Source organism: Martes martes (assembly GCF_963455335.1).
Source record: "Martes martes genome assembly, chromosome: 1".
Taxonomy (NCBI): Eukaryota; Metazoa; Chordata; class Mammalia; order Carnivora; family Mustelidae; genus Martes; species Martes martes.
The window spans coordinates 27,716,934-27,861,112 of record NC_137888.1 but is presented as its reverse complement, the minus strand read 5'-3'; the positions used below and the strand labels follow the sequence as shown (position 1 = coordinate 27,861,112).

At 37.7% G+C, this 144,179-nt stretch overlaps 1 protein-coding gene across 2 annotated transcripts; it reads right to left on the bottom strand.

Moving 5' to 3' along the window:
• Positions 1-42,440: 42,440 nt before the first annotated feature.
• Positions 42,441-138,407, bottom strand: NRIP1 (nuclear receptor interacting protein 1). 2 transcript variants are annotated; one of them, XM_080830367.1, is made up of 4 exons: positions 138,299-138,407; positions 119,654-119,735; positions 89,814-89,935; positions 42,441-47,540 (listed from the first exon to the last, which is right to left on the bottom strand). In XM_080830367.1, exon 4 carries the CDS (start codon positions 47,186-47,188, stop codon positions 43,718-43,720), a length of 3,471 nt encoding a protein of 1,156 aa, XP_080686493.1. In that variant the 5' UTR covers positions 47,189-47,540; positions 89,814-89,935; positions 119,654-119,735; positions 138,299-138,407; the 3' UTR covers positions 42,441-43,717. The 2 variants fall into 2 exon arrangements, with proteins under 2 accessions (XP_080686493.1, XP_080686494.1); XM_080830368.1 differs by lacking the exon at positions 138,299-138,407 and having other exon boundaries at positions 119,654-119,978.
• Positions 138,408-144,179: the final 5,772 nt, after the last annotated feature.

The window sequence follows — 144,179 nt, the reverse complement described above, 5'->3', positions numbered from 1 at the left end:
AGGTCCGAACACCATTGGAAAAGTTCTAAAATGAATTATTTAGGCATTCGTATCCACAGTACAAGAAAAAGATGAAACAGAATTTTTCTCCACATAGTTGACCAAACTTTCCAGTGATCTTTTTTCTTTTTTTTTTTTTTAAGTGCTTTGCTAAAACAGTTTGGGGGTTCCCTCTTTAAAAATTAAGCTCCTGGTGTGTGTTTGGCTATTGGGTGTTTTTATTTTTATTTTTATTTATTTTGCCCCTGGGTACAGTGTTTAATTTGTACATCTCAGTCATCTGAATGATCTTGGTGATCTGAAACTATTTCCTGTGGAACACTCAAACCTTCCTCCCAAAGGTCCTTGGAGATAGACCCAGCAGATTCCAGGCTGCCAGGGGCTCGATGTTCTTCATGCCTGGAGGGCTTCATTCTTCACTCCAGAGGGGACCTGGGTGGCTCAGTCTGTTAAGTGTCTGCTTTCAGCTCAGGTCATGATCCCAGAGCCCCACATCGGGGTAGGCAGGGAGCCTGCTTCTGCCTCTGCTCTTCAATCTGCTTGTGTTCTCTCTCTCTCTCACTCTTCTCTCTCTCTCTCTCAAATAAATAAATAAAATCTTTAAAAAAAAAAAAAGTACCAGAATACATGCTCATGAAGGAGATAGATTCCAGCGCTCTAACTTATACCTAGAGTGTTGGGATAAGAGCCAAAAACCTCTAAGAGTGTGGCCTTTAACCAGGTATGCTTAAAAGAGGCTCATGCTAAGAGGAAATAAGATTGTAAGTGATTTTTTGGTGACCTCATCACCTATAGAAGATAAAAAGTTTGATAGTCCTGTTCTTGGAAAACGTCTGTGAAGATTTAGCAAAATCACTTGATAAGTAGGTTAACATAAGGTTTCCTGCTAGAACTCAAGCCATAAGATGGCAAATAAACTCTCCAAAGGAAAGGTAGATTGAGGTGTCTATAGTCTAGTCAAAGGGGTATCTTGGTCAATAATTACATACATAGAAAGAGCCCAAATCACATCTTTAATTTTCCCTATAGCACATCAAATTTGGCCCAGAAAAATGCAGTAATTTATAAAAGCTACAGAGGAAAAATTGAAAACCTTTGGAACTATTAAAAAGTATTGGATCTCAGGGCACTTGGGTGGCTCAGTCCGTTAAGCGTCTGCCTTCAGCTTAGGTCATGATCTCTAGGTCCTGCGATGGAGCCCCACATTGCACTCTGGGAGTCTGCTTCTCCCTCTGTCTATGCCCCTCCCCATGCTCATGCTCTCTCTTTCACTTGCTCTCTCAAATAAATAAAATATTAAAAAAAAAAAAAAGAAAGAAAAGTATTGGATCTCGAAACTCAAATCTAATTCCAAATTGAGACTAATACCTGTAACTCACAATTCTGGCTTCAGATCATAGGACACAGGAAACAAAGAACAGAGATTTTAAAAAGTATGTTCTCTCATCTTAAATATTTGCTTATTGACAGATTTCCAGGCTGTTCTTTTTTGTCCCCCCATGTAATAATATTTGACATTCTCTTTCTCTTTCTTTATTTATAAACACTCAACATCCTCAGGCCTCAGTCTGCAACCCAAACGAAGGCACAGATCTGCCCACTGAGTTACAGGCTTCTCCCTACTACCTACTTAGAAGGAATCTTGGGCTCCAAAGAGTTTTTCCTAACACCCAAGAGATTCTGGCACTTGGGCGTTTTGAGAGTTGAAAACCAACCCAACCGGCTGTGCGGTTTCAGACTCTCCTGGCTTTTTGCCATGGTCCGTGGGGCGGCAGAGTGCTTCCTGTCTTAGGATCCTTACAGAGACCATGACCTTCTCCCACAGGGTTCCTGGTGTCCCCAGTGCCGCATAGCACTGTGGTGCCATCCGGGCCCGGGCTTCCCTTCAGTATACCCTATTTTTCCCCAGAAATGGGGCAAAGATTTCTAATCCCTGAATTCACGGGGCTCAAACCATTCCTTGTCACCCGGTCCAGGAATGAGATGCCCCATTATCCTCTTTATTCTCTTTGTTCTCAGCTTCCAAATCCTCCTCGGGGCTTCAGACACAAGACTTCCTCCTCCCCTCTCTCCTCCCTTCTCCAAATGCAAATCAGACATACAAATATATGCCTGGGAGGATTGCTGAATCCAAAAAGCTGTTCTCAGTTTCAGCTAAGAAAAGACCTCGATCTACATCTACATTTGCTCCTTTCAAACGCCAGACTACAATAGTTAATAAAGATGAGATACAGAGTCACCTTTATACCTTCGTCTTTTGTATTTGCAGTAGGACGGACATCATGGTTCTTCCTAGCTTGCCAAAAAATGCGAGGGGAAATGTGCTGAAGTAGCAGCAAAACTCGGGGCTGGCAAGGTCAAGTGACATGTGCTATTGTTCACGGGAAATAATGGCAAATGGAAAGATTTTCCATCGTGACAAACAGATGGAATGGCATGGAGAGAAAGAAGAGAGAAAAACGGTAGAGTAAACACAAGTTGGGAGCCCCGCTGTCTGAATTAATAGGTGTTAGACATGAAAGAGAGGGCCTGAAGTGGTTTGTAGCTGCGTCAAGATAGAATCCATTTTACCAGGATAATTTTATGTCACCTGGTGTTATGCATGGTTTATACAGCACGAGGAGCTTGGAAGTAGAAAAAATGAGTTTCCAACGGGAAGGGCCGGAACTGACTCAGACTCAGGACTCGGGATCCTAAGACAGGAAAACAACCTCAGACTCAACAACCTGAGTTGACCCAGCAGTGACCCAGGAGAAGGAGCGACCCAACAGGGGGCTGCCAAGGTGGGAGCTAAAACAGGGAAGAAAGAGAGAAGCTTGAATGAGAAAAGGTCACAAGGGCCTAAAAGAAGATTGTGTTTTGAAAAACAAGGGCTCGCTTGCCAGAAAGACAAAGCTGACTTAGGACAAAAGTATGCTCTGGAAATCCTCAATCATTGAGGCAAGAGGAGGGTTGTTTCGAAAGTAGGTAATTAGTAAATAGATTATTACTTCCAAAATAGAGACAGATCTGTACTCTAAAGACCAAATCTTATGGAGTCCATTCTGTTTTCATCCTTCTAGAGTTGTGAGACTTACCTACTAACTTCCAGATGCAAAGTTCCACTCAATGGACTAAAGAATGACTGAGATCTTAAGCAAACTAGATCACCAGGTTCTGTTGCTTTCACAGCGTCTGAATCAGTGCCATCCCCTTTTCGGAGTGAATACCTAAGGATGTTTCCAAGGCATCACAATATTATGTTGGCCTAGTTACAACGGAAAAAGTGTCCTTTCTAAACTCCATGTGTGTGTGTGTGTGTGTGTGTGTGTGCGCGCGCACGGGCACGCAAGTGCAAGCAGGCTCGCTGGTGAGGTAACAGGCAGCCTTCGGTCTATAAACATTCCCAAGAAAGAAATGTATCCCTAACAAGACTGTCAGGCACAAACCAGCCTGACTTCAAAAAAAATCAGAATTCACACCTCCGAGTGTGTACTATTGCTTTTGAAGTATCCATTTGGAAGGCTGCATACTTATATTAATAAAGGGATGGCTCTAAACATTTTTTGGAGTTCCTTTTTGAAGACGGCCTTCATTTTCTGTGCCACGATTTTGAAATGTCTTTATGATAATGTAGCTTCATCTTTTGAGTGTAAATGTGATTTATAAATAACCAAAAGTAAGTCAGAAGTAAGTCTTAAGAAGAAAGATAATTAAATTGGGCAATATCATAAGGAGGTAAGCTGAACTTTGGAAAAGCTCATAGATGTATTTATCTTATTTTGTTACATCTCACACTTTCTTTTTGGAGATAATTTTGTTGCTTTTGCTTTCGTAATCAGTAACATCCTAAATTCTGCTCCTGACAAAGAAAATGGGTTACATGTGTGTATGTTTGTTTCATCACATAGTGAAAGCAAAGAATCTATAGAATTCATTTACATTTAGGAGGAAAAAAAAAATGTTGCTCCAGATATAGTTTAAATCCACCATTGGTAACTAAGCAGAATACTTGCAACTAAGTCAAACATACACTTCTAAAAAGATACATCAATGGGTGCCTACATGGCTAAGTTGGTTAAGCATCTGCCTTCAGCTCAGGTCATGATCCCAGGGTCCTGGGATTGAGTCCCTGTTTGGGCTCCCTGCTCACCGGGAAGTCTGCTCCTCCCTCTCTCTCTCTGACCTTCCTCTAGCTTATCCTCTCTCTCGCTCATCCTCTCTCTCAAATAAATAAATAAAATCTTCTGAAAGAGTAATAAAAATTAAAAAATAAAAAGATACATCAAAAGATGAGATTACTTCTAGCAAATTCTTTCCATCTTCTACGGTCTACTCTAAAAGGCAAAGATGCTTTGACAGGAATTTTAATACGGTTTATAGTATCATATTTTATTAAAGATTTCTCTCCTTTTGAAAATGTTTTTTAATAACCTCTCATATGCTCCTCAGTTAGAACTATTAATAATTGTACATTTCCCCCCTATGACTGATATGGGAAATTCTTGATACTAAATGCAGTAAAATAATGCTTTGCTATAAATTCTAGAACTTGAATTCGATATAAAATCATTCTTACCAGGCTTTAAATTATATCAACTCAACCAAACTTATTTATGCAAAATGTTTCTCCTTACCACCATGCTCATTGGCAAACACTGCTGAGCTGGGTGTTTTATAGCTTCTAAAATAATTATTCAATACGATATTAGGTTATAGAATGTGGGACACAAATCCCTGAAGTCTAGAGAGGCGCTAGGAGGTAGAGTCCACTATCTTTCAACCTCACCATGGTCGTGCTTGAATCTGATGTCTTTCCTACCTATTTAACTTGCTTCCTCAAATACAGAATATATGTTTCAAAAGTCAAACCGTACTAAAGTCAAAGCGGGAGGAAGGGGCACCTGGGTGGCTCAGTGGGTTAGGCCTCTGCCTTCGGCTCGGGTCATGGTCTCAGGATCCTGGGATCAAAACAAGCCCCGCATTGGGCTCTCTGCTCAGCAGGGAGCCTGCTTCCCCCCTTCTCTCTCTGCCTGCCTCTGCCTATTTGTGATCTCTGTCTGTCAAATAAATAAATAAAATATTAAAAAAAAAAAAAAAGGCGGGAGGAACACCACCATTGCAATACATGAATATAGGCAGTGGAGAAAGGGGTCAAAGGCTAGCCCCAAAAATAGGCAGACTTACAAACTAAGTTCTCTTTCTTTCATCATTGAATGAAATTTAATCTAGAGATTTTGCCAAAAGACATAAAAGGATATCATTTTTCTGAGATGTTGCCTCTAGAGCATGGGCGCCTTACTTCAGCATTACCAGCATTTTGGGCCAGAAAATTCTTTATTGAGGGTGGAGTGGATTCTGTACTGGGGACTCTAAGATGTTTCACAATATCCCTCGCCTTTGCCCGCTAGATGCCATTAACATCGCTATTCCCAAAAATGACAGCCAAAAATGATTCCAGACATAGCTAAGTGCCCCCCCGGGGGACAGAATCTTCTTTCCTCACCACTCCGAAGTTGAGAATCATTGCCTCAGAGCAACTGTTTTGGTATTTAGAAGACGTTTCTGACAGTAAGTTACGGAAGGTTGACATCATGCCATTTATTATTCATGTTGGTTTAGTGTTTCGCCACACGTAGCTTAGGGTCAAGAAAAAAACACCCTGATTTGTGTAATGTAAATTCTCATCAACTATGTTCCCACGTTCTTAACTTCTCTTTAAACTGTGAACCTGCGTTTATACCTACGTTTCCTGCAGTCACCCCAAATGGTCGCACGAAAGAAGAAAAGTGCACCGCTTACAGACAAGAAAACATTTCATATGGCCAAAGATAGCACATGCTAGCTTTGCAAAGTGTATCTCAAATGTCTGCAGCATTTCATGGCAACAAAAGTTGCTGTAGAGTAAGTGGGTCAGAATTACCATTGGTGAAGTGGTCCCCGAAATACCTTTGGATTATTATAGGCCAAGCCCAAGCAAGCAAGGCTCATTAGATTTGAGAGGCAGCCCTTGGAGGCAGTTAAAATATCCCCCGTCAGATAGCATTTGCAAGAAACACAGGTCTGAGTTAACCAAGTGGGCGCCTGGTAAGACTTCAAATACTTTGAGAACAAGCCTGATTCTGTATGTTACGCAGAAGCTTCGGGTCTATTCTCGCTCAGCCCCAGGAGTCTAGTAGGCAAGCGACAAAAAAAGACAAACTTCAAATTTCGGTCCAAGAAGGAGCAGGTTTTATGGAACATAAAGCTAACTCGGGAGCAAAGTAAGCGCTTAAACAACGTGCAAACTCTGATAGCAAGTGAATTAAGGCGCCCACAGTGGCCTTCCAATTTCCTTAGCAACCAGAAAGGATCAGTGAGTTTTAAAATGCATGTGTGCTACACCTGAAACTAATATTACACTTTATGTTAATGAACTGGAATTTGGGACGCCTGGGTGGCTCGGCTGGTTAGCTCGCCAGTTAGTCTTCAGCTCAGGCCATGATCTGCCCCACATCAGGCTGCATGCTCAGCGGGGAGCCTGCTTCTCCCTCTGCCTGCCGCTACCCCTGCTTGTGCATGCTCTCTCTCTCTCTGACAAATGAATAAATAAAATCTTAAAAAAACAAAACAACAACAACAAAAACCAATGAGCTGGAATTTAAACAAAAATATTAAAAAAAAAAACACATAACCAAAAGAAGGATAAAAACCATATGACTATTGGGATGCCTGGGTGGCTCAGTCGGTTAAGCCACTGCCTTCGGCTCAGGTCATGATCCCAGGGTCCTAGGATCGAGTCCTGCATCAGGCTCCTTGCTCAGTGGGGAGCCTGCTTCTCTCTCTGCCTCTGCCTGCTTGTGCGCATGCTCTCTCTCTCTCTCTCTCTCTGACAAATAAATAAATAAATAAAATCTTAAACAAACAAACAAACAAACCATATGACTATTTCAATAAATGCAGAAAAATCATTTGACCAAGTACAACCTCCGTTCAGGACAAAAACTCCAAACAACGGAGTAGCAGAAAGAGAAATTAAGAAAACAACCCCATTTACAATCGCACTAAAGAATAAAACACTGAGGAATAAACTTCACGGAAGAGATGAATGACTTGGAGTCTGCAAACCGTAAAACATTGATGGAAGACACTAAAGACGGCTCGGAGAGTTTTTTCATGAATCCAAAGTATGGAGATCAAAGTCCTCATGGAGCTATAGAAATGTACAAGGCCATCTTATTAATAAAATGGAATAATAAAAGTAAGCAAATAAAAACAAATCAATAAATAAAACGCCCACGCATGCCCACTTGATGCACGCCCATACCGGAGTCTTGATGCCGGTAATCCTACCGAGCGACAAAGCACAGTCACACTCCTTCCGACTTTGCAAACACAAAACCAGTTACTCTACTCTTGATGTCTCAGTAAGTAGCACTTCTCATGTATAATGAAGGCCACCGGGAACTGTGTGAAAGTTTGCAGGGCCTGGGGATGGGGAAACTGGCCAAGACCAGAGTCATCTACGTTGTGTCTGCCCGACAAACTCCAAGCTCCTGAGAAGACGGCTTTACCAAGGGTCAGAAATACGGGCCCGCGGTGCGTGTGGATGCAAGCTATGCAACCCGTGTTGCTTTGACATTCCAGCTGGGAGAGGCAGGTCACACAGCGAGCTGGAGAAGCAGGGGAAACGTGGGCCGTTTGGATGACCACATCCTTAGCTGTTTACTCTTCCATCTGAATCACCATCACATCTTACTTGCAGCTGAGACCCGGAAACCTTTCTCAAGGGCCCAATACTGCTTCTTGAAACAATCGTCGTTTTCCAGCAGCAATACGCTTTTCTACTAAATATTTTTGGCTGCAGCATATTTTGTAACAGTTTGATCCAAAGCTGAGCATTATCAATCATATACATCAAAAGGTGGGAAGTAAGCATGAGCTGAAAAACATGCAGGAGTTGGAGAGAGAGGGAGAGAGGGAGATAGAAGAGATCAGATAAAGCGATAATATAAGGAGAAAGGAGGTAATGTCTGTGGATTGAATAGGAGAGAGAAGCTACTCCCTAAGGCTTTGGGGGAGGTCCATTTCCCACACCAAAGATGGCAGCAGATTGAGAAACCTGGACCGACTGTCCTCACTCCTTCCCAGAGATTCTGAAACTGTAGGCATTAGATGTAACATCAAAACTTTATACAAATTCTTGGGGCGCCTGGGTGGCTCAGTGGGTTAAGCCTCTGCCTTTGGCTCAGGTTATGATCTCAGGGTCCTGGAATCAAGCCCCATATCGGGCTCTCTGCTCAGCAGGGAGCCTGCTTCCCCCCCTCTCTCTCTGCCTGCCTCTCTGCCTACTTGTGGTCTCTCTCTCTCTGTCAAATAAATAAATAAAATATTAAAAAAAAAACCTATGTACAAATTCTTTTCCTCAGAAATAAATTACATTGTTTTATTACTACAATATGTGTCTCAAGAAGCAAGCAATTATTTTTAGTAGCTGGGTAGAAATTAGCTCCACAAATAAGGGGCAGTTTGGAGAAATTAGACTCCTACTACAGCCAACAGAATTGTGTTTCTCTGGACTTCCATATAGAGCTAAATCCTAAAACAGGCCTAAGCTTGCAGAACCAGTCTGCAAATTTTGCACTCCTGTGCATTCTCACTAACATCATCCTTCACACACATCTCTGTCCCCCTCCTCCTCTGGGCACCTCAGATAACTCCAGGACAAGGAACTGTAAACAGAATCCTGCGGCCAAAAGCACAAAGTTTTATGGATAGATGTTTCCGCACACAAGCAAATGGAACAAAAGAGAGGCAGAAATGTATACTTTATATTTAACAGCTATAGTCTTTCAAATTGTAGTTATGCATAAATTAATTTGTGTTTAAATCCTAATCTGGTCACTAAAAAAAGAAAAAAACACAGAGACCCAGCTCAATACCTCATCACAATCCCACCTCAAAAAATGTAGTATCTTGGGGTGCCTGGGTGGCTCAGTTGGTTAAGCATCTGCCTTCAGCTCAGGTCATGATCTCAGTGTCCTGGGATCAAGTCCCGCATGGGACTGCCTGCTCAGCAGGGAGCCAGCTTCTCCCTCTCCCTCTGCTGCTGCTCCCACTGCTTATACTCTCTCTCTGACAAATAAGTAAATAAAATCTTAAAAAAAAAAGAAAAGTAATACCTTTACCTGACTGTCTTCAAGTACTAATTATTTTTTCTGAAAATTCTGCCACATTTTGCTATTTCTCTGACATTTAATATATTTTATTTAGAATTCCTATCCTGGGTAAGTGGTATCTTTAAGTCATATGTGTAGGATTTCTTAATAGGTGCTCACAACTATCCGTACAAAGCATGGATATTCATTTTAAGACACAGTTTGAAAGTTTGGGTGGTAATTTGATAAGCAACAGCTATTGGATAGTTGAAGAGAATAAATACATATAAGTATTCCCTTTGTGTTTGATTTAAAAAACGTTAACATTTCATTCATGGTGTCTTCTCATATTAAATTTCTTGGGGTCATCGGATCTCGACGGTAAAAGGGCAGAAGAAGGAGAGAGAGGAGAGGAGCTCTGAATGGATAGTGAAAACATATGGTGTCCATCTTGCAAGCAGAAGGCTCCCTGGTATTATTGTGACTCTCCCTGTGTTCAGAAAAGCTGGAATAAGCCAGTAGGCAATCTGCTGTCTAGTCAGACGAGTGCCAGAAACAGGTGGTGCCGACCTAACCTTTCCTTCCACCTTAGCAAATACTCAGCAAATCCTGCACTAGTCCCCATAGTCTTGCTTTAAAACATTTATTAGATGAAAACCAAGTGCTTAAAAAAATGACAGTTCATAGGGGTCGTGATGCCTAAAATGGCTTTTCCCACTTTCTCTTTTATACTTTTATAAATTATGGAATTTTAAAATTTTAATGAGCATATTTTAATTGTTCACTGTGTGAGTTTTGATAACTGGTATATACACCAAGGTAATACCACCCAAAAACAAGATACAAAGCATTTCAGTTACTCCAGAAATATTCCTCTTGCCCCTTTAGGCAGATCCCACTGGACTGATTTCTATTACCATAGGTCATTTTTGCCTCTCCTTGAAGTAAGGCACCATATGCATTGTTTTGGATCTGGCTTCTGTTGCTCACTATTATGTTTTTGATTCACTCGTGCTGTTACACATAGGACTAGATTATTCCTTTTCACTGCTACGTAATATTTCATTGTATGAATGTATTATAATTTGCTCATCTATTTTCCTGAATATAGATACTTAACATCCAGTTTTTCCTCTGATCATTCTTATATAAGCATTTTTGTATACATCTATTTTTATATCGCTTGGATAATTACCTAGGAATGGAACTCCTAGTACGTAAATATTTAATTTTTAACCAACGGCAAACGATTCTCCAAAACAGTAGTAACATTTTCTGTTACTGACAACAATGTGTATTTAAGTTGCTCTACACTCTTGCTAGTGTTTGGTGTTGTCAGTCTTTTAGCCATTCTCCTGGGTATGACATAGTGCAGTTTCATTATATTTAAATTGCATTTTCCTGATGACTTATGATACTGAATATCTTTTCATGTGGTCATTGGCCTCATTCCTATGTGGGATTCTTACAATTTCTTTCATGAAGTTTGTGTTCAGGTCTCTTCACATTTTTATTAGGCTGTTTAACTTTTTATTATTGACCTGTAAAAGTTCTTTATATGTTCTGGATCTTAATTCTTCATGAAATAGAAATGATAAGAATATTTTTCCCAGTCTGTTATTTCCCTACTTCTTTTGTTTTCATGAGCAGAAACTTTTTAATTTTGATGAAACTCAAATAATCTTTTATAGGTGTTATCTTTTAAATTCTGTCTAATAAATCTTTGCATATTCCAGGAAGGCAAAGATCTTCTTACTTGTTTTCTTCTAGAAGATTTTTTGTTATAGCTTTTATACTTACGTTTGTGTAGGAGAGGCAAAAACTTTACTTCTACCCTCTTAGGGTCTCTGGCTAGTTCTGAGAATTAAATTGACATAAGAGAGATTAACAGGAGAAAAGCAGCATACAGATTTTTACATAGATGGGGGAACCCCATTGGGAAAGGAAGACCCAGAGAATTGATTAGGCCTAAGTGTTTACATACAAGGTTGAACAAAGAGAGACAACTGTAGAAAAGTAAATGTATAGGGAAAATGAAGGAAGAGAAAAGTGATTTTAACAAGGTCTGTTTGTACAGATGTCTCTTGGCTTCAAGCCCTTGTCTCTGGTTATAAGAATATTTCTTTCCTCGTGGTGTAAAAGGGCATCTTTCACTTGGAAATTTCATCTCTTACTTTTAGGAAGAAAAAGGGACGTCACAGTCTTCTTCTTGCATCTGCTGTTTTTCAAACATCTTGAACTCAAAATAATCCTTAGGCTAACAAGGCAAATGTTGGGGTGGCGCATTCTGCTACCCTTCATTTATGATCCATTTCCAAATAACCTTTTTTGTGTACTGACTGAGGTCGGGCCAACAAAATTTTTTCAAATGGACATCCAGTTGTTTCTACATCATGTTTACAAAATTATCTCTTCCTCATCATCAATTTGATTTGCCACTTTGGTCAGATACCAAATATCTGTGCACGTAGATATCATATATATGTGTGTATTTGTGCCCTATAATGTGTACATATCACATATTTGTGTGTGTGCCTATTTTTGGATTTTTAAATTCTGTTCCGTCAATCTATTGTTATGCCCATACCATACTGACCTGATTACTGTGACATTGTCTTAAGCTCTGAAATGAAGTAGTATAAACGCATCTGCTTTGTTCTTTATCAATATTGTTTTGGCTACTTCAGTTCTTTTGCATTTTTAGACTAACTTGTAATTTCTTCAAAAAGGCCTGCTGATATTTTTATGGAAATTGTATAAATAATTTGAGGGAAGATGGACATCTTAACACTATTGAGCTTTCCAATTCATGCATGTGGTATTATTTAAGTTCATTAAAATTTCTTTCAATAACATTTTTAAATTTGCTCATCTTTTGTTAGATTTCTAGGTATTTAAGACTTTCTGATTTTTAAAATATTTAAAATATTCTAATATTCTGATATTTCTGATATTTAAAATATTCTAATATTTTAAAATTTCATTTTATAGCTTTAATGATACAATAGTAACACAATTGATTTTTCAATGTTGAAACTGTGTCTGAGACTTTGCTAAATTCACTTACAAGTTTCAGTAGTAATTATTATATATGTGTGGATTCCATAAAGTTTTATACACACAGTTTTACTTGTTCCTTTGTAATCATTATGTCTCTCTCTCTCTCTCTTTTTCTGGCTTTGTTGTAATAAGTAGGACTTCTGGTACAATGCGGAATACAAGTAGCGACAGCCATTCCAACATTTATCTATGTATTTCTCTCTGATGCTCTTACTTCTTTCCTGCATATCCTAGTTTTCACATGGCATAATTTCTCTTCATTCCAAAAAACTTCTTTAAATATGTGCCATGGTACAGATCTGCTGCAGACAAATTCAACCTTTTCTCCTTTCTGAAACTGCCTTAATTTCATCTTCATTTTCGAAGACTATCTTTACAGGATCTGAATTACAGGTGATTTTAGAATTTTATTTTAGAATTTAATTTTAGAATTAAATGTAATTATTTTCTCTTCTAACCTTCACTGTTTGTGATAAGAAGGCACCCATTATTCTTATCATGGTTTGCCTGTTTGTTGTCGTCTCTTTTATCTTTCTATTGTATGTATGTATGTATTTATTTATTTTATTTTTTAAAGATTTTATTTATTTATCTGGCAGAAAGAGATGGGGAAAGAGGGAACACAAGCAGGGGAGAGGGAGAGGAAGAAGCAGGTTTCCCACAGAGCAGAGAGCTGGATGCAGGGGCTCCATCCCAGGACGCTATGATCATGGCCTGAGCCAAAGGCAGACGCTTAACGATTGAGCCACCCAGACCCCCCTATTTTTCTATTTAAAAAATATTTAAACATATGACTTAGGTGAAGGTTTCTTCGTATACTCTCCACTTAGGATTTTTTGTACTTCTTGATGTCTTTCACTAACTTTGGAAAACTCTCACTGTATCCTCAAATCTTTTTTCTGCCTCATTCTTTCTCTCCTCTCCTGGGATAGCAATTATACGTGTATTAAGTCATTAAATTACAGATCTCAGATACTCTACTTCATTACTTTCATTGTTGGGTTTCTTTTCTCTCCATTTCATTTTGGATAATTTCTACGGACCCATTTTTAAGTTCACCAGTTCTTTTCTTTTCTAAAAAATATTTTATTTATTTATTTGACAGAGAGAAAGAGACAGCAAGAGAGGGAGCACAAGCAGGAGGAGAGGGAGAGGGAGAAGCAGGCTTCCCACTGAGCAGGAAGCCGGATGCAGGGCTTGATCCTAGGACCCGAGGGTCATGACCCCAGCCAAAAGCGTGTAGATGCCTAATAACTGAGCCACCCAGACACGCCTCACCAGTTCTTTTCTGTGCCCACTCCAGTTGTCAATAAATCCACTGAATAAATTCTTAATTTTCTATATATTTCATTTCTATCATTTCCATTTGCCTTTTAAAAAATGTTCACATAGGGCGCCTGGGTGGCTCCGTGGATTAAAGCCTCTGCCTTTGGCTCGGGTCATGATCCCAGGGTCCTGGGATCGAGCCCCACATGGGGCTCTCTGCTCAGCAGGGAGTCTGCTTCCCTTCCTCTCTCTGCCTGCCTCTCTGCCTACTTGTGATCTCTGCCTGTCAAATAAATAAATAAAATCTTAAAAAAAATATTCACATCTCTAATAAAATCCCCTTCTGTTCCCCCACATCATCCATCCTTTCCACATATTGATTATAGTTTCCCTAAAGTCCCTGCCTGGTAATTCCAACACCTGAAATATCTCAGTATTTGCTTCTATTAACTGTGTTCTCTCTTTAACATGGATTATGTCTCCTTTCACCACTCTCCGCATCGCTTTTTTTTTTTTTCTGCATTCTGGACACAGTATGCAAAAGAACAATAAAGATTGAAGTAAAGCATTATTTTCCACAGAAAAATCATACCCTTTCCTCTATCGGAGTGTAAGTGTGGTGTGCTTTGTCAATCTAAACCACAATCTAGTTATGTTTGGACATTCTTATAGGTTTGGTTAGGCTCAGTTTACCAGTGGCTTCAAATTATTTGAGAATGGGATCAGGAATTTCCCTTCATTTGTGCTTGGGAATCTCAGAACCGATGATTCTCTGGAGAGTATTTGTAATATTCATGCAGCCTCTGGGTTTCTGAACCAGGGTCCATCTCCTTTTTGATTTATAGCCTTGTTACTAGATTTTTGAGTCAATGGAAAATTCTCTTTGCATTTCTGCCAGAATTCCTGAAGTTTAACCTTGGACCTACCAAAGACGGACTGTATGACTTGGGTGACCTTACTGAACTTCTCCATCTCTTTACTAAAATAGAATAAGAATCATTATTCCAATGGTATATTAAGGAGTCACTTAACATTAAAGAGCTAACATGCATATAAAAAAGGCCAATGTGTTCTGGTTGAACTGAATGTCAAAGTCAAAGTCAACTTGGCTATAGAAAAACAAAAATATTCTTTTTAGATTGATCTCTATCATTCATATTTTGAATCCAATAGTGTTGAGTCAATTGCTAAATCAACAAGTATGTGCATTTTTCTACTACAGGCACATCTTCTTACAGATATGAAAGCATTAAGTCAGTCTGAGTTACTAGAAAAGATGGCAGAAGCACCTAATCGAACTGAAGACTAGTGAACTCCTGAAACGCTCTTATTATTGGTAATTTGCTAGTGATCTCCCAAACTTTGGCAAATGTGATATGATAACGCAGAAACCCGCTGAAAGACACAAAACATGGCTATTCACAATCTGCTGGGAGAAAGAAATAAATAAAAAGAGAAGGAAGGGAGATTACTCTCGAGTTCATATCCAGCATTATTTCATCAACCATCTGCCATGCCTTCTCATTCATCGTTCTAGGATTATAGTCACATACAGTAGCACAGAGAGTTTCTGCACTCTATCTGTAACTGCAGTTTAAAATAAGAAGTTTGCCTTCTTGAAATTAGCCCATATCCACTGCCAAAAGTACATGATCTAGTGGCTAACATGTAATGATACTATTTCCGAAAACTGTGTTGTAATTAAATGTCACAGTCTTGCATATATTTTAGACAACTCAGCACTGAAGTCAAGTCAGGTCACTGATAGAAAGTTATTGGTCAATGATCCCATTAAGCAAGTTAAAGGATGCTCTATATTCAAAATGACTTCATCTTCTCTAAGGATAAAACCACCACATGATCCCAAAGGATGTCTCCTTGTCCTCATGAGAACTCCATTAAAAATTAATATCTCCACCAATTACAATAAGCTGTAAGGAGATTTCACATTTATTGTGGTGAAACTTGATTGTAAGGAGAACATTGCTAGGGAAAAAATATCCCCAAATAGCAGGGTATAAGGTCAAAAAAATAATTGAAAGGACCTTGTTTTCACCTTATTGTCTCACAAAAAGACCTAAGAAAATATTTTTGATCCAAGATTGCTTGTGGTATATAATTTACCATGCCCATATTTGGAAAGTCCTGTACTGAAGAGCAAATTAAACTCTTGAACTAAAGTGGTTCCTCTGAACTTGAGGAAAATAATTTTACTTTTGTAAGCCCTTCTTGTAAGAATGATTTCTTAGATAAGATGGACTTAGCATACCTCTATTCCCCCCACCCATACACAAAACAAAAATGAAGAAGTAAAAATAAAGAAAATATTTAGAAAGTATTAAAAGTAGAATCAATGAACCACAGACTTTTTGGAATTTCTGGGATTTAGAAGGCATATACCAGCAGATCTTCAGCAAAACAGAACTGGAGGAAACCACAGGTTTCCGACACATGTAGGAGAAGCCTGCTGTGCAGGTCAGAGGTCTAAAGGTCTCTAAGCCCAGTGTCAACAATTCCAAGAATTAAGGGGGAAAACCCTGGGCATTTAAAAGGAGACTTAACGGGAGAGCTGCATTTGGAACGGCAAGCTAGTCAGTTTCTTCCTTTCTCCTTCTTCTGGGCTGTGCTGGCTTTAACCACTGGCTGCAGAGGGGTATTGGGGTTGGAGAAGTCTTGCGGTGGTCAAGCAGTTACTGACTTCCAGAAACGATGGAAACTAACACCTGGAAGACAAGCTTCCATTCCAAATGCTTCCTGTCCATACACTGACACAGGTCATGGAAATACGAAGGGCACACGAGTGCTGAGTCTCAAATTCAAAGTTATAGGCAGTCAAGAAGCACGAGACATTTTAAGAAAATCAATCATATGGCAGCCAGGCAATAAGAAAAAGAATACACCCCCCACCCCCAGGAGAGAGTTAATAAAGCTAATGGAAAGACCTAGAGTAAATATAAATATACTCGGAAAAATTTGAAAGAACATTGCATCTATGAAATGTATTTCCTAGAGGTCTGAGAATAAAAAAGAAACAGAAATGAAAATCTCAATACAGAGGCAACTATGGTACGTATCGTGTTGTGAAATACTGGGCTGAAAACCCTGAGCTGAGACAGTCTCACACAGAGCAGGACATGTGGATAAAAAGAGAGAAAATGTAAGTGTAGAGCTCAGTAATACGAAGAGTAGATCCAGAAATTCCAAAATCTAGACTATAGAAATGACAGAATAAGAAAAAAGAGGAAAATGCAGAAAATGTGATCCAATCCATACAAACCAAAAATTCTTGGTCTGAAGAAAGGATGCATCTTTACATCGAAAGTGCTTAGCCAGACTTTAAAAGAGCCAAAGCCACAGGCATCATTGCGAAATTTCAGAATTGCAAGGATTAATAAAATCCTGAGTCTTTTTAAAGAAAAAAGAGAAAAACAGGCAACCCCCCCCAAAAAAAATCTGAAAAATCAGCCTGCCATCAGCATAACTTCTCAGGAGCATAATTCAATGCTAGAAGACAGAGATTATGATCTTCCAAATTAAAGGGAAGAATTCTTTCAAACCTATAATCCTATACTCAGCCAAGCTGGCATTAAAGTGAAAAATAATATAAATAAATATTCAGAAAATCAAAGCCTCTGAGTGTTTACCAAGCTAAGCAATCTCTGAAAAACTTAGTTGAGGAAACACAGCCACAAATAAGCAATGAATGACCAAAAAAGGGCATGATATAGTCTCAAATATACAAAAGGTAGTAGTAGCACATTCCTCATAATACCTAAATAATTGTTGATGCACAGTGCAAAAACCCAAAGCATAATAAACACTTGGAGCAAAAATTGAGCATGGTCAATTAAATTGACTATGAGAGGTGCCGGAGTTAGTGAGGGAAAAAAACAAAAATGAAGTAAGACTATTATCCTTTTGGGGGAGCAGATACAGGTAGTTTTAATCCTAGATATCAAATAGGAAAAATAACCTTTAAAAAGTGTCCTAAAATTGTAGAGTGTATTGGACAAATAGGATTTATAGCTTCTAACTCATAGTGTAAAAATAAGTGGATCTTAGAAAAAATACGAATTTGAAAATATCATGCTTTCAATCTTCCTCTTGTACCTCTGAGGTTAATGCCAAATGTAGTCACTTCTGCCAAGAATGCACTACCTTTGCTGAAATGTTTTCTAGCTATTTGTCTATTAGTATATTATTTTACAATATATGCTACATCGTATCATGATGCCAAGAATTCCCTGACAGCTAACAATTCTCTGAAACTAAAGGGGATTATTAAATCCACCCAGGACAGGCTGCCATGTGTCTTCGCCTTTCTTCGAACTGACTCAGTGTCATCGGTGACTCCACTAGATGCACTTGAGAAATGTCTAGAAGAACTGCTAGCCCAGCCCTCAGTGGAGTACTGGGCTCTTGCTCAGCATCTTGATTTTGCAAAGGTCTGGTTCATACCCTCTGGCATAATGAACGCCAATCGGAAAAGTAGCTCATGCTTTTCATAGGTAAAGCATGTATCCTGATAGGTAGAAACTGGTCTTTGGGGCCCCTGGGTGGCTCACTCAGTTGAGCGTCTGCCTTCGGCTCAGGTCGTGGTCTAGGGTCCTGGGATCGAGCCCCGCATCAAGCCCTGCATCAGGCTCCTCTCTCAGTGGGGGGGATCTGCCTACCCCTCTCCCTCTGCTTGCTTGGCCTCTCTCTCAGTCTCACTCTCTCTCTCAAATAAATAAATAAAATATTATAAAAAAAAAAGAAATTAGTCTTCCATTATGTCCATTTAGATACAAGAAAAAGAAATTCAGGAAGGGGAAGTCACAGACAGTTTCAGTCGCCTCACATCATAAAATGCAGCTATTTACAAAAGGAGCTTGTCTCTCCTTACTTGTCCAGCGAGGGGTCCTGATGAAGGTGGGACAAAAGTGAACTTGAAAGAAAAACCAATGGTACCCAGAGATACCGTTCATTTAAGTGCATCATACCTGGGGGCTTTCTTGACACAGTGACGCATTTCAAGGTCATGTTTTTGGGTTGTTTTTTTTTAAAGATTGATTTGAGAGAGAGAGCGTGCACGCTCATGATAGCGAGTGGGGAGAGGGGTAGAGGGAGAGGAAGAGAAATCCTCAAGAGTCATAGGTTTAAGCGACGGAGCCACCCAGGCACCCCTTGAAGTTTTGAGAGGTGGTTTTCTGTTTCACAGATGTATGTTTTTGAAGTTATCATCAGACCATTGTTTGATATTTTAGTAAATTTAGTTGTTCATTAGCTGAATATTCATGGATACCATTCATGCACACACTGTGAATGGCAAAATGATATGTTCCAATTTCTCTATAATTTGCATCATTTTTTATGAAATCCATGTAGAGCAAAATACAAAAGCTCCCCAGCGGACTTAATCCAGTAAATCTAAGGAAGCCGTTGTGATGTGCTTCAGACATGTGTGGACGAACTCTAGCCAACATTTACTCTAGTTGTTATGAGGGCTTGAAATTACTTCGATAAACTGACAATACAGAGTATGCAAGAACGAGCAAGTCCTCAGTTTAGCCCAGCAGCGCACAGAAACCCTCTCCAATAGAAGATGCTTCAGACATTGAATCCAGTCCTTGGAAAAGAAGAGGTAGGACTAGACACCCAGTTACTAAAACTGCAGCCAAGCCCCACTCCCGAGCCCAAACTCCTCTACTACAGCAGGAGACAATTTCATCGGAGATCAGAAGCGCAGAGGTAGGTGGTAATGACCAAATGAATGGGGTGACACGGGCACTTGGGTAAGCACTTCCCATGTAAGAACCACAGGGACTGGGGGATCCAGCATGTGATCTTACACAGGACAGAACTGTGAGACCTCTTGCTGTGCAGGGAAGAAAATCAGAAATTTTGGATTGAATAGCACCACATACAATGCTTGAAACACCTTGCTACTTTGTTGTTGTTATTGTTTTGGAGAGGTTGGTTGTTGGTTTGGTTTTGGTTTTGGTTCTTGAATAAAGCAGGAGAATTATGTAAGGGCCGCTAACTTGTGAAAGTAAGCCAGTAGTACACAGTAAACCTATGCTTTTTAACAGTTCTTTGATGGAAAATGACCATCTTAAATTGAGGAAAACAATGACTACTTTTGGGAGTCTTTACTTTGGAGGGTTTTGCTTTGTCTCAGGCACTGGATCTGCTATGTACATGAACACAGACACGCACACAGCACGATGCTGCCTCACTGGTTATCTGTCTGGAGCCCCAGTCCATATTGCACAAATGCTTGTGGTTATTCCAAAAACAGAACTATTTAGATCTTCCTAGATGCCAGATGCTGTTCTAAGTGATTTCCTCATATTAACTCAGTCTTCAGAAAGCTGTATTATGATCCTCATTTTTTTGCAGTAAAACTAAGGCCCAGGGGCACCTGGGTGGCACAGCCTGTTAAGCATCTGACTCTTGGTTTGAGCTCAGGTGGTGATTTCGGGATCATGAGATTGAGCCCCAGGTAGAGCTCTGAGCTCAGTGGGGAGTCTGCTTGAGGTTCTCTTGGTCTGAAATAAATAAATAAATCTTCAAAAACAAAACAAAAACTAAGGCTCAGAGAGGTTAAGGCACTTATTCAAGTTCTCATAACTAGTATCTGGAAAGCCAAACCTTAAACTCAGAAGACAGGTCAACAGTTTTGCCACTCCACTCTCTCTCGCTGGGCTAAACAGCTTCTCTGCTAGGCTGTGGAACACACACTCCATAATTTAGCCCTTAAGGAGTAGACATGAACGAACACTTGTTATTTTCCCCCAATGGGAACCAGTTCAGCACCATAAAAGCCACCATAATGTGGATTTTTACCTTGTGTCTTAGAGTAAGGAAAGAGCACAAGCTCTGAAGTACTGAAACGTGTCCAGATGAGAGTCACAATATTTATCCTGGGTCACACCATTAGACCAGGTCCCCGAAATAAGGTGGGTCAGTCCCAAGATCCATTTAAACTTTTATGTAGTCATTGGATTTAATCTTAAAATTGTACTTTTCCTGCTGGAGAATTAGCTAATTAACTTAAAAGGTATCTCCCATCTTCCCTGGTGATCCACTCTTCCAGAACAACTGTAAGTCCATGGTGGTGCGTGGAGTATGGAAGGTTGAAAAACCTGGGTCTTCTCCCTGACTCTGCTGCCACATGATGGAGGCCAAGTCCTTCATTTTGTGCCTCCTCTTCATCCTCTGTAAGCGGTAACGATTTCTTCCACATCTAACACTGATATTCGAGCTCACTACATCCTGTGTGGACGTTTCCATAAATTCCATGAGCATTTGAATAGAATAAAAATTTCTTGAGAAGAAGGATCGTGTTCATCTTAGTCATCCCTGCAGGTGTGGTCTTGGTGCTCATGGGTACGCTTTAAATATGTGTTGGATATTTGGAAATGTGAAAATATTTCACACACGTAATAAACAAAAACAAAAATACAAACCAAAGGTTTCAGGAAGAAGCTTTGTACTGAGAACACTAACTAGGGAAGAGCCAGAAGTATTTAATTTACAATTTAGGCATTTTCTGAGAAAGATCTGGTAGGGTTCAGGACGTGTTATCCCAAAATATAGCACCTTGATATATTGAATATCTTAAGCTGAAGGAGTTTGAGAAAATGGCAGGAAGGTCACTCTGACACGGCACCGATGTCCTTCTTGCCTGAAACAGGTCATTAAACTTCCTCCCCTTTACCAGGAGGAAGGAAGACATTCTTATCACCAGAGAGAGGGAATTGGGGGCCAAGAAATCTATACAAACAAACTTGTTAAACTAACACTTATTTTCCTAGTTACTTCTTCACCATTTACTACTCCTAACACAAACCCCGTCTGTTTTAACAGTCGCTTGCAAATTTAGTGTTTCTTTGTCTAAAATGTATAAAAGTTTTCTGCTATAGTCATTTCTTTAGTTTTCCATTCTTTTGTGAAGGCTCCCATGTACATGTACAAATTTAACAAAATTTGTATGATTTTCTTATTAATTTGTGTCTGTCAATTTAATTTCCAGGCCCTGTCAGGGACTCTGAGAGGGTCGAGAGAAAACCGTTTCTTCCTTACAGATCGAATAATGAGTCCTTCTTCTCAGAGATTTAACTCTAAAAGCTCTCAAATGCCTTTGCTTCTTCTGCAGTTTTTATTTAATTCATTATAGCTTGAGAGTTGCCCATAAATATATCTCACACACATAAGGTAAGTGCTATTACATCACTGTCCTTCCTCTTCTAGACAAAGTTCATACAAGACAACAGACAACTAGAATGCTGTCTAGACATATGCACTCTTTTCAACCAGCACCCATGTCTCACCAGCACCTATGCTTTGTAGACAGCTCACCCAATTTGATTTGTCAACATTAAACTTGGATACACACACACACACACCCCATTACTACCTTGAAGATCCAAGATGACCAAAGATTGGATGCTAAGGAATGTTCAAAGTTGTTCTGCAAAGTTTCTAGGTCAAATGTGAACGACTACCTACTTTTTGGTAGATAATTTGTCCCTGAAATTATGAATTTGAGTTCTTCCACTTTTCTCTACAACTTTTCTAAAAAAAATGCTACTGCCACTACAAGTTCACTTAAGTGCAGTCAAATTAGTTTTAAGATGATAGCAAATGGAGACTGAGAGCTAATTTTCCCTGTTGTATTTAAGTTATATTAGTGAATCTTATGTATGTGAAATTCCTCTACTTACTCAGGAAGTAATTTTTATAGGATTAAAAGAGAAGAATGGGATAACTTCTTAAAAATCAATAAACATTGTTTGTCTATAGGGTATTGCCTGCTATGTTATATTTCCTTGTTGGATAAAATCTTTTTCCGTAACTGATTTTCAAAGTTCCAGTCACTTGACTTGGATTCAAAACTAGAACTTTATATTTAGTGTTTATTTTACAGTTAACATGTATTTATTATCCTAAATTGACAAGGCTTGATCACTTTCACTCAAATTCATTAGGAAATTGTGTTCCTGCCTTTAAAATATATTTAGAAGAAGAAGAAAATTTCCTCCACTTGCACTTTTGTTGCTACTTTCTAATCCAGGCAAGAACCCTTCGGCTTCTGGATCACTGTAATAATCTCTTAGTCTTTCTACCTGCTCCCACCCTTGATGTCCCCTGTATTTATTTTTATCAGAGTAGATCAGGTAATCTTGTGATTATATGATACTATATACATATATAGTATCATATATATATATATATATAACATATATATATAATATCATATTATACTTCTGTTCAAATCCTTCATGTTACGACTCATTTCATCCAGAAAAAAAGACGAAATCTTTACAGTAACTACATGATTCTGTAAAATGCAACACACACACACACACACACACACACACACGCTCCCGTCTACCTCGCTCACTTTCCTCCAGCCACACTGGTCTCCTTGCAGTTCTTTGGCCAGATTTAGCTTGCTCTAGCTCTCCAATCTTTGTACTGATTACACTCCATGTCTGAACTTTTCTTCCCCAAGACTGCTGCAGGATTTTTTTTCCGTCGGTGCCCACGGTGCCCACGGTTCTTGGTCACGCCACTTCAAAGAACGAAGAGGTAGACCAGACAGAGGGGTGGGCAGCAAAACAAGCTTTATTGAGCGATAGCAAAGTGATAGCAACAAGACTCCCAATGAGGGAGGGGACCTGAAGGGGTTGTCACTGGAATGTATAAGTCTAGGGGTTCTTATAGGCTTGTTGGCGGGCTGTCTCAGTTTGATGAACCCTCCATGCACCTGTCATCCAATCAGGTTTCTGTCACCGATCTATCACGTGGGAAAGTGATGGAAGTTTCCTCCAGGGTGGGGTAAAATCCTTTTAAGGGTTTAGGGGTGGACAGCTTGTCCCTTCCTACGTGCCTTCCAACTATCCTTTATCAAGACAGTTATCATTAAATCTCTCACCTCCTTCAAGTCTGTGCTCAAATATCACTTTCTCAAGTTCCTACTACCTTATTTGTGCCTGTGGAGCTCCCCAGCCTATTGGGGGCTGTGCTGACCCCCCACGCCCCCAATGTGGACTTTCTAGTCCTTTCTTTTCTCCATGACAAGTAGCATTTTCCAAATTGTATATATGGAAAAATGTGAGACTATATTCAAATCAGAAAGACATGAGGATATTTATTATAGCTATTGCTAATCTTTTGTCTCTTCTCCCCTCCTAGAACGTAAACTCTGTGAGGGTATGAACTTTTTATATTTAGTTTACTAATGTGTTTCATGAACTATGTTTGGGATATGATAGATTCATCATAAATATTTGTTGAATGAATGAATGAATTTAAAATTCTAACCACTAATTAAATAAAAGTTTTTCAAAAAGTGAAAATCCAGAGGTACATTTATGTTATTGGTTTTGTCATTTAACAAGATCAGGGTCCTGCGTCTCTGAGATTTCCTTGGTCTTTCCCTCAATCTTGGTTGCCTCAATAGTTTCCGCATGGCTGTTGCTATTCAGGGCATGTTATCTGTGGTTGAGGCAGGAAGAATGAGAAAGCAAAAAAGGATAGTTCTCCTCAAGAGAACAAAAGCTTCCTTTCCCTTAATCTCCCCAGTGGACTTCTACTAGTTTATATATCGCTGATCAGAACTAGGTCATAGGCTCAAGTTCAGCAGTAGAGAACCTGAGAAAGGGGAACAGGATTTCCATAATTGATTTAGACCAATCATGACTCTCAGGTTTTAGATAAGAACACGGTCAGAGGATCCATTCAGTTGTGCCTAAAGGGAAGGAATGGGGTGACAACTAAGAGGTTGCCACAGTCGTGCTCACGTGAAATCCGCACTCTACTTGCTGAGTCCGGAGTTAACACAGAGAGAATAAAACTATATAAAAGGAGACACAAAGCGTTTATTTCATTGAATTTCAGAGAAATCAAACAATTCACATGAGTTGGTAAATCAATAAAGGTATTGTAAAGGAGGGAGTTCTTGGAGTTTGCCCTTGGAAAGGAGAAGCCTCCTTGAAAGACATGAGGTTGACAGTGGGAGTGGAGCGGGGGCATGGAAGTCAGAAAGAATATCAACTCCATCATAAACAGAGACAAAATTCAAACTGATACATATGATAATATATATTATGTATATATACATAATATATATGTTATATACATATATAACATATATATGTAAGTAAAATTATGGCAAGATTTTGTGCCAGTTTTTACAGAAACATGGCAAAAAGAAAAACCACAGTGAAAACAAACCATATGGCACTTAACATGTCCTGAGAGGCTTTGGGGCTTTTAGGAATAGGGCTGAACACCAGTGATCTAATCCAATGATTTCATTACAATCATGGAGAAACTGAGGGCCAGAGATGTTCACTGATTTCTCTAAGGTCATATGGTAGCTTTCACGGCCAAGGCAGGACTACAACAGGATCTTTCTATTGCATCATTACATTTCCTGAATTTAATTTTAGCATGAATATCCGCCCTTGAAAAACATCACCAAATAGCAATTTGTTATCAACAAATAACAAGATCCTATTATTCTCATCCTGGTCTTACTGTGTCCAGCTCTAGCTGAGTTGCATGTAAATAACGAAAATTTGTTCAAGATTTGGATAGGCCATTGTAAAGAAGAGTGCTTAGATGTGTATCAATAAACTCAGGGGGGAAATTGGATAAGAAAAGGTCAGTGTTTACACAACTGAGTATAGTTTTCACTGTTGACTGGACATCTGTTAAATCTAGAGCTTTGTATCACAGAAAAATATTCAATTATCAAAAGGGCATTCACTCACCAGCTACACATTGTTAAGATTTTCTAATATGTAAAAGTCATAAAGGTTACCATACTTAAAGAGATATTCTTGAATGTTACTTTTCCTTCACAGAAATTGACCCTCTTATTATTTATTCAACTATTCATTCCATTGAACTCGCAGAGGAGAACCTTACTGCGAATATTTAAATGGCTTTTGTTAGAGACAGAGTGTATCAGCCCCCAGTAGGCTGGGGAGCTCCACGGACACAGTCTGAAAATAAATATTCAGAATAAAGAGCCCAATTTTACATCCCGAACTCCGGCCTCAAGTTTCCATTATCAACAAGTCTCTCTTAGTCCTCGTTCGTGGTTTGTGAATTCAAGACGTGGAAAAGTCCCATTTTAAACTTAACAACTACAAAAAAAAAAGTACTAAGAAAGTGGTGCGGGGAGGGGAGGGGTATTAGGAACAACCCAGTTTTCCTTCCTGACCTCAGGCATACGGTTGACTTTGGAGCTGACAATGACCTGCTGATACTCAGAGTCAAGTGCTACCTGGTTTCATGCTGCTGGGCACTTAAAGCACAGGGCCAGAAAGGTTCACGAATGGGGGGAAAGGCTCATATCCAATTACATTCTGAAATCTCCATCTCTCTCAAACAAATGTAAATATTTAGATGCATCTGAATCATTCATTTTGAAAACCCAATGGAGCCTTTCCTGCACGAGTGGGACACATTAGGGCAACAATAACTCCTGCTTTGCTCAACTGAACTTTAAGACTGAGCTGACAAAACTGCTTTTGCAGGGGCACCCGGGTGGCTCAGTGGGTTAAAGCCTCTGCCTTTGGCTCAGGTCATGATCTGGGGGGTCCTGGGATCGAGCCTTGCATTGGGCTCTCTGCTCGGCAGGAAGCCTGCTTCTCCGTCTCTCTCTCTCTCTCTCTGCCTGCCTCTGCCTACTTGTGATCTCTGTCAAATAAATAAATAAAATCTTTAAAAAAACAAAACACAAAAAACAACTGCTTTTGCAGAAACCTCCCTTGCTTCCTGCACCTAGAGAATTGAAATGTCCCTCTTGGTTACGGTGCCAGGGAATCACAGCAGAAGGGTCAGGGGAATCCTAGTAGACGGGAAGAACCCAGAGCTTCAAAGCTGGAGTTAGGACCACATACTGACTGGTCTGATTTAAGTCTGATGATCATTTTCAGATTGAACTCATCTGCCAGGGACCAACTTCACCTGTAACTGACACTGCCATCAGGCCACTTAGCCTTCATGTGGTTACACATTTGAACTAAAGGGCTCAGATTTTCTTGACTTGTATTGATGCATTCACCTGTTCACTCATTTAAATTCCTACTCCCTCCTCCTTCCCTCATTTATCCACCCAACAAAACTTTATGAGTAAAACAAGCAGGTATGATGGTAACTTTTGGAGATGTGAAAGAAAACATATTTTACACAACCAGGTAGTACAGAGACAGTGGGGCAGACTGAAATTTTGCCTGGGAGAGTTGAGAAGACGCTGCTGGATCACTGACGTTGAGAAGGGAAGGCAAGAAAGAAAGGAATTGCTCAGGAGGAAAAGGCATTCCGAGCAAGCAGAATGGTAAGTGTAAAGGAAAATTAGCACAGGTCATGCTATGCTCAAGAAAGAGTGGAAAATTTGAATATGCCTGGGAAGTAGAAGGCATAGACAAGATTGAAAGGGAAGAGATAAAAAGTAACCAGGAATTTGGAAGTTGGAGGAAATCGACCAGTAAGATATGTCACTGTCCAAACTGCTTCTCTACCTAGTGATTTCCCAGCCCAGTGTAAAATGGCTTCACCCCCCACCACTCCTCCGAAACTATGTCTGCCAAGGTCACCGATGACTTTCTTAGGAAAGTCTTACTATCATCACAATGCACCAGCAATTCCAAGCAATGTAAGTATAAAATTCTCCTTCCCCAAATTTTTTTGTTGATCTAAGTTCTATGCAATAGCTACTTTCTGCTTCATTTTAATAATGTATATTATTACTACACATGTATATTACAATATGGTATATTGTATATATAAATGTTCATGTGTGTACAATTAAAATAAGCATGATTTTATTAGTTATCCTTTAACAAATAATATATTCAGGAGTCTGCAGCTCACCTCAGACACATATGGGCTCAGCTACATATATTTATTTCAAGAGTAAATCCATAATGATTCAGAATCATTCGGGCTTGCTTTGGGCATGGTTTTTGTCTCCAGCCATACGGTATACATATTCCCATGTTTAATCAGTAGCTTCAAAATAAGCCATGACAACACGGGGATTGTAAAGACAAAGACACAGAAATTGAGTTATTTTAATTCTGTCATTTTGTGTTACCACATGTTAGGAGTTTTTATTTGTATTTGAAATTGGGGAGCACTTGACTGGCTTACTCTGGATCTCAGGGTTGTGAGTTCCAGACCCACATTGGGTGTAAAGATTACTTAAAAAAAAATAATAAAATTTTCAAATAAATAAATAAAAATTGGAAACAGCAAAACAGTGTGCGAACTTTGAGGTGTTACTTGCTTTGTAAGTACAAATTTTAATCTGTAGATGAAATAATTTACCGAGGGTTTTTAAAAATTATTTTAAATTTTATTTATTTCTTTTTCATTTTAATTTTAACTTTGTTTTTATTTCTGAGTTTGAATAGTACCTTCAAAGTTAAAATTTATTCTCTTAAACTTGTGCTCATTTTAACCTTAACAAGTCAAGAAAATAAAGACGATTATGATCTCACCTGATGATGACTACAAATAATTTCACCATAGGAAATAGGGACTCTTGCTGCGGTATTAAATACATGGGATACTGATCAAGGCAACAGTCAGCATTTGGGACCATGGCATCCTTCTTCAAAAACTCTTTTCTTTTTGGCCTCCATGATATATACTCCCCCAGTTTTTCTCCTATGTTGTAGTTTCTTCCACCGGATTCTCTTCCTCTCATCCCATAAGACGTCATATTTCTCAGGTTCTGTCCCAGGTGTTCTGTTCATCTCTTTTAAACCTAGAAGGTTCCCTAAGCATCCTCTTTGGCTCCAGTAGCTTCAATAATCCACCGCTTGCTGACAACTCCTAAATCATGCCTTTGGCCTGGATCTCTCTCCTGAAATAACTCGTTTATCCAACTCTCTGCCGAACATCTTTCCTTGAACATAACTTAGACATCTCTGATGCATTCATCTGAAACAGCCCATTAACTTCACCCGCTGCTTGGTGAAGTCCGGAAAGCTAGGAGTTGTCCTTGATTTAGCCTTCTCCTGTTTCACCTCCTGCCTACTCAATCACCAAGGTTGACAAATTTATCTCTCCTAAGTATCTCTTGGATCATCCACTTACATCTGCTTCCTCACTATCGCTACCACTGCCTAGGCCGCCATCGCCTCTCCCTGAAATGGCTCTGGCAGCCATCTTGTATACTGTAGATACAGAGCTGTTTCGTAAGGGTAAATTGGATCACATCACTAACCTGCTTAATGTCCTTTCCTAACCTCCACTGTCTTTATTTACAAGATCCCTTTGAGGGATTTTGGCTTCAGAGTTCATCTCCCAGCCACTGTGATTCTACTTAAGTATTTTAATATATTTCAAATTATCTCCTACCTTCAAGTCACTGCTCACGATGTTTCCATCCTCTAAGTTCCAAGGAGAATATTATTTCCTCTGCAAAGGCTTACGACCAATCAAGTCTGAAGTTAGATGCTTTCCTCTGCTCCCTATCAGGGAACCAAGTGGTGACTGCTGTTTGTTTCTCCTGTTAGTTTTGAAAATAATTAGATTTTAAATTCCTTAAGAGCAGACAGAAGATCAGTCTTACTCCTCATTGTGTTTCTAGGAGCTTACACAATGATGTTATAGAGCGGGCACTAATAAATGTTTTGTTAAATGAATAAATATATGTATGAACCATTTTTCCCCTAATGAGACTTTCTTTATACCGTAGATCATGGCTGCTTTGTCTATGGCTTATAGCATAAGTTCCATTTTGACTTATTTCATTCCTAGAAAACTTTTCCTATGCTTTATTATTTATAATCACATTAATGATTTATTTCAGAATATATAGTAGTATAAAAAATGATACATGCTAAATGAATTCTGAATTTTTTTGTTTTTTGTTTTTTTTCCCACCCTCAGGAAGGAAAGGAAATGTGGATGATAAATACACTGAAAATCCACCATGTGGGGCTGGAATTCAAGGCTTCTGGCCAACTTCAGAATTGTCCTTTCAATTTTAAATCCACGTACCAACAGAGATGATCATTTTAAGTCTCTCTTGGTTGGGAGCTTCAAGGGAGAATGTGTAGAGAGCATCTTTTCTGATTTCAAATGAAGAGATACACAAAAACTACCAAAGTCAAGGCACCTCATAAAGAAAAAGATGATGCTTTCATCACTACAGAGGCCCAACTGAAGTCGAATGCCAAGGAAGAGGAAGAGAGGGGCCTCGTCCTCTTCGCTAGCCAGCACAACCTTCCCTTCATGTTTGTATCCACAGCAGTGGCTGCCTCCTGGTCTGGTGTTTACATAAAGATGAAAGGCAACTTACTCTGGCTCCACGCTGGCCCAAGGCAAAGCTGGCAGCAGCAGGTAACAGGCACCTGGATGGGGCTTCCCACGGGCCATCAGGGGTTCTAATCAGCTTCTCTTAGCCGGCAGATTTTGAACAGTGGGTATGTTCCAAATGTGTCAGGGCGTATTTTTCAAACATCACTGCGGATTCATTTGTTATGTCTTGCCTTTTTTTAGACCTTGACGATAAAGGGACATTTTTAACCAAGGAAGGGAAAGAGAAGCTAGTGCACATTGATGTTTTATGACATGCTAGGATCCACAGTGAGATTAACCTATTTCCTTGAGATCTTTGGGGCCCTATTATCTGTGACTCCTTGTTATTTTCCTTTCCACGACTGCAATTATATCTCCAAAGGGGGAGGATTCAAACTACACTTTCATGTTTATGGGCTCTGAATTCTGACATATTTCAAAGTGTGTACCTCAAGGTGGACTTTGAGAAAACACAGGGCTCTGTACTCTGCTGAAGGGGTGTGTGTGTGCATGTGTGTGTGTGAGTGTGTGTGTGTGTCCTACTTAGAATATATATACCTCAGGCTTGAGAACCTTACCTTTGCTTTATTACTCCCCTCAGGCCAGTAAATACTTGATTCTTAAATTTTTGCACACACATAAACAAGACAGAGATCTCTCATGTAGTTTGTGCATGTTTACAGGAGTCTGCACCTGCCCTGGGAAGGTATTTGCAGAACATTAAAATGGATTCCTTTGTCTTTCATTCATTTTTCTAGGCAGCAGGACAAGATATCTAAATTTCTTAGGGCTGCTGGGACAGATGACTGCAAACTTGGTGACTTCAAACAGCAATAACTTATTCTCTTAATGTTCTGGAGACCGAAAGTTCGAAATCAGTTTCACTGGGCCAAAATTAAGGTGTTAGCGGGGCCACCATCCCTTCGGAGGCTCTAGGGAAGAATCTGTTCCTCTCTTCCTCCAGCTCCTGGTGGCTGCTGGCATGCCTTGGTTTGTGGCTCCAGCAATCCAGTTTCTGACTCCATGATCTCATTGCCTTCTCTTCTTCTGCCTGTCAAATATCCCTTCTGTGGTTATATTTATCTACCCCTCTGCTTCTCACTTCTAAGAACTCTTGTGATTATATTTCACACCCGTCCGGATAATCTGTGATAATCTTCTCATTTCCAAATCCTAAGCTTAATCACAAGGAGTTTCTGAAAGGAAGAGGAGAAGTTCTGGGGGATGGATTGGTAAAGGAGTACCCAGGTCCAGGAGCTGTTCGTAAATAAAGCATTTTTATAAGGTGGGTGCTGGTAAATCAGAAATTGTAAGTAAATCCTGAAAACAAACAAACAAAGTAGGAATCTACTAAAGAATTCAGGAGCAATTACATAAATTTGCAATGACAACCAAAACTCTTTTGAGTTGAAATTTGCTTCAAGGTATAGTTTAGGTTCAAATGGAACACCCCATTTTGGAAAGAGAAGAGAAGATTTAATCATGCAAACTGACAAATCAAATAAAAAGTTTAAAATTTTTTTTAAAAGGAGCACCTGCATGGATGGCCCCTTCCATTGAATATCTGACCCTTGATCTCAGCTCAGGTCTGGACCTCAGGATTATGAGTTCAAGCCCTGTACTGGGCATGGATTCTACTTAAAAATAAATAAATAAATAAATAAATAAAACGTTAAAAATCATACAAACTGAAATAATAAGATCAGTCAATGTATATGAATAGACAGTTACATGATACCAGAAGTGAATATCTCTCTGTTGTTACACTGAGCCTTGGCGAAAAGAACTCATCCTCATTTGTGCTGAGTCCTGTGATGTCTTCCTTAGAGTGAGCCTATAGAAGTCTGTGTTACAACCAGAACACTTTTTTTTTTTGGATTAGTAAATATTGTTTGAGCCCTTAAGGCTAATTAATTTTATCTTCTAACCTATCCCCTAGAGTCTGGAGAGGGAAGGTGAACTTTAAAATATAATCAAATTAAATTCAGTAATCAAAAGATTATTGTTCTAAAAAAAGATTATTGTTCTATGTTCACACAAATTGAAAAATAAATGTTGATATTGCTGAAAGCTCATCAATTTTTCTGGTTCTTCTTCTAGCTACAGGATGCAACTATATTTCCTACACCCCTGAAGTCAAGCTGACGAAAGCTTTGTTTCACGTAATGTGAAGTGTTAGGTCATTTCAAAGTCGGTGCTCAGCTCACCATGCTCTTTAGCTCTGCCATGGTAACCACTGACCTTTCAGGACAGTGACGGCTCCACCACCCCAGGTCCCAAAGCAAGCATCACCACAAACAAAGCCCTGTGCCAACTCAAGTCAGACACGTAGCAAGAATATGAAATAAACTGTGGTTATCAGGCACCGAGAGCTTGGGTTGTGTGATACTGCAGTATCACTCAGCCAAGCCAACTGATACATCCAATGAAATCGATGGCCTTGGAATTGACCATTAAGCCCCGTTGGTGCACAGGAACGGTGGGAAATTTAAATCACCAGAAGATAAGCTCTATCTCTGAAAACACATACCAAAAACAAAAGAAAATGCACACAAACACCTGTGTATTGATGTTTATAGCAGCTTTATGCATAACTGTTAAAACTTTGGAAGCACCCATGATGCCCTTCAGTAGGTAACTGGATAAGCGAATGGTGATACATACATACAACATTGAATACTATTCAATGATAAAAAGAAATGAGCTGTCAAGCTGCAAAAAAGACATAAAAGGAAACTTCAATGCGTATTGCTAAGTGAAAGAAGCCAATCCATAGAGGCTATATACTGTGTGATTCCGATTTTACAATATCCTGGAAAAGACAAAACCATGGAGACAGTAAAGTGATCATTGGTTGCCAGGGGTGGGGGAAAAAGGGGATGGAAGCAAAGGTGGATGAGGGGGTGAAGAGGTGGGGCACAGGGAATGTTTAAGATAGTGAAACTGTTCTGTATATTGCTATTATAGTGGGTACGTGTCATTATACATTTGTCAAAACCCATAGAAGGTATAATAGAAAGAGTGAACTCCAATGGAGACTATGAACTACAATTAAGAATATATCAATATTAGTTCATCAGTTGTAAAAATGCACTGTACTAATGCAAGGTATTAATAATAAGAGAAACTGAGTGAGGCAGTGTGGTATGTTGGTATGGGGGAATGCTCATACCTTCTGATCTATTCTGTAAACCTGAAATTGCTCAAAAGATTAAGCGAGGGGAAAATAAAGGAAATTAAGAATAATTTTATTGAACTAAATTCTAAAGAGCCATTTGAATTATTTTAAGTTGAATATGAAAGTGTTGGCAGGTTGTTGTGTTGAGGTTGGTCTGGTGGATTCAACTGTGGAACATTTGATGGGCCGGGAATATTGTCCTGGCAGGATATGAAAAAATAAAAAAAGAAAGAAATAAAATTCTTGGAGAAAAGAGAATAGATTTAGGTAAATTATGGACAATGAGAATGAGGAAAAAAGTCTTTCAAAACAGTATGTGCCAAAAATGTGCCATCTTATGGACAGAGATAAAGCTGTAGCTCAACGTTGCTTAAGCAGGTGACTCTGAAGAATGTGGCTTTGAATAATTTGGTGATTAGAAATAAAGTAAGTGGGAAGGAATACTTTGAAAGTGGGAGCATAAGGCACCCTACAGACCCACACTCCCAAGCAAAACAATATAAACTGATGACTTTTTTTTTTTTTTTTTGAAAAATACTTTGAAAAATTTCCTAAGGGCAGTGAGCAAATGAAGAAGACATTTGTATAAGAAAAATCTCTGTTAAATCTTGGTAAGAACAGTGAGAGTCTATGGCATTTGAACCAGGATCTGCACCTTTTCCTCAGCCACAGTTTAGTGGGATGGAAACTCCCCTCAAGCTGGGTATGGCTGAGGAGACGAGGATCCCCTTCCCCAACTCCTCTTTAAAAGTATATCTCCTTGGAAGGGCCAGGTCACCAGCATTTCTCATCTCCACAATGCTCTGTGTTACAGAAGCAAAATTTCAGGCAAGTGCCAAACGTCAAGAACCAGTCCTTGACTCTACACAGTCCTTCCTCTACATGGCTTCCACTCCAAGAAAAGACAGTCTACCCTTGGTGTGGCAGGCCAGGAATGGTGAGGATTGGTTGACCTAACCCCTGCTCGCTCAGGGGGGTAGATGTTTCCCACCAGAAATGGTGACCAGAGAGCCCTAAAGGGCTCTCATTTCTACCCAGCACACTGCTTTTAAAGCAAGACTGTTAACTGAGAGAAGCAGGCCACTATCTCTTCCCCAGCAATGCAACAATAATGGCTCAGAAATTTTGCCCAGGGTAAGAGGCAAGCCATAAGGGCAGAGAGTTCTGAAAGTCTCCCTTCATTTAGAACAGAGTTAAAGAAGTTCAAGCATCATGAGTTTTTGAAAACAATGAGGACCTTGGTGGTGAGCAACCCATCGGAGGCTGGTAGCTCCATGAGAACAAGAAGCTAAGCCATAAACCAGCTGTTTACCAGAGAGAACGAGGGCACGAGACTGCTAGGAAGAGCCCTCCCGGGAACAGAACAAATCTCAAAGACTGGCTTCAAAAATTACTCTTGCAAAAGGACCCAAATTTAATTAGATCAGACAATGGAGCTATTTATGCCCCAGGGCATTGTCAAAAACAATAGAGCAAGGATCAAGCAATTAGTGGAGCCTAACAGCTGGGTGTGACACCAGAAGAAGCAGTTTAACAGATCAGGGAAGGAGACAGTCCAAGGGAGCCCTGTTCAAGCCAACATCCTAGGGTGCTGGTGCTGAAAGAAATTAAAGCCTGCAATATATGAAAACACACCCCATGTTCATGGACGGAAGGGATTAATCTTGCTAAGATAATATTCTCCCAAAGTTGATGTACAAATTGAATGCAATCCAAATTCCACCAATCATTTTAGCAGAAATTGACAGTCTTACTCTAAAATTCGGATATGTAAATTTACAAAACCAATGAGAGCCAAAACAATGTTGAAAAAGAAGAACAAATTTGGAGAACTCATACTTGCTTCAAAAATGACCACAAAGCTACAGTAATCAAGATGGTGTGTTACATAGGATAATCATATAAATCAATGGAATAGAATTGAGAGTCTAGAAATTAACCCTCACATTTACAGTCAATTAACTTTATACTGTAACGATGTGCCTATGTGGCTGTGTTCAAACCAAATTTTAGTTGGTTGTCCATTTTCTTTTTGAAGAGTGACTATAGCAACAAAGATCGTAGCACAATTATTCATAATAGCTAAAAAGGAAAACAACCCAAATGTCCAATAACTGATAAATAGATAAAATGTGGCATGTATAAAATGGGAAATTATTCAGCAATAAAAAAATACTGCTATACTGATACATGGAACAACATGGATAAACCTTGAAAACATTAAGCTAAGTGAAGGAAGCCATTCACAAAAGATCATATATGGTTCTATTTATATGAAATGTCCAGAATATAAAAAAATCTACAGAGACAGAAACTAGATTTAGCAGTTAATCTAACACAATGGGAAGAAATGGAGTTTCTTTTGGTGGGGGGGTGAGGAAAATGTGTCTAGAGATTATAGTGGCTATACATATACTAAAAATCATTGAATTATATACTTCAGATTGGTCTATTACACAGTATGTGATTGTACAGTATGTATTTATTATATTTTAGAAAGAGAGAGTGAGAAAGATTGAGAAAGCAATCTGATAAGTATAAGAATCGGATGCTCTGGCCTATATCCCTGCTTGAGTGAGTTCACTTGCTGATCACAAGGAGCTCTAAGTTCTCTATGATCCCATTCACCTACTGGCATCAATGTCATCATTATTTTAGGAAGTTATGCTTTGACTATTGCAAGAGCCTGGCTTCTTGGAACCTTCCTCAGATGATTATCAGTCACAATTTGGAGGAAAAGAAAATCCTGGAGTGTACAATGTGATCGCTTCATCCTTAATACTCTTCTGTTAATCTGTAAGGCCATTTGGACATACAACAAGCATGATTTCAACTGAGACCTTATTTCTTCTCTTGGGGCTGGGAACAGGCAATGTAGTTTTTCTGAATAAAATGCAATAATTAAAAATTAAAATGTTTATTATGTTAATTTTATATCTGAATAAAAGGAAATTACATGCATCTGCCCAGTTCCACACATGGGAGATGAAGTTCTGCTTTCACATCAATATAACACACTTTTATTCAGCACCTAACAAATCACTGAACGTATGTATTACTTTTCCAATACTCTTAAACCTAGTGATTTGGTCTTATACCTAAGTTGACACCATCAAAGCCCTCTGATATATGAATGTTAATTTGGGTGGCCTAGTTCATATGTGGCCATGGCTTCTTGCATTTCCACACCATAGGGACCCAGACTGCCTTGAGAACCAGAAATAGCTTAATGCTAATTCCAGCTCCTTCCCTGGTGAGGGTCTCAGCATCAAGGAGTCAGTTGTACCATACTCCCCAAGACAACATGTTCTGCCTGGCTTTGATTTTGTAGAGTTCGGACAAATGTAGCCCTCCGGAACATAAACACATTCATGACTGGCAGGAGAAGCCATGAATTCTTGCCTTAGGCCTATCTCAGCAGAGCAGTGCTTGGAAGGGGTGAGAGCTTCTTTGCTACAAGGCAAAACTTCTAAGATGCTCCCTGTTATTTGGAGGAAGATATGGTAGGACAGGTTATTAGACTTTTACTGGTCAAACCCCCAATTTCCATTCTGCTTTCAAGAACCAGTTCCTTGTATCAGGAATTTCTTAGCAGGTCACATTTCTGTGGATTAGAGAAGGCAGAAGGGAGAATACATGGGTTGGACCACAGAGATCACGAGCTCTGGGGCTAGAGGTGGCTGAGGAGGCTGGACATTGTTTCAGGGAAATGGACCCGTCCCTACATAAATAACTTTGTTCAAGTCGCAGACTGGTGCGTGGGGGGGCAGGGGCGGCCTTTCATTTTTTTTGTGTATGGCAAAAAAAATGTATTTGTGTATTTCATTCGCTTTCTGACGAGGTATACCTTTATTGAATTAGCTGTTTTTTTTTTTAATATTTTTTAGAAGATTTTTTATTTATTTATTTGACAGACAGAGATCACAAGTAGGCAGAGAGGCAGGCAGAGAGAGAGGAGGAAGCAGGATCCCTGTCGAGCAGAGAGCCCGATGCGGGACTCGATCCCAGGACCCTGGGATCATGACCTGAGCCGAAAGCAGAGGCTTTAACCCACTGAGCCACCCAGGTTCCCGAATTAGCTGTTTTGTATCAGGATTTGAACTTGCTACCGAATGTAAGACTTAGAAGACACATTTCTTGCCTTTGGAAGAATACAAAGCATGTTGGCAAGTACTCTAATGATTGAAACAAAGGAGGGCCACACAAAGCATTATGGGATTACAGAGGCCTGAAGGGGCTCTGCCCTAGAGGAATCGCAGACGAAGGGCTTCTTTGATGAGGTAATATTTCTTAAGTTTTAAAGACAAGTATAAGTTTATAAAGCTGGGGGTGGGGATGAAAGGGCAAAGGAAGGAGGTATTTCAGGCAATGTTATATGATTGAAAGGCGCTGATGCCAAGAAGGCAGATGTGCTCCCTAAATACCAAATTCTTCTTGGGAAGGTATGAACATCGGAATGTTCTGTGATGATGGGCAGAAAGGTGTTAGCTGGTGGGAGAAGGAGCTAAGAATGGGAAAATGCAGGCAGGGCCAGAAGTCAGAAGGCACGCTACCAGATGGAACAGGGCTGACTGGCACATCCAGTGGGGTGCTGACAGTCTTAAAAGGATTCTCAGCTGGATTGTAAGATTAGCTATAATGGCTGCCACAGGCAATCCTTTCAGTCTTTAGAGAAACCTGCGGTTTTCTAAGAAAACCATCTAACTATTGTATCCTTAAAATATTTCATGTTAATTAGCTAAGAGAAAATAAAATCTCCGTGTATTCACACTTCGGCTCTCCTCTGTGGTCCAGCTGGTGGTTTTAGAAAAATATAGGCTACGGGCATCCACCCGGGAGAGGCCACTTCCTTTTCCAGAAGTGATTTCACAGGGGGATGCTGGATCAGCAAATATGAGTACAACACACAGTCCGAAATGATCATAGACTTTTCTCAAAATTTAGAGCACCTACCAATGAAACTTGGTAAAAGCAAAGACTGGAAAACAGAATTTGTCTAGGTATCTGAGTCACTGAAAAGGCTGTAGGACTGCTTGGAATGACTCAAAAATCCTCTTGCTCTGACTGCAGAAATACACTATTTTAAAAACTGTTTTTTTTTTTTTTTTTAAGAAAAAAAGAAGAAAAAGAAAATTAAATAAAACCCGGGTTTATATAGTTATTGTCAGACACTCAGAGGAGCTCTCGAGTACAGCAGCACTCTCTCAGGACTGATTTATAAGTTTTCATTTATTTATTTACTTGTTTATTTATAAGTTTATAAGATTCAGATTTTATTTCCAATTATTCTGCTAAAACTAAAGAATACATTAATTCTGGTTTTTCAGAGGAGTCTTTAACTTACCGAGGAAGATGCATCTTTAAAATGTTGTAAATATTACTTTACCAACCATTGAGAGAAACGTAGTTCATGCTAAATGATACCAATAGCTCCCTCCACCAGCCCTTATGAGGTGCATGTTCGATACCTCTCTTAGCTTCATGGAATAAACACAAAGTGACATGCTTAATAATAAACATTTAAAACCTACTTTAATATATATTAAAGTAGTATACTTTAGTAGTATATATAAAGTAGTATAGTAGTATATAGTATATAGTAGTATATATAAAGTAGTATACTTTAGTAGTATATATTTATAAATATATATAATATATAATATATATATAAATATAAATATATATAAAACCAAATAGGACACAGTTCAGTGATATCAGTGGTGGAAAAAATTCTGATTATTAAAGACTCTTCATATTTAAGTCATGGGCTCTATCTTGTAGTCAAGAATTAGTAACTAGTTCTCTTCTTAAAAATCCCTTTGGGGTGCCTGGCTGGCCTAGTTGGAAGAGCATGCAGACTCTTGATCTTGGGGCTGTTGAGTTCAAGCCCCACGCTTGGTGTAGAGATTAAATAAACAAACTAAAAAAAAAAAAAAAAAATCCCTTACTAGGCAATTAATTACTCAGTGCACTTATTATGCATTTCAGAATATAAATCAATAAACAGGGCTATACTTCTAATGATGGTATCTATACGTTACAGCAAAGTATAACTTCAGTGTTTTGATGATGTAGAATAGCTGAATGTATTTCTGCTACTTGGTTGTTTTTCAGAAAAGGCTTATAGGGGCGCCTGGGTGGCTCAGTGGGTTAAAGCCTCTGCCTTCGGCTCAGGTCATGATCCCAGGGCCTGAGATCGAGCCCCAAATCGGGCTCTCTGCTCAGCAGGGAGCCTGCTTCCCTTCCTCTCTCTCTGCCTGCCTCTCTGCCTACCTGTGATCTCCGTCTGTCCAATAAATAAAATATAAAAAAAAAAGAAAAAAGAAAAAAAAAAAGAAAAGGCTTATAGACCTGTTAGGAGAGTAGCTGCAACATTTTCACTGTTGTAACAGACTTATTTTAGTGCCAGAAAATAGACACTCATTTTGGGAAAATGTCTTCCTCCTAAATTATCATTAATAATACTCATGCAAAAATAAAAGTTCCCAGGCCATCGGTTCACAGGAATTTTTTCCTAAATAAATTGGTCTACCTAACTTATTACATACTTTGCTTATCATTGTCAACTAGTCATTACCTATATACATACGGTATATATTTACATATGGATGCCTGGGCACACATATATATCCATTGTTTTGGAAGATGACTGAAGACATTTATTTATTTATTTAAATATTTATGTAGTTTGAGAGAAAGAAAAAGAGAGAGAGAGAGAGAGAGATCAAGCAGGCAGGGGAGGGGCATAGGTTGAGGGATAGAATCTGGAGCAGAGTCCCGGCCAAGCAGAGAGACCCACAGGGGACTCGATCCCATGACCCTGAGGATCATGACCTGAGCTGAAATCAACAGTCGGACACTTAACAGGCTGATCCACCCAGGCACCCTGACCTTTTTTTTTTTTTCAATTTAAAGTGAACATAACACTCATTGAAAATTGGACAAAACCCAATAAAATCTTATTTTAAAACAAATGTTTATCAAATCTTTATTTCTGAACACTTTACAAATTCTTCCGCATTTTGAAAATCTACAGTGATCATTGAGTTACACACCAAACAACAGAATCGAGGCAAGGTAGGCTGCCTGCCTCTTTGAGCTACACTTCAATTGCCCTGCCTCTAGGTACATTAACTCACTGGCCATCTTCTTCTTTTTCTTTCTGAGAAGGGTAAAGTATCCTTGAAGACTTGCTACTTTCGTGACCAGAGAGTTTTATATTTATGGAAAACCTAAAAACCAGAGAAAGCCCACAAAATAACAGTCATTTGAAACCAAAGACAATGCATTTTTTTTTTCTCATTTATTCAAATTCACTGCAGGAAGTAAACACTAAAAGATTAAAAAACAAAACAAAAAAATTCACACTGCAGTATGTACAGTTCCATGACATCACATGAAGAAATTAAATTTCTAATAAAAATGACAAATTATATTACTAAGCAGATCACATCAAAATTGGTTGTGTAAACCCCAGAATTCATCTCATGAATGGTAATGTGCCTGTATTCCAGCATACTGGGATACTCCTGGTATAACAGTACATTTCCAATGGGATTAAAAAATTCATGAAAGTAGTTGTGTGAACTCGTCATGTTGAAAAGTGGTTGACTTGATTTGAAAAAGTTTTAAGACCCTTGGATTCAAAGCACATTCTTCCACAAAGCTTAAACCACAGAAGTCATATCCAAAAATGGAATACTGTCATGTTGGGATGAACATCTGATCTGACTTGTTAAGACATTTTGCCAAATGCACAGATGCACAGGGTCCCCCATGCATTTTTTCATGCAGCAGGTAATCACAACTTAAATAAAAGGTTTATTCTATACATTTGTCCAGACTTGCAACTGTATACATACATGCACAATTTTTAAACCTGTCTGATTATATTTACACTTATACATGGAATATACAGAAACCAAAGAGATTAAAAGGCTTTTCTGTTGCATTAGAACAATACAAAATATGTATTTTTCATTAAGGAAATCACTATTTACATCACCTTTAAAAACTGATTTTAACATCTTCGTGTAACAAGTCGATATATATATATATACATGTTATATATATATATATATATATATATATATATAAAATATATACTCTCACCAGTTTACTCTTCTGTAACATGTACCAGAGAATAAACAGGTAATGCTACCTTACTGTTGTCAATGAGAGCTGTAGTACCCTTTCACAAATGACTTCATTGGGAAGAAATTATCTAGATATCTAAAATAGTCCTTGAAAATGTGTATATGTGCATCCTTGTATCTACATATGCATAAACAAAGTGAATTTATGGATGTGTGCCCTTTCTCACTGTTGTTCTTTAAGATCACCCTAAATTCAAATTGGGGACATTCTCTAGTAAATCAGAACATCATTTTTCTGGTCATGTTTAGCTACGTATTATATATCCTCATTCCTTTAACTGTGAACGACGACAACAACAACAAAAACAACCAACCAACCAAAGGAACAAAAATATAGCAATGCTGGCCCTCGATGTTCATTCCCCTGACCTAAATTTCCCTCCCTTGTGAAAGCCCATTTTCCTCCGACCAAAGGGGAATACCAACAATTTGTCTAGCATACCTCTAAGGCTCCAGACCTTTCATAATGTAGCAGGAAAAAAAAGACTTGCTTGAAAGCTTATTTATATGATGTAGACAATAAGATTGTCAATATGGGATGGAGTAGAATATATTCACTGGCCAGTGGGATTTTCACTTCAGAATAAGTGTATGCCTTCTTCTCTCCATGATGTAGCATAATACTCACTCCTGACTATTGTTTTATAATATATCCAGTAACTATTTACAAATCATTTTGAGAAAAAATAATCATTTAGGGTTTTAATTCATATTAGGAAATAACGCCCATTTTTAATATAAAAATCTTAGAAACAACTTCAAGTAGAACAACTTCAAATAGATTTCCTTCTAATTAATAGTTGATTATATAACAATTTTTTGATAGGTCAGTTGCAAACCTGGTTCACTTTTAAAAACAAAAATATTATCTGGTGAGTGAATTGTGGACCATGAAAGCTGAACTTAAATATATAGACTTGTTTCAAAATCAAAACCCCATGTGGCTCAATAATAAGTTCTTCCAAGATAATATCAATGTTTACTTCTAATTGCAATTTTAAAATAATAGGTCCAATGGAGTGATCGTGTACAACTCTGTCATGTCTATGTGCCCTTTGTACTTCTCTGTTTAGTCAATCTGAGTTTAGTGCCTTCCTTGGGTTTGAAATGTTTTCATCTTTATCAGCAGTGATCTTAGGACAATGATTTTAATAGAAACTAAGGATGTATTCAGGAGAAGTTTCCAAACCATCCTGGAATCACCTGAGTTTGGTAAGTGGCCCTGTTATACCATCCCTAAGGCTAATTAAGTAGATGTTACTCATTAGAACACATAAATAATCACAGATTTTCCTGAGATTTGAGCCAGATATGAAAGTTGTCCCCTCCACCCAATTTTTTTTTGTCGTAAAAAGTATTTCGAACCCGATTTTCCAAAGACAGAACGGTTATATATGAACTACAATATTGCAAATTTTGAGTTGATGTATAACTGTACTGGGGAAAATATAGGCATCAAATAGTTGTTTTTTTTTTTTTTTTCCTTTTTTTTTTTTTACAATCCTGTGTTCTGAGAAAAGTCATAAGCAATGGTTCTCAGACTTCAGCGTGCAGAAGAAACATCTAGGGAGAGTGTTAAGATGCAGGTGGGAGATTCCCAGGTCCACTTAGCAGAGCTTCTTGATCTGTAGATCTGAGATGCTGCCTAGGAATCTGCATTTTAAAACAAGGGCTCCAGATGATTCTAATGCAGGTGGTCTGAGTCCAGCTTTTAAGAAACCCTGGTCGTAAGACTCACAGGTACCACAGAAATGGTGAGAAGTAACTTTTATAAGAGATGGTGAAAACTGTCCAAAGAAAAGCCATTTTGCTTCTGTTAAAAACAACTTCTTATATATTCACCTGTTCAGGAAACCACCTGAAGGTAAATGGTTAACTTTCCTAATTCTGTAAAAGGAGGAATATTAATTTAGTAAAGTAGCTAAAATACAAAAATGGAAATCTGCCTTTTTTGAAGGATCTATCAAACTCCCATCAATTGTAATCAATTTTTACTAAGTAGTACAAGGTTTAAAGAAATAGATATTGAAAAGGACTGGGGTGGGGCAGACACATTGGGAACCACAAAACCCCTTCCAAGAGTTAAAAATAAATATGTTTTTTTAGCAAAAGTGAAAAATGTAAGCATATTTTTTTCTAATTTGTTTCTGAATCAGATAATGAGAAGTGAATAAGGTTTTTTTACTCAATAATTAACATTTCAAGAGTTATTTAACAATTTGGATTTAAAAACAAATGTGTTATGCAGGCTGACTTCTGAAAAGCAAAATAAAGTACCCTAATAAAGGCAGCACAATGCATTAATCCACTATGGATGGAGATTTACATTTTCATTTATGCCTGTTATCTGATTATAAAAGAATTTCATTCATAGGCTACTCACAGTTGTTGTCTGATGCATACAGAGTGTTAAACAACCAATCGCTAGTTCAGTAGTTTCCTCATGACATCTAACGTAAAGCAAAAAGCAGTATGCATATTTAAACATCACCAGTAACCAATACTTTTCAAAATGAAAAAAGTTTCAATTATACCATGCTTTTCTCAAATCATGCTCTTATTTATACAGATCGCAAGTTCATACTAAGCAGTTTTAAAAAGATCCGAAGCTGGATGGCAGGTACGTTTTATTCTGATTCTTTTTTTATTGTTAGCACGTTTCCCAGAAGTCCATAAACTTCTCCGTTGGCGCTGTGCGGACAAGAGGCGTTACTCCCCATATGGCTATTATATGGGCTTCTTAGATTAAAGAAAGAAGCTTTAGTTTCTGCGGCGGGAAGTAACTCTTCTTTGACTGTAACCTGTGAGACACTTTCGGCAGACGCAGGCTCCCTCCAAATGTCCTTGTCCTGCGTTTCTCGACTGGTAACAGCACTGCCTCCCTTCTGAAGCATGTAATACAGTATCGGGTTAGTTTTGGTCAGCCTGGGACAGTCTTTCTCATACTCATTCTTATCCGCATCTGTGATAACCCACTTAATGGGTCCCTTCTCACCGGTCACGGAACACCCGTTCAAAAGCCCAGATTCCGGTCTAGACCCTGCACAGCCCAAGTGCTCGGGGAAAGGGGGACTCATGGGAGCTTTCGCTACTCCTGGGTACGGAAATGTCCTGCTATCCATGCAGCCGCCGGGCTGAGGGGAACCGTACATCAGTCCGTTTAGAGAAGAAATGCTGAATTCAGGTTTGCTATTGGTCACGTTATTTTTGTGTCCTTTCTTTTTACTCTCGACGACAGAGTTACTCCTGTGCTGGGACAGATCTCTTACACAGTTTTCTGAGAGAAGCAGCTGCTTCAGGACATTGAAGCTTTTGCTCTCCCTGGCCCAACTCCTATGTTCACTTTCGGGGGCCGCACCATGACTGGCAGGGTACTTAAGTTCAAGATCATTTTTGCTCAATTTCAGCTCTTGCTGGTTAAGCAAGGACCCATACAGTCCTTCCGCAGCACTGTGACTGTTTGCCGCGTCGACGATGTTATTTTTCATCTTCTTAAATGGGTTTTCTAAAGGCTCAGTATAAAGCTTCCTTTTCTTAGGGACCATGCAAAGGTTCTTGGATTCTAGAATTGTCAGTTCACTGTTTCTGTGACTGTTGTCCACATCTTCCGCCAGGTAACTCTCTTGATTCTGTCTTAGCAGTCGACTCAACAGACCGTTCTTTGAGAAAGAAAAATCCTGAGGTGAAACGGGCTCCGATTTCAAGTCCTCGGACACGGGTAAGGCAGCTGCGCTTCTCTGCATGGGGGGCGCCAGACCCAAGAATGGGGCCCCCTTGGCGTCATGGGTCAAGTGCACATTTGAGTTGTGAGTATGTAAGTCATCGCAAGGCTCAGATTTGATTTTGACCATCAGTATTTGTTCACTTAAAGCTCTATCTGCGTGTTCCTGAGTACTTTCGTCTCTTACAGAAATCTTCTCTCTCTTTTCACTCTTCCCTTTGTTGGGGTTTCCCAGGAGCAGCTGGAGGACGGTGCGCCTTTCAAGCAGATTTTCTATTTCAGAACCAGAAAGTCCTGATTCGGGACCTGTTGCTTGGCTGCTCAACGCCTTGTTTTCCTCCACTGTGTTTGTTTTATTTGCCAGCAGAGGACTGTTTAATCTGTCAACCATGCCCACGGGTCTATCTGTGTTTACACTTAGCAGCTGCCTGCTGGGTCTCTGCTCTTCTCCTGAGGTGGACTGCATTCCACACTGAGCTAAGTTCTGTAACAGTTTACTGGCACTGAAAGTTGCGGAGTTTTGCGCGCCTTCATTCTGGACGGGTTTCTCTCCGTGCGACTCTTTGCTCTTCGTCAGGTCCATCAAGTGGCTGGATGCGGCATTTGCTGGCTTTTCAGACTGCGAGCCGCAGGCATAGGGTGGGGAATTCCATTTGATGACCAGAGAGTGTTGGGAGAGATTGATGGGAGACTCTGGTTTTGTGGAGCCGAGTAATGGAGGAGTGCTCACGGGGGTAGTCCTGTTTGCACTGGGGCTTTCGATGACCGAAGTCCTCGTGTAATTCTGAGGACTGAACTTGGGCACATCGCTGGGTACTTCCTGAGGACTGCTGTTTCTTTCTACGTTTTCTTCATTCTTATGGCCAAGGAGCAACTGAAGAAGTGTTACTTTCTGGTGTGAATTTAGCTTAGAATTCCTTGAGGTATCTTGATCTTCTTTGATATCTACGGTGGCGGGGACTTTGGGATCCCAGGTATTTAGCAAGGACTGAGTTAAATTATCGAGAGAAACAGGCTGGTCAGGTTCCGGTTTCTCAATTCGGTGTTTGCACGACAAGTCTATGGGCACACAGTTGGAATAAGAACTTTCATCGCCACTGCTGTCATCTGTAAAACTAGGGTTGTTATCGGAGTACTCATCGATAGTTGTGGGCGTACTACTATCCTCGAAGATGCTTCCTCTCTCACTATGGTGATGTCCGTTCATTGGCTTTGGTATGGTCTGGCTTTTAAGAAGATGTAATAGCAAACTGTTACTAGCAGCTTGTTTGATATTGTTTCTTTCCAGTGAGTTCTTATAGCCTGCATTTTTGGGGGAAGAAGGAACGACACCCATTGGATTTTGGAAGGCCGTATTTTTGCTCGCCATTAGCTTGCTCGACGATGTTCTTGCCTGACCATTGAGATGGCTCGACATTCCTTTCGAGAGCTGGAAACTGCCAACATCCTTCTGGCCGTTTTCTTGTAATCTGGCCATGGCGGCAAGTCTTTCACTTGCTGCTTGATTTGCATTTTGTGTTTTTAAAGCATGTTCCCGAGAATACTGCTGCAAATGGGCTTCACTTGAAAGGAGTAACGCTAACTGGCTACAAGCAACACTAGGTTTGGGTGAAGTGGCCGGACTAGCCCTTTTTTCCACCATGCTTGCCACGGCCTGCAATCGGGCAGCACATGACAAAGGTTCACTCATGACCTTTGTCCCGCTTTGTCCAACATGATGTGGTGACTCCACAAACCTGTCTCTCATGAGGTTTTTAGTTACATCGGGAAGATTGGTATCAGGCTTTTGATCTTTAGCTTTACTTTTCTTCAACAAAGTTTTTAAGTGACTTGATGCAACACCGTAGCACCTTAAATCTTTCTCCACTTTTAAAGAATCATGACCGAGTGCGTATCCTTGCTCCTTGAGGCTCTGCCTAATTTGTTGCGACAGAGCAACGGTCTGCAGCCTAGAGCTGAATGACTGAAGCAAAGAGGCCAGTAATGTGCTATCTTGTTTGCCTTTAGGCACATTGTCAACCATGCCAGCTAGCAAAGCTTCCTTCTTCACGTTTAAATTTACGATGGAATCAGACAGCCTCTTCCGCTTCGCGGCATTCCAGTCCTCCGAAGACTGCAAGAGTCTGGCTTTTTTGAGATGCAGCATGCCAGATCCCTGATAGGACTGTGCATTGAGAACTGGACCATTACTTTGACAGGTGGGAAATGCATTACCAGAAATGTTAAAGTTCTGATCCTCTTCATTATGCCCAGCAGACTTTTTGTCAACGGCAGTACCTGATCCCTCTGCTGCCTGATGCATTAGTAATCCTTCTAGGTAAGTTAAAACAATAGAATCCTGGTGCACATCAGAGCCAAGCTCTTCTCCATGAGTCATGTTCAATAGAAGTGTTCACAAGAGCTTGGTTTCTATTCACGTTAAAGAATGGTTTTCTGGGGGTGAGTGAGATGTAACTTTAATAAGTGACTGCCAGTTTATCACCTTCCATAGTAATCAGGCAGAGATGCCCTGTGACATTCCAACCAGGATTTCCTCTGGCAACGACAAGGTGAAAGATAGGCAAATTCCGAAGGAGCCTGACCACAGGGCTGATCAACTCCTAAGCAAGAAGGAGCAGAAGAATTCCTCAATACATAGGTCTGCAGCAGCAAGCAGATAGAATCCTCAGCGAATATACTGCTTCTCCTTCTTCATCTTTTGTGTCCAATCAAATGCAAATAGCAGTGTTCTAGAAAAAGAAAAAAAATAAATAAAAAAGTTAAGAAGGGACAGAACTCGTGTTGTGCTATCGACAAGCAAAAGAATCTAGTATTTGAAAGTTTCTACATATGTGTGTGTAAAACATACTTACATATGTAAAACACAATGTACATACATATATATGCACTGTGGACACTTTGGTAACATATTTTGCCATTCCTATTAAACTGCAAATTGCCAGTGGAAATCCTATGAATCAATTCACATTACAAATCAATTAGAGAAAATACTTTGGCATTATGTAACTTTCTTCCAAAGCACACCAAAGTTTCTGAATTTTCATGAGCACTTTGCACAGAGTAATATGAATGCTAAGTCTCTTTTATAGTGATGTAGCTCTATAAGGGAGCTAGAATTAACCTTCTTATTTTACTGGGAGCTTATGAAGGAACAAAAGCAGAGGTGCAAAAAAGAAAAGAGATCATGTGACATGGACTCATCTGATGAGCTGGGTGTAGGGTTGAGTACTACTTCTGATAGCATCCTTGAAACATCACAAATTCCGTTAAGTAATTTGTAGGATTTCTGTTTTCAAAGAAAGGGAAGACTGACAAGTATAAGTATCTTACAGGCCTATGCAAAGTGTGACAGTCTCAGTCATATTCATAAACACTGAAGCATAATCAAAGCTTCGTTTTTACCATGACCTATTAAAAACAGAAGAGAGTGATTCTCTACATGCTCATCAAGTCTATCAGAGGTTTAATGTATCCGATTTAAATCTTCACTCATTTGCTCTATGTAAAAATTTTAATGTGAGGTCCATTCCTAGCAGATGAATAAGACAGACAGGTTATGGATGAACCTGTAATTCTAAATTTCTAGAATGTTCCTCATAGAAAATACTATTTTCCCCACCAATGCTATTTCTTTTTGTGTGACTTCATTATCAGTATAAATAAAGTATAAATAAACTATTATATGTGATTTGAAAAAAATTTTATAAGATTTTTAAAAATAAAAATCATTAATTTAGAAAAATGTGTCAAGGCACTTGTACCAATTTTTAGTTGAGAAAATGTGGTTACCATAATATGTATAAACATTACTAAGTGTATACAAGAGGTGATCACAGCACCCTGTAGAAAATGGGTAGGAAACAAATTTAGAATAGACTTGAAGAGAAGGTGAATAATTGCTTCCAGAAAATTCTAAGTCAATATGGTTATTTTTCATTAATTTTTTGGGAAAGAAAACATAAACAACAGCATTATGAAACAGGGAGGAAAGACCTTTTTTTAATAGGAAACCTGTTTTTTAATATGATGAATCTGTAAATCAAAGGCTGTATTTCCTGAGATGCTGCTTTAGGAGACACTCAGTGGCAATACCTACCATCGTGCTAGCAAAAAATGAAATGCCAAAGAAAGTAGGAATTCTGAGACTACTTAAGGCTTGAATTCACTCAGATCCTACTATTAAAAACTCTTCAGGGAAATGAGTGAGCCAAATTTTGTCTGATAACTTCCTTTTCTTTCCTTTAAATAACTGAAGCAGGAGAAATCATTAACAATCCTTCCTAGCATTCCCAAATCTTGCCTTTTCATATTTCCATAATAAAGAATACAACTTAATTGACAAATTTAGAAAAGAAACAACAGGAGGCAAGGTGACTGTATACGGTACAGCTCCCAGACTACAGATATTAGGATATAATGTAAAGTATTACCACCGCCTAATAAGTAAACTTCTTAAAGTTAAAATCATGTAGTTAGTATTATAGCCTGACCCATTTTCTTTTAGCAAAAAGACAACCACATTTCTTAAAGATTTTTTTTATTTATTTGAGATAGAGAGAGAGCACAAGCAGGGGGAGAAGCAGAGGAAGAGGGAGAAGCAGGCTCCCCACTGAGCAAGAAGCCTGATGCAGGACTCGATCCCAGGACCCTGAGATCATGATCTGAGCCAAAGGCAGACACTTAACCGACTGAGCCACCCAGGCGCCCCATCACATTATTTTTGAATCTTTGACATAGAGTTTGTTTGCTTTTTTATTTTATATACAGGTTACTTAAGAATGCTGCCAGATGCTTAACACATATATTCGGTTAAAAATAACTAAATGTCAACACACTATTAAGAATTAGGCTTCTTGAGAGATTGGTAAGCAATTTATTTTAAAACTGGAATATTTTACAAAATACTGTGATTCAATGGCCTATCCGTGGATCTACTTGCACGTCCATAATTTTGACAGTGATTTATTAGAGCCTGTGTCTATTTAAAGATACTCAACGGTCTCTTCACAAACACAATAAAGAAGAGACTTTACTTATATGGCATACACTTGCTAAGTGGTTTTGCAAAGGGAACAGGATTTTCCACAACATTTGGATTACAGGAGGTAAAAGACAACCAAGAACTTTGTAAAAGTAAAGAGGGGGCAGGAAAAAAAAGGTAGAAAAAAGTAACAAATGAACAAATGAAGGCCTCACAAGTTTTGTAACTCTCGTGAGATTCTGTAAAGAAAATTTTAGTTTAGAAACTAAAATATGTTATATTACTATACTATCTTTAAACATTAGGTTGGTAGATATGACAGGCAAAGCCAAGAAAGATTTAATGAACCCTAAAAATGCACATATATGAAGGAGAAAAAAATAAAACTTACCCAGTGATAGAGTAAAAGCTGACTGAATTGAAACTTAGTTGTCATTTTTATAAGGTGGTGCCACAGAACTTTTAGAAAAACTGATTTTAAAAAAGTTCAGTGTAACCTTTTATAATATATCAAGAGGTGATTTAATCTTCACTTTAGATTTATCATTCTAAATCAAAATCAGCTCTTTGTAATTTTAATGGATTTGCTTAACCCTCAGTATACCAAGAAAAATAGGTATCACCATTACCATCTAAGTGCAACAAACATTTTATTAATATTTAAGTCAATTGATAAATAGTTAATAAAGTAAGAATGAAGGGATAATATAAAAAAATCAGAATTTTAAGTAAGAATTTACACATTCTTAATTCCATATCTTCCTGGTTTTGAAAGATAATGGTAACTGACAGCTCATCAACTGTCATGCAAGAACCTGGAAACATCCTTTAAGTACCAACTCCAGATTGGTACATGTCTAAGGGGTAATAAGCTTTATCATCACCTCCAAGTCTTCTTTTTGTACTTGTATAATTCAAAATGTGTTACACTAGAGAACTCTGAAAGCTCATAATGACGCTGATGAGAGGACAGAAATCTTCCTTGTTTCATAATTGCAAAATACGTATTTTTTATTTTTAGACTTACTAACACCAATTATAATGACCAACCTAATGGATTATTTCATATCCATGTCATCTATTTTCTTCCAATCTCTTTTATTACAAACCAGCCTTCAATATTTGTCCACTTACAATCCTTTTCAAATAAATTTGGATGTACCAACATCATAAAAGAAGAATACTGTCATACTTCCTTTGAGCAAAACAGAACAGTTGAGGTTCTTATCACAAAATAGTGAGTGATGAAGCCCTTCTTCTTGAACTCAACTGACCAGATGAAATACTGTATTTCCTTTTTGTTTTTAGAACTATATTGTTGTGGGAACAATGTGAGGTAATAGGTATATTAACTAACTTTTTTATGGTAATCATTTTGCTATATATGTGCATGTCAATTCACCACACTGTAGACCTTAAACCTTCACAATGTTACATGTTAATTATACCTCAATAAACCTGGAAAAATATAAAAGAACTGTAACGTTGAACTATATTGTTCACTCACTGATTCCTGAGTTCGTGAAAAAATTCATTTAGGATGTTGTCATCTGAAGACCACAGTGAGAGATGTTGCTTATACAGTCAATGTCACCATCATCATTCATGTCTGGAGTACTACTAGTCATTCGCTTTGCAGTCATCCTCTGATTCATCTAATTGGAGCATCTTCCCAGGCCAACTTTCTTTTCTTTGACGTTATAGATGGAAAATGGAAAATGCTGAATTTTCCATTGTGTTTACTAAAGACTTAGAACAGGAAGACAACAAAGACAGTGTCTCCAGACTTTTTAAACATTCATGAAAAATGATACAGAATTAATGGACTACACAACAAGGAAACTGAAGATGATATAATGATGACTTATTTCACTACTGCATCATCATTCTAGGCACTTCCATTATTTTCTCTTGGCTTATTCTTTTTAGTCTTTATTTGGCACAGTTGGAAATAAATAATGAATTAATTCTCAAGATCAGAAAATGGCAAAATACTTAATGGTATGGGAAAATTAAGGTCACTAAGGTTCTGTAACATATCTTTGATTTGGCACATATAGTAATAGCAAGATAACTGTTCTTTTCCTATTAAAAACACATTGATTAAAATGTTAAAAGAAGAGTTAAAGGTATGCAATATAATCCTTCCTACTAGTTAGAAATAGTAAAAAAAAAAAAAAAAGTTTCAAAAACTAACATCAGATCCAAAGAACCCTGCTTGACGGTATATCGAGGGTTAATGCAGTTCATGGCAATTTAATAAAATTAAATAATTGATTTGCTGGTGTTAAATGTAATGTAAAATGTAAAACTACTTTATAACATTAAAATTATATACTGAATCTTCCTTTTATTAACTGAAAATTATTTAGAAGCATGCAAATCTTTTAAATTTTATAAAATTGACGTTTTACTGCTCTAGCTAGCATACGGTAAAAAAAAATTATTGTTAGATTTAAAAAAATAACCAAACTAAACTATTAAAGAAGTCCACGGAATCTTGACCATATGCACAAATCTCGGGAAAGATTCAAGTTTCAACACACAGGTTAGTTTAGTTAAATATCTATCTAGTAAAATGTGTGAATTCAGAGTGTAGTTTTTTAAAGCTACATTTTCTTTTTTTTAAGTACCTGAAAAATATGAAATTATGTTGAAGTCTAAGGCTTAGGCTTTTTTTTTTTTTTTAGAACTTTAATCAATAAGATAGTTGTAAATAATTTGCACGTTAACAGTTCCCAAATGGGTGTTATATTGATTCTTTGAAGTAGTTAAACTATTTTCATTGCAATGTGTTTTGCATTTTCTATTTGGAAATGGCTTATTAAGGAAAGGGAAAATCTACTGAATTTTTAAGCACTCTTTAAGATGGCAAAACAAATTTTTATTTGGATAAAGGAAAGATGAACCTAATAGAATTCTTGCATGTGGGACTACTTTTAATTGACAATAAATAAATAATGAGAAAGGTCTTTCTCCAGCTGTTTTTAAGGAAAGGATTCAGTATCTTACTTCTGATCAAATTCTCCATTAGAAACACATTTCAATGACTAAACACCTATGAAGTCACTTTGTATGGTATTTAAATTATGCCTAGTGAATACCTCATGACTTCCAATTGTTTCCATGAAATCTCTTCCACTTTCTTCTCCATTATCAAGTAATACCTGTTTAAGTACTGAATTTAAAAGTACTTCTCCAATACCACTCTAATGAGCATTTTAATTTTTGGCTCTGGTTCCTCAAAATTCAAAAGTAACTGAAAGTCTGCTTAAATGTGACATTCAAGAATAACTCCTATTGGACAATATTACCTAATTTCCACTGTAGATTATTTTGGGGATGCTTTTCACACAACAGGCTAAGAAAAATATTAAGATGTTTCACTAAGCATTTAAAGAAAAAATATCTGAGTACTAGGAAGATTCCAAAGTCCTTATTATTGAAACTTCTATTAAATCAATACAAACTGAGGTAAATAATTTAGAAAACTCTTGGTGTTCTCTAAGGTGATACTCTGAAAGAAAGTTTTAAAAGTTGAAAAGGGAACAAAAATCCAAGATTTTTATTTATTAAAATTTATCAAGAGGACATAACACCAAACATTTTCCAAATGTATGAGATTAAGCTTTCTAAACCAAGGGCCAATGAAACGTTATAATATATGAAACTCAACACTAAATTTCATAGCACAAGAAAGAAAAAATAAGATTTCAGATTGAGGGTCCTGGGGCTTCCTTAAGAAGTAAAGACTACAGTGAACCCCCTATTATAAATTAAAAATTAATTTTTACCCAAGTCAACAAAAACTGTAAATAAAAAAGGAGATATTGCCATTACTGATACCACAGAAATGAAAGGGATCATAAGAGGTTATTATCAACAACTATACTCCAACAAACTAGGCAACCTATAAGAAATGGAAAAACTTCTAGAAACATACAACTTAACAAGACTGAATCAGGAAAAAAATAGAAAATCTGAAGAGACAATTACTAGTAAGGAGATTGAATTAGTACTCAAAAATCTCCCAGTGAAGAAAAGCCCAGGACCAGATGGCTTCACTTGTGAGTTTCATTGAACTCTGAAGAAGAATTAACACCAATTTTTGTCATACCCTTCCAAAAAATGAAAGAGGAGGGCACGTTCCCAAACTCCCTTTATGAGGCCAGCATTATCTGGATAAAAAACCAGAAAAAGGACCCTACTAGAAAACAAAACTAAACCTAAAAAACTACAGGTCAATATCCTTGATGAATACAGATAAAAAAATTCTCAATAAATATTAGTAAACCAAATTTCGCAGCATATTAAAAGAAACATTTACCATGATCAAATGGGACTAATTCCTTAGATGCACAGATGATTTAACACCAGCAAATCAATTAATGTGACACATCATATTAATGGAATGAAAGAAAAGAATGATGATCATCTTACTAGATGCAAAAAAGCATTTGACAAAATTCAACATCTATTTGTGACAAAAACTCTTAACAAATTTGGCACAGAAGAAATATCTCAACATAATAAAAGCCATATATGACAAGCCCAGAGCTAACAACACACTCAATGGTGAAAAGTTGAAAGTTTTTGATCTTAGATCAGGAACAAGACAATGGTGTCCAGTCTTGCCACTACTATTAAATATGGTATTAGAAGTCCTAGCTAGAGCAATCAGGCAAGAAAAAGAAATGAAAGGTATCAGAATTAGAAATGAAGAAGCAAAAATTGTCTCTATTTGCAGATGAAATGATTTTATATATAGAAAATCCTAAAGACTCAACCAACCAAAAGTCTGTTAGATGTAATCAATAAATTCAGTAAGGCTGCAAGATACGAAATTAACATACAAAGATCAGTAGCATTTCTGTATATCAGCAACAAATTTTCTAAAAAGAAATTGATTCTATTTGCAGTAGCAGCAAAAATAAAATACTCAGAAATAAATTTAAGTGAATAATCTCTACTCTGAAAACTACAATGATGACAGCAAAGGAAAAAGACAAATGAATGAAAAGGTATCCTGTGTTCATGGATTGGAACAATTAATACTGTTACAATGTCACTTCTACCAAAAGCCACCTATAGAGTCAATGCAATCCCTATTGAGATTCCAATGGCTTCTTCTTTTTTTTTTTTTTTAAAGAAGTATAAAATAACACTTTTAAAATTTATATGGACCCACAAAAGACACCGAATAGCGGGGTGGGGGGAGCTAGAAAGAAGAATAAAGCCTGAGGCATCACACTTTCTGATTTCAAGCTATACTATAAGGTTACAACACCAAAATAGTATTAGTATAAAAACAGACGGATGGAACAAAAATCAAGAGCCCAGAAATAAACTAATATTTGCCAAAAGTGTCAAGAATACTAAATGGAGAAAAGATAGCATTTTCAGTTACTGGTGTTGGCATGACTGGATAGTCACATGTAAAAGAATAAAACTGGACCCATGTCTTATACCATTCACAAAAACGGATTAAAGACTAAAGTATGACCTGAAATCATGAAATTCCTGGAAGAAAACATAGGAATAAAGCTCCTTGACATGGGTCTTGGTAATGACTTTTGGAATATGACACCTAGCAATAAAGTGAAGCACAAGCAATAAAAAAAAAAAAAATAGACTATATTAAACTAAAAGGCTTCCACACAGCAAAAGAAATAATCAACAAAGTGAAAAGATAACTTATAGAATGGGAAAAGATATTTGGAACCCATATATCTGATAAAGGTTAATATCCAAAAAATATAAAGTACTCATACAATAGAAAAAACCCAAATAACCCACTTTAAAAAAGGGCAAAAGACTTGAATAGTCCTCATATTTCTCCAAAGAAGATACATGAAAAAATATGCTTACCATTACTAGTCATTAGGGAAATGAAAATTAAAACCACAATGAGACATCACCTCATGCCTGTTAGAATGAGAGAGCAAATGCTGATGTGGGTGTAGAGAGAAAAGTCCCTGTACACTCTTGGTGTGTTTGTAAATTGGTACAGCCACTATGGAAAACAGTATGGAGGATCCTCAAAAAATTAAAAATAGACCTACCATATGATCTGGCAATTCTACTCTGGAGAATATATCCACAGCAAAAAAAGATACTAATCTGAAAATATATCTGCATCCCTGTTCAGAGCAGCATGATTAACAAGAGACAAGACACAGAAATAACTTAAGTGTCTATGGATTGATGGGTGAATGGAAAAAGAAGCGGTACACACACACACACACACACACACACACACACACACGAATATTATTCAGCCACAAAAAGAGGAAAATCCTACCATTTTGTGACAACATGGATGGCCTCTAAAGCATTATGCTAAGTGAAATATTAAGTCCGAAAGAAAAAGGCAAATATGATATGATCTCACTTATATGTAGAATCTAAAGAAATAAACAAAAATAAAACAAAACAAAAAACAGACTCAAAGAGATCAGACTGACAGTTACCAGAGGCAGAGAGCTGGGGGAGGGGAGACTGGAGGAAGGTGGTTTAAAGGTACAAATTTCCAGTTACACAATAAATAAGTCCCAGGGATATAACCTGTAGCATGATGACTACAGCTAACACTGCTGTTTGCTAGCTAGGAAAGTCATTAAGAGAGTAAATCCTAAGAGTTTTCATCACGCGAAGAAATTTTTTTCCTTTCCTCTTTTTTTTTTTTTTTAATTGTATTTATATGAGAAGATGGAAGGTAGCTAAATCTATTGTGGTAATCATTTTACAATATACATAAATCAAGCCACTATGCTGTACACCTTAAACTTATAGTAATGTATGTCAATTATTTCAAACTGGAAAAACAAAGGAATTCTAAGTATTTGTAAACATTTGAAAAACTGAGCTATTTCATCTAAAAAACTATAAATATCATTTGTTATTCTCTTAATTATTATAACTATCATTTTATTAAAACTAAATCTAACAGACTGACCCCCGCTACAAGAGAAGCATAATAAATCAGTGGCAGACATGGGCAAAAGTCAGTTTTTGAAAAAAAATTAAGGAAAACAAAGTGAAAGAAACATTCAATTGCTGCCATTTCAAGGGGAATAACAAGGGTATGGTCAGAGAGGAAGCCTGAAATTTCACTTCTCAGAATCTATTTCTCATTGAAAAAAAGGAATAAATATTTGTTAATGTCCTTTGGTATAATTTGAATCCCAAGATAGTAATTTTCCCTGTAGTAGTATCGTCATCAAAAGACGGATGTGTGGTTGTACAATTTGATGGGTACTAGGAAAATAAGCTTATTTAAAAACATTCTGCTCAACTGGGGGCCTCAACATTAAATTAGAACATAAGAGCTTCTTGCCCTCTCCCAGGCGTTCTCATTTTAGATGTAAATAGCCTTCAGAGATTGTTAACAGAAGCCACTGACACTGTAGTGAGGAAAGCAGGTGTCCAGATTGCTCTGCACTGCAACCTGAGGGACTTACATATTTTTGCCCAAGGCCAAATTTGCTCCTAACTTCCAGGTCCATCAGCTTTAACTTACTGTCAGCTGCTTCTAAGAGTAAAATAGTGTCACTCACATTCCCTGTTCAAAGAGACTCACTAGGACACACTAGTGCTTGACTTACTCAAGTATTTAATAGAAGGACATGAATCTGAGGACCTCTTCAACTCTAAAATTTTATTTCTCTCATTCCAAGTAATTTATCAAATTGTAGTTGATGAACGTGACAGCATTTTAATCAGAAAGAGGATAATGTTATCATAAAGTTGTGGAAATAGTCCAGACCAAGATGTGTTACAGTCTTTTTAGTGAATTCTGAGGGAAGGAAATGATTTTGAAACAGCCATACACCTGGCACATCCAATACCTCCCAAATTATTTATCTTTACTGCTGTCTTTGGGGGGCACAGAATTTCAAACAGATGTTTATTTAAAAGCCAAATATGAGCTAATGTTCAAACTGGAGCTTTGGCTTATCTCACAGTGACTACATACTACATAAAATGCAATACTAAAGATTTAGGATCCTTGATAACATAGATAAAAGCATATGAGGGGTGCCTGGGTGGCTCAGTGGGTTAAAGCCTCTGCCTTCGGCTCAGGTCATGATCTCAGGGTCCTGGGATCGAGCCCCGCATCAGGCTCTCTGCTTGGCAGGGAGCCTGCTTTCTCCTCTCTCTCTCTGCCTACTTGTGATCCCTCTCTCTGTCAAATAAATAAATAAAATCTTAAAAAAAAAAAAAAAAGCATATGAGAGAGAGGACAATTATTTGTCCTGATGACAGAAACAGATATCCCCTATAACTGATACAGCAAAATAAAGAGCTTCTTTGTTCTGAAGGCTTATGTATAGGATCAGATTCAATAAAATCCACTATCCCTTTACTCTGCCTCTACAGTTTATTAAAAAATTTATTTTAAATAGAAATTAAGATGAAAAAGCTAGAGGTTTTTAAGTCAAAAAAGGCTCACAGAATGAAAGGAGCTAGAGAAAGAGCTCGATTGCCCAACAATTTCTATTCCAAAAATGTAATGCTTTCCTGGATGCTGGGCTGCATTAGCTAGAAAACCAGAATATTGTTAGCTAAAATGAATTCTAACTACAACTTTTAAAAACCTAGAAGAGAATCATTATATGATAAAGAATACATATGATGTTTATTTAGCATTAATATTAATGTCTGTCCACTGCCTCCTACTGTTCTTGAGGAAACAACAGTTTCTCTGAAGAAACACAAAACACTCACTGACACATTATTTTGGTAGCACATCAATGTGGGAAAAAAGTGTTTAAATATAAAATAAACAGAAAGTATAGGTTCTATGAACCTTTTTCAATAGCTCTTCAAAGTAACTGGTGCTTTCTTTCTATTCGTTTTCAAAAGTATATTTTCCAATCCCTATCAAAATATAAAGTATAATGAAAAATGGTGCTTTCTTCTCCTGGAATTAAGTGTTTACAGTGTGTGTATATATATGTGTGTGTACATGTGTATGTATTATGTATACACACACATACACACACACACACACACCCCTACTCCAGGACATCCTTTGAGATTGTAGCATAAATCCTATTAAATTCAACTATGGTCTTCCCATCCCAAAAATAGATTTGACATACAGATACAAGCACAAGGTCAAGGTCACAGATCAGTAAGAAAGATTACCAACAGAACTGATGTAACAGCTGGCATTTGATCAAAGCTCCTGAGGTTTTAAGTACACTTACCAGATACTCTGCATTTACTCACAGGGTACACTCTGTTTTAAAAATGTTCCCCATCTATGAAGACAAGATCTTCGTGCACTATGTGTTATAAAGCATATTCTGCCTAAAATGTCGCATTGATCACAGAACACGAGAAGAAACTTGTGTATATGTATTTCAGAATTGTAAGTTTTTATATGTGTGTATGTATGTGCATGTGTATGCTTGCATATTAATTTGTTATTACCAATCTTTGCCATGTGACAATATGAAATTAATTTAACTTGCAGGTCCCTGAATCATTCCCTGTTCCCCAACCCTTCATGCCTTTGTACCAGCTGAAATGGAAATTAATTGTATATTCCTCAATATTGGGCCACTTCTTCCCAAATACACAGATTTAACTGCTAAAAATTGGTTCAACCAGAAAAATTTTGGAATGTATCCAAAGTCTTCCATGATAACTCCCAAATTATAAGAAGAAAGTTTTGTTACTGACAACAGCAATAAAAGTGATTCTTAGTGGAATATATTATTGAACAGTGCAATTATCTAACAAAACTATGCCTTTTGTTTTAGCTGTTCAAACAAGGTATCGAATTTATATTAAATTACATTTATGAACCAAGAGTTATGTGATGAATGTTCCTGTTCTGATCAAGAAATCATCATTTTAGGGGCGCCTGGGTGGCTCAGTGGGTTAAAGCCTCTGCCTTCAGCTCAGATCATGATCCCAGGGTCCTGGGATCAAGTCCCACATCGGGTTCTCTGCTCGGCAGGGAGTCTGCCTCCCCCTCTCTCTCTGCCTACTTGTGGTTTCTGTCAAATAAATAAAATCTTAAAAAAAAAGAAAATTTATTAAAAAAAAAGAAATCATCATTTTTAAGGGTATGCAATGCTTTGGGGGTAGATTCATACTATAAAAGCTTTCCTTGTTAAATCCAGTATTACCTGCTATAGTTTTGTGTAATTTGTAAATTATAATGTATGTACATGTAGATGTTCTCAATGATCAGATTTTCATTTTGCAAAATTATTTTTGATAATTAAATAGGTTTAAATGAAAATACCAGAATTGTACTATGGTAGGAAGACTGGGGTTTCTCAGTTACAAAGTAGAAAGAAAAAAAATATATGTATCCAATGAAATACCACAAAAAGTGGAACTTCCTTTACCAGGCAGAAAAAGAATGTGGGTGTAGTAAAATGACTAGTAATGGATACTAATTTGTATATCAAAATTTGGTCACAGAAAGCTACTGACATTTATTTTCTTTTAAATAAAGTTCCTTATAAAATATACTATTAATGTCTGTTTAGAGGAATCATCTATCAATTAATCAGTTCACCAATTAACATCCTTCTTTATGTGCTGCCTGAATGAAAGTGCTGCTTTGCTATGAAAAGTCCATGAACTCTGACTCGATTTTCCAGAAATGGTAAACATCACGATATCATTCTTGCCTGTGTTGGCCCAGAATACAGAGCTTTCCTAATTGAAGGTTTTAGTCAGCCTGAGGCAGAGAAACATCACTACAGACACAATCCCTGGGCAGAGACAGACATAATGACGATCTCTATAAAGAAAAGATGTCAATAAGCCGACAGGGACCCACCCCAGGGGATTAATAAACAAAAAACAAGAGTATGCACAATGTACCCGGAGAATTTCTGTCTTTAAATATTAAAGGTAACATTAAAATATGTTCTTCAATTAGGAAGATGGAGCTACTGGCATACCATCCGTCATCAGACTATTTATTTAAATGGTTTCATTTTTATTGAAGAAATTGCCACCCATACTTTCCTCCAACCTGTCTTGTGCTCACTGGGCACATAAGCAAATGTTTGCAGCAATCATCTCAGTGACTATAGGCAGTCACTACCAGTCTGAGCTCCAGCTTTGCTGCTATCCAGGTCTCGGGTCTGTTCAGTCCGTTCAGGGACAGCCTGCTTGTGGCCCTTGCCGGGATACCTGATACTCAGCCACGAATACAGACCCAGGTTGGGGGCAGGGTAGTAAGGAGGCTTTGGAAGAGGCTCCTCTGGAGCTGGAGAAGAAGTGAGAAGGACAGCAGTAATAGGAGTCAGGCCTTTTCTGACTTCGCTTACTAGACCAAAGACATTTCAGAACAACTCTGACTTCAGCAATTAAGATCCTTAAAAACCACCACTACTATCTACCATTAGCATTACTTAATGAAATTAAAACATTTTTACATCAAAAAATTACATACTCTAGCTTTATGAGATTCTCAGGGTATCATGTATATCATTTTTCTTTTTTTGATAGAATGATGATATGTGGAATGGCACATACACACTACTTCTATCACTTCTATGCTTAGTAGTTTGTTCAACTCTAACATCAACGATTGAAATCCTTACATCAATATTTTCTACTATTTATATTTTGCTTTGTTGTTTGGTCCTTATTGTATTTTCAATTATAGCACTTATAAAATGAATTATTTGTTTCATATTTAAATTCTTGTCATTACACATGAATAAGACATAACAGTGGGAGAATAATGGATAGAGAGTAAAGAACCTTCTACTCAGTGCCCTCCCCCCCATTCACCCACACAGTCCCTACAATCATCCTCGTCTCATGAAATGTATCAGACATAAAAATGCATCAGATAATACATTTTTGAATCATAAAATAAGCTCCATTTGCCTACTCTCAAGGTAAAGGAATAAGACACCTCTTTTATTCTGTAAGCCTCAGCTGAGGACTCACCCCTTCCTTGGATAGCCTTCCCCGACCTCCAGAGGCTGAGGATAGTTTTCCATTTCTGGGACTCCACAGCACTCGGTAGATCGTTCAATCATCTCATTGCAAAATCGTATTTTATTTGTTTTTGCCTGGTCCTCAACTAGAGGGTAAACAACTTAGAGGCAAGGATAACATCTTTGTCATCCTCATGTCCCAGCACCTGGCAGAGGTAGTGTTCCCAGTAGAACATGCAACAAGTCAGCCTCTTGGAATCTGAGTCTGTAAAATGAGGGGCCCACTGTCATAACTCTAAAGTACTTTAAGATTTAAGATGATATGGGAGGTCTAGGTCGCTCAGTTGGTTAAGCGTCTACCTTTGGCTCAGGGCATGATCATTGGGTCCTGGAATCCAGTCCTGCATTGGGCTCTGTGCTCAGTGGGGAGCCTGCTTCTCCCTCTGCCTGCTGCCCCCTCCCAAGCTGATGTTCATACTCTCTCTCTCTGACAAATAAATAAATAAATAAAATCTTTAAAAAAAAAGTTTTTAAGATGGTATGATAATGCTATTTATAATGTTTGGTTCTGAATTCAAGATATCCTTTTTTTCCTTCATTCTGGATATAAAGTTATAAAAAATAAATCACAAAATTATAGAGTAATAAAGTATTTTGTCCTATGCAGAAAGTTCTGTGTTTGGAAGACAGTGTGACTAGTATTCTGTTAGAAAAAAACAACTTCTAAACATTTTAGAAATATATATATATTTAGAAGATTTTAGTTTTCATAGGAGCATCTTCATTCTCAACATCTGTTTATATATATTTAAATATAAAAACTGATCATACTCATTGAATTTCCTTTAATTAGTGTCTCCCCAGTCAAGGTTTATAAGATCTAATATGCCCACAGACTATATCTAGAATGGGAAAATGTTTCAGAATACTGGTATCATAAAGCTTTTTATCATTTTTTCCCCTCTTCAAACTATACTCCATACTCCACAGAAAATCGATTAAAACCTATTTAACATTATAATATTATTTTGTTAAATTTTCATATGACGGAGATGTGTGAAGAAATGAAGTTAATACACTGAAAGATTTATTCCCCAAAGCCAGACAAATCAAATCCTAAAAAACAGTTATGATAAAATAGGAAAAAGAAAGGCTTTATGAATTAACCTTAATTCACAGCCATATCAACCACAATTGAGAAACTGTTTCTCTATGCCCATTTTAAAGATCAATCACCGAAGTAGATAATCATCATAAAGAACTTGAACCCTTTAAATTATGTGATAAAGATGAAATCAAATTGGTCAAAGCTATTCTTAGAATAATCTTTTTCATTTGAACCTTTTAGAGCTCTAAGTGTGAGCTTTTACTGTGTCTGGCTAAATAAAAACAATATCCTACCAAAGTGATTCAATTAGAGGATGTAAAAGTAATTGAATTACTTAAAAACTAAAAAACTAATAACCAATTCAATAAAAACAAATATTATCCAAGTAGGTCTTGAATACTGATGCAAGAGGTCAAGCTGTCACTGTTGTGCCTTTTCTACTTTTCACCCTATCTGCATGGTGCTGTTGGTAGTGATATAAAATCAGGACATTGACTCTTCTGACCCACGCTGAAGGGGTAAACTTCAGGTCTCTTTCTGCTTCCTGGCATGGTGTTAAAGCCTAAATAATGTGTCTCAGGTCTGAGGAGGTGAGGGAGTCACGTGGGTCCAAAAAATTAACTTTGATGTAGACGGATAAGATTTTGAAAACCCAAGGTTTCTAAAATGTACAGTAAACCACTCCTAAATATATGTTAAAAACAAAACACATCTTAATGTATTCCAAAAGCTATTTAGTCATTGGCTTTAAAGATACAGAACTTTCTAATCAAATTCTCTTGTCATTCATTATAATTTTTCTTTTTTTCCTGGCACTTACTTCACTTGGACTAGTAACTTCTTTTGAAAGCTAAACTGACCAACATCACAGTCTGCATAATATCGGGAAAACAAATTTATAGAATTTGTATAAAATTGGCAGAAGAGCTAATTTTTAGAAAGAGAAACCTATTTTCTTGTAATGACTCTACCGCCAGCTATCATTTCCCTAACAGTACGTCTTGCAAATTGATTCTACATACACTACAGGATTAGAATTTAACGGTTGAAAGAGAAGTGAAAGGTCTGCCTAACCAATCCTTCCACAGAATGCTTAAGCCCCTTTATAACCCACTTATTAACTCTGATTGTCTAGTTTTTTTCCCCAAAACCTTCGGTGACCATGGACTTTCTTCCAAGGTGGTATCTTTTGGAACCAGACAGCTCTGGGTTCAATTTCTAGCTCTTCTTATGAATTCGTTAGTAAACTGTCTGACTTTGAGTAAGTTAACTACTCTTGAAAGTTTTATTTACAAATGTGCAAAAACCTAGTCGAGCCTCTGTGAGGGATAAATGTTCCAGTGTTCACAGAGTGCACAGCACAGTGCCTGGGCACAGAGCAGGCACTCAGTAAAGGTTACCTATTATCGAGAGAATTTGTTCCACATTTGCACAAGCGCAACAGTATAAAAATTCTTCCCTACACTGGGCTATCCTCTGTCTCCTTTTAGCCTGAGGGCTGGTCCTTTAGAGGCCTCAGAAAACTTGGCTAAGCCTGCAATTATCCTTCAGACCTGAGAAGAGCTGCCATATTCTACTAAGTCTAGCACTTTGTTAAGTTCTAGATAAAAGAGTTAAAATTTCATTATTGACAGGAGTCTAACAAAAGACAAACAAAAGAAGACAAAAGTTCTCAGGCTGCAGTCTGTGGTGGGTGCTATAAAGATTCAAGTCTTTTTTTTTTTAATATTTTATTAATTTATTTGACAGAAAGAGACACAGCGAGAGAAGGAACACAAGCAGGGGAGTGGGAGAGAGAGAGAGAAGCAGGCTCCCTGCTGAGCACGGACCCAATGCAGGCCTCAACCCCAGGACCCAGAGACCATGACCTGAGCAGATGCTTAACTGACTGAGCTACCCAGGTGCCCCAAAGATGAAATACTTTACAAACTCCTGGCTGGCCAAAGCACTGTCTAAAAAGCTCCTGGGAGCTTTCTGCTACAAACTGTGGACTCCTTTGTTGTTTACTGTAAATTAAAAAGGCCCTGATTTTCCCCAAGTGCTTTAAGCCACACCTCCTCCTCCAATGAAATACCAAGATATATTTCCTTCATTTCTTCTTACGGGCTTGGTTAATAGTATATTATCCTCATTCACATTTTAACGAACAAAGGTAGTAAAGCTAAGAGCAATTGAGTGAGTGGTTAAACAGGCCATTAAGTAGCTCATCCAAACCTAAGCTGGTTCTAGCCTTTCTTATTAGCATGTAAAACTGCCACCCAGTAGAGCATAAGTGAATTTGGAAACATTTTGGTAAGGCAAATACATTTACAGCACTCTGAAAACTTTGGATTACTTTTTCTACTCCAAAATCTTGTCTCTGTTGTCCTGTCTTTCAGTTTTTATTAGAAGGGCACAAAGCACAGTGGTTCAGAGAAGTCTGTGGATTCCTGACTCTGCCATTCATGAGCAGGTGACTCTGGTCGGTCACCTACCCATCCTGGGGCTCAGGTTCTTTAGCTGGAAAATAGGAATCACAGTATCTACCTCATAAAGCTGGTGTGAGGTTCCCAGTGTTCATGAAGCTGTTGTCTTAAATGAAATACGTATGTAAAACACTTTAGTATAACATCTGGTATTTTTTAAGCACATGATTAATGTTAACTATTCTATTCGTCATGGCCGTAGCACCAGATCTTTGCAAAAAAGAAAAAAAATTTCTTCATTTGCCTGTCACCACATAAAGTTCCTTGAGAACTGAGATTGTCTCCTGTGCCTAACAGATTAGAGACACTCAAAATTATCTGTTGAACGCTTTAACATATTCTCTATATATCCTGGAAAACTAAAAAAAATGCTTTGGATCTATAAAATAATTGAATAATCTAGCTAATTAATTCTTTAATTTTCTAATATTTTATAAGACATATTTCCATAAACCAAAGAGTAAGTTTAGGTACAAAAGATAGCGATCATTTCTTTCTTCCCTAGACCTTTTTCGTAAAGTATCTGTTCCCAGTCCCCAGGGCACAGGGAAATGTGGGGATGTTCGGAACCTAACTAAACTGGATTGATTCATTTCTTCTCTTGGGATGGGAAATTCAGTGAGATGGAAAACCTTCATTTTGGGTTGCTTTAATGAGGCCACATCACACAGATGACAATACCGAGGAGTCAGTATGCTGAAAAGAGGAATGAAGGAGGCACATATAGAGACGCAAAGACGAGGAAAGCAAAAGGAAGAAAGAAAAGTCAGGAGTTGTTGAATGGCTTTCCAGTTTCAAGGAGGTGCAACACACTCTGGTCGCTGGGTTCCTGAACTTCCTGCATGTCTCTAGTGAAGCTTCCGTACCTGAGTGGAGTGGGCCTCTGTCCTGTGCAACCACAGCATCCTCATAATATTATAATAATACTACATAATTATACTGCATACTACTACTGTACCTTTTTATTGACAGTCTTATCTGCGATATATCAACACTCTCCCTTACTTTTCCCACAGTGCCTTCACCTCATGTATAGTCTGAGAGCAACACGTATCTCCAATTTTCAAACGGGGAAATGTGATGACACGAAGAGGTAAGTAAGTTGTCCAAGGTCATTCTTAGTTTGTAGGGGCAGAGCTGATAACAGAATTTCAAATTCCTTATTCCCAGGAGCTTAAACTCACCAATAAACCAGCTGCCTCCCTTGACGGAACTAAAGTATGCCAATTATCCAAACTGTGTAGGAAACATTGACCAAAACAGGGGTTAATTGGACATTGGTTGTTTTAATTCCATAATCAGCTCTTTCCCTGAGTTACCCTGGGAGTGAATAACATATCTTTTGCAGGAATGGGAAGGAGGCCAGCGCAGGCCATCTGGCTGAACATGTCCTTTCGTCAAGTTATCCCTGCAGCTGTGTGAAACTTACTGATGTTGAAGAACTTTACAGTTTAATTTGTTTTATCATTTTCCCTCCACTCTATTAAATTTGAAAGTAGATAAATCTTTATTTTCATATCAGCCAAGCAGTTTAACTGACTCTGAAGTTATTGAGTCTACGTGAACTTACATATTGTGTGTGTGCGTACGTGTGTGTGGGTAAAGGGGACTGAAATTTTCTGACGTTAAAAATGACTTCTCATATTCAAAATGAGAGCAATTCATCTAAAACATGGCCACTGGAAAGGAAATAAAGACTCACTGTTCTTTTCACAGGCAACAGAATATTGATCTTCCTCTCAATCAAGAAAAGAGGGAACCATGAAAGAGCACAGGTAGCCCATTTCCTTGTCCATGATCCCGACTTCTTCTACTTTGTAATTTTGCTAAGATCACAACAAATCTGGACTATTAACCTCAAGAGCAGGTCCTAAGACCTCAAGGTCAGATTCACTTCCATCAAGTCGGTTCAAATCCTGGTTCTAGCACCACTAGCCTAAGGCCACAGTTGAGAGTTGCGCCAGCTCTTATGCCTGTATTTCTCTCCTCCCATTCCTTCTTTCTTCCTGCCTCTTTTACCTCCTCCCGCTTCTTAAGTGGTTCGGTTTCTCTTCTTTTTTCTATCTGTTAATTCTCAAGTCTTAAATTAATTCTACTTGTTTCACTCATCAATGTTGCTGGTATTCACAGCTACAACGGTTCCTGGTGTTCATGGGAAAGTCCCATTCTCTATGCTGGGAACTGGATGTGGGAGTGAGACAGGGTGGGTTATTAATAGTTAATACTGCGGATATTAATGCCTAACTGTGACTAAGACTAGGGTTGTCCAAGCCCTAGATGATGGCCCCTGAACCTTTTAAGGCACTGAAAACGAATGTTTGGCGGGGGGGGGGGGGGGGGGAAGGGCAAGCTTAGAGGCAATGTCTTTAACCCAATATACAATCTGGGTATTTTCTCTTAATTGAAAGGTAAGGATCTGTACCAGGGAATTACAGTAGGAATCAGACAAAAGGTGATAAAATCTTAAGGAAGACACTTGTATTCAAGCTGTATGTGTGAGTGGATATGGAAAATGAATTCCTAAAGTAGAAGCAAGCACGAAGGGTGGGTAGATGGGTTATTTTGAAGTTGGCAAGCAAATAAAGACCAGATGGTTCTTGCTCAGAGGGCTAGAGAGCAAAATATTAGATGAGGGGATCTCGATTCAGCTAACCTCTATCATCTCTAGAAAAATATGCCCCTATTTCTAATAGGGCATGGGTACGACATCTAACAGTGGGCAGCCTCACACTGGGATAGTGCCTGCAGTCAAGCTTCGTTAGTGAAGACTGGCTGGGAAGCTGGGTTACCCTGGCTCAGGCAAGCCCAGGCTGCACCTAAGGGCTCCAGATGCTTCTCTTGTTTCATCTGCTGCTGTCAACTAATGGATATCCACCTGCCTCCAATTCTTAAATAAACTTTGGTGGCTCCTGATCCTAGATTACAGCCTCGGCCAAAATGTATGGACACTAACTGCCCAAAGGAAGAGTCAGAAAGAATGATTACTCCATGGTGGGATAAGTAAGAAAAGAGGCAGAAGGTTCCTCTGTGACAGTTCTCCGACTACTTCTCCCTCAATTCCTTCCTGCACATCACGTAGAATGCCTCTTCCTGTTAACAGGACCAGGGCATGATCAACCGAAGAAGAAGATACTGAATTTGGCCATCGGGACCAATTCCTGGAACTCTGGAGCTACAACGGATACTGAAGGGGGAGAAAAAGTGACCTTGTGTTTTTATCTCTTTGTGCCTCACTTTACTCATTTAAAAGGAGAAGGCTCAACAAGATCGTCTTTTAGATTCTATCTCATCTCCCTGGGCTCTAGCTATTTGAGCTCCTTATTTCAAAGCCCTCCTTGAGAATGTTCTTAGTACAGCTAAGCCTAATCATTCTGCCTTTCTTTCTCTTCTCCATCTTTCAGGACTGATGCTCCTTTCAGGGGCTAAGTATGTATGTGTTCCTACTCTGGATGGCATAAAATGCCGTCTTTCATCCTCCTTCTTACTCACAAAAGGGAGACTTTTATAAGTGTCACTCCAATCGTTTTGCAGTTGAGCTTTAGAGATAATTACCCTGGATTTCAAAAGGAAATACAAATACTTGCATAAAGGATACCAAATTTTCAAAAAGTGATGAGAATAAAAAATTAATGTACTCTTCTGTGTGTGTCATAATCAGAGTAAACATGGTACCCATGGCTCCTTTCAGTCTCCCCCCAAAATGCTGTACACCCCAGGCATGTGAGAAAGATTTACCAAAATATTCCCAGTATTAAAGTGGAAGAAACTAAAAATATTGTCCATTAACACCTGAGACGGTAAGAAACCGCATCCAGGATTCTTTTCCTTTAAGAATTTTTCCTCCTCTCCCTTACTTTCCCCTGTTTCTCTGACAAATGTTTTCTCCTCTAGTCTGAATGTACTACTGTACCTAAAGAGACTCAGTCTACTTTGGAAATAAATTCCAGAGGCAAGGATAACACTTAAACAATTTAACTTAAAAATTCAGCTTGAGTGAGGACAGTGGTTTAGGATCTACTCACAGAAATGGCTGATAAGTTTCTGTATCCATTTACATAAGAGAATACCATTCAAACTTTTAAAAGAAAAGACTTAGCTTCAAAAAAAAAAAAAAAAAAGTCTAACCGCAAACATGGGTTTGCTATAAAATAGTTACCAAAGTTGTCTTCCTAAGTACAGTGTCCCCTTCACCCTTTCAAGAGGTAGAAGAGTATTCCCTTCAGAATTCTAGAAGAATGACACAAAGCAGGAAATGGAAGGGGGGGGACCCTTTAATATACTAAAAATATCTGCTATGTATTAAAAAAAGTCCCCAAATTTAACCATATTTTGGTTCTAACTATATTATTCAAGAGTATAAACATTGTGAAGTAAAACTGGTTGGAACACATGTCAGAATAAAGGGGCTAAATGAAGTTGTGTATAACCAGCAAAATCGAAGAACAAAATAATACATTAAAACCTGCATACTTGCACAAAACTGAGTAAGAATGTGCCCTGAATTTCTACTTTTAACTACACAGTCAAGAAAAATGGTCATCAGATAGTTGATACAAGTCACATCTTCTTAGTACACAATTATGACTGGAAAGGGGAAAAAACGATTAAACCTCCTTCAAATCTGTTCAATACCAGTTTTTAGTTACTAAAAGAAATGCCAACAGGAAAAACACTTCTACAATGGCAGAAGATAACCTCTGTGTTTTGCATTATGAAGTCTTTATTCCTTTGCATTATCTGTGATGGGCCTGGGGACAAAAGATGGTTGGATGGAACCAACAAAAATGGAGACCAGTAACAACACAAAATCAGGATTGAGAAATTAAACTCCATGAACTATTATACTGTCTTGGCTACTCACAGGACTAGACACCACTTTAATCGCAAAAGCTTTCAATGCCAATCCTTTAAAATGAAGAAAATTTAAGAGTCAGATTTTCCACAGTTCACTTTGGAAAGAGCTTGTTTTACATCTTCAAACATTCGTATCATCAAAAATTCCTTCCAGTTTTCATTTATAAAACATACTGTGAGCTTCAAACACAGTGGCACTGAGGCTCATCCACTAGCTCTGCAACTCTGGGTAAATCTGTCTGTGCCTCAGTTTAATAGGTAGGATATCAACTCATTTAAAGGGACAGTTGTGAAGACTGAGTAACATATATAACATCCAACACAGCGAGTCCTGAAGAAATGTTAACGTAGTTTCCTTCTTTGTGCTACTTATCTCTCTAGTAGATACTGCTGATAATTTATGTAATTGTTTTAACATAATTTTATGTGAGTTAGGCAAAACCTGTCCTTTCCAAAGTCAATTAATATAGCGGAAACTAAAGTAAGTTAGTACTATACTGCAAATGTTTTGGATACTCAAGTATTTTGAACAACCTTTTATATAATAAGACACAGCTAACAGAATCTGAAATCTGAAGTAGAACCATATAACATGTATTTACTGTGACTTGGTGTGTTAAGTTATAGGAAATCACTTAATCACCGTATTGGGCCTACTGATTCTACTATCCTATTCTCTATAAGATCATCCATTAAAAGCAAAATGCTAGATTTTTATGCTGTACAGGGAGAACTTAAGTGCTGCCTTAACCGCTCCCCCCATTTTCATTTAATTAAAGGAAATAAAACCTTTAGTTTACTGAAAAGTATCAGCCTTTTCAGTGATAACACCTGGATCAACTTCAATTTTCTAAAGAAATGAGATTTTTAAAAAAAAGATTTTATTTATTTGAGAGAGAGAGAGAGAAACCACAAGCAGAGGGAGCGGCAGAGGGACAAGCACATCGAGCCTAATGTGGGGATCGATCCCAGGACTCCAGGACCTGAATGAGGGCAGATGCTTAACTGACCGAGCCACCCAGGTGCCCCAAGAACTGTGATTTTTACAAACTTAATGTTTAATTGACCTTTGCTCTTTACAGTGAAAAATTCTGTTGACAGTGTAAAGGCTTCATAACAGAGATACTGAGAAGATAATTGTTTCAAATATACCTAAAAAATGGGTAACACACCAAAGCTAAGAATTTGGGCTTTGAATCTTAGTTCAGATAGTCACTTTTCTGGGATTCTGGGAATAATGTTACCTATTAAATAAGGCTGTTAAAAGGATTTAATGACATAAAACAAGCAAAGTACATAGTATTGTGGTTGGTATCCTGTAAGTACTCATAAACGGAAGCAGCTTCTACAGTAAATAAACTGTATTCTTTCCCCAAAATTAGGCAAAAAACCCCCAAACAAACAAAAGCACAAAAACAAACAAAACAAAAAACCCCCACCAAACCCCCAAAACAAAAACAATTACTAAAATCCCAAACTATATTGACATGTCTTACATTTTTTTCAAAACTATGAAAAATAATCTAAAACCTGTACCATCACAGAATAACAGTAAAAAGCCAAAGTTATGAATCATTCCCACGTTATGTAAATTGAATAGTGGTCCTACAAATGCAGCTTCTGAGCCAAAAAAAAAAAACAAATGATGAATCAAACTCACATTCATACACACAAATACACACACACACGCTCTACAGAAAAGGAGCAATCAGATAAGAGGAAATCACAACCCCTATCTGAATGATCGGAGTTTCAGGCCAGAGTTCGTCACTTACTACCCTCTAACCTCGGCAGCATGCTTAATTACTCTAAGTCTCCGGCGTCTTCTTGCACAAGAGGGAGAACAAGCTCTACCAGGAGAATGGTCCGGAGGATTAAAGGCCATCCAGTCTGATGAAGCTGCTTGAGCCTGAGATCCGAGGCTGCACAGACAGACCTGCCCCATCTACGATGTCAGCAGCTCCCACCAAATCAGCAAGTAATTCCTTGAACCCCAAAGTACTAAGAAATGTTTTAGGTTTGTCCAAACTCTTAAAAATCTTTAAAGCTATACATGATTTGAGGTATTACTGTTTCTATGAATTACAGTGCTCTGGGAAGCTGGCAGAGATTTAATTTTGTAAGAATTTTAATATTCCATGAACACGGAGAAAAGAAAATTCTTACACATATAAACCTAAACCCATGCCTACATCTATAGCTTTCTAAATTCCATCAGAAGGACTGAGAAACTCATTTACGATTACAGACACGACTTCTTATATAACATTATCTGACAGCTGTTGTGATAACTGCTTTAGCTGTGTGCGTGTGTCCTACTGTAGGAGCTTCCTAATTGGCCTCCCTCCAATACATTCTCCACGTTGTAGCCAATGCTCTTTGTGAAAGGTAAATCCCCTTGGCTAAAAACCCATAATGGTTTCCTATTTCACTTCAAATTGAGTCTGAATTCCTCTCTCTGGTCCGCAAGGCCCTGTATAACCTGGCTCTGGTGAATCGAACCAATTTTATCTGAAGTCATTTAGTTCCTTGCTCATTACACTCTACTAAGCCGCTGTCCAACAGAAATATAATGAGAACCAAAAATGTAATTTAAATTTTTTTAGTAGCCTACCTTTTAAAAAGTTAAAAAAAGGTAGAGCCAATCTGAATAAATTTTACTAACCCAATATACCCCAAATATTGTGATACCCATATAAAATTCTTAAGCTATTTTATATACTTTTCATCATACCAAGTCTTCTAAATTAGCATATATTTTACACTTGGAGCCCGTCTCTGTTTCGACAAACCCTGTGTGGCTCGCAGCTACCATACGGGACAGCTACATGAACTTCCCTTGGTGCCAGAACAGGCAGTTCTCCCCGCCCCCTTCCCGTACGTGAGGTTCCCTCCTCCCAGAAGGTTCTTCCTTTGACAGCTCCTTTGCCGCCTTCCCCAACTCAGCCTGTGTGCCCCCTCTCTTCCCAACGGCTTCATGCCCTAGCAAAGTACGCAGAAAACACAGTTGTCTTAAGATTTCTCTCATTCTGTAATTTTTTTTTCTTGCTTGCTTTTCCTTGCTTTTTAAATATTTGTTTAATGCCTGTCTTTGACCACTATGCTGTAATTATTGTTCCAGGAGGACAAGGATTAGTCTTACTCTGTTTGCCACAGGCATGTCGGAGACACTGAATTTTTGCTGAGTAAGTGGGGATCTATACATATTCTTAGTTCCTCTCTGACCACACAACTCTCATACTGAAAAACAAAGTGCAGCATAAGAAATACATATACAAAAAAAAAAGAAATACATATACAATCACTTAAATTTATCATGTGAGACAAGTAAAGATGTTTAAAAAAGTATCACTAAGAAATTCTTTGATTATTATGATTTTATAAAGATCAAAAGAAATAATCACTTTATTTAAAATTATAAGTACTACCCAATGAAAAAGTTAAAATTTAAACTCAGATCGATCATGAAGTATTTCTAATATTTCTCTTTTCGGTGCCTTCCAGAGAAAGTATCACGTTAAATACAATTTATTTAGCATTCATGTTGGTACACTTAGATCCCCTAAAGATCTACAAAAGACTTAAAATTGCTAGGTAGATCCTACAACTAAAGGGAGAAAAGAAAAGTGTGGAAACTACAAGTGTCACTGGAAGAACACTAAACTTTTTAGCTAAGATTTAACCAAATTAAACTTTATCTCCTCTAGCTTCTCATTTTCTAAATATTTACTGTAATTCTAAACTGAGATCCATGACTCAGTTCAGCATTTTACATTGTTACATTGGAAGGTGGTCACTGAAAATTACACACCGTTTTTATACAAATTTTAATATACCCAGTGCAAATAAATATCACATAACTGACCAGTATGTATTTTTGAGAGGGAATAATATAAAATTAAAGACCTTTTTTTTTTTTTTAATGTTGAAATCTGAGACTAAGTTGACAGGTTAAAAAATTGGGAATAAGAGTATTTATACAGCTTCACTATGCTGCATATAAAATACTATATCATTTATTTTAAAATAGCCAAAAGTTCTATCACATCATATTATAGTTATCTTGTTAGGGCCTCTGTTAGCAATAGTAGCATAAAGAATACATCTGCACAGGGCAACGCTGTCTTATGTTGAGACACACAAGTCCCTAAACACAAAAAATGATCAAATATTTATATAATGGTCCAAGCACTATTCACAAGTCCTTTCATTTCATTGTAATAACCTCAAAGGTAGATATTTAATAATACCCATTCTGAAGATGGGCAAACTGAGGTTTAGAGATGTGAAACAGTTTGCTGGTAAACTTTGCTCTGCCCAACTGCTGAATCAAAGACCTAGGAATGGAGAATCCCGACCCCACCCCCCGCAGCCCCCACTTACGGGAGAGAAAGGCTTAGAAACAGTTTATTGCAATTCCTATGACTTGTCAGCTTTATATAAACTTGAATTTTAAGCATGAGACAGCCAAGTCCTCAAACCACGCCTCCAATGCCTACTAGTTTTCCACTACTTCCATGTTTGGCCAATTTGGTTTCCCATCAGTTCTCTAGTTCCTCATTCATTTCTCTGCTAAAAATAAAATGAGGTTATGAATCTCAGCACGGGTAGATGAAGGCGAGTCTACTCTTGTCAGGCACACATTTGGACAGACTTTCTCATTCTTTGACTTGGATACTCATCTGACATGCACTGCTGGGACCTATCTGCACACCCCAACTCCATCCCCAGGAGTCCGATATTTCCAAGAACAATCAGAATATTTCTCAAACTTGTCAATTCAGCATTTAATTATGCTTCAAGGAGGCCATGCGTGGCTGGGATCTCCATCTTGGAGGTTCCTATTACCCAACAAGAGTCTCTGTTAGCTGTTTTCTTTCTCTGACCAGCCATTATTACACTATTAAGGAAAACACTGCCATAAATTATTAAATACCAACAGACATTACGTGTTTGTGACTGTACCTTTCACAGATTTATTCTACTATAGACACTATAATTTTATATAAAGATTTTCTCCCTAGTTTTTAATGTCTTTTTTAGTGATATCAATATTTTCTCACTCTTTCTGGTATAAAATATACTGGGTCCACATTCATTGGGAGCAATCCACAACTGTGTGTGTATAAAATGATATATCAGTTTGCTTTAATTTATATCCTATTTGGAAATGAATTCAATTTTGTTGTGGCTATAAGATTTCTCATTTGTTAAATGTACTCTTTATATTAACTGATTTCTAAGGTTCTTAGAACTCAAAAACTCTGGTCTAAGCATGGCTAATGGATACCAGCTAATGAAAACATTAACTCATTAACTGAGCTTAGAGAATTGTCACCCACATATTTAAAGTTGTCCTCATGAATGACTTTCATTTTATGGCCTAAATTAATAGTCATGATAACATGCCAAACGTTTGTCTTCTCCATATGTTTCCTGTACCTAGAAATCTCTGACCCAAGTTAACATGCAGTTTCCTTGGATGTTCAACGTAATTTGTTGATATTGGTTAATAAGCATAATGTACCTAGATTCACAAAATGAATCTAAATAAGAAACAGATTTCATAGTTTTAAAAAATTCAACATCACGGATCAGTTCTGATGTTCGTACTTCCTTGTCCTGTGTTCAGAGGAAGAACAAGATAAAGCAGTCACTTGAATTACTCTGACCATCAGATAATTCTATAAACACGATCCCTAGGTTGGTTCTAGAACAATGAGTCCCTATTCCTTCAACACAGAATACTTTCAGAAGAGAAGCTGAAGCTAAGCACTCATCATAGTCCGCACTGCAAAAATTGAACCGTAAATAGACAAGAGAGGAAAAACTAAAGTGTGTGTGCTGGGGGGGCGGGGGGTGGATTGGTTAAGCATTCTTTTTTCATTTGACCAAGAAATATTTACTGAGCAGTTATTATGTGCCAGATACAGTAAGAATTTCGGGTACTTTGGTAAACAAAAAAATAACCTCCCACTCCACCAAAAGAAGGGAAGAAGAACAACAACAACAAGAAAAGAAAACATAAATACCAATTTCTTTTATTTGGTATTCCCTTCTCTATCTTCCCATTCTGAGCTGGCTGAACATTATATATACACATGCCATAAATTTCTTTTGAGAAGGTGAAAGATTCCAAAATTTTCAAAGTTTGTGAAGTAATTACAAAACTATAAACTAAAATTAGAACTAGAGAAAGTTTAAAAGATGTTTTATTCTGGAAAATATTCTGGTTCTTAGTGCCATGGTTTATTTTTCCTCAACATTATCTCAATTTGCATTTTTTCAATAAGAAAACAACTACAAAACTGAGTATATAAGAATATAGCAGTAATCATTTGGATGGCTTATATTCATCTGAAAACATCTCTAGTAGTCTTAATTTTGCCATCAAGTTTAAAAGTTCTTAATAACAGCCCCTCCCTTCATGGATAATAAAATCTTACATTTTAATCACATCGGGATTTGGTATATTTGTATTTGTTATTTAACAAATGCTTAAAAATGTTTCTCCATTCACCCATTTTCTATAAAAGTATCTGAGAGCAAGTCTAGACCAATGTCCACGACCTCTAATCTTCTATATCAGGATGTTTTTGTGATATAAAACTAAAATTAGTATATGCAGAACAATTACACATTTAAACGGAAGTGAAATGCAATCTAAAAACTGTAAAGCTATATACTAATTTCAGGAATGTTGCAGTACACAATGAAAAACAACTTTCATTTCATCAGTGAGCTCTTCTGCTTCCTCTGTCCGAAATCAAGGTTCTGATTCTAATCGAAGGATCAGGATGGGGACAGAGGAGGCAAAGGGCACGTGCAGTTCACATGTGGCAAGAAGCTCAGACAAGAGGAATTTCTCCTCTCCCCTTCACAGTACAGATTTATACGTAACCTCAAAAGTACAGCCACAACATTTCAAAAATGCCTGAAAATGGCAAGGGGTCAAATTCCAATCACAGATATTTCAACCATTTTGTGAAATATTAAAACATTTATTGAATTCATACCAAACAATCCTAAATTTTACACTATAAGTATCCGACAGTCACATAATTGAAAAAAAAAAAACCCTGAAAAAATGTTTCAATTTCCTACAACAGAATCAAACAGTAGTACAATGTCCATATAAATGCATGAAATTAGTAAAAGAATAAAGTAAATAAAACATTTCTTAATTTACTTAATATAGTTTAAGGTGGTACAGTGATTACTTTTTTTTTTTTAATGAAAATCTCTTTTCTTATTCTCTACACCACATTATGTAGGACCTTTAACAAGGTAATATACTGAAAATAATTAAAAATCATTTCCTAAACCAACTCTGTCCTCCATGACTTCTCCCATTCATTTTGTGGTTAAAATCTTACAATATGAGCTTGAATTTCATCTCTGCCTGACACGTTTCAAGCAGTGAAGCAGATTAGTGCCTCAGAACACTTTACAGGGTTTCGTTATCAATCAGGGTTTGTTCCTCGTGACGCTTTCAGCAAAATTATCTTACTCGAATGAACTCTCATGGATGGAAGTAAACAAAGCTGTAGCCCACTGCTCTCGCATACTTTCCATTTATTTATTTCCTTTTTCTTTACTTACACTTAAAGCACGTGCCACAGGAAGAGCGCATGTTAAATATTCCTGGAGTGTCACAATATGTAATACAATAAAACAGATTACAACCCTACCTTTCCTTCACAGCAGTGGTGCCAAGCACAGGTACACCGGAGCAATCAATTTGTTCTGCAGACAGTAAGGCTTTCATAGAATACTAATGTAAAATCTCTTTTCTCTCTCCTTTGCCTTGACTCCCCAATGCCCGGGTCCCGACCAATACTGGGAGGAGGGCGGTATGTCTTCTGCTGAGATAACCACAACTACTAATCAAGTCTACGTGTACAAGGGCACAGGATTAAACCTCCACCAAGCTTGAGTCAGGGTTTGAGAGCAGCTAACACATGCACAGCACAGTCAAAATGAAACACACACACACACACACACACACACACACCCACACACACACCCACCCATGCACATGCCATGAAAATACAGATGTGTCTACTTCAGTGAACTAATTCATCACACTTTACCACTGATAGTTTCTTTTCTTTTCTTTCTTTCTTTCTTTTTTTTTTTAATTTCAGGAGCATAAAATTACCTCCTGTTGGACTGGGGGCTTAGATCCAACAGTACCCAACAATAATTACGTTTTTCCAGAAACCAGAATCATGATCAGTATTCTCTGCATTATACGGTTCAGTTTTTTAAACGTGGCATTTTTCTAAATTGGACTATTCAATACAGTTTACACTGACTTATACTTTCAAGTATTAACATAGGGTTAACGGACTCAGCAAAGATTCTTAGCATTTTGCACTAAAAAGGTAATAGCTCACATCTACTCCTTCAAGAAAAGCACGTGCATTACCAATAGTGAAGAGATGTCCAGAAGATTTTCATTTATCTTAAAGTTTTCATACAAAGTATAACCACAAGCTATTTAAAAAAAATATTTTCAGGTCTCAAAATTATTTAAAAAACATCTTTAACACTTTATAATTATGGTAGTTGCATAGTGGTAATTTTGAGCTCCTAAATTCAAAATACTGAGGTTCCTTTCTATGGGGCATTTTTACTTAGCTTATTCTTCTTTTATCCAAAATGTGAAAAGGTAAGCCAATCACTGAGTAGGGTGATGACAGTAGTTGATAAATATTTTTTAACAACACATATTACCTCGTTTTAATTGCCTGCCTTAATTTTCAAAAAACTCCCCAAAAGTACTGACAGTCGAGGGGCTGCAAATGAAGCAATAATTAGGGACAAAACACTCTAGATAATCAAAGAAACTTAACAGGAGGCTTCCTAAACCAGTTCTATTTTCATGTACACAAATGTTTTAACACTGCTAGAAAACATGTCCTATTCTGCACACTTTTCTTTAAAAAAAAAAAAAAAAAAGGCAGCAGGAACAATTAAGAAATACTAGGGCCTTCAATGAAGTATTGCAATAATGTTTGCAATAATGTTTAATCAATACTGATGCATTTGTCCTTGACACACTGACCATGTCATCAGGCTACTGTCATGTGATATCATGTCATTTCCCCACCTGGCTCATGACCTTGTCCTCTAAATGACCTAAAGCTTCCCTCAAGTAGCAGGAGGCCCCTCCCCGCTGTCTCAGCAAGGTCGAATGGGTCAGCGTGTCCTCATCTATAATCCACCACCATTTGTCAGCAGGGAGGCTGGAGGAGGCAGGCTTGCTACAAGGGGAGAATGCCCAATTAGGCAGCTGTCACACAAAGCATAGGCTGCAAAATTATCCCCTGTCAAAAGAAAGAGCAGCTGCGGGTGCCAATTACAGCAACCTTTCAACCCTTTAGGTACTGGAAACTACACAGAAGTAAATGAAGAACAATTAGTGATAACAAATCGATGAATTAGGACAGTGAGTTAGAAATTACTAGCAGGTGAGCCTGGGTCATACATGACATAAGGGCACAGCAGACTCCAGGCAAGGGCAGGGACACAAAGAATCCCACGACCATCTTCTTGCATATAGATTTTCCCTCTAGCTTTTTCCTTCTGTAAACGTAAAATCCTTTAAAATGCCCAGAACCTCAAAGAACACATACCTTCTTACTTTTCAGGGAAGACCCAAATAAACGGTTTCTTGACTAGAAGAAAATCCTTCAGAACAGGAAGTCTAGTTAACTCGAAGTTGTTCTTAAACAATCTGCCGTGCTATTGCCTCAAACTTAAATTTAAGTGTGGCCCACAAAATCTAAAATATCAGTTCAAACAATCGCACTTAAAACACTATCCCTCTTCACCGAGTACTTGCCCTGATTCTACTTTAATCACACTCGCAGGGAAGTGTCTCCAAGAAAGTCATCGGGTATGGATTCTGAGAAAACTGTGATGTGGGTATCATTACGCCGATGTTAAATTTCTGTACATGGTGTGATTCTGTGTACAGAGAAGTAACTGCAGTGTGTGCTTCTGTGTATGATATGTATCTAAAAAACCAACTATAAATTACCTGGGTTATTCTGCATTAGGTGTGATATGCGTTAAGTCCCAAGCATAGGAAGCTAATGCACTGGGATCTCTCCAAGGAATGTCTTTGCTACTTAGCACTGCAAGGCAACAACGGAGGAACCAAATGGGCAAACAAGTCCCACAAAGGAGAGGGAATCCAGTATGGCTCAGTGTTTATGGACATGGTTTCGTTGTGCCTCAAAAAAGTTCTGTATGTTTAGAAACAACTTTCTGAAAGTCCACTTTAAACTGACACTCCTTTTTTTTCTTTCCCTTAGGAAAAAGCATGTATCTTCCCATACTGATTCTTTGAGAGCTGAGGAACCTGAATGATCTGTGCTATAATTTCTAAAGAAGCAGGGATAAATTGCTCAACTAGAATTCTAAATCACAAATGGGCAAAAGTGAGGGAGACAAGGTGAGGCAATAAAAAGCCCTTCGCTCATCCCCTCCAACACATTATAAATAAATCACGGTTGCCAGAGGGAAAAGTTCATAATTCCTAGCTCCTAAATCAAGTCATTGGATAAAATTTCCAGGAGAGAATTGTCATGGGAAGAAAACTTCTCCATTAAAAGTTTACCCAAGAATTTGATTCATAAATTACATTTCACCTTGTTAAAAAGTGGGCATTTACACATTTGCTTTAGTTCGGAAGGCAACCTTCTCAAGTCAAACGTAAGAATTCAAAGAAAGAAATGGCAAGTAGACTGGAATGAAGGAGTTAATGCCTTTAGAATTCAGCTTCCATCATACATGGGTGACTATCTCTTTAAATAATTTAAATCCTCTCCATCAACTACAAAGCTGTTTTGAAGCCATTTAGCTTTGTTCTTTACATGTGTTCTAATTAAGAAATGACCTTGTCATCACACACACCATAAATCCGGGATTATTTCCTACAGCAAAAAATTCACAGAGTCCCCAAAAAAAGAAAAAGAGGGGGGGGAAAAAGACTTCTTCCTCAGTTCCTCACTAAAGGAAGTTGTTGGTTGGCTAAACGCTGAAGCAGTTTCACCGCATAATTTTTTTTTGTTGTTGAATGTCACAGGGCGGGTTAGTGTGACCTTGAGCTGCATCAGCCGCACAGCAAGGGTCGAGATGCCTGCAGGCGCCCTTGTACTGGATTTGCAAGACAAAAACCTTCAAACTGGCTGAAGGACATCTTAAATCTCTTCAAAGGTTTTCCGAACTAATCTGGGCTGCTCTTAGCAGGATCTGTGCCAGTGTGAGAGGCAAAATTAAAAACAAGGTCTTTGACAGGATGTTGTCTCCTCTTAACCCTTCCCGAGCAGAACAGAACAAATCGCAAGCTTTCTGGAGATATGGTTTACCTAGAAGCATTCTTTCATAACAAATTATGTAAGCGAGCAATCACAAAGGATGGGGCAGCTATTAGCCCTCAAAACCAAACCTCCCCGTCGCACTTATTTAAGAATTCGGGTCAATTTTCTTCTTGCCTGTATTTTAGTGCAGTGAATGTAAAACTTAAAGCTCTGTTTGTTTGCTCTTAGATTTGCAGAACAGTCATAGGTTAAGAGTAAGGAAATATTTCCATCAACATTAATCTCTAGAATTTTCTTTCTTTCTTTCTTTCTTTCTTTCTTTCTTTCTTTCTTTCTTTCTTTCTTTCTTTCTTTTTAAAGAACGAGGTTCTAGCTGGTTAAGTTGCAAGCTTCATATGTATTACCTATACCTCACTAAAATTACAACAGGTAAAGAAAATTACATCATACATTTACAAATTTCTTGTATCTAACATGATGGATACACTGCTAAAAGGAAGAAATCAGAATAATGAAAATGAACATACTTTAAACAAAGCAATGTCAGGCTTGTTACAAAAAATCAGTATCAGTGCCGGCACAGGGTGTGAGTCTTCTCTGGCAATGCTCTCAAAGTTTAATTTAGTAGCTATGTTCCCAATAGTCTAAGGGAACAAACACTGTAACACTGATTTTAAGATACTGCATTTTAAGTATCTCTGCACCTGTAACATGTCTGTTTGTCACCATTGGACATAAGGTATATCATAATCAGTTGTAAAGAGCATTTAGTAAAAGGTACAGAATTTGTTAAGGTTCAATAGGTTTCAAATCATGCCCTTCAAAAAAAAAAAAAGACTAAGTAACCTGAAGATTATGCTGAGTAACAACGACACTTTCACTAACTTGAATTCTGATAGGCTTTCCTGAATGGGACAGGAAAAGGGTAAAGCAGTAACTAGTAAGTAGATAACGCATGAGAGTGAACCATACATGTGAATTTCTTTAGTACCTGTGCAAAAGGAGAAAAGAGTATACACTGTGCTAAATGCTTCAGCTGGAAACCTGGTAGGAAAAACAAAAACAAAAACAAAAAAAAAACGAACTCTAAGGATGCAGAGTGAGCAGTAACTAGGTTTTCCGTTCACAGGTACATGTGCCCTAGGTGGTGGTCCGTGATCATTAAAAAAAGGACGGTCTGGCCAGGGAGAAGAGAATGGCGCCACTCTGGGTTACATAAATAGGCAGGGAAGAGCTGAGTGTGATACAGGAAGAGGGTGGTCCAGTGTGACTAGAGATTAGGCTGAAAATGTAACTGGGACCAAGGACTTTGAATCAAGGCCATGCCAAGGAGCTAGCCTTTATCTGGTGGGCAGTGGAAGGTTTACAGGCAATGGTATGATTAAATGCATGCCAAAAACAAAAACAGAAGTTGTAGAATCGTTGATGGCTTGGAGGGGAGAAACTGGGATGAAGTCGTGCAGAGAAGAAAACATGGTCAAAATATGACAGGGGCAGGAATGTTAAAGAAAAAGATAACTGAAAAATAAATAAAGGCTGGTCTGAATATTTAGAAAGCAATTTATAGAACATATATAGTGCTGTAAAAAAGGGTATTTTTAATAGCAAATTCATTAAGTCAAAAAATAATGAAAATAATTATTGTATCTCAAGCCCACATTTGTAAATCATCTTGTTGACATGATTTATACAAAGTTTCATGATAACTAAGAACTCCTATAGAGGTATTCAGGGAAGAGTCAGAATCAGAATCCATTGAGATTTGAATTTTGTACATTTCAAATCATAATCTTCATTAAGTATCAGGTAGGGATTGTTGTTTTTGAAGGCAGCAATATGTACCTTTTCAGAATAGTTTGAAGGCATATTTCCCTTGGGTATAAGACAGAGATGTCTGGCTTAAATCATAACGTGGTTGATGAGGCTACCATATTATGAAGCATTTCATCAACACTAATGAGCACAAAATTAACTCTGCAAACATTTATTGAGTATGTACTATGTTTAGAACTCAGAATTAAAAAATAAAAAGTCCCCAACATTCTATCAGCTTTGTGCTTCTAGTGTGTCACTTATAATGATAAGTCCCTAAATTATAGTTCACACCATCACACCATTACACAATAAAAAGCCTATTAGTAGAAAGAATATTGAGTTGTCAGGGAATTAGGTCTCAACTAGCAGCCATCTTGGTACTCCCAGACAGCTGACAAGGTATACAGAGAAATCCCAGAACTCTCTGGGAAGACCCAGTACCCATGCAATTTGAAGAGAGTCGTCAAATACTCTGGAGACTGACTGTCCTGCTAAGACCTCAGAAAGAATTTAACAGAGTATCAGCCAAGGTAAGAGGGAGGGAGTAAAAAAGAACAGGAGTCACCAGGGCCAAGAAACTATCTGCCAGAGAGCAGACTGTACTCTCAGAAAAGGAAAGCCAGCATCAGGGATCAGGTTGAGGCAAGTGGAGGGGAAGGTCAAACAAAGGAGAGAAGAAAGATTCTGAAGGGAATACTCACTTTACTGAAGAAGAAGCAAACTTTACTCTCTGAACTCCTTAAGAAATGATCAAGTCTCCAAACCCTCCAGAGGAAGAATCATCATCACAGGAGATGTATTTGGAGATTCACAAATCATAAAAAGGTCTAGCAATTGAAAGCCAGTATAGTGATAGGGCACAACTAGAAATGACCTTCCCAAGTATCTACAAACAAAATAACTTCTTGAGTGAGCATCTCCACCCTACTGGTAATAAGTTTCCAGCACACTGGATGTCTAGATATTAACATGGGGGTGGGTACTGTAAGACTTGTAGATACTGAACAACAAACAAACCAAAAAACCAAAAAACCCACACAACTTATTAACCTACAAACACAAAAGCTATGATGCATTATTGAAATAAAAATACAGAATATTCTGTAGGCAATTAGACATTAAATTCCTATAAAGCAGTTCTTAAACCGTGGTCCAGGGACCCCAAGAGTCTCAACGATCCATTTAGGAGGTGCATGAGGTCAAAACCTAATCTGATACCCATTTTGTCTCTCTCTCTCATGAGTGTACAACGGTGTTGTCCAGAGGCCATGTGATGTGTCATGGCTAATGTGTTAATGGCTCATGGAGTGTAGCCTTGTATATTCTTGTGCTTTACAAATTTTCTCAGTTTTAATTTCTATATGGTAAAATATTGGTTGATATGACCCCCATAAAGAAAAGCTCTCTTGGGTCCTCAATAATTTAAGAGATTGAAGGGGTGCTGAGAGGGAAAAGTTTGAGAGCTGCTGCTAGTCTACTCTAATAAAGTTAAGAACTTCCATCTTGGTTTGAATGTTCCAACAAAATCTCTACTTTCTAATTTTCAAGAATTTATGCTATAACTATGCCAGGTAAGTACTGTTCTCTATGCAGAAACATCTCAGAGACCTGAGTAGGGGGAAGGAAAAAATGACCCTTTGAAAAAGAAAATTAGTAAGCTAGAGACGATATGAAGCATCTACCACATTTGCACGGTTACTACTCTTCTGAATCCACCACGCCAGACGTAACAAATCCAAAATATTTATAAATAAGCTGCTGTGTGCTGAGAGCTGAAGACGGAAGGTAACTAAGTAACAAACTAGCCCTTGGTAGGCTCACCCTGTCAGGAAAAACGGAATCCACAACCCAGTGAGATACTAGTATAAGAAAAGGCATGCACAAAGCAAAAAGAGCATGGAAGGGCAAATTCTTGGGAGGAAGACAGGCAGGGAACACGTTTGTTAGTGAAGGCACTCTGCCACGGAGGTGGCATGAACTGACTAGCAAAAATCAAGCTTTGCCAAATGGAACAGAAGTTAAAGAGCACTCTTCAAGCAGGGGGAGGTGCATCGGTCCCAGCGGGAAGAGTAACAGCACACAGATGTTTTAGAGACTTTAAGTTTCTAGTAACAGATAACGGACCTCTGTTCAAAGCACAGAAATTGTGAGTAATGAAGACACTTTCTAGAATTCGAAATGTAATTTGATATCAGTTGAAGTCAATGATGAAAAATTTGGACTTGTGAATTTGTAGGCCTTTTTCTTCATTTCCAAAATCTGTCCTAGATAGTGGCTTTTTAAAAATACAATAAAATGGGGCGCCTGGGTGGCTCAGTGGGTTAAGCCTCTGCCTTCGGCTCAGGTCATGGTCTCAGGGTCCTGGGATCGAGCCCCGCATCGGGCTCTCTGCTTGGCAGGGAGCCGGCTTCCTCCTCTCTCTGTCTGCCTCTCTGCCTACTTGTGATCTCTCTCTGTCAAATAAATAAATAAAATCTTTAAAAAAATACAATAAAATAAATTTGTTAAAAAAAATGGAGTGTAAACAAAAACTGGTCCTTCACCATAGGTATTTTGAGAACCTTTGAGAACAAGCTGCAGGATGGCGGGATGGAGGAAGGACAACTGGAGATAAAAATTTCATGATCTATTTTGCTTAGAAAAAGAGAGGACATGCTCATATAGGGCGGGGCAGGGAGAGGGCGAGGAGAGGAAGAAGGTGGAAGAGACCGTTGGGCAAAGCTCCATGCTCAGTGCGGGAGCCTGTCCTGGGGCTTGATCTCACAACCCTGAGATCATGACCTGAGCTGAAATCAAGAATAGTCAGACACTCAATCGGCTGAACCACAACAGGTGCCCTATTAATAATCTTTCTATAAGTAAAGGCAAATAACTAACTAACTAAATAACTAAATAAATGGGGTTTGAAAATTACTCTAGTATATCTAGTGTATCTCTGATCTAGAATGAGGAAATTCTGGTTATCTAAATAACATGCATAAGCTGTACTGTTAGCATCACACTAACTTCAACGTGCAAACCTCAGGCCATGTGGTTAGAGGGCAAACATCGCAGAGAATCAAGGAGAATATCAGGTTCACTACAATTATTTTAAGTCAGAAAAACCAGAGTGTGAATAAGAAGAAAAAGTGAATGGACACTCTTACCAAGACATTTTAAAATTATTTTAATTATTTCATTTGAAAATTTTCATGGGAGAGAAAAAAACCTGAGTTGACATGGAGGCTTGGTGTAGTGGGGAATTTTCCTCTCAAAATGATGTTAGTTGTATCAATTAAGGTACTAAGTAAAAGACTTTAAAAAAGCCAATTCTTTAATGACATCAAGTTCAGCAAAATGTTAATTATATTAACAGTTCCCATTGTAACAGTGAATTAGGATTAAGGAAGGCCTGTCACTTTCCTACGGTCGTTATGTTATTGGGATCACTGAATTATTTTATCAGAGAAGTAACAGAAGCAAATTGGAAGTTTTAGGAAAATGTGGTAGTTGTGGAGACAAAGGCATAAGTAAGCAGGCTTCCAGCACAAGCATTCCATATGAGGTCTGCACTCTGAGACAAGATGCTGGCTGTGGGAAAAGAAATTAAAGAGTAGGTAGAAGCAATGCTGGAAATCAATACTTCATTTGAGTCCATCACCCAAATTCTCTTGCCCAGGTTGTCCACAAAGCCAGGGAAACATCAGCTGAGAAAGACAAGTTAGTTTATGGGAATTCATTCCAACTAAAATAACTCACCTAGATTCCCAGTGAGAATCATGAGATACAGCAATAAAAACTCCACTTAGTGAGAAAATGAGTATATTCAAGTACTTAAGCTAAATTGATTTATGGCCAATTTATCTAATTCTACCTGAGACAGTCACTGTTTTTATATTATCAGTATTTGCCAAAATCAGCTAACAAATGCTGCACTCTGAAATAAACAGAAAGTATATGGAGTTCTAAAAAAACAAAAAAAAGGGATTTTATTTTATTAGTTATGTGGGATGACTACTTTTTTTGCTCAAAAGAAGGAGCTGACAAGGGAGCAAAGGAGATCTCGCTTAAGGCACTGAGAAGCTTTACAAATACTTCATGCTTTATATGGTTTGCAATATTCATTTAATCAAATTCTTCTCCTTTTTTCCTAATCACCCTCCTTGGCCTCATTCAGGACATTACTCAGAAAACATGATGTACTGGAGCGCCTGGGTGGCTCAGCAGGTTAAGCATCCACCTCTTGATTTTGGCTCAGGTCATGATTCCGGGGTCGTGAGACTGAGCCCCGTATAAGGCTCTGGAGCTCAGTGTGGAGTCTGCTTGAGATTCTCCCTCTCTCTCTCTCCCTTCTCTCCCCCACCTTCTCTCTTCCTTAAAAAAAAAAAAAAAAAGTGACCGTACCCGTTTTTGGAGTGTAGCTATATGACAGACAAACCATAGTAAAACCTCATGGAATATATTAATTCAGAGTCTTCAAATGTTTTTCTATCAAATACTAGTCTAAATAAGGCCCTCCTTTTTGGAAACTGAGAATTCAATGGGTAGCTAATGGAATGCCTACTGAAAAGATATTTTATATAATGACAACTTCTCCCAAATTTATTTGACATGGAGTCTCATTCAAAACACAATTTAGAAAACATATACTTAACATATTCACTTTCAAATCTTGAAAAAAATTTAAATATACATAAATGATTATCACAAATAGCTCATTTGTATATGCTTTCCAAACTATTCATTGTACATTCTAATAATCTGTCTTTTCTATCTGGGAGAAAGATCTAAATCTGACCATTTTTCAAGGACAACTTAGTGGCTAAGTAAATTTGTCAGCTGGCTATCTATGATTTATTTATCCAACTGTCAAAGTGGTGGTCGGTACTTGGTACTTGGTACAACAAAGGCGTTGACAAATAAAGAACAACAACAAACTAATTGTATCTTGCGGGTCACAAGAATATGCATGATTATAATTTTCATTTTAATGAAATTAAAAGTTGGGAATTGGGGTGCAGTAACAACCTTGCTCATCAAATATAAAAACAGATTTCAGACTATCAGTCATTAACACATAATTATACCTGAATGAAAGAACTCAGTATTTAACAAATAAAAGCCTGGCTGATTTAAAATCTTGATTTGGGGAAAAAATAGTATGTGAGTATGTGATGAATGACGAGCAACCAAATAATTATTAGTAACTGTAATTTTTATTAAATAAATGTTTTAAAGATTTTCTTGCTTAAACTACAAGAATAAACAGAATTAAAATAAGAAAGAAGTAGAATGATTAAATAACTTAATTACCAAGTTTTCTGAATATAATCAGAATAGTAGAGAAAAAGGAATTTGTATTATCACTGTGCCAACCATATGACACCTTAGATAAGGAACACATTTGATTCAAAGTTGCCATTCTCCTTTAGAAACATCAGGGTCCATTAAAACACCAGGAAGTTCAGGATATCCTATCTGCTTTCTTCTAACGAGAGTTTTTAGCTAGCTAATTGAAAGTGAACTCTTCACAACCAATGATGAGCACAATAATTAATCACTATGTCCTTTCCCAGTTTATTTGGAGTGCTTCTCTGCCCAGGCGTAAGCAGCACAAAGTCCAAGAGCTTAAGACATGACAAATTCATTTAGGTTCTAGCTCTACTAGATAACAGGAGTGTTAATCCACATAGAATTAGCCACTCACCCATCTCTTTCTGTTGTACCGTCCACTTACTTGTGTTAATTTAATCAGACCATTTTATCGCTTCTCAGAAATGCTAATATACTATTTGCCTTATAAGAGGTAACCATTTTACCTAATTCAAAAAGTAATCATTGACTTAGACTATAATAAACCCACAATAACCAAACATGCTTCTATTTTTCTTCAAAACAATAATTAACTTTTTTTTTTTAAAGATTTTATTTATTTATTTGACAGAGAGATCACAAGTAGGCAGAGAGGCAGGCAGAGAGAGAGGGGGAAGCAGAGAGCCCGATGCAGGGCTCGATCCCAAGACCCTGAGATCATGACCTGAGCCGAACGCAGAGGCTTAACCCACTGAGCCACCCAGGCACCCCAAAACAATAATTAACTTTTTATCTGAAATCAGATTGCTATTTCGGGTTTTATATTAACTGTTCATTTTCTGTTTTTTCGTAAAAACAAATTATCATCAACACAAACACTATTTCTAATTTCAAGCTTCCCAATCGCCCTCTCCAGAAGTAATCTACTCCTTTGAATTCTATAGAATATTTTTTTCTGTCTTTCTTATGGCGTTTAAGCTCTTTTTACTACTTGATTAAATTTATCTATACTTATCTTTTCTCAGTAAGTTCCTTAGGATTGTATCTTATTCACTATCGATTTTTTTGTTTGTTTTAAACCACATTGTGCCTAATGAAATAATTTGCACAGATAAAACACAAAACATAAATCTGGTGATTACAAGCTAATTTATCACTAAGAAAGGATTCTCCAAAATATATTAAAATCACCATGATTAAGCCTTAAGAAGTCAGGAAAAATATTCTCACCATCTGTCTCTGAGGTCTGTCTCTACTTTCTGAGAAAGGAAATGGAGAAGGCTGTTGAAAAGGAGCTCTGGTGTCATCTGGAGTCTTTAAATTCCCCGTTCCTCCTCCGGTCTAGTGTGCACCTGAGGAAAAGGAAAACCAGATTCTAGAATATTTTTTGTGGAGTTCTGTAAACTTTTCCCAGTGTATTTTCTGTTCAAGTTCAATGTAAAAGTAGTCATTTAACAGAGAAATAGAGTTTTATGAAATAGGGATCATTCATTAAGGGAAACTACGTAACTTTTGCTTTCTAGACAATGCATTTGATCGAAGTAGATGTTTCAACGCAACTGTGAATAAGGTTGCTAGGATGTGCTTGTTAAACTCTGTTAATTTCAAATTTCTGTCAAATTATTCCAATTAAGTTACATCTAAAAATTCTAAATCCTCCCAAAGGTATATTTCAAAAAAAAAAAAAGGAAAGAAAGAAAAAAGAAAACTAAAAAGGAAAAAGGAAAAATAGATGTTCATATTAAGCTTTTTCTGTTACAAAATACTCCCTATGTAACCTTCTAGCACAAAATTTGTAATAAATATCAAATGCCTTACGTCCAGAGACAGACTTGCACACCAATCTCCAAAGCAGCTTTATTTTAAAAAGTCAAAAACTGGTAACAACTCAAATGCCTTTCAGGAGGTAAATGAATTATGGTATACCCATACAATGGGATATTCACTACTCAGCAACAAAAAAGGATGCACGATTGATATAAACAACAGCGCGGATGAGTTTCAAAATAATTATGCTGAGTGCAAGAAGCCAGACAAAAAGGAATACACAGTTTGTAATTCCATTTGCATAAAACTGTAGAAAATGCAAAGTAATCCACAGGGAAAGAAAATGTTTCAGTGGTTATCTGGGGATGGAGGGGTGGGATGGTGCAGGAAGGAAGGATTACAAAAGGACATTACCTTAACTGTGTTGGACATGGGTGTATACATATTCAAAACTGATCAAGCTGTAAACCTTAAACATGTGCAGTTTATTAGATGTCAATTACGACTTAATAAAGCTACAAAATATTAAATTTCTTCAAATGTTGTATGCCCCTTTGTGTAGCAATTCCAAGTCTAGGATTTATCATAATGAGAAAAAAAATGAGGACATATGCAAGTATTCAGCCATAAGGATGTGACAATATACATTATTTCTAATAGTTAAAAAAAAATTGAAAATAGCCATTAAATGTAAAATAACAAATTTGAGACAGGTTTAATAAATTCTGGCGTATTACATGGTAGGATACTATGTAGCTACAAACATATTATATAAAAAATTATAGGCTATCATTCCATATAACATACACTGAGTGATAAAAATAGGAAACAGAACACTATGTTCAGTATAGCTGAATTTATTTCCAACATATATGAAAATAAATGTGGCAATTATTTCTGCATTAGAGGTAATTTTTATTTTTCCTTTTTGCTGATTTATAGTCCCTAGTTTCTTTTTTCTTTATAGTAAACACATATTACTTTGGTAAAATAAAATGAATTCAAGGATAAAAATACTAACAGTCTACAACTGTCCGCTCCCTATACGAGTAAAAGACTCCTCAGAGCTGGTGCCCATTACAGAGCTCTGAGCTATCATGTCACCTCCACCAGTGACCTACCAAACAGTCATGAAAAAAGGGCAGGTCTGACAGGATAAACTGGAGTAATAATTAGTAAGCTACGTGCTTTACAAAGCGTTTTCATGGGCATGACCTCATTTGATCTTCGTAACTCAGTGAAACGAGCAGAGAAGGCATGATCCCATTTTACAGAGGGGAAACAGACAACTGAGCAAGGCCAGTCAAGTGTCGTGTCCCCAAATTACAAATCTTGGATTTAAATTGAGCCTTGACTATAAATTGTGATAGGAATTCTAAGAGAAACAGGGAACAATCACTTCTGATTATTTATAACTAGAAGGCAGTGAGTTATATGTGAATTTAAAAATAACCGTATTTGCAATCATATTAGTATTCCTATTAGCATCTGCTGGGGGCCTTAGGGATTTCCTAAATCCCCAGGGCCCAACCTCAGGAGCTATACCCTGGCAACCCCATCTTGCCCCTTGTCAACATTACCTATTAAAGCTCTGAAATTCAAGTAGATTTTAATTGTTTAATTTTCAGTTGCAATTCTTTCCTTCTTGAAAAATAAAGAAAATGTATTACCTTTTATTTTAAAGTGGGTAAAAGAAAGTAACCATAACTATATACATAAATTTATGAATGCTACAAACATTGACTTACGAGATGTCAAAAGATCTAACTTAATGGTATTTTAAAATACCACCTTTGGGGCCAAATCTTTTTTGGGACATGTGCAGACAAGAAACAGTCTCCAGACGACTCCAAGTATACTCAGTGAAGAAAATGATCAATTCCTCACAAAAATATCAGTAACCATCTTCAGAGGCACAACATTAACAAGCTGGTCAGCATCTGCTAATGAGGCCTTGAAGCATTAGGAACCCTTATAGCTAGCATTCCTACCAACATGCCCACGACTACCAGAGACTTAAAAGGTAATTAATGGTAGCCTTGTTTTCTGGGTGCTGAGTGTGTATCAGACACGCTAGTGTGTCTAGTGTGTATCAGGTTATATACATGATCTTTAAAACGATCTTATGAGGTGACTATCATCAACCCCACTTTATAGATGAGGAACCTGAGTTTAAGTGGCACCAAATCAAAACACCAGTAAAAGCTTAAAGTGGAATTCAAACTCTGGTATATTTTACTTGCAACAAAAATGGGGCCTTGGCAGTTCTCTGGAAGAGACATCTGACTTTTCTCTAGTGTAACCCACCTACAGTGGTCTCAGTTAAGGCAGTACAAAACACTTGGCAATGGTATATGAAGTTCATGAGTCTATACTTTCCACGTAAAAGGAAAGATATCCAGAGCCCAAAATTTGTGTCTGATATTTTGCCACATTCTACAACAGTTTAATGACTAGTTTCTATTAAAGCACTATTTAACCCTTTCGAGCCAACACGATCACATGAAAGATAAATTAAAAGAATATTTAAATAAAAGTCGGCAAAAGGTAATATTAAAGAAACTATTCTCATAGATTAATATCTTAAGACTGTTTTATATTAATAAATGAGTAAATCAGTCTTAAATACAAGTCGGTGGAACTGTATTTCCCAGATGTTTGGGATCATGAAGATAGGAAGCATTTCTATGAATAAGAAAGCATTTAAGTAACTGTTATAATTATACAAATATAGTATTTCCGTAGAATATTATGTGATCATCAAAATACATAATTTCAAAGAATATTTAATGACAGATATGGCAAAATGAATGTGAGGCTAAGAAAGCAAGACACTCAACTATCTGTTAAGCTGAACAAATTGTAGGGAGCTAGGCAGGGTGCTTGGTGTCGGAATTATAAAGTGAACAAGACAAGAACAATGCCAGATGCTGAACTACCCTTCATGTATGTTCTCTTTGCCTGATTAGGACCTTCAGGTTGTCTAGATAATCAGTTTTAATGTCATTTCCTCAGAGAAGCTTGTCCACATCACTTTACATAAAGTAGCTTCCCCTCTACCTCTTCTTTTGTTTAAACTCTTTATTTTGTTTTCTGTTTCCCTGATTTTCTTTTATCTGCATCTACTGAGGTACTTAAGAGGCTCTTGTTCTTTTATTCTATTAATAAGATATATTACATAATTGATTGTTTCAGAGTGAAAACAACCCTTCCTTTCTGAGACAAACATCTACAACTAACACCATACTTCATGGTGAGAGACTGAATGCTCTGTCCTACTGCCCTATAATCCTGGTAAAAAGGCAAGAGGCCTGCTCTAGACACCACTATTCACTATTGGACCAGAAAGTTTATTCACTGCAGTAAGACCAGGAAGAGAAAGACACATAAATCGGAAAAAAAAAAGGTTAAAACTCTTCACAGGCAACATTATCTTCTATGTAGATAATTCCAGGAAGTCTACAAAAAAGCTACTAAGAAAGTTTAGAAAGGCTGCAATATATAAATCTATATATCTAGATATAAAATATAATGGAATTCCATATAATGGAATATTATTCAGTCATAAAAAAGAATGAAATCTTGTCATTTGAAAAGATAAGGATGAAATACAGAGTATAATGTTAAGTGAAATAAGTCAGAGGAAGACAGATACCATAGGATTTCACTCCTATGTGGAATTTAAGAAACAAAATAAACAAGTAAGTAAAAAAAAAAGAAAGAGAGTCGAACAAGCCAAGAAACGGACTCTTAACTGCAGAGAACAAACTGATGGTTGCCAGAGCGGGGGGATGGGGATTAATAAGTGCGTTTGTCGTGATGCGCATGGGGTGATGTATGGAACTGTTGAATCACTACATTGTTCACTTGAAACTAATATAACATGTATGTTAACTATTCTGGAATTAAAATTTAAAAAAAATTAAAACATTCTTAGCGGAAAAAAAAAAAAAAAAAGATGGCAAGTCTCCCCATGCTGATCATCATCAAAATACCACCATAGCTTTTTTTTTTGGTAGAAACTGATTCTAAGATACACATGAAATTGACTCTAAGATATATATGAAAGATGAAATATATACATGCACACACACACATATATAAAACATCTTATATATCATATATAGACATATATAAAATCTAAATAAGGATTTAGAATATCCAAAACAATTCTGAAAAAGAAGATTAAAGCTTTAGGACTTATATTACCTAAATTCAAACCTTACTATAAAGCTATAAAAATCAACACAGTGTGATATTGGCATAAAGACAGACATACAGATAATGAAATTGGATAGAGCCCAGAATAAACTCTCACATTCATGGTCATCTGAATTTCAACAAATGATGCTGGGACAGGTCAATAATCACATGCAAAAATAGACAAGTGTCAATCTTTCACAACATACACAAAAATAACTTTAAATGGACCATAGTGGGAATTATAGAACTAAAACTTCAAAACTTCTAGGAGGCATAGAAAAAAGCTTGTAACCTTAAGTTAGGGAAAGAGTTCTAAATATGACAACAAAGGTGCAGTCTATTAAAAAATAAACAAGAAAAATGGAAAAATTAGACTTCATCAAATTCTTCAAAAGTCATAATTTAGGTAAAAGACAAGTCCCGAAATAAGAGAAAATATGCGCAAATCAAATGATAAAGAAAAGGTGTCTAACATATTAAAACCCTCAGACCTGAAGAATAAGAAGATAAAATAATTTTTTTAAATGGGCTAAAGTTATGAAGCTATTTCACCAAAGATGCATTAATATTTAAGTAAACATATAAAAAGGTGCTTATCATTACCTAATAGAGAAATACAAATAAAACCACAATGAGATTCCACTACACAACTCACTAGAATAGCCATAATTATTTTTAAAATTGAAAAATTCAAAGTTTGGGAGGATAGGAAGAAATTGCAACCCTCATACATTGCTGATGAGAATATAAAATGGCACAGCCACTTTGGAAAACAATTTGGCCGTTTCACAACAGCCTACTCATAGACTTAACCACACGACCCAACAATTTCACTCCTGGGTATCTAACCAAGAGAAATGAAAACATTTGTCACTGTATGTAAATGGTCATAGCAGCATCAATCGTAACAGCCAAAAACTGTAAACAACCCAAATACCCATCAACTGGTAAAGGGATAAGCAAAAAGTAGTAACAAACAAACAAACAAACAAACAAAAAATACCCCAGAAAGAAATTAATAATTCATGCAACAAGGATAAAACTAAGAAACATAATGCTTAGCGAAGGAAGCTAGATAAAAAGACATATTTATATGATTCCATTTATATGTAAAATGTCTAGAAAAGCCAAAATTAATTAGAGAGAAAGTAGATCATATCCTGGGACAGGAGAAGGGAACAGAAATTGACTGCAACAAGCATGAAGGACCCCTATGGAGTGAGGAAAATGTTCTACAATTGGACTGTGGTGATGGTTGCACTTCATCATGCTGGATGCTTAGGAAGGGTAAACCGTATATAGTACTTAACTACACCTCAATAAGGCTATAAAAAATTAAAAGGATATATTCTACATAGGATCATAAATGAGTGTTTCTCAATTCATTTAAAATGAATTTTAATTCATTTAAATTCATTTAAAATGAATCCGATGTAAAAATAAATTGCCATTTCTCCCATTATTTAAAATAATAATCACCATTAAAGATAAGCCTAATGTATAACAATTACTCTTTGGAGAATGCAAAAGTAGTTTTAAGGTGACTATTCACCTCTCTCATCTATTGCTGGTGGAAGGGTAAAATGGTACAACTGCTAAGGAGAGCAGTTTGGCAGTTCCTTAAAAGTTAAACACAGAATTACCATATGACCCAGAAATTCTAACCCCTAGGTATAAATAGAAGAGAAATGAAAACTTATGTCCATATAAAAATCTGTATATGCATGCTCATAACTGCATTATTCATAACAGCCAAAAACTGGAAACAGTCTAGGTGTCTATCAACAGATGAACGGATAAACAATATTGATACATTCAGCAAGAAAATATTATCCAACCACAAAAAGGGTTGAAGTACTGATACAAGCTACAACACAGATGAACCTTGGAAATTATTATGCTGAGTGAAAGAAGCCAGTCACAAAAAAACATGTACCGTATGATTCCATTTATGTAAAACGTCCAGAACAGGCAAATTCAGAAACAGAAAATAGATCCGTAGGTGCCTCAGAGCTGGGAGTGGGGAAGGATAAGAATGGGGAGTGACTGATAATGGGTATAGGGTTTCTTTTTAGGATCATGAAAATATTCAAAAATTAGATAGCAGTGATGCTGCATACTTGTGTGACTATAAAGAATGCTTTAAACGGGTGAATTTTATTGTATGTGAACTGTATCTCAATAAACCTATTTAAAAAGATGATTACTGTGCTCACTTAGACGGCATATATGCTAAAATTGGAACAATATAGAGAAGAATAGCATGGTCACTGCACAAGGATGACATGCAAATTCGTGAAGCGTCCCATATGAAAAAAAAAATGATTGTTAATGTAGGATTTATTAAAATATCGGGGCACCCAGGTGGCTCAGTGGGTTAAAGCCTCTGCTTTCGGCTCAGGTCATGATCCCAGGGTCCTGGGATCAAGCCCCACATCGGGCTCTCTGCTCAGTGGGGAGCCTGCTTCCTCCTCTCTCTCTCTGCCTGCCTCTCTGACTACTTGTGATCTCTGTCTGTCAAATAAATAAATTTAAAAAAATGTATATCAAAAGTAATTTCAGAGTAAAAATCTGAGCTTCTAATCTTACTTGCTTTTGTGCATGTCTAACATTTATCTAAACAGGTATGTTAGCGTTTAGTTCATTGTGGCTAAATATAAATCACTTTTAAAAAATCAGCTGCAGGCACCTGGGTGGCTCAGTGGGTTAAGGGCCTTCAGCTCAGATCATGATCCCAGGGGTCCTAGGATCTAATCCCACATCCGGCTCCTTGTTCAGTGGCGAGCCTGCTTCCTCCTCTCCTTCTGTCCCTCCCCCTCCTTGTACTCACTCACTCTATCTCTGTCAAATAAACAAATAAAATCTTGCAAACAAAAACAAACAAAACCACACTTAAAAAAAAAAAATCAACTGTACTTTTACTCACCAGTAGCAAACAGAAAATAACATTTAAAAAATATCCGACAATAAAATGTACCTAAAGAATAAAAGTTAACTTGAAAATTTATCTGAAGACATTAAATACGACCTAAATAAACAGGACATACCATATTCATGATAGAAAGACTCAGTATCCTAAAATGAAAATTTTCCCCCCAATTCAACTAATTTTAATGCAATGCCGATCGAAATTCAAAAGGTTTCATGAGTTGATATTTGACAAAAGTCACAACATTGCAGAATACTGAAGGAAGAACGAATCATTCAACAGTGCTGAAAGAAATGGTTATTCATTTGGGGGATAAAAAGAAATTGGATCCCTCCTACATAACATGTAAAAAATAAATTCGAGAGGGATTAAAATTTTAAGTTGAGAATACAAGTCCTTAATATTTTTGAATATAACATAAGAGACTACCTTTATGAATTCAGAGTACAGAAGATTTAAAACTTAAGACATAGAATAGGGCTAACTATAAAGCATATGATTAATAAATTCAAGTACATTATAATTCAAAACTTCTATTCATCAACAGACACAACAAGGAAAAATAAAAAAAAAAAGATTAACTACAATACCACAAAGCACATTGCCTAAAAAAAAAAATAATTACGGTGCCCGGAATATGTGTGTGTGCACACGTGTGTGTATCCTATAACATTTTATTTAAAAGTAGGCAAAAGCCTCTGCCTTCGGCTCAGGTCATGATCTCAGGGTCCTGGGATTGAGCCCCGCATCAGGCCCTCTGCTCAGCAGGGAGCCTGCTTCCATCTCTCTCTCTCTCTCTGCCTGCCTCTCTGCCTACTTGAGATCTCTCTCTCTGTCAAATAAATAAATAAAATCTTCAAAAAAAAAAAAAGCTTTAAAAAATAAAAACTAAAAAAAAAAAATTAGGCAAAATGTAAGGGCGCCTGGGTGGCTCTGTTGGTTAAGCCTTCCGACTCTTGACTATAGCTCAGTAGCTCAGGTCATGATCTCAGGGTCACGAGACAGAGCCCTGTGTAGGGCTCCAGGCTCAGCTGGGAGTTTGCTTGAGATTCTCTCCCTCTCCTGATGCTTCTCCCCCTGCTCATGCTCAGGTGCAGTGTCTCCCTCTCACTTAAATAAATAAATAAATAAATAAATAAAATCTTTAAAATAAAAATAAAAATAGGCAAAATACAAAAAAGTATCCCTGATTAGGGGTGTGAGGGCCTGAGCAGGATGAGGCTGGTACCATGCTGGAATGGAGGGAAAAGTAAGGTGTGGGAGTCAGAGTCCAAGCGTTGGCAGAGTGGTGTGGGTTGGAGCAGGACCTGCCCACCAGTGATCTAACAGCAGATGTCAATGACTGATCAGGGGCAGGAGGGTGCCCATAAAAAGATGGCACTGTGAGGTGCATGTAGGAATGTAGGAATCCAAACAGGGTGAAGGGGGCCTCCACATGAAGGGTCTTCCAAGCTTAAAGAGAATTTGGGCAGGAGGGTGCGATGGATACGGCAGACTGAGTACACACAGTGGAACTGGTCAAATTAAGTAAACACATTTTGGCTAATGATAGGCAAGTTTCTTACTGTTAGAGAAGGGGATATATAAAAAGAAAGGGGAAAAACGTGACTAAACTCTCGTGTAGGAATGAAATTGGAAGTAGCAGCATGATTGATGAATGACATGTCAAAAGAACACAGAAGCCAACTTTAAAGGAATCCCACTGGCTAATTCGGGGCAAGGTGAGCATCAAAATAAGGAACAACACTTACTGATCAGAGCTCACTAAATAAAAGACAGAATCATGAACTCATACTGATACAAATTAATTAAATGAAAGCTTGATGGGGAAGGAGACAGTCACTTAGTTTTAAAGTACCTCTGCACAAAACAATTATTAAACACAGAGGAAAAATGAGTAATTTCACAGTAGAGAAACATGACAGACACCATCTTAATCACGTAATCAAGTTAACATACACAGTAACGGGTCACGATGAAAATCGTGTGTCACCTGACAAGATACAAAGAGAAGACACAGTGTAATGTCCGTGATATTCCTGCCAAATATACATAACTTGCACGTAATCATTAGGAAACAGCAGCTGAACCTAAAGGAAGAGACATTCTACAAAATAAGTGGCTTATACAGCAGAGTCTTGAAAAGTGCCAAGGTCTTGAAAGTCAAACAAAGACTGAAGAACTGTTCCAGATTGAAGGAGACTGAAAAGATGTGACAAGTAAAATGCAAGCTGTGCTTCTGAACTAGATCCTTTTGCTATAAAGGACATTATTGGGACTACTTGTGAAAATTGAATGAGATCTGAGGATTAGATGGTAGTAATGCATCAATGTTAATTTCCTGATTTTGATGGCTTTATTGTGGCTTATAGGACAATGTCCTTGTTTGTAGGAAATACACACTCATTTATTCAGGGGTGATGAGGCATCACATCAAGTCTTCAGGGGAAAAATTTTCCTCCTTATTATGTTATTTAAAATTCTAAAAAACAAATATATTTAATGCATAGTTTTGAGTATGTAATGGACAAAAGACATAAATGAGAAATTCATGAAAGAAAAATACCAATGTTGAGTAATCACATGAAAAGATGTTCAATCTCATTGGCAATCACAGAAAAGCAAAATAGTAAGATGTCATTTTGTAGCTACTATATTCAGAAAAGTTAAGCAGCCTGAGATTTCCAAGTTTTGGCAATGATTTGGTTCACTGGGAGCTTCTGGTTGTTATTGGTGGTATTTAAACTGGCCCAATGATTTGTTAAACAACTGGCATTAATTTGTATAATTGATTAATATACTCATATAATGCTCATAATTCTCTACACCTCTATTTCTAGGTATGTATTCTAGAGTCTTACACATGTGCTCCAGAACACATATAAAAGAACGCAGACATTAGCAATGCTTTTTATTTTTATTTTTACAATAGCAAAAATATATCTGTATCAACGTACAGATATACGTCAACCTCAATATAGAGATACCAAAAACAGGCAAACAAAAACACCCAACAGCAACAACAATCCAGGTATCTACCAACAAGAAAATAAATACATTCATACAATGAAGTATTACTCAGCAGTGAAATAAATGAACTACAAACTACATATGATAATAAATTTCAAAAAAACACAAAGAACAAAAGCAAGTCTCAGAAGACTTTATGCAGAATGCTACCATTTTTATAAAGCTTTAAAAAAAAAGTAAAATTAAACAGCATATTACTTAAAGACCCATGTGATAAAAGCAGTATTATTAAAAAGTAAATGGTAAACACAAACTTGAAGAATGACTGGGGAGTCGGGGGGTCAGGGAGGGCAGTAAGGGCAGCGCCACAGGGAAGAAGAGGCATATGCTGATAGATGTATACTTTATTAGTCAAGTTCTGGTTCCATGTCGGTTGGTGGATTCTTGGTAGATCACTTCAATATTATGCTTCATAATATAAATATATTCCTGATTGCATAATAAAAAATAAGCTGCCACGTTGTCGCAAAACAGAGTTTTATTTTGATAAGAATATTGTTTAGGTAAGCATCTCAACTTGCATACATGAACAAATGCTAAACTGCTGGGGAACAGATTTTCCTAAATCTCCTCTTCAAAAACAAAACCAAAGGAGCATATAAAGAGATACACTCCACGGAAATGGAAGGTAGATTTGTAGATAAAAACTAGAGCTCGGTCAACCAAAGAATGAGGCTAATTCATATCTACTGTCAATTTGGTCTCAAAACTAGCATAAATGCTTGCTTAATTACTGCAAATCTGCAGAACTCTTTCATGGGAGATGGTCATGTTGCATAAATTACTTAACAGGAGAAACAGGCAAACTGAAGTAATTCAATATACTTCAGGTTCTGACTAGACAGTATTTCCCCTCTAATCCTAAGCATTTCCCCTCATTGGTCTTATAGGCTAATGGTTATATACTCATCCTGATTGGCGGAAAGTGTGATGAGAAAAGCCTAACCTACCTTAAAGAGCAAAATTTTTTTGCCCAATAAATAATTCCTTATACTCATTATACAATACTTTGATCTGACAAAACCCACGATAATTCAATTTTCTCAACAACCTTGCATTAGAGGTAAGGCACGTATTATCAAGCAACACTTACTTCATGCAGCACAGTATTTTTTAAAAGTTTAAAAATAAGTTAGAAATGTTAATGATGCTCTAAATCAAATTTTCTATCTAAATATTTATTATCTATAATATAAAAGGTATTTTATAAGGTGCTTCTCAGCATTTTATGTGATACACACAGACTGAAAATCTGGTTAAAGGGCATCTTGGACTAATTCCTCTTCAAAAGAAAAGCCACTCATCCTGATACATTATATATTGTGTGTGTGTGTGTGTGTGTGTGTGTGTGTGTGTACATAATAGCAATTCTTTTTCCTGGCTTGGATCACTACTGAATATTATGCCTGAGTCTTACCTATAGGCTGCACAATACTGAGGAAGTTGGAATGGAGACGATAGCTTCTTGGTTAACAGACGTCCTTTAGAGGAATTGTTGCATCATGTTATAGAGGGAACAAGCAAAAACTAAATCTATGCACACCATTGGTCCTTGTGGTACATTTTACTTTTTATGCATATTTTTGACAAAGGTTGGGGCTTCAGGAATGAGGTATTGATTGAAAGAATAAATATATTTCTTGTGCAATTTCTGAAACTAGAATATATTGGGCACTAAATAAATGCTCAGTGCATAAATGCATAAATGTTTTTTTCATTGGTCTATCTTAAGATTACTTCCAATATCTCCCTGTATTTGGCCAACAGAACATAAAATAACCCTCCCCATATACACTTCACTTCTCTGTTTCCTTACTCTCGTATGGTTTTTGTTTTTAAATTTATTATCTTCTAAAAGACATTCCCTATTTATATTAATGACCAATGTTACCCTATTAAAAATATATATATTGATCCATCTTTTAAAAATATGTACATATCCAACTGTTTATTTGACATCTCCATCTGACATCTATAAATTGTTTATCTGACATCTCAGATTTAACATGTCAATGACCGAGTGCCTGTTCTTTCTAATTTCAGATAATATCAACTCCATTCTAAAAACCTGGCTGGCATCCTAGATGCCTGTCCTCTCCTCACAGGCCACATCCAATTTGCCAGCAAATTTTGTAGGCTTTGCCTTGGAAATATCTAAAATCCAACTACTTCTCACTGTCCCCATTCAAGTCACCGTCATCCCTCCTGGATTATTACAATAGCTTCCTGATTGGCTTTCCCCACTTCTGTTTCTAATGCCCTTTGCTCTCCTTAACACAACCGCCAAAGTGATTCAGTGAACACGTTTTATTGTGTCAGCCCTTGGCTCAAAACTGTCTAGTGGCACCCCACTCTGACCTCACTTCCTGTGACTCTCCCTCATTCACCCACAGGGGCTTCGACTAGAATACCCTTCTCCTCAGAGAGCTGTATGTACCACTTCGACTCAGCCTTTACTTAAAGTCATCTTGTGAGTGAGAGGTTCCCTGGACATAATCTAAAATTTCATACATCCCTGCCCCAAACCTTCCAAGCTCCCTTCTCTGGTTCAGTTTTTTCTTGGCATGGTTCGGAGGATACCATGAAGTTGACCGGTTGTATACTCTTTGTCCGTTTCATCAGTAAAATGTAAGCTTCAAAGGGGCAGTGATTTTTCCCCTTTTTGGTCACTGCTCTACCCTTAGGACAGAGAATAAATGGAATACAGTAGATATTCAATAAACATACACTGAATGAATCAAGGCATACCTGCCTATATTTTGTGATCCTATAAGGAAGCCTGCAGAAATCAACAAAACTGTGAACTTCTCTAGTTGTGTCATCCACCGTGATAGTCCTCTCAAAGACACACCTTCCCCTTCTCACTTGCTGGCAGAACACTCACTCTCTTCCTCTTAGGAGCTGAATCCTGATTAGGTCAAGCCACCATGACAAGTAATGTTTACTCTGTCAGTCAGGAGTTTAGGCATAGGTATATGAGGCAATTATGGCCAATGGAGTTTACTAGAAAATGTTTTTCTCACTTAAAAAAAAAAAAAAAAGTAGCATGGAAAAAATGTCTAACTTGTAACCAAAGATCACCAGAACATTCAAGACAACAGAGTAGAAAAATGGAAAATAGCATGTGTGTTCCTGATAACACTATTATGACAATTAATTAGCTACCTGTATTTTAAACTTCATGTTGGGTAGGATATTTATCCCTCATTGTTTAAGTTATTTTAGTAAGGTCTTTAATTACTTGTATTTTAATTAACACAGAAAAAAAGTTTTTAAATAGTCACAGTTTCCTGCAATGTGTTAATCAAACAAAATGAAGATGGATGTCAGGTGTTTTTCTCCTTTTTTATGCTGCATGCCTACAGAACATGTCATATGACAATAAAACAAGATCTCTCAATATGAGTCATATTTTCTCACAGGAATTAATTTATAAACAGTGTGTTCTTAATTAAGAGTTGAAAAGAAACATATGACCAAAGCAAAGGCAATCTAAATATAGAACTTTGAAATAATTTAAGTAGGGAATTGTGCTCTAAACCACTATCTGCCTAACCAGGTTCTGCAGAACTATCAGTACTCATCCAAAGGAAGGAAGGGAAGGAGAAAGAGAGGAAGTTAGGTGGTAAGGAGGGACATGGGAGGTCTCAAGGCCACACAAAATCAGGACATGATGAATTAAACATAAATAATTACACTTCCTTTGTGTGTGTACACACACTGGACGGCAGCTGGGGGACCCTTTTATCCGTGAAGTAATTGTAGATTTACAGGGAAGGGGGATCTGGTGATTCAGTAATGGTTTGAGTACAAGGGCTAATAGTCATAAGGCTTTGGTTTTTAACTCAAAGCCAAACCATTAGTAACAAAGCCAAAGTTTTATCTATCCAAAACTCTAACTCTTTCAAGTTCTCACTGTAAGAACCTACCAAACTAGAGTGTTTCCTCATTAAGGTCTTATAAACTTAGAAAATTCCTACAAATGTAAAATCCCTATGCCATTAAACAACTTCCTTTAAACAAAAAGGGCACCAAACAGAAGATAAAAAAAAAAAAAAAAAAAACAAACAAACAAAAAACTTTCTATAAGATAAACTTAACTCTGTACTTAATATAATGCCTATGATATATGGTAACTATTTATTTTTTTAAAGATTTTATTTATTTATCTGACAGACAGAGATCACAAGTAGGCAGAGAGGCAAGCAGAGAGAGAGAGGGAAGCAGGCTCCCTGCAGAGCAAAGAACCAGATGCGGGGCTCGATCCCAGGACTCTGGGATCATGACCTGAGCTGAAGGCAGAGGCTTTAACCCACTGAGCCACCCAGGTGCCCCTATGGTAACTATTTAATCGCCAATCTTTTATTAGCTGCCACTTTGAAAAATTACTGGATGAATTATGACTCCGAAAAAAATCACTGAAGGATCGTGGGAAAAGTAGAGATTTCCTTTAAAATCTTCTCCACATATTCCACAATAGTAAAAAGGCAATAAAAATTATTCTATTGGTAATACTTCAAAAAGTATACATGAATCAATTTAGCCGAGGACTTTAGTCCTGTGAGTATGTCTGATCAACGTAAGGCTGACCATCTACTGATAACACTGCCTCCTCCTGCTTTCCGTGCTTCTCCTTTGGGTCACTCTCAGGCAATGACGCAGGAAGGAAAGCAGAAACATGAATAAAGACTGGATTAAAAGTACAGAGCCATAAAATTGTTCAAAAAAATGGATACTGTCTTAGTCCATTCAGGCTGTGATTGTAACAAGAGTACCATGGACTAGGTGGCTGATCAACAACAAAAACTGATTTCTCACAGTTTGGGTGGCTGGTAAGTCTAGGATCCTGGTACATGCAGATACAGTATCCAGGGAGAATCTACTTTCTGGTGCAGAGATGGCCATCTTTTCACTACACCAAGGATGGCAGAAAGAGAAAGGGATCTCTCTCAGGCCTTTTTTATATGGAAACTCATCCCATTGTGAGGGTTCCACCTTCATGATCTAATCACCTCCCAAAGGTCCACCTCCTAATGCCATCTCTCTTGGGGTTAGGATGTCAACACATGAATTTTGAGGGGAAAATAAACATTCAGACCATAGCAGATGATATATAAAAGTGTGTTTTTCCAAATATAAATTAAGTGCTATCTGGACAATAGGAGATTCAAACTATTTTAGTATTTTATCTTAAGTCAACTATTCCATGATACAAACAGAAAAAAAAAAAAAGTATCAATTCCAGAATTCCAACATTAACTATTATGTCAAAAAAATGCAGTCTATATTTCTCACAAGTATGAAAGGCCATGTTTAAAAGGGTATCTATGGACTAACAAGAATAACTAAAACTTACTGTGCCGAGAACAACATTAAGTGCTTTCTATGGTTTCAGTCTTTCAATTCTCAAAACCAACCCTACTGAGTTATCCCCATTTTACAGATGAGAAAACTGAGCCTTAGGAGGTAAGATGATTAGTCCAAAGTCAACAAAGCAGGTGTCAGAGTTAGGACTCAGACTTGTTCAAAACACGACACCAGTGTTTCAATCCTTGTCAAATTCAGTCCATTAGTTATAAACACTGTTTTGACTCTAACATGGTTTCCTAAAGATTTTAAAGAAATCTTAAATATATTTCCATACTTTAATGACTCTCAACATGCAATGCAAGTTTTTTTCAGCAAGTTTTTAAATTCCAATATAGTTATCATAGTGTTATATTAGTTTCAGGTATATAACATAGTCATTCAACAATTCTATACATCACTCAGTGCTCATCGTAGTAAGTGTACTTTTTTTTTTTTTTTTTAAGATTTTATTTATTTGAGACAGTGGATGGGGAGGGGCAGAGGGAGAGGCAGAGAATCTCAGTCAGAGACTCCACACTAAGCCGGAGCCCCATGAAGGGCTTGACTCTGAGATCATGACCTGAGCCGAAATCAAGAGTCAGATACTTAACTGACTGAGCCACTCGGGCGAACTAAAAGTGTACTCGTTAGAGATGCAAATTTTTTTGTTAAGATTTTATTTATTTGATAGAGAGAGTGAGAGAGAGCATGAGAGGGGAGACGGTCAGGGGGAGAAGCAGACTCCCTGTGGAGCTGGGAGTCCGATGCGGGACTCGATCCTGAGACTCCAGGATCATGACCTGAGCCGAAGGCAGTGGCTTAACCAACTGAGCCACTCAGGTGCCCCAGAAATGCAAGTTTTTAAAACTACTATTTGGAGGGTTAAATCCCAGCCATTATAATTAACTTCCATTAAGTAGATGGCAAGCAGATGCCAGTTTTTGTTTTTTTTTTTAACAATCATACTAAGTCATATATTATCTCACTTAATCATTATCTATAAAACAGATACTATTCAACTTTACAGATGAAGAAACTAAGGCTTCAGAGCCATGGAGTGACTTGCCCAAAGTCATAAACAGTTATGGGGTAGACCTGGGATTCAAATTCAATCAGTGCACTCCTATAATGCATTGAACAGACCACAACCGAAAGAAGCCTCCACAGTGTCAGACCAATTGCCTCGGTCAACCCATCTGCTGATCATTTCATGAAAGACTAACAGTATGTTTCTAAATCACAGGTCAAATTTCCTCTGCCTGAAGCTGTACAAATATAATTACTAGTCCTTTCCTCTTTAAACAAAAATACATCTCTAGGATAGTCTGGCAATTGCTGTAAACAAATTTACCAGATATACTGCTTTTGTTACTACCATGGCATAAGCACCCTGAATTTTCCTTATTGGAATAAAGTCTGTGAAGCCTTTTTGCAGGAAAATCTCTAGGACTTTTTAAAGTATCACAACGTTGAGGAAATGTTGATACATTAAAATAAATCTTGACCTAGTAAAAACTGGCACTAGGCCTTTTATTTTCTTGCAGTCAGCAAAACTACAAACCTATAAAAATTCAAATGGTAGTTAAGGGCATGCATTTTGAAGTGCTTGCATACGTGGTGAGTCACTTTACAAACTAATACTTTATACTGAAAACTTTTTTATCCTGGATATGTAGGCAGAAATCACTTTACAAACCTCTAAGTACTATACAATGAAAAGAAAAGCAAGTCCATTTCGGGTTTTATCAATTGTTTTCTCTGACAACTATCTTCCTTAGGGGGAGAAAAGAGTATTATTACTTACTGGCTCCTCTCTACCTTGCTTTATAGTTCACACACATTCGGGAGCTGCTGTTTATAACCCTGTATTAATCTAGATCTTTAGAAAAAAATCAAATGAAGGCCAATTTAATCACCCGACAAAAATAAGCAAGTGTGTATGGGGAGAGCACAGTTGAAGGAAGCAGAGAGAACTGGGTCAGTAGGTGGCAGATGGTAACGGGTTCAAACTTGAAAGGAGTTCAAAAGCGTGGAGCAGGGTTTGTGAAAACTCCTCAAGTGCAATAGAAGCAAAAAAAGAAGAATGCATAATGTGTGGAAGAGAGGTCCTAATTTAGAAGGGTGTGCTATTGAGTACAACATTCGTCATCCAAAAACCTATTTTAATTCTTTTGGAATATACAGAATTAACAGTATTGTCAATAAAACATTATCTTTCTAGAACATTTCACAGGGTGACAACAAACTTACTTTCTCCCTTACTTTTTGCATAATATTCCTCTGATGGAGGTTCTGTCCTTATTTTACAGATTGGGAAACTTGAGGCTCAAGTTAAACAGTCTTTGGTGAGCTACAGCTCACACATCAAACTTGCGACTCGAAGACCAGCATTTTTTGTGTCACTGTATTAAACTGTGGCCATGACAGGACTACTCTTGGTATCTGTACAAGGAGTAAAGGAAATGCAACTGACCCTTGAACAATACGAGTTTGAACTGTGTAGCTCCACTATCTTTCAGTAAATATATTGGAAAATTTTTTGGAGATCTGCAACAATTTGAAAAAACAGAAGAACCATGTAGCCTAGAAATACAAGAAAATTAAGAATAAGACTACAGTATGTAACACACATAGCTGTTCATGGTTATCAGGAAGGCTTCCAGTAAACAGTAGGCTATTAGCAGTTAAGTTTTGGGGAGTCAAAATTACACACAGATTTTCGATTCTGCAGGGACTGGTACCCTTAACTTCCATGTTCAAAGGTCAACTGTCTATCCTTTGGTTTTATATATATATATATATATACATATATATATATATTATATATTTTATTTTATTTTTATTTTTTATTTTATTTTTATTATATTATATATATACATATATATATATATATAAAACAAAGAAACAGCTACTTCTGCCTTCTCTCAAGTTACACTAAGACTTAAAAGCTAAGACTTAAAAGCTAAGAAAATAGCATTCTGTGGTCACCAGACTAGGTTTAAATTATATGCAACTTTCCAACAAATACTATTTACCCTTAATAGAAACCCATGGAAGTACTTAAATAAAATGAAAGTGTTATTTATCTATTTCTTATTTACTGAAATTATTGTGAAAATAGCAAATTAGCATGGACTCAGTATTAATACAAACTCCGTGCACATATTTTTAATACACTTGTCAAAGTAACATTTAACATTCACTGTCCAGAATTCACAGCCATTCACTGTCAGGTTTTATCCATTTCTATTAGGATAAACACTTAGACTTTCCTTCAGATTTTTTGTCTGTAATATAAAAAACAAAAACAAAACAAACAAACAAATAAAAAACACTGAAGGATCAAATATTTAACCACCATTAAAAAATAAAAGGCTATTTCCTATTATGACCTATACAATAAGTAAGGGCTTTGTATACTAACCACCTAAAATATACCTGGATGGCCTGTAAGGTTAACTTCTCAAACCTATTTAGTTGCCAAAAGAATAGTATCCAAATTGCACATCACATTTTACCACGAGTAAGGAAGATTTAGAAACCATAATCCCTGCCTCCTCTTTACAAACTCAGTCTTTGTTATCAATTTGTGTCACCAGCATCTCAGCATTTAAACACACGAGACCATACGGGCCCCTATTTTCAGGGTCTATGGTGGTTACTGTATTCATGGTTCAAGATGCTGTTCTATAAAACCATTTCCTCCCTGGAACTTCAACCTGTCTCTTTCTTTGAACTAATTCCACAGCTATAACCCAGATATACGTGATATCCAGATTTTTTTTGGGGGGGGGGGAGAGAGAAAAAAAATCCCTGAAAAATCAGAAACTCACTCCATTTCTAGATGCTGCTCTGAGCATCAGAACTATATCCCCATTAAAAAAAAAAAAAAATTCATCATTCTGATTTCAGTCCCATTTAGAATGTCTACTAGCCTGGTAAGCTATTTAATTTTAAATACTCCTAGGAAATAGAATTGACAGGGATGGGGTCACCTTTGAGAAACTTATGGAAATCTGGGAGATGATGCCCTTCAAAAAATTTTTTTACTCCACCTAATTCAATATGATGACTTAAAGATCAATTCTGGGAAGTTGTTAACAAAACTTTCAAATTCATTCATCTCTCAAATTGTTGCATTCACTACACAGGTAATTTATTACTTTCCCAAAGGCATCTCTATTTTCTTTCTTGTTTCAGATGAATGGTAAAGAGACTTATTACAGTAAACATTCAGCTAACATATCAAATCAATCTTGTCATTAGTCAGGTAAGGAACATTAAAACAACATTCTATGTATTTTACATGAAGACAAAGAAACTTAAAGTCCACAAAACACAGTTTGAGAACTATCACAAATGCTTAGATCATACTTTGGAACCTACAAATTTCTAACCACATGTAAAATTTCACACGAATCACATGTAAAAATTGTTGCACCTTAAGCTTAAGTAACTTGTGCAGCATGGTACATGATGAATTTGTATCCTTTTCTTAATTGTTTCTAAAGCTCCAGGATATACCCTGGAGCTCCTGTCTCATCAACGTTTTATCACCCACCCCATACACGTAGGGCTTGAAGCTGGGTGCTTTACGAATCACAGATTTATAAAAGATAGGATCCCTTCCCTTCAGAAGTTTACAATCTTGCAGAAGAGATGAATAAAATGAATGCAGTGTGAACAGTACTCATCAACTACTAAGGGAGAACAGAAGAGGGCACTTCAGGGTGATTATTCAAATCACAGAACAGGTAGCATTTTTGGTAAACGAAAATGAGCAGGGATCACAAGACAGCGGCAGAAGAAATGTGCGGTTAATGTCTCTGAGGCTCAGGCAAATGGAATACGATGTTGGGATAAGAAGTAGGAGCCAGATAAAAATAGAACTTGGCCTTTCCCTTGTTAGGCAAAGGCCTTTGTTCAGAGTTATTAATACTTTCTTCCGAGAGGTTTACTGTCCTATAGTATGTAGAATGGGTTGAATAATAAAAAGGAAAAGGCAGAAAGACCAGTTAGAAAGCGACAGCAGTAACTGTCTAGCAAGCAGGAAGTACGAATGCTTGAATTTGGAGAACGGCAGTGGAAGCAGAAAGAAACAAACCAAAACTTATAATTCCTCCTGTTCTCATAAAAATTACTATTGAAATGGTCAGATATATCATGGGTTGATAAATAAAGGCATAAAATAAAACCAAACACTTGTAAACAGACTTGCAAGAAAAACTGCTTAAATTATCGCATAAAGTTGCCTATTCTACTTTGGAAAGAAACACTTTTTTAAAAAGTGTTTAAAAAAAACTTTTTTTAAAAAGTGTTTTTAAAAAGTGTTTTTAAATTTTAAAAATTCTTTACAGCTTTATTGAGATATAATCACATACCATACTGTTCTGGAAAAACCACTTGTAACAACTCCTTTCAAAGTATTCTAAGGTAGGATACACCATTTGTTAATGTAAGTCTTTAATTACATTTTTGTACTATTTTAAAGATATTTGTTGTAGGTGACCTAAAAATAAAACTTTAAAAACTACAATTAGAAAACGTCTACTAAGTTGAAAGGCAATCTATACTTTGCTACATATAAATTATTTCTTCAAAACTATCAAGGTCTATTTGATTCATACTAATTTTAAGATGCCAAAATACAATGTATGTCTCTATATTTCACAAGAAGAAGTATCTTATAAATATATTTCTCTGATTGCCAACATTATTTTTATGACCCAAATGGAAAAATACACATATAAATGCCCAAAAGATAAATTACCTGACCATAATAATTTACATGTTACCTTTCAGAGGTATAATACATATCAGGTTGATGAATAAAATATTTTTGATGAATTCGAATTATCAAAATGTATTATTATATATACAACTGAAGATCTTTTTTTCTTGCTTTAAATATTCCCTGCCCCCAGAAAATTCCTAAAGGCAAATTTCCAGGAGTGGAAAAAAAGTGTAGTTTGTCCATGCATTCAAGAAATATTTAGTCAACAAATATTTATGAGCTCCTTCTAAATCCCTGTCATCAAGCAACACTTTTTAAAAGTATAACTGATATACAAAATGCTGTACAACTTGATGAATTTGGAAGTAAGCACACACTCATGAAATCACTGCCACAGTCAATGTCATAAACATATCCAACACCTTCAGAAGTTGCTTTCCACCCTCTTTTTGTGTGGTTAGAACACTTAACATAAGACCTACCTCTTAGCAAATTTTTATGTATAAAATACAGTATTGCTAACTACAGGTGCTGTGCTATACAGCAGATCCCTAGGATTTATTCCTCTTGCGTACTTCAAGGTTTACACCTTTTGACCAAAACCTCGGTTTCCTCTTCCTCCCAATTCCTGGTAACCCCCATTCTATTCTCTGCTTCTGTGAGTTTGACTTTGGAGTCCTCACCGAAACGAGATCGTGTAGTATTTGTGCTTCTGGCTAGCTTATTTTACTTAGGGTAATGTCCTTTAGGTTCATCCACATTGTCACAAATGACAGGATTTCTTTCTTTTTTAAGGAATGGAAATACTGCATTTTCTTGATGTATTCACATGCCAATGGACATCCAGGTTGCTTTCATGTCTCGGTTACTGTGAATACTGCTGCAATGTATACAGGAGTGCAGACAGCTCTTCAAAATCCTGATTTCAATTTCTTCGGATATATACCCAGGAGTAGGACTCTGGATCAGATAGTAGTTCTTTATTTTTTGAGGAACCTCCACACTGCTCTATAGTAGCTGTACCAACCAAAACCCAGCATTATTCTTGCTTCTTTCAGATATATTAGTGATGAACACAACATAAAAAGATTCCTGCCCTCAGGGAGCTTTCACTTTAGAAGAGGAAAATAATAAACAATAATTTTAAAAAATTTTATGTCATGGTAGTTTTAAAGGTGATAAGTGCTGTGGAAAAAGAAAAGTGGAGAAAGGAAAGAGGGAAGCCCTCCACTCAGGGTGGAGTGGTTGCCAGGTAAGGCCTCGTTAAGATGATGTGATGGCCTGGTCAGCAAAGACAGGAACAGGAACTTTAAATTTTACACAACAAAGATGAGGGCTTTTCAACAGAGGAATGATTTTCATCTTTAAAAAGAAGCCAATACCATGCACTGTTAGAATTGGATGTCAAAAAAGGTAAAGTTGATTTCTTTTAAAAAGGAAGAGTATAAGTACTATTAAAAAAAAAAAAAAAGTTAGTGAGTAGGACTGCAAACCAGCTACCTCGGATCTAGAATCCCAAATAACAGCTAACATATACAATTATGGCCAGTATTGCTCAAGGAGCCCTATCCCTCACAACGACTCCACATGTGACCATATTCAAAGGTCAACAGAACCTTATCCACATTCTGAACACTAAAGAAGCTTAAAGCAAGGCAATTTGGTAGTAAAATCTGACCTAAGTTCATATGAGGTAGCATATGTCTTGATTTATCCTACTTGGCAAATATATGCATGAAGAAACATTAATTAACCCTCATAATGTAGGTAACCTTTAAATATCCTAACTGATGAAAGTCACAGGTACACCGATATGTATACATATAACCTTTTTTTAACTGCCCTATTTTATGTGGGAGATAGTGGAATTACATCACTCAGTTTTATCACATTCAAATTGAACCAGCCATGCTTCAAAAAAAAAAAAAAAAAAAAAAAAAGGAAAAAAGAAACATACAATAAGAAGATTAAAATTCTATCCATCATATAACCCAGAGTAAGGTGGAAGCTATTACTCATCTGCTGTTACAGATTTCGATTCGGTGGTTTAAAGATATGTATTTTTCATACATGTTCCCTAAACACGGGCGAATTGCTTTATCTGATGTTCAACCTAAGAAAATGTTAATTATTTCAGCAGTGAAGGCAAAACAGGCAGTTTGAGACCCACTCAATGATGGTATATTAGCTTCTGACAGCACGAGCAGGAAGGTGAGAAAGAGAGAGAATCTGAAGCAGACTACTCACCGGATGTGGACCCCGACAGGAGGCTCGATCTCAGGAGCCTGAAATCACGAGCTGAGCCCAAACCCAGAGTGGGCCGCTAAAGCGACTGTGCCACCTAGCACCCCTAAAGGATAACTAGATATGAAATTGACTAAAGCCTTGTCTTTTAAAAACCCAAGATGTAATTCTATAGCTGTGTTGTCCAATATGATAGCCACTAGATACATGTGGCTATGAAGCACTTGAAAAGGGACTAGTTTGCCTTTTTAAAATTTTTTCAATTTTAATTTTCAATTTTATTTTTATATATATTTACACACACACACACTTGCAGCAAGAATTACTATCACACTCACTGACTGGGCCAAACAGAGCCCCTTGTGAGCAAAAGACTCGCCCCTCCTCATGTAGCACTACTACACTTGCGAGTTCCCTGGCCAGGCAGTGGCCTCAACTCCAAGCTCTAACAATGTAGAGGAAAGATGATTAGTTTTAACTGAGAAGTGGCATAAGTGAAAATATACACTGAATTTCAAAAGCCTACTATAAGAAAATAAATGTAAGATATCTCATAATTTTATATTAATTATGCAATGAAATATATTTTGCTGATATTGGGTTAAACAAAAAATTTTATTAAATGATCAGTTTCTTTTTCCCTTTTTAATGTGCCTGCTGGGCAATTTAAAATCACATGTGCAGCTTACATTATACTTCTTTTGAATGAACATCACTGCTCTCAAGACTGAGAAAAAGACCTGACAAAAAATTTCTCAAGTACTTATGTTCTAGAATGAATAATTTCACTTTAGATCACCGAAAAGATTAACCACAACACAGATAAAAGTAGAAAGAAATATTCATCACAAATGCTAAGGTAAGTTTTTTGTGACTCTAGAGTGTATTATTTTAGATATTCAAGAGGTATCCCAAAATTCAAGAATAAGATAAAAGCTTCATGTATAAAATGTCTGATTTAATTTAAAATTTCAGTATTTCCACAGTAGTAAATATATATGGGAGGGTTTTACGTCCTATTTTCCTTCAGTAGGGTTAGGAGAGATCTAAGTTTCATAGATCAAATACAAGCTGTAATGGCATCAGAAAACAGGCAACTTATTTTTAATAGATGGGAAAATTTCATTTCTCCTAAAAAAAAAAACACTTTAGAGTTTACACAAAATTGGAGAAAAATAAATCTGTATCACAGTATAATCTGTCATTACAAAAAGATACACTGATTGACATTTCCCAAATATCCTCAAGAGCACTCCAAGTATGCCTTCTACTAAAGTCAGACATACACATGCTCCACAATCCAGTAGTTCAGCTCCTGTGCATACACTCATCAGAAAGGAATGCTTATTCCTACCAAATGATCTAAAAAAAATTCATGGCAGCCTTATTTGTAGCCCCAAATTGGAAAGCTATTCACTGCCCATCTACAGTGGAAAGGATAAACAGTGGTGTGATCACAACAAAATAGACAACTGGGGGAACACAGGACACACACACGATGATGCTCAGAGACAAGATGCTGATGAAAAGCTCCAACACAAGAGTTCGTATTACGTGATTCCACCCATAAGAAGGTCAAAAACAGGCAAAACGAACACATGGCAAAAATGCCATAGATTTGTTTCTGTTGAGTAGAGGTAGTACTGACTAGGAAAGACAGCCTTCTGAAGTAGGGTGTTAGTTACTCAGGGTATGCTGATGTGTAACAAGAAAAAAAAAATCACCGAACTAGCAAGTAAGAGTGTCTATTTGACTACATGAAGTTATACCTTGGTAAAAGTTTGTTTTTTTTTTTTTTAAAGTAACTTTTTTTTTAAGGGGCCTTAAGTATCATTAGTTTCAAAAGAATTACTTAAAACAAATTCCTATTTTGAATTTACATTCTTTTTTTTAAAATTTACATTCTTATTCTGAATTTACTTAATCCTACAACTAAACTGAATTTATTTGCATTTTTAATAAAAAGTCATAACCAGTTCAACTTTATTCAAACATCCTCTTAATTTTGAGATTACGTGATAAACTTTCATAAATGGATAATTCATGACTTTAAAAGTGTAACAAGCCTCTGTATAACTAATGAACTATTTGAATGTCTGTTTCAAATATTTAATTGTAATAGTTCACTCTTATCTTCAATTTAAAAAGATAACTTTCCATGGATGAGAAGAACAAATATTGTTAAAAGGTTTAAATTACCCCAAGCAGGGGCGCCTGGGTGGCTCAGTGGGTTAAAGCCTCTGCCTTCGACTCAGGTCATGATCTCAGAGTCCTGGGATCGAGCCCCGCATCGGGCTCTCTGCTCTGGCGGGGAGCCTGCTTCCCCCTGCCTCTCTGCCTACTTGTGATCTCTCTCTCTCTGTCAAATAAATAAATAAAATGTTTAATAAATTACCCCAAGCAATCTATACCATTAATACGATCCCTATCAAAATACCAACAGTGTTTTTCACAGAACTAAAAAAAAAAAATCCTAAAGTTTTTTTAAAGATTTTATTCATTTATTTGAGAGAGGGAGATAGAGCAGAAGCCTGGGGCTTGGCAGTGGGAGAAGCAGGCTCCCTGCTGAGCAGGGAGTACAACATGGGGCTCGATCCCAGGACCCTGAGATCATAACCTGAGCCAAAAGCAGATACTTAACCAACTGAGCCACCTGGTAACCCCCCAAAATCCTAAAATTTGTACAAAGACCCCAAATAGCCAAAGCAATTTTGCAAAAGAAAAGTACAGCTGGAGGTATTACAATCTCACACTTCAAGTTACAGTACAAAGGTGTAGTCATCAAAACAGTCTGGTATTAACACAAAAACAGACACACAGATCAATGGCACAGAATAGAGAGCTCAGATAGAAACCTACAATTATATGGTCAATTAATCCTTGACAAAGGAGGCAAGAATATGTAATGGGAAAAAGACAGTCTCTTCAACAAATGGTGCTGGGAAAACTGGACAGCTACATGCAAAACAATGAAACTGGACCACTTTCTTATACCACACACAAAAATACACTCAAAATGGATTAAAGACCTAAATGTGAGACCTGAAACCATAAAAGTCCTAGAAGACAGCAAAGGCAATAAGGTCTGTGACATCGGCCATAGCAATATTTTTCTAGATAGGTCTCCTGAGGCAAGAGAAAGAGAAGCGAAATAAACTACTGGGACATCAAAGTGAAAAGCTTCTGCAACAGTGAAGGAAACAATCAACAAAACTAAAAGGCAACCTAGTGAATGGGAGAAGATACTTGAAAAGACATATCCAATAAAGGGTTAGCATCCAAAACATATAAAGAAGTATACAACTCAACACCCAAAAAACAAATAATCTGATTAAAAATGGGCATTTTTAAGACATTTCCCTAAAGAAGACATCCTGATAACCAACATACACGAAAAGATGTTCAACATCAGTCATCATCAGGAAATGCAAAATCCAAGCTGCAATGAGGTATCACCTCACACCTGTCAGAATGGCTGAAAACAAAAACACAAGAAACTATAAGTGTTGGGGAGGATGTAGAGAAAAAGGAACTCTCTTTCACTGTTGGTAAATGCAAATGGTATTCACTGAATGCAAATGGTATAGCCGCTGTGGAAAACAGTGTGGCGGTTCCTCAAAAAGTTGAAAATAGAACTGCCATATATATACACATAGGAACATATATATGTATGTATATATAAAATAATATATAATGGAATATTATTCAGCTATAAAAAAGAATGAAATCTTGCTACTTGCAATGGCATGGATGATCTAGAGAGTATAATGTTAACTGAAATAACTCAGTCAGAGAAAGACAAATATCATTATGATTTCACTCATATGTGGAATTTAAGAAACAAAACAAACAAGTAAGGAAAAAAAGAGAGAGAGAAAAAGAAGGAGAAGGACAAGCCAAAAAACAGACTCTTAACTATAGAAAACAAACTGATGGTTACTAGAGGAGAGGTGGATGGGGGATGGGCGAAATAGGTGATGGGGATTAGGGAGTGCACTCGTGTTAAACATGGGGTGATGTATGGAATTGCTGAAATCACTGCATTGTATACGTGAAATTACTATAACACTGTGTGTTAATTATACCAGAATTATAATAAATACCAGTAACCCCTCCACCCAAATAAAAAGGTAACTAAATTTCACAAAATCCAGAGTTTCTGATCATATCATTTCTTTCACTGGTAATAGTCAAAATTAAAGTTAACAGTTGGGGTTCACTTTTAATTTCTTTTATAGTCCTAATGTCTTTATTTAAATTTCTTACTCACTTTTACCCTCCCTCTCATAACTGACAAGAGGAAGGAGAAAACGTCACTTTGTCAATGGTGAAAAATTTTTAACACAGAAAGTTACTACTTTAAAAGTTCAATATATTGTGCTGTGGAAACATAAAAGACTGTAAATGTAACCAATCCTAGGAATTCATATGGTTTGACAAGTGATTAAGAAAATCTGTGACACTGATTTCTGTGTTATCTCATGAGAATATAAGTAATAAATATCCAGTTAATAAAGAAAACATGTATTCAAAGAAGTTGACTATTCACTACAACTTTAAGAAATACATTATTTTATTAAATATTTCTATTTCAAGCAAGAGAGCAGGAAAGTTTAGGAAAACACAAAACTTAGGGGAGGTTTAAAGGTGGATATTAAGAAGGAAACTTTGGATAAGGCTAAAAGGAACTGTTTTCACCACTGACTTTAGTCTAATTTGGTGCAACCACATGGGATCTTGGGGTCACAAAAGACAAAAACATAAAATGGGTTAAGTTTCTTCCTTCCTTCCTAGCAATACATTACATGTCTGAGACTCAGGCTTTGCAAGCAGATGAATTATTATGCAACACTGATCTAACCACGTGATAACGCAGATAGGGAACTTAGCAGATGGACATAGGCAGAGTCAGGTGTCCAGGGATCCTGATGAAAGACTGGCAGAAATGTAGACGGCAGCTGATCCCTATACTACAAGGTGGAGTTGTCAAAGGCAGGCAGGACTTTAGCCCTGCCTGATTAATTTAATGTATATTCCACACTGTCTTAGATAAATAAGTGCCTTCAATATCTCATTTTCAAATGAAAACATTCTTTAAAATAGTTCTATATGAAAAAAGGTAAAATGTAAATACTTCAGGTGCTTAAAATAGGCAACACTGTTTCTATCTAAGCCAGATTTATTTATTTTTTTTTGGAAGATTTTATTTATTTATTTGTCAGAGAGAGAGAGAGGAGAGAGTGAGTACAAGCAAGGGGAACAGCAGGCAGAGGGAGAAGGAGGTTCCCCACTGAGCAGGGAGCCTGACGTGGGACTCGATCCCAGGACCCTGGAATCATGACCTGAGCTGAAGGCAGATGCTTAACCGACTGAGCCATCCAGGCATCCCACTTAACCAGATTTTTAAACAAGATTTATTTATTTATTGTAGAGAGAGAAAAAGAGAGAGTGGTGGCGGGTAGAGGGAGAGAATCTCAAGCAGATTCCCTGTTGAGTGACGAGCCCCACAAGGAGCTTGATCTCATGACCCTGAGATCACAACCTCAGTAGAAATCAAGAGCGAGATGCTTAACAAACTGTGCTACCCAGCCACCCCCCTAAAGCAGCTTTCTTTTACTGACTTACACAAAATTCAGAATTACCAACACTGAAATATATCCCTCTCCTCTGTTACAAACATCAAACAACTAGTTAACCAATATCTGAAACTTAAAGAAAAACAAATAACAAAATGCAACATAATAATCTTTCTATAATTGGTAAGGCTTAACTATATTTTTTTTAAAAAATGGAGCAACAGACAAAATACAATACCTTCCGGATGTGTGTCTCCTGACGGTTAAAATAATGGGTCCTGAGAACAGAGGTCTGAAATAGCTCACAGTCCAGAAACTCCCTGAAAATTAAGAAAAATAAATATTACTTCAAATGCCTCTTATCTCAAAGAATTTCAATGGTATGTTTTACAATGGAATCTTAATCATTGACTAAAATAAATTATCTCAAAAAATAACAAAAAAGATGTAAGATAAAAAATATTCTTCATTATACATGCTTTCCTCAGGCATAGCTGTTGACCATATCTGATGAACAATCTGCTTACAAAATTATTTACCAAAATACACTGTCTTTATACTATACAAACACCATTACCTAGTCTCAAGGTGAGAAGTTAATGGTGATGAAGTGGAATTCTGAGATAAAAGCTACTAGGATTATTCTGTAGTCAATACTGAGTTTGAAACACCTCTTTTTTTCCTCTCTCTTTCTCCTCTAGACCACTAGGAACAAAAAACGTTGAGCTGAGATTTAGAAGCCTTCTAGATACAGAATGACATCAACGTGTGGGCAAGTTTATACCCTCAGGAATAGAAGAGCAGGTGAAGACTTTCTGACCATCAAGAGACACAGCCTGTACTTTAATACTGCGGTGGCCGAGGGGACTTTATATTGATCAAGAAGCTAATGGACAGTGAAGTTAGTTGGTCATAACGAAAGCGTGACGCAGACACCCTGATGCCACTACGGCAACTTCAACTTCTGAAAATACAGTAGCTACTTTTCATCATTACTTCATTTTACCAGTGTCTGTAGTTTCCCTAAAAACACATAGAGGTACCAAATTTCTTTGAGTAATGCTTTCTCAACACCCTACCCAAGTAGGCTCTTTGACCATTATGCTTCCAGATCACTTTCTGGGCATCGGGCTTCTTCTTATTCTCACTGTGACTAAGAACCCCTCACTCATCTTTGAGTCCTCCGACACCTAACATGGTGTGAGGCCCAGAGCTGACCTGCTCCACCAATCAGTGGATCTTTGAGACTTCTTCAATTAATATGCTATGCTGAAGTAAAAATAATAACATGAAAGAAAGAGGGTAATTATATTGGCCAACTACAATGAGGAATACTTGCCTTTTAATTACTTCACTCATACACACACACACACACACACACACACACACAATCCTTCATCAGCAAAACTCTTCTAGTATCTATATTAATGCTCTCGATCCCTTACAGACAATCAGCCTGGTAGGGTGGCAGATCTCCTTTCTGAACTAGGACTCCAATCCTGCTGTCCGAGGTCCTGCACCAACTGGCCTGATAATTGCACATGAACACAAATTCTCTATGCACATACATCAGCTGCTCCTAAGCAACCCTCCATCAGCAGCAGGAAATGTCACCTACATGTATGAGTCAAAGATACCCAGAATCATAACTAAGGGCAGAATGTTCCCAAAATTTTAGAAGTAGACAGACGGTATCATCTTAAAATAGAATTATAACTATTAGAGACAGATAACAAACAAACAAACAAAAACCCTGAAAAGACCTCCCAGGGGTTTAAAGAAAAAAAAAAAAAAAAGAGCATTATCATCTCCTATTAGGACATTACTTTTTCAGCAGCTAAATAAAAACATTACCAAATCATTTTATGTAATAAAATTTAACCTTATTTTGACCTTCCTCATAAAGCAAACAAATCTCTCTATCCAATAAGGTTCCATCTGAACTATGTAAGATGATAAGCAATACCTTAATTGCATTCATTTACATGACTTTGAAACTATTCTGGGCTGAAGTCACTGACTGCAAGGTCACAGAATACAAAAAGTAAAATGTATACAATTTACTGAGGAGGAATGATCCACTTAGAGTGATAGCACCTTCTCCCTCCTCATTAAAAGATACCAAATGCTTAATGCAATCAACAGGTGCAGAGTTCTCTTTTTGAAACATATCACACATATGCACACTGATTTTATAACTATAAATACATAGATATACTAAGAATATATATTAGAATAAGTTCATCATATATTATGGCTTGCTTGTTAAAATCAATCTGCCTGAATAGAGGTAAAATACAATTCACTAGCATTTAAAACCAAAAGATGAAACAGAGCTATTATATTTTCCATTCTCTCATGAAATTTCTAACAACTAAAATTCAGGTTATAAAGTTATAACAATTTTTAGGACAAGAACTGCAAACACAGGATCTTAAGTATATTAAGAGTTTCTGCTTTCTCTTTTTATAACCTAAACAAGCATACGTTCAACTGTTTTGCTTAGATTTTAAATGTCTCAAAGTCAGTAGTACCGTATTAGTAAAAGGAGGGAAATACAATAGACAGAAATTGATTACCACAGATTATAAGAGCCAATGCATATCTTTGAAAACTTCAGGAAATACCAAACCACACAAAAACAAGGTAACCTAACAAAATATTTCCCTTTAGTTTTGTAAAATTCTAATACAAACTAGATAATACTGGCACTTGAATTTACTGGAGAAAAGAGAAGGAAATGAAGATAGGATCTCAGGGGTACTTTAAAAATATTTATTAGTGGGGTGTCTGGGTGGCTCATTTAAGCCTCTGCCTTCGGCTCAGGTCATGATCCCAGCATCCTGGGATCGAGCCCCGCATCGGGCTCTCTGCTCAGCAGGGAACCTGCTTCACCCACTCTCTCTCTGCCTGCCTCTCTGCCTACTTGTGATCTCTGTCTGTCAAATAAATAAATAAAACCTTTAAAAAAATGTTTATTAGTACAAATGTAGAGCATCAGGTATTTGTTTTATGTTTAACATAACATCACTGGAATATTCATTTAAGAAATTTCTATCCAGGGTTGCCTGGGTGGCTCAGTCAGTTAAGTGCTCAGCTAGTGGTTTGGGCTCCAGTCATGATCTTGGGGTTGTAAGACTGAGCCCCACATCGGGCTCCGCACTGGGCTAGGAGCCTGCTTGGGATTCCCTCTCTCCCTCTGCCCCTCCCCTCTCTCTCTCTCAAAAAAAAAAAAAAAAAAAAGTTTCTGTCCATTAAATTAGATAAATCTCCGACATTTCATTAACTAACCAAGTACTTTTATATTCCTCAAGCCAATGTTTTGTAATTAAAACTGAGTTAGTGAAAGAGAAACAACCTTATTATAAAATGTATTTCTTTTCACCTTCTCTACCTTCACAGAAGGGCAAGACTTTTTTTCATGTAAATCTTTGTTAGATCCAAATAGTTTCAACCGATGCTACTCCACAAAGAACACAGGATAAATACATATTTATTTAAGTACTATATTCCTAAATAAACTCCAATACCATAATGTCATTTTGTCCTTTTTAAACGAGAAATAAAATATCTCATTTTTTTCTCTATAAGTTAAGCCAATTCACTTTGAATAGCTTAATAAAATTAATGCATACATATATTTCTAAAGGTACTAGTTACTATTATGATCCACATATAACTTTCAGTGGCCATATCTTCTTTAGATAAATTTTCTTCTGTAAGAAGCAATTCAGGGTCTAACACAATATACATAATTTGTATAACTATGTAACAGGCAATTCATGGTTCATATCCTTTGACAAGGATAAAAACATGGGGGCCAATCAGAATCTTCCAATATTGTTTCCAGTGTTCTTGGTCACATTTTTTTTTTCTTGGTCACATTTTTACTTAAACTCAAATCTCAGGTTGACAATAATTTCCTGTTAAGATGGCAGCCTTTTGTTATTTCTAAAACACTTCCCTCTGTCCACCCAAGTGACTGAACGAATGCCTTATGTTCCTGCAGCTCACTGATGACAATCACAGTATCTGAAGTTCTATTTCATCCACACAAATTTAGGATTTTCCTTTCCTTGGATATCAGAGCACGTTAAAGCCAATTATTATGGCCACAACCTAGACTTTGTGTAACTTTAAATGGGCTACAACCTTGAACTGAAAATGAACTGTATTAACGGCATCACTCCTCCAGCTCTCAAAGAAAGAAGTAAGTCCGACTCCCGGTTTAGATACACTTATTTTAACAGCATCAATCTCAGGTGAGCCTAGTAAATCCTACCCACAAAGCAAGTGTGCATGCGTGTGCAAGTGTGTGTATGCCTCTTTCCATTTTCTCTTTGCTTTTTTCTTTCCTCTTCCCCAGGAGGTTAATGAACAAAATATTACACTTTTAAGTATATATAATGATACAGAGATAAACTACCCATCTGTCAGAAAAAGAGTTACCTAAATAAAGAAACTTAACAATTGTGCATGTAAAATTAAATCCTGGACTGACAGGGTTGTTCAGATAACACTCAGAAAAGCACAACGTGACTTAAACTGTAAGGAACAGGACAAAAACACTCCATAAAAATCAAGTCTGCCTAGAATACGCCGTATCTCCATTTGAAACACCTGCTAAGAATATGTGCCTTCACAATTCTGTCTAGGAAATATTTTTCTTCCTCTCTCACCTGTTCCCCCGCCCAACCTGCATCCACCTCCATAAACAGCAGTAATCCACCATTATAAAACAGTTGACGGTTAAAACAATGAGCCAACGGAGAAAGTACAATATTCCATAACTGACATTTACTGCATTGGCCTTGGACTTCTAATCTTTACCAGACGGGCACACAAATCAATCCATCAGCTCATAAAGGTGTGCTTTTTTAACCTCTAAAACAGATGGGATTGGCCAGAAGTGTCTGGCATGTCAAACTGCTAATCACTGCTGCCCTTTGCACAAAATAACCCACTTAAGTTGAGGCATGGTTGCACTGTAACCGACATTAGTCTGTGGGAAACCCATTTAACTGTCACACACTCCTGCCACTCCTGCTCTCCCTTAATTAAGCCTAATGCCTTATGCTTTGACCTTTTGTTCTAGCCTATTAACCCTATCTAGTACAAGTTCAATTATGTTAAACTAAAAACTTTGCTGTAAAATATTAAATGCCAAGCTCAAAAAATCATAAGGGACATCCTCCCAGCCCTTAGTTCTATGCACCCTGTTACTCCATGCATGCAACAGTAAAACCTCATTTTTGAAGTGATACTGACTCTTACGGAGTTGAGAAGAACCAAATTATGGTTCTAGTCCAACCCCCTTATTTTACCAACTGAGTCCAGAGGAACATTAAATGACTTGCCCCTTTCATAGCTTCAGCTGAGCCATACTGAAACCTTTCTGTCTCTGGCTCTAACCCTTTATTCTCCACAGTATCTCTGATTAACAGTTAAACCAACCGACAGTGTGTTAAGGATCCTAATATTTTCACCACAAATTTGGATCTTTCACCATCCTCTAGAATGCACTATACATGTCAAACTGCACAAACTGGCCTAAAGCAAAATATGCGGGCAAGTGAACAGACCTCAGAAGTAACTTCCCCATGCACACAAAACCTTCTATCCCCTCCCTATTTCTTTTCTTCTTTTTAAAGGTTAACAATGGTCATCAAGAACGGCTAGCTTCTGCAACACTCAAATATAAGACAATATGTATGAATATAATTTTTTCTTTCTTTCCTGATGCTTCATTTAAGTATTCAACAGAGAAAATTACTTAAGCCACAGAAAGCAATTACAACTCACAACTTCTCCCCAGCAGACAAATTCATAGCTGGATATCTTTGAAAATACCTCTTTTTTACACCCATATGTATGTGGATTTCTGTTCACATCTATCAGAATTTCAAAATATAAAGACAAAAAAACCTTGTTTTTTGTTTACAGTGGAAAAAAAATTCAGTGTAAAATCAAATCAGATGTAGTCCAAACTAACATGTTGTCATCACTGGGGTACTTGTAGCATATAGTAATGTGTGTTATTATTCCTCTTCCATTCTCTTCATACCGCTAGAAAACTTTCTTACTACTCTCACTGTAACACATGAAAACAATGTAAAGATTAGTAACAGATAACAAATTTTGGATTTCATCTGGGATTCTTGTGAAAAAATGCATATTAATTTTCAATTTTCAAAAGATTAATAGTCAGATTTTAATTTTGTCCTTATTGTTGACTGTCCAAAGCCCACTTTACCTATTTCCAGTATTAATCAATGCTGTCATGTCACCGGAACCTTACAGGTGAAGGTAATATGCCATTAATTGGAACATACAATAATTTTTAAGAAAGATCAGTGTTGTACTAAAATGATGACTAAATCCAATGACAGAATTTATTATGTGTTAAGGTGTAAGAAAACATGGCATCAGAGTTTAAAACTCAAAGTAAATGTGTTCATGATATTAGAATGACACCTTCAAAGGAAAGTGTCACGTGGCATTATCAGAAGGCATACGAGGATGTATAAAATGTAAAATACATGGATGGATGAGTAGTCAGAACTAAAACAAACACTGGTAGCAGAGAAAATTACCAGCAAAATAATGATTCAGAATCTTATTTACCCTTTATACTGCAAAGGAAAATGCTGTTAATTCAAATGACACATCATATCTTAGTTACAAGAGTCAGTTCATGAACATAGAGATTAAGTTTGGGTCTTTGTTGAGGAATCCTACTTTGGAAAATTTATACCAATGTATAGAATTCATGCATTCTCTAGCATATTGACTGACATTAAGGAACAATGAAAGGCAAAGACAATTCAGTTAATCAGGATAAAACAATGTTGAAAGCACAAAGTAGAATGTATCACATAATTAGTAAATGTGCTAATTTTTCTATCCTCTTACTTTGGACAATAGTCCATTGGCCTGCATATCTTTTTTACTATGATTTATAAGCATGTGACATAAAAAAAATATATATGAGCCATGAGAGAAGACGTCCCTTCTGTTTACAAAAGATACCCACTTCCAAGCATGCTTGAAGTTTAGTAAAAACACTTTGTCTTCACAAAGCAAGAAACTGGGTTAAAGTTATTTTAAGAGCATCTGTGAAATCTCAGTGTTGTAAATATATATATCCCTGATAATCTATACATTTCCTTTCGCATTTGAAAATGGCTAGTTTAGAAATTTCTGAGCTCCATTTTAAAATAAATTTCTTCTCTACCTTAGCATTATTAATCTAGTTGAACATAACAGTGTTCTAACAGAAGATTCACCTCCAGAGAAGAGCAGTTACTAGTTAAAACAACAGCAAAGGGGTTTCATATACTGCGTAAGTCCTCCAACTTAGTAGGGTTTGAATCATCAAGTCATTCTTGATGGCCTCTAACTTTTAGATTAATTAACACCAAAATTAATTCTAGACATGAGATTTTAAAATGCCTCCATCTTCCCAACCAGTCAAATCCAATGCGATTAAATGTGTCAAGCTGGTGGTTTTTACCACTACCATAACCTAAGGAGACTATCTCTAAGGCTCTATAAAAAATTTTGTTTCCTTAAAAAATAATTAAATGTTCCCCCAAAGGGTTCGCTAAATGTGTTTTCTAATATATTGCTGTTTGTGTATTTTTGAAGAAACCTAGCATTATAAAACAATTTTAAGTGCCAAGTAATTATAATGTCACCAATAGTTTCACTTTTTTCTTCATAATTAATATGCCTAGAAAGATGATGATAAATTTTAAGGAAGAAATATTATCCCTTTTAGAAGTCCTAATTTAAACAGTCTAAAGAAAAAAAACCCTGTAGAACAGTAGCTACTACAAATTAGCTACAGATAATAATTAGCTGCTGTTATATATAAATACATAAAGACTCCATTCCTGATCCCCCCAAAGCCAGATTTTACCAGTAACTGGGATTGGTACGGTTCATTTCAACAAATGTGTTTATAAGAGCCTTCTCTGTGCCAGGCACCTACGGTACCAAAAGTACACTGATGAAAAGCCCCCATTCACAGAGCTTAGGGTCTACTGAGAAACACAAACACTAAACAAGTGGGACTATTACAATCAGGAAGGAGTACAGAGAACTGTAAGAGACAAATCGGATCTTACTGGAGGCTTGGGGACTGTAGTGAGCATCTACACACTCTTGCCCACTGTCCCAGTAGTGAGAATATTCCTTCTAAATCTGCTTCACAAATGTGGTCAGTCTGGGCTACCATTAGGTTTCTTCTCTTGCTCTCATTTAGAAGGGTGGATCTAGACACGCTTGGCTCAGGGCATCACCACCTTCGTCCACACAATGCCCTCTCATCTTCCTACCTTTTTACAGGAGAGCACTGAAACAAGGGCCATAACCTTACCTTATATTCCCAATTGAACTGAGACACCCAACTATCTGCACTGATGATTTTAGAACATGACTCCTCAGTAATAACCAGAGCTGACCTGTGAGTATTTTGATCCCACTAGTCAACTAAAGGTACCTGGCTCTGTTAACCTACAAAGAGAAGTTTCCCTACTGGTTTTTAAGTAGAACTCAAAATGTATATAACATGTAGGAACAAAGCTGCTGCATGAATAGATGCGTAGCTCCACTGTAAAACTTGTTTTAAATTCTCAGCCTAGAAAGTAACATTCCAACTACTAGAATACATGAATCGTAAGACTGTTCTGAAGACCATATTTCAGCCCCAGGAGAAGAAAATAGGCTACAAAGACAAGGGGTGGGGGGGTGTAGTTGGCTCTGCCTCACTGTACTTCTCAAGACCGTCTTTCTGATTATCATGAGGTCAGCTTGGACTTTACTGCTGGATCCATCACCAAAGATTAATAACTACTTCTTAACACCTGGTACATAGCCCTCTTGCTGAGACTGCCTTAATAAAACAAAGTGTGAAATAAATTAAGACTTGATTTCTTATCCTGGGTTTACTCAACTGCTATCTGTATGAGGTTTTTTTTTGTTTTGTTTTGAAGGAGCTCAGGCTTCTTTTTTTTTTTTTTTTTTTTTTTTTTTTTTTTTAGATTTTCATTTATTTATTTGACAGAGAGAGATTACAAGTAGGCAGAGAGGCAGGTAGAGAGAGAGGGTTGGGAAGCAGGCTCGCCACTGAGCAGAGAGCCTGATGCAGGGCTCAATCCCAGGACCCTGAGATCATGACCTGAGCTGAAGGCAAAGGCTTAACCCACTGAGCCACCCAGGCACCCCTACTATCTCTATGAGTTTTAAAATTTACTAAAATTCTCAGGGGTTCAATTTCCTCCTCTGTAAAATGCAAGCAAATGTTTCGGATATTTTATTTTTTTTTTCAGTTTTTATTTAAATTCCAGTTAGTCAACATACAGTGCAATATTAGTTTCAGGTGTACAATATAGTGATTCCACATTCCCATACATCATAGCATTAACAACGACAACGATATTGGAAGATAAGCAAGTAATTTTACCCCGTTGCGTCACAGGTATACCCTGGCAATAAAGAAAAAGAAAAAAAAAAAAAAAAAAGGACAAGTTAGAAATTGGGAAAACAGGAAAAAGAGGAAACAAAAAAAAAAAAAAAGAGAGAGAGAGAGAGAAAGGAAGATCAAAAGAAAAAGGTGTGTAAGGGCTAAACAGTAGCATTTACTATTATTTGATTTATAGTTTATACCAACCACCTATCCTATGTGCTTTTCCATTATGATGCCTCTATAAAACCAACTTGTTTGATAATGGGGAGGACAAGATACCTCTAGGACAAATATACTTAAACCTGGAGCATCCTTAGGTTTTATCAAATTCCCTTCCAATCTGAAAATCTAAGGATTCTATGAAATTACTTCAACTCATAAAAGCTGAAGAAAAAACAAAACAAAACAAAACAGGAAGAGGAAAATATGACACTGATTCAGGTCAGTCAAGAATTACTAGGATTGGTAAGAGCAATGTTTATTAACAAAGTAAACAATGCAATTCTTTGAGTTTTGCCTCAACAACACCAAACATCTGGATATTGGGAAAGAACCAGATGGTGAATACAAAATTTCTATCTTCAATCCCTGGCCTCAAGGAGATTCAGTCTATTTCAATTAAAATTTTTAAAGAGGCATGGATGGAAATATCTAAATATGTATCTGAACCCTAGAAAGTTTGCCCCCCCAAGAGTTCGCTTATGCAGTTTCTTTCTTACCTGGCCAGATACCATATATTCTCTTAATAAAACATCATAGTAAAACATTCTTTTGCAGGTTTTATAGAAACCCTTTTGTTTATCCAACATTTACTTGGCAATTCAAAATCCAAAGCACACTAGAAAATATTATGTATATGAGTGTTATTACTCATCCTTGTGTCTCCAATGTTGTTTGAATTTGACTGTACCTTTTAATGTAAAGGGAACCAGTCGGCTTCTTTCTTTTTTTTCTTTTTAAGATTTTATTTATTCAAAAAAAAAAAGATTTTATTTATTCATTTGACAGACAGAGATCACAAGTAGGCAGAGAAGCAGACAGAGAGAGAGGAAGGGAAGCAGGCTCCCTGGCAAGAAGAGAGCCTGATACGGGGCTTCATTCCAGGACCCTGGGATCATGACCTGAGCCAAAGACAGAGGCTTTAACCCACTGAGCCACCCAGGCGCCCCTCGGCTTGACTCTTTTGGGTTCAAAATTCCATAAATTTTAAATGAGGTAAGTAAAAAGAGGTAAAGAGGTTTAGGACTACATTTCTCATGACCTCAACAATAAAAGAGCATGTCTGATGTACACTTAAAAATACACTGTATGCCACAAACCTCCTAAATCAAAAATCTCTTTCCTGACAATAGTCTACTCCCAAAACGAAGCCAAATACTCATCTTTCTATTTCTGCTTCCTTCTGGTAAATTCACAAACACATTATTAATTTCCTCTTTGTATCAAAGAGCCTAGTTTATTAGCATAACGTAGTCTTTAAAATAAAATTATTGTGGGTGAAGATAGGGCAATGAAACAAAATTCATGTCAAGAACCGTTACAGTCAAGAATTTTAACTTTTCAACAAGGAAGAGCTCTGGGTCTGATTTTGTGGCAACTGCTCCTTGAAGTAGACAAACATAATTAGCCTTGGGAATACCTGGATTAAGACCATGACAAGGTGTTCTAATGAATTATATTGAGAAACATAGTTGCTTTCTCTGCCTCAAAGAACATTATAGTTACTCTGTGGTATACTTTCCAAGGGTTAGCATTTGAGGAGGAAAAAGAGCTTGCACGGTTGCCCTTGGTGCTTACATTTTTCAGGTAAGCACAGAGAATGGGGCATTAGTTCTCCAGAGAATTAACAATAACTCCTGCAGAATTATCAACCGGAAATAAGAGTGCCTTCCTTCTCGGACTGGTCTTTGAGAATCCAGGCTGGGTGGACTGGATGTGCTCCTTGAGTTCTCCGGCTATCAAGGTTGGGCGCAGGATCGTTGATGACATTCTAGAAATCAAATAGAGACTGGTTTTCTCTTACAAAGATGGCATAGTCTCATGAAAAAGCAAATCATTATCAATGAAATTAGCTGTGTGACCTCGAGAATTTTTTAGATTAGGTTTCTTTATCTCTGTAAGTAGAGAAAATGATAGCTTTATGCCACATGGAACTGTAAAGGGGCCAGCTCAATGCCTGGCCAAAGCAGGTGCCCCCCCAATCCTCTTCCTTTTCCTGATCTTTCTCCTAATAAAAAAGGACAATGCAAAAAAGGGTAGCTTTTCTCTATTTCAAGTTTTTCCCCTTGTCTACTCCTGTTAAAACCACAGGCTTGAAATCTTTACTGTTTACTGACAACAGCATACATCAATATATAGAACCAGAATTCCAGAACAGAAGTCAAACGAATCTCCCTTGCTCTGTAATCTACCGACGTTACCCAGAGAAACAAAAGGACTTTCCCATTATCTGTATCATACATTGTTTTAGGAGCAGATCCTAAGCTAGAAAAAGTATATGTGGGATAACATAACAAATACTTAAAAATTAATTTTTCAAAAATCAAACTTGAGCCTACATGACCCATTGTGCAAATACTCCTTATACAGGAAAAAAGTGAAACTGTGATTAATTCCTTTGAGGATGTTTCTTATTATATCCTATCTGGGAGGGTTTCACAGGTTTTCTAGTACTTTTTCTTGGTGTTCGTCCCCTTCTTCTATCTACCCTCCTTCCCTTAATCTGTTTTTTTTTTCCTAGTGTATACATCTACCACTCTTGTAGATTACTATAAATTCATAAATTCAAGAATCAAAAAAAATCTAAGAAAGTATGCTTTTCAAAAACCAGTTACAATCCCTTAAAGATTTCCTATCTCTCAAATTCTGAAGAGATCCCATAAAAGATAAAACCTTTTTTTTTTTTTTAAAGATTTTATTTATTGATTTGACAGACAGAGAGCACAAGTAGGCAGAGGCAGGCGGGGGTGGGGGGTTGGGGGGGGATGCAGGCTCCCCGCTGAGCAGAGAGCCCGATGCAGGGCTCCATCCCAGGACCCTGAGTTCATGACCTGAGCTGAAGGCAGAGGCTTAACCCACTGAGCTACCCAGGCCCCTGAGAAAACCCTTTTTTATCTCGAACTTCTAATTCTCAAATTTTGATTATGTTCTGTCACATGCAAGTTCACTTAGCTACATTATGTTATTAAATCAACACAATTATAATACTATTTTCATTTTAAGACTGCATATAAACATGATTTCCTAACTACTGCAATGCAAAATTATCATCCAACTTTTTAAAATACGGTAACATATTTAAGATGTTCACATGTTATACACAGTATGGGCAAATTCAACAATTAAAAGCCCACAACTACAAAGAGAAGCTAGTGTAGCCACTATGTGATTTAAGCTTTCCTCTTATCTATCTAAAGCTAATCACCTGACTTTTCACCCAGTAACCTCACATTGTTGGTACAGGTAAAATAAAGCATCCCAATAACAAGAGAAGCTCCTAATTTCTTAGTTCCTGATCAGTCCTCAATTCATCACCAAATTACAGATTTGAAAATAAGAAGCCCTGTCATTTAACACGTGACTGAAAAAAGACTCTCTTAATTAGAAGTCCAAGGGCAAGAGACTCAGTCCGTTCCACCAAAGCTCTGAATAAATACCAGCATCAGGTCAGTAAGACTTGTCCTGGTCCTAGTGGTATCTTAAGCTGATGACTCAAGTTCCCAGCAGACTTCTAGTTTAATATTTCTTGAAGCACTAGGCTTAGTCACAGAGTGACCTGAAATTTAAAGCAAATAAGGGTCTCTTCCTTTCATCCTTAAAGACATTTTTGCTAAATGACACAAAGTTAAAGAGGCAAGATGGGTTTTAATTTAGAGTTTTTATTCCCTGAGGTATACCAAGTCAAAAAATTTCCCGGGGAGAGTGAAACATGCTAGCTTTGAATTTCAAACACAACTATTAACCCTGTCAGAGAAGAAATTCTATTTCCAAATTTCTTAACAAAATGCTCCCCCCTCCACCAGTCTCATTTATTAAAAGAGGAAGGTAAGACAGAAGGAAGGGTGGGAAAGAGGACAGGTGGATGGAGAAAGGTAGGGAGGGGAAGAGGGAGAGAGAGAAGAAGGAAGGGAGGAAGGATGGATGGACGGACGGATGGATGTCACAAGCATCCTCCTAGCCGAAGTTTCAACATACTCTGGGATTATCCTTGAATTTATTTCAACCAAAAACCAAATCAGATGAATTATCCAAATCAGGTAGTTATCCATAACATTATCTTCAGGAACAATCTATCTTAAAATCTGGCAAAGACAATAAGAAAAAAATCTTAATACTACTTAGTAAATACAGTAATAGCAGTCCTTTTTTTTCATAACTACATTTTTGAGTTGCCAATCTCCTAATGAATTCTTTAAATCTCTCTCTCATTCTATTGCTCCCAGAGTTCTAGGCCAAATGTTATCCCTAGCATGATCTAAGGTATTAATTTTAACAAAATGCAAATACGGTGGTAAAACGTATCAAGTTTCCCTCTTTTCTGATCTTCTCAATGTTCTATGAACTTAAAAAGAAAAATTACCTTGTTTCGGGTGTATTGACACCCTAAAATACCACAAGGTTTGTAATGCTTTATCTGTAATATTTGCAATATAGTGCAGGAATCCATTTGAATTTCAAGGTTCATAGTGCAGAGAATGTACTATTATAATGGCAACAGTTAGTATAATGTTATCTCAGTAGCTGTATTTATTATGAAAAATTAAAACTGCCCTTCATAACTGCAGTAAAGTGAAAGGAAAGGTCTGTTCTAAATGACCTCTAATTTTTAGAATCCTAAATATTCAATATCCATCAAATTGAATGTTAAATTTCAAGGAACAAAAAAACAACAGATGGGCATTTATAACATAATGTGTGAAGAAACCCTGATAAGACTTCAGATGTCTCTTATTTGCAGTTTTCCCCTGCCCCTGATAATGTGCTTAAAGGAAACATTCTTTCTGTAGTAATTTACATCGAGTTATCGTCATCAGCAATCCTATAAAGGAAGTCTCTAGTTCACTACCCAAATGCAGCACTCTTTTCCATGTTCGGGAAAACCCTTAGAAAACACAAATTCTTAAAAGAATAAAGAAAAGGTGATCTAATATGAATTCATTTTCTTCCAAACAAACTGTAAGTCCTGGTTCTATCCTGGTACCCAGTTTTCCTCTCCCAACTTAGGTAGATTTAAGAGACACTCTAAAGCAGAGTGTGCACAGGCACAAATGGGGAATTTGTCATTTTCCCTCTCCAAACAACCACTATTTATATAATATTGCTGCCTTCATAAAAGGGAATCCATTACCATCAGCAATTCATGTCCCTGCTTCAGCATCAGATGCAAACAGGATACGGAAACAAGATCTCTCTCCTCCATTTACTTTTTGTTCATTCCAACCTCTGGACATAATCCTCAGTCCCATTCCACTGGTCTGCTACATCATCTGACACTCCTGATTTCTACCTTTTCAAGTCTTAGTGACCATCCTGTTACAGTTCTGTGATTGTTTTGGTGTCTAAATACTACAGGATGAGTTTGCCCATTACCCTCCAGACAGCAACTTAAGGAAATGAATCTTGAACAATTCAGTTCAGGGATTCAAGTGTATTATCCTGAGGTCCCTCCCCCTGCCCTGTTCTGTTGAGAATGTTTGACTTTTCAATAGTAATCAATGTGCTTTTTGGTGATCAATACACTTTTCATAAAAATATTTCCTCAGTTGTTAGATGTGGGTACAGGGGCTTTGTTAAAAGAGCAAATGCTTCTTTCCCTAGTCTTCACCCACAAAACAGTAACTCAGTATTAAAACAAAACAAAATGCACCCGGATGGTGTATTAGCTTCCTGAAGGGGCATATGGAAAAAGCACATGAGTAAAGAAACTGCCCCTCACCATAGCCGAGAAGGGAAGCTACAAATGAGGGCATTTTCATGAAAGAACACATCCCAAAATGCAGAAGCTGTTTACTTTAGAAAAGGGGGTTGGAGAAGAGAGAGCAAGAGAGAGAGAGGTGTAGCACTGACAGATAAACAAGAATTCTTCTTTATTAACTTACACTCTAAAAACTAACGGTATCTGGCAATCTAAAGTCTGAAAAACAAAACTGATCCTATCACAGTTTAAGCTGAACAACACTTTCTTGATGGATGTTTTGAACTTATTTTGGCAGAATTATCTTTTAACCTGATACATAAAACTACTTTTCCAAAATAACACTTAAAATACGAGCTTTCAAGTGTCTTACAATCTGCAAGTCTTAAAATTAAAAGTCTCATCCCTTTACCATCACATATCCTAAGCCATTTTGATTTAACATCACCTTCTGTATCATTGCCGCCTATTATTGGTTTGCAATGAAATCTGTACAATTAATAATAACCTTCTTCCCTCTCATCTTTCTAGAGAGCCAAGGATGACATATCTTCTTATCTCCCTACTTGTTCCATTAGATTGACATATTTTGCCTCATCTGTCACCTTCCATAAAACTCTGCTTTCAGATATGAGTTAATTCATTTTTAGTTGTCCTCAATGTTCTAAAATAGTGATGTTTGACAGAATTAATACAGTGCTCTAGTTCTCTCTGTTCAACTGGTACTTAATTAAAGATCTTGGAGGCCATCTTTCTCTCAGGTTACACCATTTAAAGAAGGAACGTTACTTCCTCCAGACAATGTGATAAGCCACATGGCACTAAAGCTGCCATCCCCAGGTCTCCCATTTAACAGATTGCTTTACCAAGTATAAACTACCAGCAAGACAGATTACCACTTTATTTCACACTGATTTACTTTTAACCTCTCTGAACCCTCAGTCTACTTTGTCTACACTCTCTCTTACCTTGTGAATCTCCAGAATTTCTGGCGTTTTAACAATCCTTTATACTTTTATCATTGCTTCTGTTTGAAACAGACCTCAGAAAGTCCTAGTTTAATCTGTAACATTTCTTAAATTTCTGGTTAACAATGCAGAAAAGTCGTGAAGCCATCAGAGAGTGCAAACTTGGAGCACAAACTGAAAATTCCCTGTTTTAAACTCTTTTGAATTAGTACCTTTTGGAGAATAGCCACTCAACTTGATATGTCATAATTTTCATTTCTGAAGGCACCATGGATAATTTAAATTGGCACTTGTTATTTATTACACAAATAATTGTTCTCTTGGATGGCCTTTTGAAAGCTAGCACTTCTTTATCATTTTTTGGCCCTACTGGAACCACAAGAGACATGTCAATTTAAGCAAACTTCAGGAGCAATAAACTAACAAACAGACTCTAGGTGGTGGTATAGGTTATTTTTTATCATGATGTTTTGCTCTTAAAACTGCAAGAGTCAGAGGAGCCTTTAGCCTCTTCTACAGACAATTCTTTCTTACAGACCTACAATCTTTTAGGATGTTTCAATTAGTAAACTCCAAGTTCTACAGAGTTTTGGAGGCAAATGCAAGATATGGATCTAAGTCAAGTTTTCCTGCAGACATTAAACAAGGTTTTCAATTGCTTCAAAAGCACTGCAGAGATCTCACTTGAGTAAAACTTACAATGAGCAGACCTTTTTTTTTTTTTTTTTAATACGTATTTACTCATAGGGCACTTTCAGGGGTAGGTGTGGAAGGAGGTGTTTCCCCACCAGAGTGAATGAAGTGGACTAGAGAAGCAATCCCACAGCGGTTTCATTGACTGATTGTTCTTTGTCTCTAGGAACTAATTCCAGACAGAGAAAAGTTGCTACTGGTGATGAAGCCTTATTCTCGGAACCAGCTAAACCCACTCAACATCACTGAACCCCCAAGCAAAACCAAAGCAACTTATTTCTAAGTTGAAAAACATTTCACCAAACTCCAGGCAGCAGCCTAGTTAGGTGCCAGGCAATGGAAGCACTAGATGTGTTTAAAAAGTCCACTCATTTCAGGGCCTCTTCCACGAAGGTGGCAAACCGGTGATTAAACACTGAATAATCCATCGGGAAGATGCACCCACTCGCTAAACCTATGATTCACTAATAAGTAGGTTCAACGCGATTCACAACTTTAAAGAATGAGTTACCAAAGCCCTCTGCTTCACAAATCCCACTCCCCTCCCCCAAATGTAAAGAGCATTCATGGTACATAACCCAACACCTATTTTCACTTTGGACACCTATACACAGTCTTTCTCCCTCTAAAGACAGTTTTTCAGCCCCGGACCATCTCACAATTTAATCATTTACATTACCGGAGACAAACTCCAACTTAGTTCCACCGACTGAGTGAGAAGTCCTTGTAGGTAGGAACGTCTTAATTTTTGTCTAAAATAAGATGTCCTATTAAGAAACTGAACGCAAAAGTACTTATCATTCTGTTCTTTTACTATCTTCAGAAACCCATTAAATCACTCATGAGATAGAAGGTAGAACCGCCTGCAATGCTTCAGAGATCAACATGTGTCAGAGTCCGGGCTTGCTCGCCTGCGAGACACAGTTGATTCCTTTGTTCCTCCAGACTGAACACCAACTCTTGCTTAAAATTTGGAAACTACTTTGGAAAGGATGGGAAGGTTTGTAGACAATTTCCAGGGAAACCGTTCATAAAGCAGTATTCACTAGTAGTAAGGAGGGCAGAGATGTAACAGGAGAGAAAAGAAGCCTCCCAGGACCTCCACGGGGCTCACCCCAAACGTGAGCCCCGCTCCTGGCTCGGAGGGTGAAAGTGATGGTTGAGGCCTCGGGTCCAAAGAGCCTCGCCCTCGGGGAAGGTGGGGGAGTGCGGGGGGAGGCCAAGGACCGATTGCGGGTCCGGTGGGGGGGCCTGGAGAGCTGTCCCCTTTCCTGTTCACTTTTCTCGACCCGGAATCCGGCGAGCGCGGAGCCGGGAGGCACCGGGCGAGAGGCGGGTGGCAGCGCCCGGCGCCGCCCAGGTCGCCCCGGGGAAGCAGGACCGAGAGCCGCGCGACGAGGAGCGCCCGGACTCCGGGCCGAGGGGGCAGCCGAGCGGAGGCGCGACCCGGGCCGGGCCACCCGGCCCGCCTCAGGGGACACACGGCGGCGGCCCCTCGGCCCAGGACTGCCACAGACCGGCCGGTGAGCCCGGGGCCAACTCCACAACTTGCCGGCCCGGCTGCCTGGGCCCCCCGAGTGCCCGGGAAGGTTCGGACGCGGCAGGAGGGGCGGAACGTCCCCGGAAACGCTTCCTCCCCGCCGCCGAGCCCACCCCGCCGTCCGCGTTCGCTCCCGCCGGCGGCCGCGCGATCCCCGCGGCCCCGACATCCCCGCGGCCCCGACGCCCCCGCGGCCCTGCCCGCCGCCGCCGCCGCCGCCGCCGCGGGCCGCGCTCCCGGGCCGTTTCCGGCGGCGCCCGCGGCCGCTCCCGGAGCCCCCGGCCGGGGCCGCCACTCACCCGAGGCCGCCGCGGCTCCGAGCCTCGGGCTCCGTCAGGCTCACTCCGCGAAGGCGCCCCGCCGCCCCGTCCTCCCCGGCGCCCCGGCGAGCTCTTCCTTCAGATCGGCAGCGCTGCCAAGCGCAGGGGCGGCCGCGGGGCCACCGGCGGGCGTGCGCGGGCGGGCGCGAGGGCTCGGGGCCGGGTCGTCCCTCCGCCTCGGCCGCCGCCTCCTCCTCCTCCTCCTCCTCCGCCACCGCCGCCGCCGCCGCCTCCCGAGTTCGGGGCTCTGCTGCAATGTCTGCGAGGCTGACTTTGAGCGCCTCGCTCGCCGCCCGCCCGCAGCCGCGCTCCTCCCTCCGCCGCCGAGTCCGCCGCGGCCCAGTCCCTCCCCTCGCCGCTCCACGCCATTCAGCTCTTCAGCCAAGTTTCTTAACCCTTTTTTTCCCCTCCCTCCCATTGTCACCGGGGCTGGAGGAAACCGCTCGGGTCCCCGCGGCTCCCGGGAGCTGAGGAGCCTCCCCCCACACCCCCCCGGTTTTGCTGTTTTCCTCCTTGCCCGCCCTCCAGATGGCCGGGCGGGGGCTGCAGGGCCCCCAAGGCGGCGGGAGGACCGCGGCGGCCGGGAGAGGTGGGTGCTCCGAGCGCCCGAGCCGGCCCCCTCGGCTCCCGGCTCTGTCCAGCCGCCCCTGACCGCCGGAGGCGCCTGGACAGCTCCTCCCGGGCCTCGGGGGCTCGTTCTCGTTACCCAGGCCGAGGGCTCGCGTTTGGGACACAGCCTGGGGGCCGGGACGCCCAGGTCCCGCCGGGGTGCTGGCGCCTCGGCGTCCCCCTCCCATCACCCCCCCCCGAAGCGCGTTCCCTCGGATCCTTCTCACCCACCCCCAGCTTCCACCACCTTGCAGTGTATGTGTCCTGCTTTGATCTTGGGGGGCACGGGCACTAACTCCAGGTCACTTTGACCCCACGCCTTAGCACGTAGCAGGCGCCCGGGAATAAATGTGGAGTGACTCGGAGAGGAACACTGGGGAGGAGACCTGAGGAGTGCCCCGTTCAGCTCCTTGGACGCACGTAGGACCCAGGAGCAGGGTTTGTCTTCAGCTGCTTTGTCACTGCGAAGTCTCCAGCGGAGTCAGTCGGCGAACCTACATCATGCCGGGAAGAATTTGACCCTACCAGACAAGGCAAAAAGAGCAGGGCTGCCACTTCTTCGGCAGCTCTCCTGGGTTCTGTCTCCGAATAAGAAATAACAATTACATCACGAGGCCGGGGCGGCAGCGCTGTGGAGCCTCTCGGTTTCCTGCAGCTTAATCTCGCTGCACCCGCCTCTAAACTGGGGGGCATATGGATTGGTGGCGAGAGAAAGTGGAGAGGGGAGAGAGTCCTATGAAACCGTAATCCACCCCCCCACCCCCCGACCTTGCATTTGCTGTTTTAAAAATCCTATCCTCAATGCTCGCCCAAACATCTAACTAGAACTATTAACACCCCTTCAACACCTCCCCAGATGTCAGGTTTCTTTTTGACTCTAGCATCTAGCATTTAGTAACTCGCCATGAAAAAAAAAAAAATTACCAGGGGAAATGAGTGCCGTTGCTGAAATTGTTTTGCTTGATGCAAAAACGCTAAAGTACAGCTTAGCCTCACCCTTAACTCAGAAATGGCACGCCTGTGTTAAAACACTTATTACACAAACAAATGAGTGGATGAGGCACTCCATTCTTACATGGAGGTGTCCATATCCTTAAGAATTCTGTAACATTTGAAAATAGAGTTGCTGGCGCACTTAAACAACCCCCCCCAAAAAACCCCCAAAACTCACTATCCTAGTCATGAAACAGTATTCTGTGCCTGTTATGTAATGACTGTATTGTACATTTAAAATTTCATTTAAGCTTTAAAAATATGAATGAAAGTTCTGTAATACCTTCAAGTCTTAATTATGAAAGCAATGGTTAATATGCTTAACAAATCCACCACCTAGCACAGTGCTGGGCCCATTGTAGAAATAGTTTGCTTAATGGTGATAGTGCATTTTAGAAACAATTATTTTACATTACCTTAGTGACTCAACTGTGCAATCTGTTGCCATCTTATATTGTTTAAACTTCATATGATGGCTTATTGTGTGTATATACCAGTTTGAAATCTGTTCAAGGCAACTTAGTAAAACCTTCTGTTCCATAGTATATCATTTATCCAGGATTGATGCAAAACAAACTGTTCCAATTAAGTGATGATCAGCAGAATTGGAATCTGGCCCTTTAAGTCAAACTTCTTTAAAAAAAAAAACTGTTAAGTATTATACAAAGATTTTCTAAAATGGGTTATAATTTTTTTTTCCTTAAGCCGTTTATTGGATTGATTGATTTCTTTCTTTCTTTCTTTCTTCCTTTCTTGTATTTGGCTTTTTCTTAAAAAGTCAGGGTTAATTTTATTAAAAGTGTTTATTGTGGTAGGTTGTAGTGGATTCAACAAATACATCAATTTTCTCTTCTATATCAGGCTTCTTTCCAGGTGTTAAGAGATGCTCCCAGGAAGTGCATAAGCTATCAATGGCTGTGCTGAAGGACTCTAGGATGCTATGACTTCATGATTCGTTCTGCCTTTTGTAGTTTCTCTCTTCCCCTTCACTAACTGACAATCTGTTGCCCTTGTTCTCTGTTGCCATAGCATGCCTGCCTCTGGTATTTTCCTCCTCTTCTGACCAGCAGCTTCTAGTCTGGTGCAGACTGGGAATCTAGATAACTTCACTTCCCACAATTCTATACAGTACAACTAAATAGATCTTATGTAAGAAGCTGATGTGCTCACCAAGGAGTAAGACACATCAACCTCAATGCATAGACTTTGGGACAGCTATGCAGACCACTCAAATATTGCTTTGAAAAGCATTGTTTTTGCTCTTTAACTGGGTTTTGGATCACTGAGGCTTGTAGACAAACTGCCTTCTAATAAGTGAGGTTACACAGTTGAGCCAACCAGCAGAGTATCGGTCCTGCCCTCCAACGCTAGTGTTAAAGTCTACAACCATTTGTCAGATGACTTAACAAAGGTGCTCACCTCTTATTAATCCATCTTCTATACCCCCCAAAAATCCAATCACTGAAATCCTGAACTCTTTTTTGATAGTGCCTTAGTGAAAGTAAATTGCGCACCTTTTGTGGAATTCATTTTTACTTAATCATGCTAATTGTGGTGAGGCTTTTTTGTTGTTCTTTGTTTTTGAAAAATCAATACCTAAGTTTCCTGGCTAAGAGAGTCATTGCAGTGATACGGGGCATATATATAATATCAGAATGCCTATTCAGTAATTTGTATTTTGAAGACTACACTCATTTTAACCAATTGTGATGTGAAAAAGATGCCCTTCAGTTTATATACTTAAACACAAAAGTATTTTTATAAACCCAGGGTTCCTATGGCCTCAGGCATTCATAGTTCAGGCTCAATATGATTATCCATCACGGAGAAGTAGTCTGGGAAGGGTATGTTTATGAGGTGCTCCCTAATCTCCGCTGTTATTAGCATTTTTTCACACCATCTTGTGACTGTACCCCATTCTAAATGCAAGCACTGCTGGCAGAGTCAGGGTCCATATCTCTCTGGTTCACACTTGTATCTCTCCACCACCTATCCCTGTGCCCAACAAGCAGCATTCAGTAGATCCTGGGCAAGATTCTGTTCTGGCCCAGTGGACAGTGTTTAGCTCTACCTGGGGTACAGGTGTGGGAGGAGGGAGTTTAGGGAACATTTTTACAGAGAAGACAATGCTTCTGCAAACTATTAAAGAGTTTGCCAGGTAGGCAAAGTAAGAAAGGGATTCTCAGGAAATGAGAAAAGACTGTTGGACACTAGAGAGGTATAAAGAAAACAAAAATATACATTGAGGAGTATTGAACCTAGATTATACACTATGAATTAGTGACTAACGAACTATGACAACGGACAAAATTATTTAGTGATGGGACTGCAGTGTAGCTACACTGTTATGATCTCCTTAGCCTCTAGAGAAAGCACGGCCCAATAAAAATATAAAGTGAGCCACAAATGTGAGCTTCGTATAGACTTTTAAGTTTTGTAGTAGTCACATTAAAAAAAATACAAAGAAACGGGTGGAAGTCATTTTAACCCAATATATTAAAATATTATTTTAACGTATGCACAACATAAACATTATTTATTAGCTATTTTTCATTATTCACACTACATTTTCAAAATCCAATGGACATCTCAATTTGAAAAAGTCACATTCAAGTGTTCAAAAGCCACGTGCAACTAATGCCTGCTGTACTGGACAGACCAGCTCTAGAGGACACAAGAAATATTTAACAATACAATTAAAAGAAATCTCTTAGGGGCACCTAAGTGGCTCAGAAGGTTAAGCACCTGCTTTCTGCTCAAGTCATGAGCTCTAGGTCCTGGAATTGTGATCTCCAGGTCCTGGGATCAAGTCCGGTGTCTGGCTCCCAGCTGGGCGGGGAGTGTGCTTCTCCCTCTCCTTCTCCCTCTGCCTCTCCCCCTGCTCATGCTCTCTCTGTCTCTCTCTCAAATGAATAAATAAAATCTTTAAAAAAAAAAATCTCTTAGGATGAAAAATCTAAATCTTATTAAATCTAAGATTTTATTTGTGTTGATTATTGGTATTTAACTATACTGTGTTATAAAAGCCACTTTCTTGTATCTAGGCTTTTATGCCAATTAGAAAATCAGCAAAGTTTACGTTTTATGTACTGTGTCTTCATTAACCATACAGTAGTTACAACTACTGCTATTTTTATTAACTCTGGTGGTGGACTGTAAATGTAAACTGGCTTTATGGCAGAAATAAAACACTATAAATTTGGGGTTGAATAAGCTTTAAAGAAGTCTTCTGTGAACTACCTCTGTGCAAGTTACTGTCAAGCAAGTTCTGTGCAAGCCCAGGTTTTGCTTTTCAGTTCCTCCATGCCCAGGTAGTTACTTGTGGACTCTAAAATCCAGCCCAGCCTCGTTTGAGGCAATCACCTGCCTGAAGCCAATGGTAAGGTTGTGCCGCAGAGCCTTCGGTACCAGGAAAGGTCTACAGGGCTCAGATGAAGATGTTCAGACACGCTGTCTGCAGGCTACTGTGAAGTTTTCCGTAATAAGATTGGAGCCTTTTTACTTTTGGTGGTCAATTTCTACACTGAAATGAACCCTGAAAACTGGATCTTAAAAAAAAAAAGTCTGAAAATGATTGTGTGCAAGCAGCTTCATGATCTTAGTTAAGCAAAACCTTCTTAGATATGGTACCAAAAGCACAAGCGTCAAAAGAGAAAGTAGGTGTATTGGATTTAAATAAAATTAAAATCTTTGGTACTTCAATGGCACTATAAAGAAAATGAAATGACAACTCACAGAATGACAGAAAAAATTGCAAATCATATATCTGATAAGAGACTTGTGTCTAGAATGTATAACTCTTACAACTCAATAATAAAAAGACTATTACTCAATATTTTAAAATGAACAAAGGCTCTGAATAGACATTTTTCCAAATATGTAAGTTAAGCACATGGAAAGGTGGTCCTTGGCAGTAGTCACCAGGGAAATGCAAATCCAAACTACAGTGTTTTACCACTTCACACTTGCTAAGAATGTCCATAAACAAATGAAACAAAACAAAACAGTTAAAAACAAGTGTTGGGGAGGATGTGGAGTAATTGGAACCCTCATACATTGCTGATGAAAATCTAAAGGGTCGTGGCTACTTTAAGAGTCTGGCAGTTCCGCCAAAGGTTAAATATAGTTACCATGTGACCCATCAATTCTACCCCTAAGTATATTCCCTGAAGAAATGAAAACTCTATCTCCACGAAACAACTTGTATGTATTAATGTTCACGCCAGGACTCTTCATAACGTAAAAAAAGAGAAACGAA

Coding starts and splice junctions, on each gene's coding strand:
- NRIP1 (XM_080830367.1), bottom strand. CDS start 47,188: ATGACTCATGGAGAAGAGCTTGGCTCTGATGTGCACCAGGATTCTATT.